Source organism: Lytechinus variegatus, chromosome 8 (genome assembly GCF_018143015.1).
Source record: "Lytechinus variegatus isolate NC3 chromosome 8, Lvar_3.0, whole genome shotgun sequence".
NCBI classification, from domain to species: domain Eukaryota; kingdom Metazoa; phylum Echinodermata; class Echinoidea; order Temnopleuroida; family Toxopneustidae; genus Lytechinus; species Lytechinus variegatus.
Window position 1 is genome coordinate 28594033 of NC_054747.1, and position 123449 is coordinate 28717481.

Consider the following 123449-nt stretch of genomic DNA (forward strand, 5'->3'; position numbering starts at 1 on the left):
TTTACTCAACAGTATAGCAAAAGGTTATAGGAGAATATGATTAATCTATTTTTAAACCAATTTTCTTTTTGTGACAGTAAATTAGATTTTCATTTGGCGGTATTTAGAGTTCAAATATAATTTCTGGGTTTTACAATATTATGATTAAATATTGAGCCAGGAATTTCATGTCCCTATTGCTACTCAGAGCAAACTGCAAGAAATTACTGTCACTTCTATCTTTTGACGTTACCGCTTCATCGCAAATTGGATATCGAATAATGTCAATTTAAAGGTAATACATGGTTACATGTATGTGATGAAACAAGCTTAAATCAGATTTGTAATTCATGCGGGGTCTAAACAAATGATTAACCATCATACTTAATCTAAATCTCATTACAGCGAGTAGAGTATTCTGTATGTTTTTGTTTGGTTATATTTTGTGTTGCTGTTTAAGTCAGATATAGTTCATGTACATATAGGTCAGGATCCAATTCATTATTTTCAATACATTATTTGCTGTTCCTGATTATCAAGAAATTTCTTATTTCTATAGGATATTCAACAGACAGCAAATATATTATTACATTTATCCTTTATCATTATCATATTCAAATCTATTTACTTCCATTGCTCAGTATTTTAATTTATCATTTAATAATAAATTCAGTCATTTCATTTCCCATGACATTAAGATCTGAAACTTCTCTTCATAGATTTAAGAAACAGTTGAAAACGTACTTGTATCCAGGATAGATGTAGCTTTTTAAGTATTTGTAAATTGATCTACAGTGTAAACGCTATGATATAGTGTACTATGTATAGCGTTCCTAAATGCCTTATTACTATTATTATTATTATTATTCATTAATCTACATTCTTAATTATCTATTCATTTATTTCTTATTTCATCATTTTTTGGGGGGAGGGGGTATCAAAACTCTTATCCACTCTACTAATTCCACCACCCATTCTTTCTGACTGTCAAAACCCTTCTCAATCCTTCGTCCATAAAAGTACATGACATAATAAAAAAAATACACCTGACAAAAAAAAGGTTCTTACTACAATGCGTAAAAAATAAATATCTGCTTGTAAATTCCAATTATTCAATTAGTACACAAACATAAACTGGATGCACATTATTCTACTTGACACAAAAGGTTGCGGCTTGTAAAACCAAACTTCTGTTTCAAATGTTGAGTTCAACATCTCACTGACTTGACCACATTTCAGTTTAATTCAATTCAATCAATTCAATTCAGTTCACTTCACTTTGTGCCACTTCATCTAAATTCAATTCAATGCAACTCAGTTTCATTAAACTCAGGTCAATCATAGACTGCGCTGGTGGCACAAGAGCCCACCCCAAATATAAAGTGTCACACGTTGTACAGCGGAAGCAGTAAAAAGCTTCAAATCAAATAAATAAGTTGATTTCATACAAAGGTAACACTCACCATTTCTGAAAATAAAGCTGGAAAATCAACAAAATCCTTTAAAAATGCAAAGGGGATGACCAAATTGATAGATCGTAGGTAAAATATCCCAAATGAGACAAGAGGAAAGTAAATTTGAAGCGGGGGAGTGCAGAGAGAGAGTTTGTCGGCAGCAAAGAGATCCTAACGGTATGACGATAGATAATGAAATGAAGAGAGCCGGCCAGTGTCTCCTAAAACTTCATTAAGCCTGTGTGCGTATTTAGGAACCCGGTTTTGGGGGGAGGCTAGTCTGGGTTTACAGACCCTGCTTAGAGACTTTCACTGCTCAATATTAAAAGCCATATATACCACAAAGTGAAATCTGTAACCTCTTTATGATCAATAAATGTTTTATTCAGGATAGGAAATATGCATTTCTTAATATGTCCTAAAGATATAGAGTATAGTGACTACAGTGTAATTTTCATTATTCCAAGTCCCGAATATAATGACATTTTCTCTCAAACAATACCATTCAAATTTTATTGTTATCAAACCCAGGAGCGGATGTTGAGCCAAAAGCTGTGAAGTAGTGATAATATACATCAGAAATTCAAATACTTAATGGTTGCAATGAAATGAAAGCTGAGGAAAAAAGCATACTGTAGAATGAAATCAATGCTTACAAGCTGGCAATCCATTTCAATACTAGCACTCTTTATTTTATTCATGCAGAACATATGTCAACCAGGTGGGTGTTTCATAAAGCTGTTCAGATGATAAGACTTTAAGAAAGACTGGTGGTCTTTTCTTGTGGTAAATGGTATTTCATTGGCAATTCTTTAGCGCATACATGTAAGGATCACCAGTCGTTCTTAAAGTCGCTCTTAAAGGGGAATGAAACCTTTGGAACAAATAGGCTTGTGTAGAAACAGAAAAATCAAAGAATAAGAATAAAGAAAGTTTGAGAAAAATCGGACAAATAGTGAGAAAGTTATGAGCATTTGAATATTGCAATCACTAATGCTATGGAGATCCTCACATTGGCAATGCGACAAAGATGTGTGATGTCACTGATGAACAACTTTCCCTTTGGTGGACTATAAAATACCTTCAAAATGTTTCTTTTTGCTTTTTGTTATGATGATACAAACTCTTTATCCATGATGTATTCTTAAAAATATGTATTACATGCCCTCATGTAGACAGAACACATGATTTATGGATAGATGTGATAAAAGAGGCAATTCTAGTGAAATATATACTATAGTAATGGGGAGAGTTGTTCACAAGTGACATCACACATCTTTGTCGCATTGCCAATTCGCTATCTCCATAGCATTAGTGATCGCAATATTCAAATGCTCATAACTTTCTCATTATTTGTCTGATTTTTCTCAAACTTTCGTTGATCTGTTTCTTTGATTTTTCTGCTTTCACACAAGCGATCTTGTTCCAAAGGTTTCATTCTCCTTTAACTTACGAATAGTTTTATGAAACACCCACCCGATCAGTATAGCAGGAAAATGGTTTCATTTCTAATGCTACGTTTAAAAACAATGCAAAGGTAATGATCCTTTTGCTTTTAATCAGACTGAGTACTTTGTGTAAATAAGAGATATTTCCATTCATCCACAGATCCATTAGTAGATCAAATATCACAGAAATACCTCCATCAATAATTGCAAACAATGGCTATCTGGAAGAAAGAATGGATGTGGTCATTCGAGCAAACTCAGCCATTTGCAGAAAGAAAATTGAGGTTTTCATTTTAAAACAGAGAGCACACTTTCACTTGAAAATATAAATGTACAGTACATGTATGCTTGTTTTTCTTTTCAGGAAATACATTTTCCATTCCTGCAATACGATTGTATCAATATTTGCAACATTTACAACAAATAGTCTTCATATTAAGAATGGGCTTTCAAATCTTATTAACAATTTACAGAGTGACAGAATGGCAAGGTCTATCAGCAAATCATCAATAAACAAAATTTTTTATTGTAGTAAATTAGCAAAAAAAATAACTGCTATTTAAGGAAAGAGCGGAGTGCTCGTTTACTTTTTCTGTTTACTCATTGTTTAATGGTAGCATGTAAACATTGCTAATGGATCCACAAATTATTTTTAAAGTAAATCTTGTGTTAGATCAAATAATTTAAGCATCTAACAAAAGCAATGAAGGCCAGTATAAAGCTGTGTTAAAAACATTTGTCTCTAATTAATTTCAAAGGGAAATCCCCCGAGATCTGAGAAAAAAAGGGGGGGGGCTACAACCTAAAGGTACAAGCTGATCCTCTTATTTGGCCCTGCTTCCTTTTAAATTTCCCTTTTCTTTTTAATCAAATTACATTTATATTTTTGTGAAAAATTTATTTACAGATAATTTGAACATGACTTGTAAATACATGAAAGTCTCTAAATATTGTATAAGAATCATAAAGAAAATGGATAATAAATTTATTAAATCATAATTGAATGGAATAAGTCTTATTTTGTGGAAGTCTGTAGAACAAGACTAAAGTATTTTAGCATGGTAGGTTCTATTCTGAAGTAGGTAATTGCATAAATTAACAGTGAGTGAGTGATGGACCTACCAAAGTTTAAGGATGATGGCAGGGTGAAGGATTGGGGTAGATTAAGGATGGATGGAATGACAGAAGGATGGAAAATAGTACACTGTATAGTGACTTTTGGGCTCTGTAACACAAAGGTTTGCGATGAATTGCAAGAATGAAAGAACCGCACTTATTGGTTTCTAGTCAGTATTTTAAACAGAGTGCGCGTGCAACGATGATCTTGATTGGTCATTGGTATTTAACGATTGATTGCAAACCTTTGTGTCATGGAGCCCAGATCGAAATTGGAAGGGTTGAAGGTTGAAGATAGATGAAAAATGAAACATAAGAGATGGATGGAAGATTATAAAAAGTAGAGAGGTGGGGATGGAAAATTGAAGATGAAAAATAAGCAGAAGAGATGGATGGAGTGAAGCATTGATAAACAGGATAACAATGTAAGACTATAGAAAGTAGAAAGATAGAAGGTTGAAAATAGATGAGATAGAAACAGAAGAGATGGATGGAGTGAAAGATTGATAGACTGAATAGGAATAACTTACACATGACATTAGAAAGGAAGGGTTGAATGGTGAAGACAGAAGAAGAGTATGGAATAGATCACTTGAGTGAAAGAATGAGAGACAGAAGGATAGAAAATGGTATGTATGACTGCAGAGAGAAAATTGAGAGGATGGATGATTAAGACAGATTAAAATTATAAGGAAAGAGATGGATGGAGCAAGAGATTGATAGACAGATAGACAAAGACTTGTGATATATGAGCACTATTCTATTTCATACTGAATCAGAAAAATGTTTTTTTTTTCATTTTATTTAAAATAACATAATTTATAGTGCAGTTACACCACAAAAGAAAAGGAAATTTAATAAGCAAAACACACAATTTAGATTAAATTCCAAGGGAAGAAATTATTTATATCAGAGACAGTAAATGTAGGTCGATTTTTTTTTCGAGATGAAAATATAGCCTACCTGTTTAGATTAGACAGGGGGGAAATGTACGACAGAGGAGTGCAGATGGTAATGAACATTAATTACTTGAATGCATCAAGCACATGTATCATTCTCCCGACTCAACGTTACGACAGCCGGCTATTATCCGAGAAAATATACTAACCCTGTTAAACCCATGAGAGAGATGATAAAAAAGGCATAAAAAATGAGCTGCTACGTCAAAGATTGCCAGTTCAGGCATAGTGCACTGCCCTAAATTATTTCAGAGTGCCCTATTTCTCAAACAGAGGTACACACATGTAGATAGCTACCTTCAAGCGTGGAGTCAATTGCTAGGAATGATGGATGGATGGACGAAATGAAATGAAGAGGGAAGAAGAAAAGGCTGAGCTGTTAAGTTGGTCATTTATCGGTGTCATCATCACATTATGAGCGTGGTTGGAACTTGGAAGAATTTGGTGTCAGACAGACATCACTCAAAGAAACAAACACAAGGATAGTTTTTCAAAAGTGTATATCTTATCTGTAAATCTAATCAAATTTATTCATGATTATATATTATTCTACATTATGTCTTTGTCATTCCTTGTTCATTATATAACTTACATGTATACTATTTTCATAGGATTTCCTAGTCATTGATAATTCTATTGATTCATTAACTAATTCATCATTTTATACCTACACTGTCTCTGTCAATATTGTTTATAAAGTATTCATTCCTTCTTCATTTTCATTTTTCATAGTCTATTTTTATCATTCATTTCATGAGATTGCTTAGTAATTGATAACAGAAAACAAGGAGTGGAGACAGAAGGTAGATGTGTGGTGCTTTCCCTACTCCCCCCCCCCCTTTCAAAACAGGGAAACATTCATATTACTATCAATCCTCATAATTATTATCCTCATATTTATTCCCATTACTTTTTTTTAGAATAAAAGCCACTCTTACCTTCGCAATGTTCTTCATGAGGTACAAAATGCTAATACAAGAAAACATTACAGACAATCGGGCCTATTCATATTCTAATGAGTCCCTTTAAGCTCCTACCTTCATTTAAGTAAGCTCTAACACGTCTTGACATTACCCTCCGACACGTAAAGAGAGAGAAAGACTTGTTTGCGATGGCATTATACTCTTTGAGTCTCTTCAAATTTGACAAATACAAGTTACATCGGTCTGACAGCCCTCGCTTGGCTAAATACCATCAAGTTTAAGTGCCGTTTCTTGAATGCGATAAAGCGCACACTAATAAGTGTAATCCCCTAATGTCATATTTCATTCTGACCACTCTGTACTTGCCAGTTTGAAAGCTAAATGCATTATGATTTGTGTAATAAAAATGAACTAAAATGCTATTTTGAAATTTTGAATTTCTGCAAAACATAAAGATGTACTGCCATGCACTGGGGAAAGCTGCATGGAAACATATTTGAGAACTTCCAAGCAATGTACCAACACAGAATACTATATTTAGATATAACATCCCAAGAACATACATCTAGTCACATCATGTAAAAAAATAAAATAAGGGGGAAAAAAGAGTTCCAGAACTGTCAATGATCACATGCTGGTCACATGCTTGTTTATTAGTACAGTGGATATTGTAAATTATGTCAAAATTTTTAAAGGAAGTGAATTAATATCAGAGGCTTGTTGCAGAAAGAGTTGCATTATTCGCAATTCCCAAATGCACACTGTTTATTGGTTGAAAATCAAGTCACGCATAATTTCTAGAGTTGCGATCGATTGCAACTCTTTCTGCAACGAGCCCCTGGAGGCAAATAATTATGTTGTTAATTCTTAATTTATCATACATGTATAATTGTGTCTCTAAGATATTCTTAACTCTGGGGAAAAATACAGATTCTCTTTGACAGATTTAAAAAAGAAAATCTGAATTAAATAATGTCCCCCAAAAGTTTGTTTTCTGCATTCATAACTGGCCCCTCTTGCAAAAAAAAAAAATGTGCTGACATTTACTTTACATTTTTTCACATTTTTGTATAAAAAGCTCAGGTGACAATAGATAAGAAAATCACTAGACACATTATAGATATTGTGCTAATAAAAGCAAAAGCTCTCAGAAAATGCTTAAATAAGATAAACACTACAGAAAATATCATGCATCTCATCCATTTGAAAGAAGTCCAATATTTTCCCATAAAACTGTCAATAGCAAATGTCATAGCCCATTTTACAGAAGAGGAAAATTGATGGGATCGATGGCATTCGATGCACACATCTTTGGGAGAGTATCCAATACATAAATTGACTTCTGTCATAATTAGATTTCATTCACGAACTGCTTATTGTTTATTATCCTCCCTAAGCCATGTCTGTCTTTCACCCTCTATCTGCCAAGCTTCTCCGCATCGCTCTCTTTGTAATTTCAACTTCCCAAGCTCTCTGGTAATACTTCCATATAGACAACCAAAACAGAGCGAGGGAGGGGGAGGGTAAATGTTGATTAATCAGGTCAATTGATCTTCTTAGTATGAGAAGTTTTCATATTTTAAAGTGTTGAGACCATTGTCACTAGTCTACATATTTCTGCAATTCATAAAATCTCTTTCAAAGCTTTCATAAAATCTATTTCAAAGCTTTCTACCGTTATTATCCCTCCTCCTCATTCCCTTTCTGCTTCTCTTATTAATATTTTTTTTTCTTCCATAATTACCATTTTTCTTCTTCCTCCTCGCTTCTATTGCTACAATGTTTGTTTTGTGTTAGATATATCTAAACATGTTTAGATGACATTTAAATCTATGTTTTTTTATTAATGTTTGTAAACTATCGACTGGTGACGGGAGAAGCTTTAATAGGAATTAGTGTCCGTTTGGCAACCCTTGGCCATCAGTTGATGGGTCTTTTGATGTTCTTATATTTGCAATTTCTTGTATTCCTTTTGCCAGAAATAACATAAATAAATACATGAATGAATGAATGAATGAATGAATGAATAAATAAATAAATTTATTGTAAATAAATGATAAAATAAATATATTGTAAAAAAAATTGATAAAATAAATAAATTAATTAACAAATAAATCAATAAACAAACAAATACATTTCTTCTATCCTGATTGTATCATCTTTTCTTTCATCTAATTATCTTCCTTCTCCTTAGCTACACTCCCCTCATCCTTCATCTTTTCATCCTGTTTCTTCTTCTCTTCCATCTCTCTATCCATATCTCCGCTTACTCCCCCCCCCCTTCCTCCTCCCCTCACTTGCTAGAAGCTTAAAGTTGAGGTGATATCAATGTCAATATGTCATCTGAGTTGAATATTAATTTGGAAGGTTAGATGCTGTTGGCTAGACACACTAGACACATGTCAGGAGAGTGAGAGATTGATCTGAACCAAGTATCATAAAAGCATAGCGATTGATCATAAGGCTGATTTTTACGATTGATTGTGCATTAAAGTCAATGCAATCAATCGTAGAATTCAGCACTGTGATCAATTGCTAAGCTTTATATTGCAAGGCCCCGGACATGATGTAACAGGAGGTAGCTGGAGAGTAATGGACAGAGAGACAGGGAAGAGTATATTAGGGATGAAGTGATTGCACTGGGTATCCCAGAAAAGGCAGAATGGAAGATCTTTGCATGCCTTCAAACTGTTTTTGAGAGTGATACCAATCTGGGCTCCGTAACACATAGATTAGCGATTAATCGCTAAATGGACTGACCAATCGGGGTCAATGTTACACGCGCATTTGGTTCAAAATACTGACCAGGAACCAATAAGAAGTATTCCTTCATATTTGCTATTGATCACTAAAGCTTTGTGTTACAGGGCCCAGATCATTGAATTTGATGAATTAAGTTTGATTCCATGTCTATTTTATTGAAATAATACCATTTTCAAATTATGTTTACTCAATAAACAAATGAGAAACAAATTATCCAAATTGAAAATTATAGATGTAGTACATGATAGCTAAAAAACTCTGTGAATTTTTAATAAATCATCATTCATCATTATTATCAGTAAGAGAGGGAGGAAAAGAGCAAAAAAGAGAATGGAAATGGACAAAAAATAGGGAAGAGAGACACACACACACACACACAAAGAGTAAGATGTGTAGAAATTGGACCATTAAAAACTAGTGTTTACATTGATTATGTTGTCACATTGACTGATGAACTAGCAATTGAAGGCGTTAAATTAACAGCATGTCACACCATTGCGCATCGCTTGAAAATCATTAAAACGCATATCTAATAAACATCAATTCCAAATTATTAGAAAGTCGCCACCATGGCATCCAATCCAATAAGTGAAATAATAGGACATTGATGACTCTTGTGCTGTACATGTAGAGTGGAATTTCCATTCAACATGGAGATGAAATTTTAATTTTTCTTGGGTCGAAATATTTATGCAAGAGGATGTTTCATAAAGCCATTTGCGAAGCTATGGATGACTATATGAATGATTATAATGAGTGCCAAAATGTGGGGCCTAAGGCTTGCATGACATATGAATGAATTTTAAGTGACTCTATTGGAATAAAAGTAAAGATATAATTTCACCTGAAAATATTTTACTCCCCAACCTCTCCTACTAATCCAAACCTTCCACCTATTTCTCCCATTCTATTTTAAAGGTGCAATGAAATTCTAATTTTTATGGGGGTTAAGTATGTACATGTATGTAAGAGTATGTTTCATAGAGCTGTTTGCAAGGTTACAGATGACTTTATGAATGACTGTAATAAGTGCCAAAATGTGGGGTCGAAGGCTTTCCCTCTTTACCCTTTACCCGTCCCCTTGCTATCATTCCACTACCCCACCCCTTTTGTCTGACCCTTCCGCATTACTCCCTTTCTACATCTTCCCCCCCCCCTCCAGTCTTTCCCTTTGCCCCTCACCTTACCTTCCTTCCCCTACCCAACCCCCTCTCTTTTTTTCTATGTTTTTGCACTACACCCCCCCCCCCCTTGCTTATAAAACAGTATTACTCATAATTGGTTATTAAAGTGTTGTCACATGGATCACAAATGATTCCATTTACTTCAGCCCAAGCATAGGAATGTATTATGTATGGTGTGGTCATGGCTATATCCATACTGTGGCTAACCACAGGCATGATAATGACAAGAGCACTTGCTAATACACTCCTCTAGGAGTGTTCCCAATGAGTTCTTAATCTGCTATACATGTGGTTGAGGAGTAATATCTTAATATTACGGAAAGAAGGCAATAAATTTCAGTATAGGAATATGGAAACTCATTATTTTTAGATATGAAAAGGGCAAACCTTTTCATAACCTGCCATCGCAAGTGTTTTACGAGGACCATATATCTTCGATCTCGTTATTCATTCGTCAAATTAAAACGTCAATTTTCCTTGTCAATTGTCATCTATGGTTAATTTCAATACCAATTTGAAAAGTCTCAAGAGTATGAATATGAATGATTCTGACAATGCTAATCTATAGAAACGATATTGAGGACAGAGCCATTCAGCATGTGGCAGCTATTATGTTAAATTACTTTTTTTAGAAAACAGGATATTCTGAATTGGACTCCAGACAAATAATTACTTAAATTTTTAATCATAAAATATTATAAAAATTCATTTTGTAGAATATAAAGTCACTATTCTTCTGGAATGTTTTTGTTCTGTCTGGATACCTTCTAAATGCAATTCTAATATTTCGAAACAGAAATACTAATTTCTATCAGCAAAAGTAATATTAACTGAAAGTGTCATATGAATACAATGTTATTAAAAGTTTCATTATTTGGGGATTAAAAGCACTCTCTTCCTCTCTCTGTCTAAACAATAATAATACTAAATGCTTTATGCTGAATAGCTTTATACATGTTATTTCCCCATTCCAAAAGCCAATTTCTTTAGGCCTGTCACAATGTTTGTGTCCCGACATAATACTGTGCTAGACACAAATTGATCACTCTTTAATAAAGTCTACATGTAACATGTCAAGGATGGAGACTATAGACTCCAAACCCACTTACAAGAGTGAATCTACATGTAGTCTCCTTCTTCAGACTCTGTATTATGCACCATGCAAAACAAAACAGGGTATGTGCCTGCAGACTAGGGGGGTACCCGTTGTAAGGAGCAAAGAACATGTGTTAGAAAACAGCCCTTTCTCTCACATTTTCTGGCCATTGCAAGCTGTTTCGTATTTCTGTCCAGCAGTTTTATTCCTCGGTCCGCTGACCATGAAAGAACACTGACCTGAGCATCACTCAGGTGATTCACATTATGAACGTTTCCAAATTAATTCTTAGAATCGCTTTTGTAATGTAGACATACACAAAAACAAGGCAATCAAGTACAACACCATGCATGACATCATATAGAGTACCAAAGTGATGACATCGCAAAATCTCTTTTTGCATTTCAACATTTTTGGTACCATATTTTGGTAGAGCATGATGAAATACTTCCACTTCCAAAATTTGGTGCAAATCGGTCTATGGGAGCCTGAGATATGACCTCATGAATACATAATTAGCCCCATTGAAGTCAATGTATTATTGGCGTGGTTCCTAACTTTTTAAACAACGCCAATGCATAAAATTCCATAAAATTCATTGATAAAATTACCTTCTCATTTAAAAAACAAAACACAATAATACATTCAAATCATCAAAACACATTCAGGCGCATGTGCAGACCAAACATTGATTAACATGAATTAGTGGTTACAATTAATGTTTTTCACTTCATTTAGGAATTTCAAAAATGTAATAATAATGAGAAATAACATGAAAGCTGTAACTCTTAGAACATTAAAGAGTAAGGGTGTTAAAGGGTGTAAATGTTAGTTAGAGAGCAATCATGAAATGAATTCCAATAAGATATTAATGAGACTATTAATAATTGAACGAAGATGAGGAAAATATAATAAAACATACAAAAATGACATCCTCCATTCTATAAATGTGATTTTGAATGAGAAAAGGAAGACCAAAATTGTCTTCAAAGTGGAATGACCAGGAGAAAATGTGAAAAACATGCTTTGATTCTGGGCAAAATGAAGGCCCAACTAACAAAATGCCCCACCTGAGAAAGTAGTTTATCTGTTTTTTTCTTGACGGCTATGCCGAATCCTGCCCACCTTCCACTCCTCCCCCTTCCTCATCCCCTCCGCCACCTCCTTCCACTTCCATTGCACCTTCTTCCTCTTTGCTCTGGCTTCCTTCTTCTGCTTCCGTTGCACCATCTTCCTCTTTGCTCTGGCTACCTTCTTCTGCTTCCAATGCACCATCTTCCTCTTTGCTCTGGCTACCTTCTTTGGCTTCCGTTGCACCATCTTCCTCTTTGCTCTGGCTACCTTCTTCCGCTGCTGTTGCACCATCTTCCTCTTTGCTCTGGTCTCCATCCTGTGCCACATCACCATCCTTTGAGTATTCCTTTACAGGGTCTTCTGTGATCTGACCTGATGTCTCTTCTACAGCAGGGTCAGCTGCCTCAGATGCTTCTGGCGTCTCCTGGACTTGTCCTGCAGCATCAGTTGGATTTTGACCTTCTATTCTCTCATCTTGACTTTGTCCCATTGGCAGGAAAGTTTCCTGTTTCCCTTCTGCATTTGAGCCAAGGTTGGCTTGTGAGGATGTGACTGGCTCCTTGATGTCTGACATTTCCAGATCCTGTTCATGCCCGACTGAGGGATCTTCATTTGCTTGCACATTTGGATCTGGTGTATTTACTTCAAACCCTAATCCACTGTCCCTACCCTCACTTTCATCACCAATGTCCTTTGCAACCTTGTCTCTGGGTTCTTCTTGAGGTTGGGCACCAGCCATTGCCTCTTCATCATTTGCTCCCTTGTCAATCTCACTTGGTTCTTGGACCTCCTCAGCTACATCCTGGCTTTGCTCTGGATTTGTGGCTTCAGGTTGTCCTAGTACTTCTTCAGCTCCTACTGTTCCTTCTTTTCTGTCTTCAACAAGAGCCTCTTGTGAATGACCTTTCTCCTTGTTAGCAATGCTATTTTCCAAAGGTTCAGCATTTTCAGTATCCACTGAACTTTCAATCTGTAAGTTATGTTCTTCATCCTCTTTTGGGCTCTCCTTGGACTCCTCGAGATTTGCTTCTGCAGGAACTTCTTGCACCTGATCTTCAACAGGCCCACTTTCCTCTTCTTTTTTGTCATCTGAAAGAACCTGAGGGACCTGACTTTCATCGGATCCTTGGTTACTATCAGTAACTTCATTTTCTTGATCCAGAACATCACTGTCCTCCTTCTCTTGAGCAGCATCTTTAGTGTTACTTTGTTCCTCTTTTTCTGTCATCTGTTCATTTTCATTCACTTCCTGTGCATCATCTACCCCTTCTGTTGTATCAACTTCAGCAACATAGTCTACAACCTTCTCAACATCCTCTTCTACTTCCTTACTTTCAGTCTCACCAACTGTGGCAGTACTTTCTTCTGTTTTGCCAATCTCAGCTGCTCCTGCAGCAAAAGATTCGACTGCTTCACTCTGTTTTGAAGCCTGATCTTCAACAGCCGTCCCATCTGTCACCGTGTTTTCTTCTGTTGCAGCATTTTCTCCATCTTCAGTAGGTTCTTTAGCATCAGTTTCGGCTGCTATACTCTGCTTTGAAGATCTGGCACTTTTTGTCTTTGCAGCCTTATCTTCAGTATCTATCACAGTATTTTCTTCTGTTGCAGCATTTTCTCCATCTTCAGTAGGTTCTTTAGCATCAGTTTCGGCTGCTATACTCTGCTTTGAAGATCTGGCACTTTTTGTCTTCACAATATCTTCTTCCTCTTGAGCAGCGTCGCTGACATCTGCTTGTTCCTTGGTCTCAGGTTCTACTGCTATGCTCTGATTGGAGGACCTGGCACTTTGATCCTTTGAAACCTGATCTTCAAGGCCAACATCTTGACTTCCACCTGCTTCTGGCTGTTCTTCAGTGACAGCTTCCCTTGTTCCTTGGTCAGAACTATGCTCAACCTGGACAGAATCACTAGGTGATTTGTCTTGGTCTGATACCTGCATCTCACCAGCTTTACTATCTTCGGTGCTATCTACGACAGTATCCGCTTCACCCTCCCCTTTACCTACCCCTTCTTTAGTAGTATCACCCTGAGATGTGACCGTGGAAGGTGGTGGGGTAAGATCTTTATCTTGTACAATGGTAGTACTTGTCTTTGGCTAGTAGAGGGGCAAAAAGTACAGTTAAAGAAAAAGGGAAAAGGAATGAAAATAAAGAAGCAGAACATAGATTGAGAAATTGTGCAGGCATACATGTACATACATTGATAGAAATGAAAGAATTTCAAGACAGAAGAGGGTGATGAAAGATGAAAATGTGGAAAGTTTGTTGCCTTGCTTAACCCTATCTAGGCTTGGGGGGTCTCGGAGCCCCCCCCCCCCCAACAATTCACGTAATATTTTTGCCACTCAAAACTTTTGACTTTCAAGACTTGCGCATCTTTGAGACCAAATTTGTGACACCCGGGTAAGTGGTTCTGAAATTATGCAACATTTTGTATGTGTATGTCAGAGCAAAAATTGCTAAAAAACATGATTTTGTGTACAAAGTCAATGTAAATTGTGTTTTTAACCAAAAGTTATAAAAGTATGATTATGTTTAGTTTTGCTGGTCTAAATGGATTTATTTCATGCTTTTTATGATCTCAAAGGGTCTCCCACAATGTTCATCGAAAAAACAATGAAAAACAGAAGGTCCATAAAATTAGGAAATACATAAGAAATTGCAAAAAACAATATATAAGAAATTGATCTGATTTTTTCCATGTTCAAAAGAACACCACAAAGAGTTTCTACACCAACAATTAGAACATTTGGAGCTTTATTTAGGGAATTCGAGGAAAATGTATGATTTTGTATACTTATGCATAAATTAGCATAATCAATTAATAGCGATTTGCATGAAATAAATTAATACCAAATTTTGTCCCAGGCAACCTGCATGTTCATTTTCGGCGCGATCGCACAATCGACGGCCGAGATATCAAGGGGGGCATGGGAGGACACCCCCCCCCCCCCCCGCCTAGATAGGGTAATGATTAATTGTGAGTTTGATGGAATGGAGCAAGATAAAATATCTTTACTGGTTATTAATGCGAATTTGTTGTACAATACCATTTGACTACTGAGTTTATATAAAGTTTCACACACTTACATATGCACAATATGAACCAATCAAAATCTGTTATTGATTTACATTAAGATATGTTCAATGTCAAAAATGATATCACAATGTTGACCATTATTAAAGGCAAGATGCACTGATAGTGAATGAATGACATGATCAAAATTACAAAGCTGGTATTTATAATTACAAAGTCAAGCAATCATATAATTATTTATTTATGTGAGCATTTTTGTAGCATCATGTAAATGTGAATATAGTTTTTAATAGATCTATATGTTTTCATACCCCTAAATGTGTATCCAAAAGTTCATTTAAGAATCTGGTATATTATTTCAAAAGAAATTGACCAGAAAAGGTTGTAATTGTTTCTTTGTTTTTCAATATACATGTATATCGAGAGAGGCTTCATCTGTCTCGGTTATTAGTATCACATCAATTACTGTATGCCAGGTGTTATCTTGTGCGTCCATGTCCACAGTTTACAATACATTTATATAATGGTGGAGTTAGTATTCACACAATTGTAGCAAATTTAAAATTTGTATTATGTTGTTATATAATCACTTTGCACCAAAAGCAATAGCAGGCCTCAAAGACACCATAGAAATTATCATGGACATTATCATCCTTCAAGTAATAAGGTCCACCTTAGAAGTTGTCACACCTGAAAGTTTTTAGCCAGAATATAGGTACATACGTATGGCAAGCTGTTTTCTTATTTAATCCTACGTGTGTATCTGTGGTAGCGTCGTGGTGTAGCGATGCCGACTCTTGCCTTGTAATCAGAGGGTCATGCGTTCAAATCCCACTATGGTCTAGCATCCTTTGGCAAAGCATCAATCCACACTTCACAACTCTCACCCACCTGCTCATTGGGTACTGGTAGGAGACAACCATCATTGTGGTTGGTTTAGCATGTGAGTGCCTAACAGGCTGCTAAAAAAGGCTATGAAACCAGTGACTGGGTAATAACAATTGTGTAGCAGTTTGAGCAGCCGTAGATTGATATCGCGCTGTATAAAAGCCAATTATATCTTGATATCACGCATTCCATTCTTGATATATCACAAATCACCTTTTTGTCAATATTGAAAAATCAAGAAATCAAATTCTTTATATCATGAGATCCTTTTGTACTGTAAATAAAAGGACTTTTTTAATACCAAAGAATAGGATCAAATGAGAGTACAGCTTGTCATAGTCTAGCTACATTTATCATGGGCAGTTGTGGCAGCGGCTGCCCCTTGAGGGACCAATTGTTTGCTTCAAAATAATCTGCCTAAAAAATGTATGAGGGGCCAATCGTTCACTTCAAGATAATCAGCCATAAAAATATATGAGGGGCCAGTTGTTCACTTCAAAATAATCTTCCTCAAAAATACATGTTTTGAAGCCTGCAATGCTAATAAATGCATGAAAAAGAGTGAATAGTAGAGAGTAAAAATGGTGAATGATGTTAAAGAGAGTTGCAGATGTACTTTAGTGTGTGCAATGAAGAGAAATTGAGTCACATCACACCAATCCTACCTGTTTTAATATGAGTCTGTGTTTATGCTGTATCCTGGAAAAACAAGAGATGTGGATTTAAATATTTACACGCAGAGTAGATTCATATTTTGTTTGTCCCAAATTAAGGGCTCAAATTCAAAGAGGTAGTACTGAATCATTGCGTCGTAACCATTGTTTATGCAGACTTCATTCACTAATTTTAAGTGTGAATATTCAAAAAGGGTCTTAACATTGTTCATACTTGTTACTAAGGTTATACCATTAAGGAGCAGACTTTTGATATAAACATAAACAGTGGGCCCATTTATACCAAAGATTGAGATTATAAATGCGGTAATCTTAGCATCAAAAGTGAATAGTGCATGCTGTTATCACATCATCACATTATCAAAATCTTCCTCAATATACATGTAAATGCTAAAATATGTGTATTAAATGAAATCTGCATAAAACATGATTTTCACACCACTGATTCAAAACACCTTTTCAGGTAAAAGTGAGTTTTATTGGTAAGTGTAATATTTTGTTAGTTGAACCTAAATACAATTGAGAATGAATGGTCAAAAGACTTCCTGCAAATATATTTCAAGAAAACATTCAAGATGATTAGCTGACCCTGTTTCAGAAAACCTATTGATCATTTGCAAGTGTGCCATCTGTGATGTCTATTAAACTTTTATGTTTAATTGCCATTCATGTATGGACAAGTTGACATTAACGGTAAGATTTCATGTAAAAGGGCACTTGCATAGATACATGTAAAAGCTCAACTTTGTTGTCTCAATAATGTAGTCTTTCCACCAGACATCTTTACACTGAAGAAAGGCATGTTACATAAATTTTCATCATTTTCAAAATATTCAACGGTCCTTACCTCTGCTGGTGCCTCTGCCTGCTCTGCCGGTGCTGCCTCTCCTTCGGCAGGCGCTGCTTCTCCTTCAGCTGGTGCAGCTTCCTCCTCCTTTGGAGCCTCCTGTTCTGCTGGAGGTGTCTCTTCTGCCGGTGCAGCCTCTCCCTGTGTAGCTGCCTCTTCCTGCTGCGTTGCCTCGGCTTCAGGGGCGTCCCCTTCCGCCGTGGTAGCCTCCTCGGCCTGACCAGCTTCAGCCTCTGCTGGTGCTTCTCCATCTGCAGCCGGTGCCTGCTCTCCCTCCTGTGGTGCATCCTCTGTGGGTGCTGGTTCTGCAGCACCTTCTTGTGGTGCATCACCTTCCGTTGGGGGTTCTTCATCCCCTGCCTCGCTCTTACCCTCCTTCATTTGCTTTCTCACCTTCATACCCTGGACGTGGAAAGTCAATGCAGAGAAAAAAAAATAAAGAATCATTGAACTTCAGTCAAATCAACTTTAAGCATTATCAAGAAAATTTGGCCCCAAAATTGTCTCCAAACTAGATGGATTCTCAACAGCGTGCAGATTAAATTTATGCCTTTGCATTGCCAGACCAAGAATATTCTTTATACCTAGTTCAGGCCCCAAAATATCTCAAATAATGGCTTTGGTGATCTTTGCCATAGTGATCCTAAAAGCTACTCAGATCATTTCACTCACATACCATGCAAGAACCAAGTTTGAAATTGGTCCTTTAAACGGTTCTACAATAATCCCCAAAATGTGATATTGTCAGGTATGGACGTGACCACCAGCCACATCAAACCAAAAATAAGCAGCCAGGGAAGATTCTCTGAAAGTAGCAATAAATGTTTTTTTTTTTGGGGGGGGCTTAAGAAAGTAAAAATGAGAAGATTAGCTGTCTGAAAGAACAATTCCTCTCCCCTGTCAAAATATGAAGTTGTAAAATTAAAAAGAAGATACAGGTGTTCACTTTATCAATTTTTACAAGTTATCATTTTAAATGCTATTTCAATTCCAACAAAGTCTTACAATTCATTTTGGGCGTCTTATTGGTAATTTTGGGATGGCAGGAAATGTATTTAGCAACCATCGTGACCTTCGACCTCATGATCCGAGATCTGATCAGATCATTGTCTCTCCAATATGCTTTCATGAACCTAGATTTAAGATGGTCTATCAAATGGTTGTTCAATTATTGTGAGAATAAATAATCTAATAAATACAATAACCTCTGTGACCCTTGCCTAATGATCATGAAATCTACTCAGATGATTGTTATCCCATACAACTGATCTGAGCACTTTTGTAGTTTAGTTCAGATTTATATTCAGATCAGCGTTCCGGTGTGTTGGCTCAGTTGGTATAGCCTCCGTCTCACAACCGGGAGGTCGGAGATCAAACCCCGACCGTGTCAAACCAAAAGACGTTAAAAGACGGGAGTTGCTGCTACCCTGTTTGGCATTCAACGATTTAAGGGATAGAGCCTCGTCAATCTGGCGCTGCACAGCGGCTGACAGGCCCACGATCAATTGGGCAAAGGAAATTTTCAGAGTATTTCATTTCGTGTCTATTCAAGCTTTTTCGCTAAAAATAGCTGGCCACTGCTTCAATTTAATATGTGCTTGCGTATATGAATTATGTTATATCTGTTATTAAAAATGATTTCAGTACCTTGAAGCCAGCTTGGATCTTGACTGCTGCATCTTGAACCTGGGGGTCGTTGAGATCGATGTCGACCTCCTCTTCTTCCTCTTTCTTTGATTCCTCGGTTGCAGGAGCTTCTTCTTGTGTTGTTTCTGCAGCCTAAAAGAAAAGGACAAAGAAAATATGACAATTAAAAGAAAAACACCTGCTAGAGATGTATGCCAAAAAATAGGGTTAATAGATTGAAAATTATTGCTAAAACCACATCCTATCTGAAATTTTTATATTTATTTTTTTTAAAGTAAAAAGTCATGTGATTAACTTTTGGCTAATCAAACACCAAGATGTTTATGTTTCTTCGTATTCTATTTTTTATTAAACAGAGCGCCAGAGAGAGTGGGATCATGTCTTTTAATAAGGCAGCCCTGAAAATATAACACAAATGACATGGATATGTGGAAGAAAGCTGTTTTCAAAAATTTATTTTTAGAATAATACATACCGGTTCTTCTGCTTGGGCTTCTCCTTCTGCAGCTGCAGCCGGTGTCTCACTCGCTGGCGTCTCCTCCCCCTCCTTCGCTCCTTCTTTCTTTCCTTTCCTCACCATCATACCCTTGAAGCCAGCCTGGATCTTGATAGCTGCCTTCTCCACCTCTGGATCCTCCAGGTCAATATCCACCTCCTCCTCCTCCTGAGCTGGGGCCGCTGGGGCATCCCCCGATGGAGCCTCTGTCGTTGAAGCTTCTGCAGGTGCTTGCTCCGCTTGTGACGTTTCTTCTGCTGGTGTTCCTGCTTCCTGTTGGCTCGGTTCTGCCTGTTCTGTTGTCTCTCCCGCCTGTGGTGAGAATTAGATGTACAATATTCTATAAACCAACCTTGCAGTGTGGATCACTAAAGATATATTCCATTCCTTCCAAACCAATTTCTTTTTCTATATAAATGTTTTTATTATATAGATCAACAAGAATCATAATATATTCAGATTGGCTCTTCCCTTTCTCATGATAAGACCATAAGCCATGAACTGTAAAATTCAGTGGTGTGATCAGCCAAAAAATTTGGAGGGTGCCAGATATTGCGGATGGGGGAAAATTCTAAGATGCAAGCAAATCGAGCGAGTAATACTTATCAATTAAAAAATCTAATTTTTCATAAATTTAGGATATTTAGGAAATAGTATAATCTTTCACTCAAGATATTCTTTTCACTGTCTTTCTTTTTCTCCTTTCTTTGTCTTGGTAGTGAAACTTTTTCAGGGGGCTATGCCCACATCTGTACGCCTGTTCTAATATCACCATGGCTTAACCACTTGGTCTACAATAAATTTGGTCTTTTTACCGTTTTCTCTGACCATCACTTAATCTTCAGTGCCTGTAAAATTCACTTGGTGTAACTGTCACATAGTCTTATGTCCAGATGGACTACTTTCTTTTATTTTCCTAACTTTACTCAAATGAAAATTCTTATTTTTTGGACAACTTATTTTTCAATTTTATTTAAATGAAAATTAGGTTCATAATCATAAAAGTTTGATACATCACAAGCAAATTATTCTCAAAATTATTTTCAAAACAATAGCAATAAGAGCTGATCAGTAATAATAAAAGAACAGGCTATACAGTGTTGTGGACATATGCCCCCTGTGTATAGGGTGATTCATATTCAGCCCCAAAACATTTTTATTTGGCTGGAAAAATCTTTAAATAGATGAAGGTGCAAGAAATAATCTTTATTCAATTGATGAAAAGGGATCTCGAGCTGCACACATCCTGGAATGATTCACCATACAAACGGGGAGTTTTTAAGAAGCATATCATCAGAGATTTACAGGTACGTTGTTCTGAGCCAATCAGATGAACGGATTTCAGTAGCTTATAACAGTCATCGGTGAAAAATCACTGACTGACTGTTCCATGAAATCTTCCCCTCTTCTGCCTGGTTAATACACAAACAGTATTAAACAATGAATAATAACATTGAAATGCAAAGCACAAAACTGCTATTCCCAAAACAAAGAAAAACATGTATAAAACTATTTTTACCTACAAAATCTATGTGCAATTAAGTGTAGGAATCTCATTTTCAATGACTTTCTCCCTAGAATATGTGTGTCCTCTTCAAAAACCTGATAATCAAGCCATTGACGGATGATGGAAATGGTTTGTAGATACTCATGTATTACTTCTCCACAGAAGTGCTTTACCCATTTGAGGCATCAATCTGTAAGAATTTGTGAAAACCTTTTTTCTCAATATCTTTTTTTTAACGAAGGCAAGTCAGAAAAAGCTGTATTATAGAAATATGAAAATTGTGGTAATCACACATAATCTGAAAACAGTTTCCTAATTAGATAGAGAACTCTTTCTATGCAAAAGAAGGTTGGTTCCCATGTCAAAACTCTAAAATCAAGATTTTTTTAGTCGAGCTTAAAAACTTTACATTATGAGGAGGTAATGATGCCCCCAGCAGTGATATTTGATTAGCTTTTTACGTTTCAACAAAAATAGCTTGCACATGTTTCACTGCTAAACGACTGTGACATTTTCTATCAGCAAAAAACATTCCTCAACACCAAGGTAAATTAATATGAGCCAGGCATAATGAAATTGATTTATCTTGTGACATCTTCGGGCTGCCATGGTTACAAGCTAAATACCTGGAAGTCACATCCAGTCTCACCCCATTTTTTTTCCATTCTAATGAAAAGTATAGTGTGTTGCTCAGTTGTAAGCCTCAACACCTTGAAAATTTCCTTCAAGAAAATTAAATTGTGCTATTTTAGTTTGTGGTAAAGCGATCCCATTCGGGTCTTATTAGAAATTGCATCATTCCAAATGGCTGTGCAGTGTGTTGATCCAAGATTAAGAATAACTTCCTAATTGTTTTTTTTTTAGTGGGAATATATACTTATATTCGGGGCACTAATGAGATTCTTCATTGGGTTCTATTTTATAAAAATATACTAGTATTTGTAAATTACATTTATCTTTTCATTATTTATTTATGTTTTCATATTATGTTTCACCTACTTCTTATCAATTAATTGACTTGGAAATCTATTCATTAATTTCAATATTTGCTTGAATTGTAAATTCATTCATTTGTAACTTTAAATATTTTACATATTACTGAAGTCTTTAGATTTTGTATTTTTTGTTATTTTTACAATCCATTTGTTCTTACTTATTATTGATCACAATACCTTTCCGTACATTTTTCAAAGGAATTTAGATTAATTTAGTCCTCCATACTCTAATTCATTGTTCGAAGTCATTTATTTCTAATTTGCATCATAGTAGGAAAACAAGCATGGGGGGAGGAGTGCACACTGAATCATTATACCGTGCCCAAAAAGCAAAGCACAAGTATTCATATTAAATCTACTTTTAGACCATATTTAATTCAGCATAATTGCCTTTAAGCCTCCTAGACAGCCATTTCCTTTATAGTAAGTACACCAGTTTAGAACTAGCACTATCCTTAATGCTTCTATTTCTATGCCAAATAGAGTTTCAAACCATCTTTTCCCAACAAAACGTTTTTCTTTTCTCTTTCCACTTTCCATCCCCAAACCAAAATAAAATGATTTACAGCCCTAATACCCCCTCCCCCCTGTGGTATTAGCAGACTATAGCTATAAATGTAGGTCTGTTTTCCCCCCTTTCCCTACTCTTTATGGTCCCTCTGGGCCCTTGCACCGGCTTAATATAATTCAGGTAGAATTTTGATTTTTTTTTTTTTGTTGAAATCAAAACCACAAATCTAATTTCCTGTTAGGGAGTGAGCACGTTTTCTTTTGAACGCATGCTTGCCAAGAATTCTGGATCATTTTTTCAAAGAAATCAAAACTCTTGCCTCTGATTTTTTCATGTTAAAGATTCCATGATGGAGTTAACAGTAAGAGATCCATTTAAATATCGATTGGTGCTTTTTTCAAAATCAATGTATACATGTACATGTATCTTCATCTTATTGTATATTTGTAGTAGGCTTGAGACATTAATATTGAGAAACATTTTTAATCATTTTAATGAGCAGTTAGGGTTAACTAGCAAACAAACAAAAAAACTTCCTCAAAAGTTGCAGAAAATTCACATTTTATATCTTTACATTGATGGCATGCCCGTATATATATATATTTCCTTTAAAGACCCAGACCAGACCAGAGCTAAAAATGAAATCGACAAATGGGAACTACATAAACTAAGAGTAAACATTGTATAAAGATTAAAGTTTTGGTGGTGGTGGTAGTGATTTTTTTACCTGATTGCTAAGAAAGCATGAATGCTTGTAAGCAAGCAGCCAGAGGACCAACGGCTTAAGGTCCTCTCCAAAGGACCTGGTACTGAGGATTAATGCCTCACCAGGGCACTAGCATACCAAGCGGGAATCAAACCCGGGTCACCAGAATACGATTCCCGCACTCTACCAACTGAGCTATTGCGCCTCCTTTAATGCATTTTATGCATATTCTCCGTTAAGCGGCCATGTATTTTTCTTATTCCCAAATTAACAGGTTATTGAGCTTCTTAACGGCCTGAAGTACATGACATCACAATGTGTCGGGGGGGGGGGTAATTCCATAGTTTTGCATACATGAAGAAAAGATTTTTTTCTGTTTTCCAGGTAATGAAATCATTTTTTTTTCTATTTGCAGATTAGACAGCGGTCCTTACCACAGATGTTTCTGACTTTTTGGCCGACATGTCTCTTCTCGTCTTGAAACCTTTAAACGAGGATTGAATTTTGATGGCAGCTTTTTCGACCTCTGGGTCATTGAGGTCAATGTCAACTTCCTCTTCCTGTGGTTGCTCTGGAGCCGCCGCTGCAGGCTCTTGTGTGTCACCCTCTGTTGTTGCAGCTGCCTCACCCTCCCTGGAGAAAAAAGGAATTTGAAATGAAAGCTTACCCATTAAAAACAAAAACATGTAAGACCGAATTATAGCAATGACGTTAAAGTATATTAACTGTCCACAGAACTTCTTCCTCACTCATATACAGAGTTTGAAGAAAAAAAAGTTCTGATCAATTGATCAGGCATATCACAATACAACTGCATGCAACATCTCAAAAAGAGCTCGGCCCATTTGCCATAACTGTATTGACCCTGGAAACCTTACTTGTGATTGGCAACTGAGCCCAGATAATATCATAGTTACCATTTTAGTTGTCTTTGTATTTGGGAAATGGAGCCTACATTTCTTGCACAATTAATTCATCAATTGCAAATATACAATATATTGGGCTTCCATTGTTGTGATCAAACTTCTTAATCAAAAGCCACTGAAAAATAAATTGTGACCAGAATTTTAACCAATCAAATTCACATATTTCAACCTTTCCCATCTTCAGTGGTCAAATGAGACCTAGAAAAAAAATAACAGACGAAAATCTGTCTGCTAGAGAGTGTAGGAAAAATACTTATACATGTACATCATGTTCATATAATACCTGCTTTAAATTCATTTCCTTCCCATCCCCCGCCCAAATCAGTGAAAATGACACTTAGTATGTACATGAATGCTTGCAAAAGCAATTTGTTATTACTGTTTATGAACTGTGAATATATTTCCCTTCTATTAAAGACAAATAGTTTGAATTGAAAATTATCATTTACATTCCTCAATTGATTAACTTTCACTTATTAAGATATACATGTATTTGATATGATTAAAAAATATTAGAAATCAAACTTGAAACTAAAAGAAAAACTCACAAGTGAAAATCAAAACAATGCAATAAAACAAGGTGAAAAAAATAGGGGAAATAAACATGCCAAAATGTGATGCATGCAAATAAATCATGCATGATCTAAACTATAATAGTGCCAAAAAAAAACCACAGTGCTAAACTCAAATCAACTTGCAGGGGTAACAGGCAAAAAATGAAGTGAAAACAAGTCATATTGACTTTATAATGCAACCTTGCAATCATGCTGTAATATAAATATATTCAAAGCTCAGTCTAAAAGCATGCAAGGATGCGAATAAAGGGAGAAATCAGCAGCAATCACATGAAATATAGTACCAATTCGATGACATCAGTTGCCATGGTGTCATGGCAGCCTGGTTCTGAACAAATGAACCCGCCGAATGAAAGCGTGTGTTTCTCATAGCTTGCAACCTATTTTTCATACGAGCCAAAGTCATTTGCAAATACAGACGATCGTCAGTTGCGACTCCGTTTAGAACCACCCTGCCATGACACCATGCCAACTGACGTCAAACTTCGGTACTCTAATGGGGATAAACCATGCAAACCAAACTGGTATTCAAAGAAAAAAAATATTACAACTTCCATAAATTATATCCTAGACCAGGAATCTAATCTCCTTTAAAAAAAATGATTCTCGTTTCGATCTGTGGTCAGATAGTTACATTTTTCCTCAATCTTTAGTTCCAGCCTTATATATAAACCAACTCCAAACCAGCTGATAATATGTCATTGGAGATTAAGTAATAGCATGGACCTGGTGATAGCTATGGATTATCTGCGGTCGCTGATATCAGTATGACTTGGGGAATACATATTGATCAACATGAATTCCTTAAATATATAGGTTAAAACAGTTGAGAGGAGCAAAGTTCTGAAGGTCAAATCATAGAAAATAGTTGCAAGTCTCTATGAAAGGTGGCCCTGGACATTGGGACATGTAGAATGTTTCAGTTTACAATAAAATCAAAAATTTGCATTTGACAAATAAATCATAATTCTTAAATATCACTTCAGGAATTTTCAATTTCAGACTTAAAATTAACAGCAAATATTTTCACTGATTGTAAGGACTTGGGATTGATCACTACATATAGTTTTATTACCTCACTTCAGATCTTTGCTTGATTCCTCTCTGGGGGTGTTTCATAAAGCTGTTTGTAAGTTACAAATGACTTTACAAGCAACTTGTGATCTTTTTTGTGGCAAAACAGACTCTGAATGATTTATTTTCTCACCAGCTTTAAAATTTGGATTTCCTTCTTTATAGGTTGCTAAAAGGCATTTTAATGCAAAGTTCATTATCTGACACAAACAACAATTTTAAAAAAAATCATAAAAAGCTTACTGCCATTGCTTTATCAAAACAGGGACATCATCAAGCATCTTATTTAAAACAAGAAAAGAAAAGATCACCAGCCGTTGCAAAGTTGAAAGTCATTTGTAGCTTACGAAAAGCTTTATGAAGCGGCCCCCCGGATAAAAAAAAAGATTAGATAGAGAAAATCAAACCAAACAGTGTTAGACGCACTTCAAAGCGTGAACGCGCTTTCGAGCCTCATACCCCCGATACGCCGCCTGGATCGTGACCGCCGCATCTTCTTGTGACGGTTTCGCTTCGGGCTCGGGACGCGATGATTCTCGCGACTGATGACCTCTGACGGCTGATTGTATTTTGACAGCGGCTTCTTGCTGCTGAGGATCACTGACGTCACCAACATTACCATTCTGTAGAATGTCATATGACAATAAAAGGAAAAATGAAAATTAGATTCTCCATAATGAAAACAAGATATCCTTTGTACATTTATTCTACACCTTTCACATATTCAAATATTTGAATATATTTCTGGGGACATACTGTACTGTACATTACAGTGCATTTCAGAAAATTTCAAATCTTTTTATGTATAGACACTTCAATCTGGGGCCCGTTTCATATTAGAGTCAGGGGCCGCGGAACAGTTTTCAAACTGTGGGGGGGGGCTGGGCCAAAAGTGGGGGGCTGACCATGCAAAAAAAATACAATTCCACATGTATGGACATTTTTATGTTTTTGTACACGATTTTTGAAAAAAGTGGGGGCTGTAGCCCCCCCCCCCCTGCTTCCGTGGCACGACAGTTACAGCTGTTGTATAAACTTTTCCATTATTGCAACTACCATGGCAACAGGGCGCAGCAGCCAATCAAAATCAAGGTTACCATGGTACTTGTCATAATGGCAATATTACAACAGTTGGAACTCTTTATGAAACGGGCCCCTGATGAAAGCTTCCACATTTCCTACTGTACACTCCCTTTGTACACTCCTCAATAACAGTCCGACAATTTGCCAGACGGTGGCCTGTACTTGCAAAGAAGAAGATAATCGCCACCCCTTCCAAGCCAAAAAGTATTTACTGACCTGAAAGGCTTTGTTGTTGTAGTAACGGTCTTCATGTCTTGCTCCAATATCTGCTGGATCAATTCCTTGCTCTAAGATGCAGAAAAAAAATTTAAAAAATATATAAATACTGTTTTTAATTTAATATGAAAATCATGTTGTCTCTTGTCTTCTTTTGTCCCATTCTGGACATACTTGATACTAAGTGACCATTTTTTGTGCTTTGACCAAATAGCATTTCATGCAGTTGCCTGTAATATTTAATAGGTGTATGAAAGAAAATTACCAAAAAAAAAACAAATACTGGATCCATTTTCAATGCATCAGAATTGTTCATTCAATGATTTTATTAAAAATCAAATGAAAAAAAAGGCACTAAAATACTTCAAAAAGCAACATACATGCAGTTGAACTTTGTTCAAAATCATTGTTTTAACGCAAATTCACAAATTTCTCATAATTTCTGATGATTAGGAACATGATGCATATTATGATCAGATTACTGACTTCACTTCTTTTAAAGTGATGCACTAGTTAATACTGATTTACTTTCATATTCACTCAACTACATGTACATGTACATGTATAACTTTTGTCCTGGGTTGAAGTTTTTACATACAATTTTTCATAGCTTTGTTTTACTTTCCTTGATATTAAATTCATAGTACAGTACCTAATTCCTTTTTTTAAACTAGTGACTGATGACAATTTTAAACATGTTGATTTAATAATTAATTATTGAGAATACATTCTTATTCTCTGATATCTATCACTTTGCTTTTAATCCTGTGATCTCATCAACAATTTGAATCTGGAAAAACAAGTACTTCAGAATCATTCACCACACCATACTTCAATACACGATTTCACTCACTACATGTAATTCTAAAATTTCATTGACAAAAGATGTATACTTAAGCATCAATTTCTAATCTTCCCTGACAGTTTTTACTTGACTTTTGAACTTGATATACATGTACAGTACATTTAATGTCCATACTAACTGTTGCAACAAATTCTGGCAAGCATATTGAAACCTTAACCACTGACTGACATGAACTCTTTTCTTGGCAATTTGACCAGTTTCATGTTTCGATGACAACCCAAATTTAATCTCCATGCAGACATACTTAATCCCAAAGATATATGATACGTTCAGTTAGGCTGACTTGAGATAACGTTTGGCAGGAAATGAAAGGGGAAATACAATCTTGGTTAAATTTATCTGGGGGCTCTGCAACAAAATGTATCCTTTTCCCTTCTCTCAAGTGTCCTATTCTGCAATTTTCTTTCGAGTTTCATTTTTACTTGCCAAAATTTAACATGACCTCTCTCTCCAAGAGACCTTTTCCCCCTTCAAGTTTTTGCCTCTCCTTTCATTTTCTCCTTTATTTGTCCTTCTGCGTCTCCATTTTGCCCTATATTCTTCTTTTCCACCTCTGCCTTTTTGATATTTTCTTTTTGTTCCCCTTCGTCCATTTATTAATTTATTCCTTCCCTTCTTTCCCCCTACTCCATCATTTTCTAACCTTCTTTTTCTTCTTCCTCCTCCTTCTCTTCTTTCTTCTACTTCTTCAGCCATTTTTTTTATTTCCTTCTCCTTTCTTTTTACTCTTCTTTTTATTTTCCCCTCCTCCTTCTACTTCATCTTCTCCCCCTTCTTCTTCTTCTACTTCCTCGGAGCCTCCTTCTTCTACTTGTTCTCCTTCTCCCCCTCCTCCTTCTACTACCATCCTCTTCTTGTTTTCTTCCTCCTTCTTCTCCTTCCCCTTTCTCTCCTTCTTCTACTCTTCTCCTTCAGTACTTTCATTCCCCACTGCTCCATACTTTTCTTTTATTTCTTCATTTTATTTTTTATCTCTATTCCTCCTCCTTCATCTTCCCCACTGCTCCTCTTCTCCTTCAGTTATTCTTTCATTTCCTTCTTCTTTCTTTTTACATTTATCTCTCCTTCTCCTCTACCATGCCCTTCACAAACATTATTTTTTTCACAAACAACAATTCTCCAGCTTCTCCTACCTGTACTTAGTTTTTTTCTCCTCACTCTCATACTCCTCTTCTGCCCTTCTTCCTATTCCATCTCGTCCTATAAAACTCTTCTCTATCATCTTGTCTTTTATTTCTGCTTAGTCTTCTTCCTTATTTCTCCTCTTCCTCCTCTCATCTGTATTTTTTGTCTCTTTCCCTTGTCTTATTTCCTCCTCCTTCATTTCCTACTTGTCCCCCTTCTCCATCATATCAATTTCCTTTTTTTCTTCTTCTCTTTTTATCTTCTCTTATTCTATTTCTTCCTCCTTCCTATTTTCCCTTCCCTTCTCCATGATTATCCTTCTGTTTCTCTTCTATCACACACTTCTTCTCCTGACTACTTCTCTCAATTTTCATTTTTTTATTCTGCGCTCTCCTCCACATTTACCTTAAATTCTCCTTAATCTTCTCCTTTCATCATATCTTTGAAATCTGATATCATCAACATAGAACTAAATTAAAAATCAACCTAAAATTATGATGGTGGTCCCCAAGTCCGCGGACCTAAAGATTTGAGTATTAGATTCAACATGAATTTCTTTTTATTTCACAAAATCTTTCAGTTGATAATGTTCCATATTACTATGAGAAAGTGTGCCAAATATCTCATAAAAAGTTAGAAAGAAATTATGATTTACTTGGAAAAAACCTCAGGCAGTCATTTTCAGATTGAACAAAAAAAATGGTGCCCCATGTCTGCCCTCCCATTCACTTTGCACATGATTCTGGGATTTTTATGAGAAAGGCTGCATTTTGAGACCGTCACATGAAATGCCCAAAATTCATTATTTTTCCCCATTTTGAGTAAGATTTTTTAATGAATATGATATCTGTCTATGTATTGCATGTGTAATGTTTGTGTTCATTGCATATCTTCTTCTAATAGAATTGCGTAGATGCGCGTATGCGCAGACAAGGGGGCCTGCGCCAACTTGGGGAACTTGCCATACCGTATGGTGATGTGATCTTATTTCACGCGTTACCTAATTTTGTACACGGTCGAATATTGACTTATTGACAAGCTTCAAGAAACTGCCAGTTTGCAAGCAGAGATCTCAAAAAAAGTAAAATGTGATAGGCTTACCAACCAAATTCATGGCATTGGAACATCCATCTTCAATTCAAAAACTTTCTCTGATTTTTTTTCTTTCCTCATCGATCATGCGCAAATTTAAGGTTAGCCTACACTTTTTTTGTGATACTTTTTCAGCCGAGCGTGTTATCGTCGCCATCTTGATTTCATTGTCTTTCACTTGGCTACAGCATGAAAATCGCGCAGTATGCGTGCTGTCGCCAAGATAAAGACAATGAACTTAAGATGGCAACTTAAACACAGTGGCAAGTTTTTCCTGTCTTTTCATAACATTTTTCTTGTTTTTTTAATGAATTCTTGTATGTCAAAAATGAAGTTGTATCCTATGTACATGATTTAGTGTTATGTGATGATAAAATATCTCACATATTCAATATTATATCAATACATAGTCAATATTTAATCAATACTTTTACAGGAAGTATACCAACTCCAACTTTCATTAGAAAGTATTACTCATTCTTATTCCAGCTATAAAACTTCTGACGCACACACATTTTATGGGTTACTTATTCACTACATTTCATATATTCTCCCTAAAAGGTCAACTCCTCCAATTCAGAGTAAAGTTACGGGGCAAGTCCAAGAAAAGGTCACCCTAGAAGGCAAAATGTCATCTTTAATTTAAGAAGTTATCTTTGGTGGGGTAAGAAAGCCCAAATATTTTATTTATAAAGAGACAGAATTTGGAGCTGAATATGGAGTCATAGACTGCGTTCAGAAGCATACATAAAGGCCACCGCACACCTTACAACTGTTCGCGATCCGATTTTGGAACAAATCGTATTTTGCTTGTTTTCTAAAGATGAATGGAACATATCATTTTATTTGTGGTTAAGATTGATTGAAAGACGATATTATAACCATTTTGAAAGATTGCAAGCCCAATATTCTGGAGTAAAGGCCAAATTAGTTTCAAATCGTACTATTGTATCCAATCTTACAACGGCTAAGCATCATTACGACTAGATATTAAATTCGCTTTAATTCTAAGGATGATAGCATACATGTAGTCACAAATTTGATCATAAATATTTGTTCCATGATTTAAAACATTACGCAGTAAGATATACCAAGTCTCAATATTAGCATCAATTTCAGATATGCCAAGTTCAAAGACCAGCTACATGTATGCGTGAGATTTTCTGTGAATCTGAGTGAGATCACAGACATTGTGTACAATGCATATAGGCTGTGATAGTTGCATGAGACAGAGATTGGAGGGGATGAACAGGAGTCCAAAATGCTTGAGTCTCACACATAATGCGTGAGACTTGGTAGCTCTGCAATTTTATTCTGAAATCGGGTCACAGACCAGTAGTAAGGTGTGTGGTTGCCTCAAGTATCCATAAGTAGGTCTAAGTATAAATATTTTCGCAGACAGGATTCTTAGAAAATAAGATCTAACGTTAGGTGGTTGATAAGGGGTCTAGTTCGAACGATATATTATTAAATTTGTCATGGATCAAATGTGAATCTAGTCATGCTTGTAGGTCTTCTTTATCATTAATCAACAATTTTAGGCTTACATTAGTTAGCTGATGAATATTTGTTAATAATGTCCATGACCATTGTGTCCAATACAATGTCCATCATATTGCATTATCCACGTTGACAAGACATATATTTCCCTGGATCGTCCCGTATTTTGCTCCTTTGTCCCAGCGTCCCGACAAACCCTTCCTGGGACGCCTAATTGTCCTGTATTATATTGACCAAAATATAGTTAATAATAGAAGTGATGAATTTTCATCAAATAACGAACAGATGACGAAGTGGAGACGATAAAAGTGATAAATGTAAAATTTTTGCAAGATCTGCGGTGATTTTCTTGCTAACCCAATACATTGCAAATGAACTGGCCTCCTGCCATGTAGGATAGGAGCAGATTTCAATGGTGCAAACAATCTCACATGATAAACAGTTTTTCCACCAAAATAATAAAATCGGCGGGAAATTTTTATTAATTATCGATTCTCAGAAGTGATTTGGAGATGTAATCAGAGGAACAAGTTATTGAGTTTTCATCACTAGATATAGTTGTTTCAGCTGTGAACTTGTACTGGAATGTGAGAGATGCCTATGATGCCATGACGTTTCATCTAATTTTTAAGTTTGATGATGTTTCACTTTGACACTTCATTCATTTCTAAAAGTTCTTTAAGATGTTAAGAATAATATTTAAAAAAATATATCATTATGATTTTTGTTAAAGACCATTGGATTGTTTTTGTTTGCTTGAAGTTGAAGTTTGAACTTTTTTCCTATTTCTTTCTTTTCTATCCTTCTTTCATCTTTCCTGCTTGGCTTTTTGGTTCCATCTATCTTTATTTCATATCTTTCTTTCCTGATCCTTTCTCTCTCTGTGTTCATTTTTCATATTCTTCTTTCTCTTAGTTTCCTTTTTTTTTAATTTCCATTTTTTATTTCCTTCATTCTTTCTTTCCTTTAAGATTTCTTTGCTTCCTCCTCCCTTCCTCTTTTTTTCTTTTAGTTCTTTCTCTCCTTTCATTTTCTTTTTTTCATTCTCTCCTTCGTTCATTCTTTCCTCCCTGTACTTTCATGCTTTCTTTCATTCTTCATTTTTCCCCTTCTATTAAGTTCTTTTCCCTTATTTTTTCCCGTAATTCCTTCCTTCCTGTTTTTGTTCTTCATTTGCTTGTTTCTCTCTTTCAAAGAATGAATGAAACATTTTGTTTCCTTCATTCTTTCTTTCCCCTCTATTTTCTTACTTTCTTTTTTCCTTTCTCTCCTTTATTTTTTCTTTCACACATTTAAAAATGATTTATGAATCTTTCTTCATTTCAAAGAATGAAGGAAACCTTTTTCTCTCTTCTATTCTTTCTTACATCCTTCTTTTAATCTTTCTTTTATTTTTTCTTCTTTTTACCTCACTTTCACCTTCATTCTTTCTTCTAATTCATCTCTTTTCTTTTGCGTTCACCCTCCCTAAGTTCCAATTCTTTATATTTTTTTCGCCAGTCTAACAGTAACACTGAGTCTAGCCTTCTTTCATTTTTGTTGATCTTAATATTATAACAAGCATGACAAGACCTGGCTCGGTCGATCCGCTCGTGCATCATGCTTTTTGTCCATTGTCCTGTATTTCATTTCGTGAAATCTGGTCACCCTGCCCTGGTATTTTAAATCAATCAAGACAACGACAACGTTCAAAAATGACAACATGCATGATGAATCAATAAATGAATAATGAAGACTTTTAGTTTGGACACTCCATCAATTTTTTATCTTTTAACATGCTAAAAAAAAGGTTAAACTTACGTTCTCTCATTTTCAGCAAGTTGTCAAAATATATCGCTGCAAAGGCATAAATATTGTCAGGTTGATTCCTCAAGACTTCACGAGCCAATCCTTCCAGAAGATTTTGAAAACCTCTCGGAACTCGAAGTTTTGTGTTCGAAAAAGGCACAGCCATTTTCAATGGATATTCAACTTTGTCTTTGAAAAAAAAATATTCACCAAGACTGAACTGAAGAGAGTTCTCATTCACGCCTGTCGAATTAATGAATTGAATCGGACCTAGGCCTAGATCTAATTTGATGATTAACAAAGTTCAATTGCTTCTCTCACGTCTTTCGCTGTCTGCTGCAATGGCACGTTTGAGTTATCGCCGCAGTTCCCCGGTCGGTCGGCTTAGCGTATGCTTCGTCGTCCGATCCGCTGAACTTTCCCGTAGAATTCTTATCAAAACATCACAGCTCAGTGGTTCGCGAATGAAGCGCTGATCCGTCGTTAGGGAACTCGTGTCAGAGGTCAAAAATCAAGCGCCATCTACGTTATGAATTCGTAGATTGTCTTTTTTGTCAGATGTTTTTCCTTCTTTTAATATCATGGACTTTATAGACTATGGGATGGGCAAGGAAAATGTCTTTTTATTTCCGTGGGGTGCCTTTTTTTAATTGTAGCTGATTTCTCAACAAGTAAATTGGCGGTGGCGGCACCAGAATTTTTTTTTTTTTTTTTTTTTTTGTAAAATGAGGGAGAAGGGAAAAGAAAAATTGGGCACATTTAAAATACCTTTTTTTTCCAATTTTGGGGCAACTCTAATTACGGAAGGGGGGGGAATGCCCGGGCAAAAGTAAAACCACCGACTCGTATCCCTCACCCTTGATGCTGCCTTTGTTAATTGGGAGTTTGATGTAGCATCACGTTACGACCGAAAAAAATAGTAGAAAATGGGAAACAGACAGAGGAACTTTGCAAAAATGAAAAAAAAATCCATAAGAGCATACAACATGAAAAAGGAGAAAACGAATTATCAGCAGTATATCATGAAAATAGAGGCGCAATATCGTGAATTCTTCGTATTTCGTCAGACATTATAAAGTACACATGGGTGTAAAGAGTATGACAAGTGTTTATTCAAATATTGCATTGACACAAAAGTTTGGCCCTTCTGTTCGGAGCGGGTAAACATTACCGTCACTCCCTGACTCCCCATTATGCTATTTCTTTTCCGCAAGTAATTTTTGGCGAAGTATCTGCTCAAAAGGGGGGGGGGGGCATTAAATTCGTGCCGTTATGATCAACCGATCAACATACAGATATTCAGAAAGAACAATAAATTGACAATATTTTCTTTTTGGTGATCTATTAACGTTAACAAGTGTGACATTCTGCACCCTTTCCACAGGAAGTTTGCTTTATCGACAAATAAAAACGGAAACTCCGCGAAACGTGATGTATGAACGAAAATCCACTAATTAAAAACCGAGTCGGATTTTCTTTTTTTACTTTTGTGACACTCGCAAATTGAAGCTGTTTTCACTTAATAAAAAAAAAACGATTTGGCGTTTCGTCAACTCTGAATTCTAATTTTGCATCGAAAGGTCATTCCAAACTTAGATAGAAACTCCGAAAATCAAATTTTGTATAAGCCCCTATGACCACGACCTTGTAGACAATTTCCAATAATAAATAGCAGCTCATTATGCCTATTCTTAAAATCACTAAATTTTAGAGGGGATCGCAATAGAATCATGGGGCAAACAGGGAAAAGAGGAAGAACGAAAGTAGGAATACACTAACGAGGAAGTCTGGGTGGTGCAAATCTATGTTTTTTCTTTCATTTTTTCCTTTCCCCTTCTTTTTCTTCAATATCTCCCTTTTTCTTCTCTATCTCTCTTTCTTCGTCCCTTCTCATTTTTTGAAATCTGTTTTCCTTTAATCTCTCTTTCTCTTTCCATTCTTCCTCCTTTTCCACTTTTTTCTGTCCACTCTCCCTTTCGGGGGGGGGGGGGTACTCGGTTCCATAAAAATGGATCAACGCATATATTGTCTAAAAACAACCTTTCAGAGTTATTCCAGTCACACGAACACAGCCGATACCAAACCGGTATTTGCTTTTGTCGCTCTAATATTATAGAGTCATATTTGCCGGTGTAATTGTTCATAACGCACGCAGTGCTGCCAACCGTAATTTCATCTTATTTTCAAGCCTAAAATCCCATTTTATTAAAAAAAAATATCCCCACCTTCATTCTAACAAGTTTAAAAATCAAATTTCTAGGGGAAAAAAAATCCTATTTGGTGTCATTTTCCCCTTTAAAATAGGATACAATTCTACTAATTGGCAGCTCTTTTAAAGCCCAATTCCGACACTACTGAGAACAAACAAAACAAGGAACATAATAAATGATTCTGATCACAGTTGAATGTTCTATTTAATTCAGCTTTATTTTCTAACATAAATTTGCACTCCAAGGTCCAACCTCACAAAGGTGGTTTAGCAGACTTGTAGATAATTACATTTATTTCATTGAATATGCTAAGAAAAGTCTAAGTATAAATGCATGCTTTTGGCAAATGGTCTGTGAGTGCTCATTCAAGATCCTTCAAGGTTGAATGAAGTGCATGATAATACAAGAAATGTGCAGTAGACCATGGCTCTATACAACGGTACAATTATTATAGAACAATGTTTGTGAACTTGGGTTCATATGATAATTACATTCCTTTTCTAAGTACAAGTATTGGTAAACACAATGTTACACTGATTGCCAATATATGTCTACTTTTTGTAGTGTAAAGTATCTTTAATAGAGTAAATTTGAAAAAAAAACACATAAGCCTCTTTGTGTTGTATTATACAAATGTATAGTGCATCAATCTATGGTATTCTATAATTTTCAACATATCAACATAACAACCTCAACTAAACCAACAGGTGTACAATTACCAAAAATGTTATCCATTTAATTTAAACACACCCCTATCTGATAAATCCATAGACTTTGTAACTTTTTACTTCATTCCATCCAACAATTGCATTCCTTGTAATCCTGTGTAACTACATTCTTGAAATTTTTACTTGACATCTCAACTGTATAAATACCAATGACTCTGTTAATAATTTTCAGGCTGAGGATGAGGTGCGACACCTCGAAACATGTTCCGTTTATTAAAATGTTATGTTCTATTTTTTATTTTTGATATCAATTATAATATTCCAAATTAAAAAAAAACTATTACATGCAAGGTTTGTTCTATTTTTTTTTTTTTACTTCAACTTGCTTATCAGTTTGATGTAGGAAAGAAAGAATAGAGAGAGATATATATACATGAAAATGAAGATGGATAGGGGCATACATACAGAGAAATAAAGAGAGAAAGACAGGGAAGGAGAAAGGACTAGTGAGATGAGAGAGAGAGAGAGGAGAAAGAAAGGGAGAGGATTGAGAGAGAAAAAAAGGAGAGTGGAATCTGAAGGCATTGCAAAAATATCGGTGTTGATTTACCACTAGCCCGTAATCTATATACTGTACATAATAATAAACACAGCATTTATTATGCGCCATCTATCTAGTGAACTATTCTGAGGCGCAGAGGGATTGGGAATTACAGATAAAATAATTTGCATATGTATGGGTGCATGAATAAATGAAATTAGCTAACAATATTTAACAAAAATAAGAAGAAAACAGATAAGATTTTAGGTATTTTTTAAATGCTTCAAGTGATTCTGCTGATCGGATCCTCAGTGGAAGAGCATTCCAGAGAGATGGAGCTGATGAGGCGAATGCCTTTTCTCCCAGAGTTAAATTCGTTCTTAGTACATTTAGCTGTTTATTAGTAGAGGATCGGAGATTTCTTACGGGAATGTATTCAGAGATTAGATTTTGAAGGTATAAAGGAGACTGACCATGCAATGTTTTCCATGTGTGGAGTAGGATTTTGAATTCTATTCTTTTAGATACCAGTAACCAGTGAAGATTTTTGAGAATTGGAGTGATATGGGTGAACATGTATGTTCACACCAGAGAAGTATTGAAATAAACACCAATTTGGTTTGGTCAAACACCAGATAGGTGTTTATACAACACCAATTTGGTTTTGGTCAAACACCAGATAGGTGTTTATACAACACCAATTTGGTTTTGGTCAAACACCAGATAGGTGTTTATACAACACCAATTTGGTTTTGGTCAAACACCAGATAGGTGTTTATACAACACCAATTTGGTTTTGGTCAAACACCAGATAGGTGTTTATACAACACCAATTTGGTTTTGGTCAAACACCAGATAGGTGTTTATACAACACCAATTTCGTTTTGGTCAAACACCAGATAGGTGTTTATACAACACCAATTTGGTTTTGGTCAAACACCAGATAGGAGTTTATACAACACCAATTTGGTTTTGTTCAAACACCAGATAGGTGTTTATACAACACCAATTTGGTTTTGGTCAAACACCAGATAGGTGTTTATACAACACCAATTTGGTTTTGGTCAAACACCAGATAGGAGTTTATACAACACCAATTTGGTTTTGGTCAAACACCAGATAGGTGTTTATACAACACCAATTTGGTTTTGGTCAAACACCAGATAGGTGTTTATACAACACCAATTTGGTTTTGGTCAAACACCAGATAGGTGTTTATACAACACCAATTTGGTTTTGGTCAAACACCAGATAGGTGTTTATACAACACCAATTTGGTTTTGGTCAAACACCAGATAGGTGTTTATACAACACCAATTTGGTTTTGGTCAAACACCAGATAGGTGTTTATACAACACCAATTTGGTTTTGGTCAAACACCAGATAGGTGTTTATACAACACCAATTTGGTTTTGGTCAAACACCAGATAGGAGTTTATACAACACCAATTTGGTTTTGTTCAAACACCAGATAGGTGTTTATACAACACCAATTTGGTTTTGGTCAAACACCAGATAGGTGTTTATACAACACCAATTTGGTTTTGGTCAAACACCAGATAGGAGTTTATACAACACCAATTTGGTTTTGGTCAAACACCAGATAGGTGTTTATACAACACCAATTTGGTTTTGGTGAAACACCAGATAGGTGTTTATACAACACCAATTTGGTTTTGGTCAAACACCAGATAGGTGTTTATACAACACCAATTTGGTTTTGGTCAAACACCAGATAGGTGTTTATACAACACCAATTTGGTTTTGGTCAAACACCAGATAGGTGTTTATACAACACCAATTTGGTTTTGGTCAAACACCAGATAGGTGTTTATACAACACCAATTTGGTTTTGGTCAAACACCAGATAGGTGTTTATACAACACCAATTTGGTTTTAGTGAAACACCAGATAGGTGTTTATACAACACCAATTTGGTTTTGTTCAAACACCAGATAGGTGTTTATACAACACCAATTTGGTTTTGGTCAAACACCAGATAGGTGTTTATACAACACCAATTTGGTTTTGGTCAAACACCAGATAGGTGTTTATACAACACCAATTTGGTTTTGGTCAAACACCAGATAGGTGTTTATACAACACCAATTAGTATTAGAACAGCATCGGTTTGATTTATTTCAATACTTCACTGGTTTGCACATAAGTCAGATAGACTCCAGGCTGGTGGTAAATCAACACCAGAGTTTTTGCAGTGTAAATACATGGATATTATCTACATGCAAGCGTTAAAATACATCAACTATAACATGTTTTAAAACTTTCTAAACCCTGAAATTTTTTGAAGCAGAACTCGCCAAAGAGCAACTATCGCCAAATTCTATAGAATATATCGATAAATATGTATATGAATATCTTCTAACCTACTATTATATGTGCTTAACACCTGCAGTTGGAAACCTATATACTATATGAACAGTGGTGTTATATATAAACTACACCAGTCAGTGTTGTAAGAGGAGCACACTAATCAGCTTACACCTGTGTTACTTCATAGTGTTAATTCAACTCCCATTGGTGTTATTCTGCTAGTGATATCTACACTATAATGTCTAATTATGTGCTAAAATTATGGGAAGCCAAACGTCAAAATTTGTTCATATGGTATGTTTCTTATGTTTATCGTGCTCTTTCCTAATCCCATAATGGTGAAGACAATTATCTTATTTATCCTCCCCGGACAGTTATGAGTGATCTGAGAGTCAAATGAGCTGATACTATGAACTTTTACTGTTAGAGATTTACAGTGTATGTCACAATTGGCTATCCATAGTTAAATCTCAACTTCGGACCAGAGTTTAAATTAAACCAGCATTTAGAATACAGGCCTAAGAGTGTAGGCCTCTTACAACACTGACTGGTGTTGCTTTCAACACCCTAGATTTTACAGTACAATTTAAATTGAGATTCAACTTAAAAGCATGCTATTAAAAACACACACACTACCAGTAATGAAAGAAATCCATAAATGGATAAGCAAAAATATGAGTTTTTTACAATGAAACATGTGCACTAACCTAATTAAGGTATGCTCTATACAAGATGATACAATAGTCACTTTTTCACCCTTCGGTGTTTAGCATGTTATGCTAAAAATACATAAGAAATGGGACTTAAACTATTACTGAATATACACAAAACGTAGTATAAAAAATTTTTTGTTGCAATTCAACAAAGCACATTCTTAATAGTACTAAATCAAGTTCACTTAACATATAATTCTACAATACATGTGATGTGAAGGAATATTATTATGTGGTCAGTTTTAAAAGTAGATTGTTGTTATTTTCTTGTACTTTTAGTACATTAAGCATACTAGAAAATTACAGCATGTTTCCAATAAAATATTTTTCATGTTCTATGACAATGAACATTTCAAAATAAAGACTTTTACTTCAATGTGCACAATCAAAGGAAGATATAGTTTCATAAAAGTATAATGCAAAAGCTAAATCCCAAACCCTATTTCATATTGAGAATTGTGTCAATTCTCCCTGTTCCTCACTGAACCTAATAGATCTTAATTCAATTCTTTAGTATGACAAGTAGTCAAGGTGAATACAATACCTTTTGAAAATAGAACTCGGTAACATATTATGGCACTGACTATCAAAAGGGCATAACTACTTTATGTACAAAATCTATGAGAATAGCAACCTTCTGCATCTCAACTATATACAGTATTTGTTCATAAGGCACGTCTGGTGACCAAGGAAGCAACCAAGATTAGGAAGACTTGTTCACATTCAAAAGATGTCATCTAAAATATCTATAGACAATAAAGGTATAATAAACATTTATGTCATGTAGGCAATATCAAGTCCATGTAGCTTCTACATGGAAGATGAATATATTTCCAAGATAAAAGAAATAGATACATACATGTAATGGCATGGTCACACCGCCCGAGCGTTGTTGGAGCGGAGAGAAAAAATCATCACCGCTCGTTACCGTTCACCATTTTCGATTTTGATTGTTTTTTTGCCCCCAATTTTGTGAGCGAAATTCGACCCTCTCTCCCTACCGCTCCAACAACGCTCAGGCCGTGTGACCAGGCCTTAAGGAAATATAAGAGACAGGCATAGAGTGAGAGAGAGAGATAGGGAGCTGGAGAATGATAGTGAGAACGAAAGAAAGACAGACAGGCAAAAAGAAAGACAAAATGAAAAGAAAGAGAAAGAGAGAGAGAGAGGGAGGTAATAAAGATATGATTCATAAATGTAGAGTATGTAATAATGTAGAGTATATACCCATCTTATCTAATAAGAGAAGGAATATAGGGAGAAAATAAAAGAGACAGGAAAATGAACAAATCGTGACAACGGAAAAAAGAAAGCAAGGGAGGAAGAAAAAGAGATAGATAGTATTCCAAGTCATCAGATATTCAAATTTTCTACCAAAATGTATTGAAGCAAAAAAAGGAGAAAACTGACCATTAATGATATTTCACTTAAACTTGACAAACATCAGAAAAAGACACCACAAATAAGTACAGTGTAACTGGGGAAAGAGGGAGAGATAACATAAAAGAAAGAGAAAAGATAAAGGGGGAAGTGAATCCTATGTACAAAAGGAAGATACACATACAATGGAAATGTCATAAGAGAAAAATTTGAAACAAACTAGAAAAATAAAAACAAAGTGTCAATCTGACAAATATTTTCGATTCATTCAATCTAAGAACGAATTCAGATCAATCTCAACTCTATGGCCCGTATTCTGAAGTAAGGTTTAACTGAGACCATGGTCTAACTCTGTCATAAAATTATGGGAAGCCAAACGGTTCAAAATTTTGTTTACAGTGAATGCTTCTCATGTTTACTGTGCTCTTTACTAATTCTTTAATGGTGAAGACAACTGTCATACTTATCCTTCCCAGGCAGTTAATGTTTTGGGAGTCAAATGAGCTGATACATTGAACCTCTACTGTTAGAGATTTATGTAACAACTGGCTTTCCATAGTTAAGCCACAACTTAAAACCAGAGTTTAAATTAAATCCGACTTCAGAATACCGGCCTATGTCTTAAGTACACAAGTGTAACCAATCGCAATTCAATTTGAATCAATCGCAACTCCTTGTCTAACTGGCCTTGATAAGCCAAACAAAAGTTCTCTATAAAAGTCACTGCAATAATACTGATATTACTACTTTACAAACTAGAAAAAAAAGTCAAGAATATAATAACTTCATACATGTATGTACAGTATCACAAGGCACCAAGGCCTGTGGAAGATCACAATTTTGGAAGACATTTGTGATTTTGTTGCTTGTGCAATACAAGGCACTTTTAAACTTAACTACAACAATGGAATGTATTGCACAAGAGTAATATATAATGCTTACATCATAAATAAGTACTTTTTATATATTTACAACACATTTTTAAAGTATACGAAAGTTGAACAATAGAAAGACAAAACTGAGAAACACTGAGTCTAGTACTAATATGATTTACAAGCGACAACAAATAACCTCAACTTTGATATAAATAGGTACATGTGATACATTCTATCCTAAGTCTAAGAAGTTAGATGCTTTGATTGTCTGGTGAAAGGGTCCCCAAATCCTAAATTTTTCTTTAAATCTGGTAAAAATCATGAAAAAATGGCTCATTGAAATAATATCATTTCTTTGAATATAAAACACAATAAAGAGTTCCATCTGTGGGAGGATATCACAAATCTGAACATAATCCTGATGTGGTTTACGGTACACCATGTGGAGTATTATAGAAACAGTGGATAGAAGAAAAAGAAATGGATAGGCGTGAAAGTGGAAATTTGAAAGTAGAGGAATCTTTCTTGAATGTAGTCCTGAAAAAGACTGTCAACCAGAAGAGATTGATGAGTTGAAACAGCTTGAGAAGTAGGATGGATGAGGAGACGCTGGCTTGAGTCGGCGAGTAGAGATGATGATCAGAAGCCGTAGAGAGACTCAACGATTTGGGCAGGTTGACTGTCCGTCTTCTGGTTTACAGTCCTTTACAGGACTACACTGTACACTCAAGATAACTCTATTCTCAAATTTCCACTTTCTCCCCTATCCATTTCTTTTTCTTCTTCTATCCACCGTTTCTATAATACTCCACATGGTGTACCGTAAACCTCATCAGCGATTGTACATGCAACCATGCAAACCTTCAAACAACATAATTCAGTAAATAGATATGGACATAATTCAAGACATAACGCTTAAGAAAAATACGAACATAACTCTTAACACAACTCTAAGCATTTCTTTGAACATAAATCTGAACAAAACCCTAAATACAATCAGAACCCAGTAACAACAACTAACTTTCTTATATAAGTAAACTCTCTACAATAGTAAGAATTTCCTTGGACAGATCTTCAATAAACAATTGGACATGAAAGACATTACAACACTCTTAAACAAGATTATTTCTGTGGATACCTGTATATATCAAAGACAATTACAGTGCACAAATATAGTCATATAAGTCATTCAAAGAGATTAAGAAGAGAGAAAGGATGAAAGAATCACACTATTTCAAATATTATACACGGAATTAATCATTTTGGCACATACACATGGTTTGATAACACCCAGGACAGATGCATTATTTGATTTTTTCTTTTAAAAGTGCACTTTCACAAAAAGGATGAATATAGGTGTAAACACATGTCAAACGAATTGTATGATAAGTCAAACACCTTTAATCAAAAGCAACCACAGATGTGTCTTTCTCACAGGAGCCCTGCAGGGTTTTATTTATCATGGCTTCAGCTACATTCACACCAACGAAACCGAATCCAGACCGACCAAAGCTACTACACTATTACCAATGTCACATCATTGGTCGGTTTGGAGTAAATTTCATAAGTGAGACTGGGGCATAGGCAGACCTGCCAACCTCTGGGAATGAAAAAGTGTATTCTGGGATAAAAAGAGTGCATTTTCCCCCTAAAAGTGTATTTCATAATAAAATGTGTGGCGCACTCTCTTATCACGGCGCTCAAGCTGCATGAAAGCTAGAATGCGCAGTTGCGCACTGCTCTTGCAGATGAAAAAAAATTCAAACATGTATATCTCACCCTGGTTTTAACAAAATGATTGAAAAAGAAACAAGCTACATGTACCTGAAATTACATTGATCTTATAACCATACTTGTGTAAGTTTTATGAAATAAAGACATATATAGAGATGATTTTTCTCAATATTACGATTTAAATTTTTTTTTTTTACAAAAACATATTTTTGAAGAAAAAACGAACTGCCATATTTTGGTTGCAAAAAGATACTGGTTGGCAGGTCTGCTACATGTAGCAATGAATAGGAAATATGAAAGAACACTTCTGATTGGTTCCTGCTCAGTATTTTGAACCAAATGCACGTGTAACATTGATCTTGATTGGTCAGTCCATTTAGCAATTGATTGCTTATCTTTGTGTAACATAGCCTAGATGTCTGAAATTTCAAGAATTCAGGGTCAGTGAGTCACTTAAAAAGTCAGTCAATATGTAATACCAATGTGAAAATATGGAGCAGTCAAGATTTGCAGAAATTTCAATATCAATTACATGTAAATTTTTTTATATATATATACTGCAGCGTGTCATTGGCTTAGATACAGGGAGGACAGTTGAAATTGATTAGAGGGTCTGAAAATCACTAAAAATATAATATATACACATAATTGCGTAAGCCTTAAACTATGGCCTGATAATAAATTGCAAGGGTCCTAATTCAAGATTTGGCCTGAAAACTTGCATCCCTCTTAAAAGTAAATGTAAAGCAATGAAGAATAGGGACCATTTAGTGATATCAAACAATTAATAAATCAATCAAACAAACAATCATATTGCACAGTTTACGGAAAGATCAAAATCACACAATGCATACTAAATACCCATGATCATATAAAGTGGCAGACATGTTGTAAGTACTATTTCAGTCATATCCTTATTGCTGCAACATCGCTGTGACAACTCAAGATGAGGACCCACTTGTGCTTGGAGACTCCAATGTTGCAGGCTCCCGCTCAACACCTTGCGCTGACGATGGTGTTGATGTTGTGGTAGTGGTTGTACTAGTTGCAGCAACACCTAGGAGAGTTGTAGGAGACTGATTTGATTCTATATCTTCTTGATGCTCAGTTGAGGCATCAGCATTGTTATTGCTATTGTTGTTGTTAATGTTTTTAGGTGTGTTGCTACCTCCAAGGTATCCAAGGAATGTCGCAGCTGTGTATAGTGTCAGGAGACATACCATGCATCCACTGGCAACCTGTACAGAGAGGGTGCAAAAATAAATGTAAAAAAAAGTACTTTGATGATTTGTTGAAGAGATTGAAATACTGCAAATCTTTTCATTATTGGCATTACCACATCAACCATAGAATGCAACGCTAATAATGCTACTTCTCATTGTAAATATCATTATCTTTAGCATTAACACATTGCCATGATCACTAGCATCCAGGAAAAAAATATACATGGGGGCTGGGGCCAATATTGCCCCTGAAATGCTCACAAGAGCCCTGGAAAATTCCCATTCATTGCAAAATATCAAAGCTTGTCCAATGTGGCAAAATTAGGCAATAAGTTGTGAAAAGTAGCCCCCCCCCCCCATCTTCATCATCATCATGATCATCATCATCACCATCACCACCATCATCACAATAATCCTCTTCATCATCATTACATTCTTCATCATCATTTTCCCAGTATCATTTATTTTTTTCCATAATTACTGAACCACATCATCCATCACCATGACAACGATAGCCTGTCTAGCCGGTTCCATGTCAGTTGCTCCGGCGACAATTGCTCCGCTGTAAGTTCCACACACTATATACATAACCCAAATTCATCCCTTGATTTAACACTAGATCCTATCCTAAACCTAACATAAAACCCTACTGCAACCCCAACCCTATATCTTAGACGAAACAAAGCCTGGAGCAACTATGGCTGGAGCAAATGTTCTGTCACTGTCTAACCACCAATACTAACCTGTATAGACAAGTTGTGTTCCTTCCACACCTGCCTGAGTTGGAGATTAAGAAGGGCCAATCCACAGGGAAAATATGCATCCTCTGAGCTATCTCGACATCTGAAAAGAAGAACAAAAGAGGAAAGTTTCATCAACATTATTTTGTTGTCTGACAAGTGTTTCCTGGTGTTTGACTGGCTGAGCAACAATATAGTCAGTTATGAGCACTTTCTAAATGTTTATCATAAATTATTACTATACATGGAGGCTTCAGTGTGTAGTGAGATTCACATCTCTTTAATAATCAGCAGCTTGCGGTTGGTTCAAATGCTAATCCACACATTAATATCCTTCAGCAAGAAATTCATGCTTACTTTGCTGCACTAAACCCAGGTGAGGTGAATAGGGACCTGACAGGACTTTATTCCTTGGAAAAAAAAGCAAATATGGTACTTTTATTGTCCAATACTTAGAGACTTCTGATAAAAGTGTGAAGTGCTAAATGTATACAAGCAAATATAATAATTATCATCGATATTTTGGGGAAGTCGTGGTCTAGAGGTTACAGCTCTCGTCTTTCAATCAGGACATGGGTTCGAATCCCAGTCATGGTGTGTTTTCCTTCAACAAGATATTTACCCATATTGTGCTGCACTCAACCCAGGTGAGGTAATTGGGTAACCAGTAGGATTTATTCGACGCTTTGGCACTGACATGGAAGCTCAGCTACGGCAGGGGTAATAATATGACATCGCGTATCAAAACGCAGTTGAGTATATGCATAGTAACAGGGCGAAATTATTGTATCTCGTTTTCCCAATTTTCTCTACACTCTGGCCATCCTTTCCTTAATCTGCCAAGTTACCCAAAGTGTTTGTCTCTTTATTTGTAAATAATATATTCATAATGTTTGATTGCTATATCACGTTATCATTTTATTGTTATATTTCGTAAATCCAATGCAATTCAGCCTAAATGGCTGCGATATGTGGATATTCTAATAAAACCTTAAACATATGACATGATTATCATCACTTACATGCGGTACAGTTCCATGACCTTTGAGATGTTGTTCTTGCTGCTGAAGATGTTTGATGGAACACCTAACCTTATCAGGACATCATCCTTCACGTGCACTCCATTCTCAATAAGGTTGGCTAAATTAAACACGGCCTGAATGATCAAAAGAAGGTGAAAATGAATGAAAACATAGGCCTGTATTCTGAAGTCAGGTTTAAAGAGAAATTCCAGTAGTTACAGTAAACACTGATTTCATGAGAAAGTCTGTAAAACAAGGCTTAATTGTCAGTATATCATCGAGGATCTAGATCTTGTACAGTTACATTAACTGAACTTTGTTAAAACTTGAAATCTATGCTGAAAAATGTTCACCCGAAGATCCCCAACACAGATAAGCGCATGTGGGACAATGTATAATTATTGCTTAGAGCGTCGGGCCCGACGCCCTACCCGAATCCTGTGCTTATTTGCTGATTTCTCTGCAATTACACAATTTCTTCCAGAATCCTTTGGCACATCGTTTTATTTATACAGACACTTTGGTGGTCATTTCATTGCATTTTGCACGAACTCATTTTGATGTCGTTACCAAAACTAGCATTTACCTTTAAGTTAAACTCAGGTTTAAGGTTGTGGTTTAAGTATGGATAGCCAATTGTTTCATAAATCACTAACAGTGGAGATTTAATATTTCACCTCATTTGGCTCTTAAATCCATCATAATTGTGTCGGAATTATTAATAGGTGATTTTCTTCACCATCGATGAATCAGAAAAGAGCACAGTAAACATAAGAAACATACAACTTAATAAAATTTTCGACACTTTTGGCTTTCCATAAATTTAGCACAGAGTTAGACCATGGTCTAAATTAAACCTGACTTCTGAATACGGGCCATAATGTTGATGTGACTTATTTGCTGATTATATTCACTTATTTTGACAAGTTCAAATTACCTTTTAAAACTATGTGTATCTTGTGAGCTTTGAAGTTTGCACTCCTGACGAAGAGCAAAGCATATCTGCTCGAAACGTTAAGAACAATTCTTTTAAGAGCTACTATAAGAAAGATAAACAAACAGTCCTTCTCATCATCTACATATATCTTAGGAACTATAAATTTGACTGACTTAAAATGAAAGAAATGAAATTTGGGAGTCGAGTCTTGTTGTTCCTAGTATTTAATTTGCACAATTTTTGCACAATGTATCTTAATTTCTTTTACATTACTGGTTTTAGTTTACATACTTACTTCCTGAAGATGACCTAAATGAAAGGCAAATAATTTGGCTGGGCTCCAAGAACATGACTCTGCTTAATTGATTTCTTTTCAAGAAAAGAAATGGATAGGTGTGAAAGTGGAAATTTGAGAGTAGAGTAATCTTTCTTGAATGTAGTCCTGAAAAGGACTGTAAACCAGAAGAGATTGATGAGTTGAAAACAGCTTGAGTAGTAGGATGGATGAGATGCTGGCTTGAAGAGTAGAGAATTAGAGATGATGAGTAGAAGCAGTAGAGAGACTTGACCTTTCAGGCAGGTTGACTGTCTGTCTTCAGGAGACTTTTCATTTTATTTCATGTGGAAATAATGGATAATTTGCCAACTTATGGTAGGGTTTGAGATGGTCCTTTTCAATACATACAAACATATGACAACAGATTATTCCATTTGGTTATTTCAGGTATGTTAAATACTTACATGAGACTGCCTCGTCTCTGCAGCTTGGATGTAATACTCCACAGCCTTGTCTTGATTTGAGACATTCTTATAGCCATACCAGTGATAGTCTGCAACTTTCAAGATTGCTGAAAAAGAACGAGAAATTTGGAAATACAAAATATTTTGCAAATGAATGAAATGCCGCACCACGCACTAACCGGTTGATCTGCACAAATGGTTACACAAGACGGCATAATAGCGAAGGGCATGTTGTGAACATCACAGTCATATCTTTACTGCAGGAAACCTGCATGCGGGTTTTCATTGCCAACTCATACATTTCATTATGGACCACGTAAAAGGGAAAATAGGAGACTCACTATCGAAATCTACATAGCATGATCAAACCAGGAGGTAGTTTCATAAAGCTGTCTTGAAGTTCAGAGTGACTTTAAGAATGACTGGTGATCCTTTCTTGTGGTATTAAAATGATATTCACCAAAAAATGTTCATTGGTGATTACTTAGCATGCCAGACAGGTTCACCAGTCGTTCTTAAAGTCGCTCTTAACTTACGAACAGCTTTATGAAACAGACCCCAGGAATCCAGATACTACGCATAATTTTGATAAGGTGCCTAATCACAGGCAATATCAAAATCAGATGTAAAATAAGTTATGAAATTTAGGTCTAGCATAATTCCACTAAAAGTTGTATACACAGCAAAAGTGATAAAGAAAAGTACTTAGAGTTTATAATTAAAGGTCAATTCCACCCTAGAAAATTGTTGAATGGAAATGATAGAGAAAATTCAAACAAGCATAACGCTGAAAACTTCATCAAAATTGGATGTAAAATACGAAAGTTATCATACTTTTTAAGTTTTGCATATTTTTCACAAAACAGTTACATGCAAAACTCAGTGATACGCAAATGAGAGAGTCGATGATGTCCCTCACTCACTATTTATTTTATTGTTTGAATTATACAATATTTCAATTGTTACAGATTTTACAACAAGGACCATCTTGATTTAATCATAAACTGTTAAAATAATGGTCATCCCACAAGTTCAGGGAGGTGTAAAATTTGTTTCACTTGACAATGAGGAGAAACTTAGAATTTTTCATATTTCATACAATAAAGTACAAAATAAATAGTGAGTGGGTGACCTCATCAGTGTCCTCATGTGCATGCCTACTACGGTTGTGCATATAACCGTTTGTGGAACTTCATAACTTTCTTATTTTACGTCCGATTTTGATGACATGTTCAGTGTTTTGCTTGTTGGAATTTTTTCTCCTTTTATTCAAATCAAGTTTTTACTGGGGTGGACTTGTCCTTTAAACTCACATTGACACATGTAGCTCAATACCCAGAAAGAAAAGCGACTTACGAACGGGAAAAAAATAATAAGTAATGAAAAATGAAATCTTACAAGTTAGATGAGGATGAACTGAAGCAGCAGCAAGTTGCCAGTATTTCCAGGCGCAGTCTTTATCTATGTATCTCTCAGCAATACCATCCTGAAAACACACATATGAGTATTCGAGGATGGAAAATTAATAATCTAATGCTAATATCAATATGGCTATAGGACATACATGTACATGTAGCTCATTTTCAGGCATGATATTCACCTCTGAAAAAAAATCTGAAACATAGCCAAGGGTCGCAAGTCACAGACGAAGTCCGAGGCAACCACTTATCCTGGGCTCTGTAACACAAAGCATAATGATTAATCCTACACTTGATTGTACATTGTATTCAATGCAATCAATCATGAAATAAGGTTCTACGATCCTTGCTAAGCATTGTTTTACGGGATCCAGATGGCCTTCGTTTTGCTAAGAGCCAACAGATCTGTTTGGGTTTTCTCTCAGACTGGTTAGTTGAGCTATTTGAATTGTGGATATTTCATTGAATGAATTTTGTCTCAAAGGGTTACTTTGTGGAGTGTGGAGCATTGTGGCCCAGTGGATAAGTGGAATTTGAAACAGAGGGTTGTGGGATCGAATCTCAGCCATGGCGTAATTTCCTTCAGCAAGAAATTTATCCACATTGTGCTGCACTCGACCCAGGTGAGGTGAAAGGGTACCCGGCAGGATTAATTCCTTGAATGCATGAGCGCTGAAAGGCAGCTTGAGCTAAAGCTGGGGTAATAATAACAACGCGCCTGGGAATAGAATATGTCAAGATAGAGGGCGCTACATAAATGCCTATTACAATTATTATTTTGGAAACTCACATGATTTTCATCACAGAGGTAGGCCAGATTGAACTGGCCCACTTCTAGACCAGCCTCGGCTGCTATGGCGTAGTAGACCAGGCTCTGGGACCAGGAGCTCTCTAGATAGGCATCCAGAGCCCAGCGTAGGACCCAGGCCACATCACGGTTCTTCTCTGCCACATACCGGGCCCATCTAGAAAGGAAGGAAAAGGATTAAATCCCATCTATTTTGCGAAGAGGACGATGAATTGTATGGACTTAGCTGATCATTTTTAAGTGTTGAGTTAGTGTTTTATTGGCCCAAACATGTTATGACACTGTAATCATTCTACCTAATTCGGTCAGTAAAAATTACTGATGAAATGCTCCATGGAAACCTTCCCCAGACAGGCATATACAAAGAGTTGCACCAATATTGCACGAATTGTAGATGAGTGCAATGTTCGTCCTGACGAGTGGAATATTTCTGGTATACCATGAAATAAAGTCATCCAATATAATAATTATTGTTATTATTATCTATTCCCCCTCCAAAAATCAACAACAGTGATTGAGCCTGTACAAGTGCACTAGGCTGTTCTATACAGTTCCATATCGAACAGCAAGTTTTTTACAGAAGCCTATGGAATATTTGTCAGATTTTGGTACTTTTTCAATATGCTCTCGTGTTGAACAGGCAAATGATGCAGACCATGATATGCGTTCTTGATGCATTGCTAAAACACTCTGCACATATGATAATCAAAACTTACGCAGCAGCCATGACGTCGTTCCTTGCCATCTGTTCGTTGCCTTGGTTGTAAAGTTCAGCGACCTTTACACCTGAATCCCAATGATCAGCCTTGGCTGCCTTCAAATAGTACTCAAATGCTTTCATCTGAAATAGAGGAATTGAGGAGATAAGTAAGAGTGCTTGTCACCATCAACATCATCATGTTACGATACTGCAACAAATAACAAACAAGATTTTAAAATATAAAGTTAAAATTTTCCTTTTTTTTATTACAGGAAATAATTATACATAAATAAAACAAATAATGATCTTACATAAATCTCTTGAAGTGTCCGATGTAAAATCCCGAAGTGATGATACTATATCCAAGTAATAATCCAAATGATAAAATCCCAGTTGACTGGCGAAAATTCACAATGATGGTGATGATGAAACTGATGTTGAAGTCCGATGAATAATAACAGTCACTGTAACGAGTTGAAATGTCCGTGAAGACGATGTTGATGATGATTAACAGTCAATTTCAGCAATCCATGGGTTGAAACGTGTTCATTGAACAGGTTGATGATGTTGATGAGAACTGATAATTTCTCTCTCAAAATAACTGCAAACAGTTCATTGATGCATAAACTGCTCTGATCTGATCTGGTGAAGTGATCTCATATGATGTGATGTGATCTCCTGCTCTCATATGATGTGATGATCATCTTGAAAAATCTGCAGCTTTATACTAATTACAAGTGTTCTAGATCATTCTCAAATTTCAACTAATCTACAAGCTTCTAGAATTCACTCTTCTGGAAGCTTCTTTATTTCTAAAACATTCTTGAATGACCTCATTGAAATCAACATGTGTAAACAAAATGCCTAAGCCTATTCATTTCCACTACCAATACAATTCTATTGTTTGGCTTTTCCCTATTCAACAATAAAACTCCTTGGCCTTTAAATAGGCAAGGCCTGCATAATAAAAAGACATTCTGGAAAGTTCTTTACAAACATGCTGTGGAATGTACTTGATCATTCTAGGCTATTCTTAAAGAGGAAATAACTAATAGATTAATGTAACTGCTTTCACAATTCTTCTACAATTATTCTTATATATAACACCTCCCCCACCGGGGAAAAGAAAGCTTTACCGTAGTAAAGGTTTCTTTAAGATTACTTTTTTTTCTTTTAACTGCTCAAAGTCATCTTGATAAATCATTTACTGTTATCGTGTACAAAGATATAGTACTTAACGAACATGTTAAAATAAATGAACATCAAAGATGTTTTCTTCAAATGACACACTTGGTCAAAATCATGAATAATTTCACTTTTTATACTCTTGATAGAGCATCAGCAATTACATTATTCTTTCCCTTTATGTGTACAATTTTCAAAGGGAATGGTTGGAGCATTAGGCTCCATCTATACAGTCTTTGATTCTTTGTTTTAAATTTCTCCAAAAACACAAGAGGATTGTGATCTGTATAGACTGTAATCTCTCCATTGGTTAGATACACCTCAAACTGCTGAAGGGCTAGTACGAGACTCAGGGCCTCTTTTTCAATAGTTGAGTATTTCTTTTGAAACCGATTGAGTTTCTTAGAGAAGTAGCACACTGGTTTTTCGATGCCTTCTTCATCTTCTTGGAGCAATACTGCTCCTACTCCAACATCACATGCATCAATAGCTACTTTGAATGGCTTTGTGAAGTTTGGAGCTGCCAAAACAGGCTCATTCACCAAAATGGCCTTTAATTTCTCAAATGATCTTTGACATTCGTCAGACCAAACATACTTCACTTTTGCCTTCAGCAGGTTTGTCAGAGGACTAACCACTGTACTGAAATTTGGAACAAATTTCCTGTAGAAGCCACTCATACCTAAGAATCTGAGCAATTCTTTCTTAGTTGTGGGAATTGGGAAGTCTAAGATAGCTTGTATCTTGGCTTCTCTTGGTAGCACGTGCCCTTGACCAACCACATGACCAAGATATGTGACTTTTGCCTTGGCAAATTCACTCTTCATCAGATTCACTACTAGATTGGCTTTGTCCAGCCTGTCAAACAGTGCTCGCAAATGATTCAGATGATCATTCCAAGTATCACTGTATACTAGGATGTCGTCTATGTATACGACACAATTGTCAAGTCCGGCAATCACTTGATTTGTCAACCTTTGGAAGGTTGCTGGTGCATTTTTCATTCCAAAAGGCATGACTTTGCATTGAAACAAGCCTTCAGGTGTAACAAAGGCTGATATCTCTTTGGCTCGGTCAGTCAGTGGCACTTGCCAATATCCTTTAAGCAAGTCTATCTTTGTGATATAGGCAGAATTTCCAACTCTATCAATACAATCTTCTAACCTAGGAATTGGATACGAGTCAGTCTTAGTTACTGCATTTACCTTTCGGTAATCAATGCAAAATCTCTGAGAGCCGTCTGGCTTTGGAACCATTACAATGGGAGAACTCCAACTACTCTGACTCGGTTCGATTATGTCATTATCTAACATAAACTGTATTTCCTTATTCACCATTTCCAACTTGCTTGGATTGAGCCTATAAGGATTCTGTTTGATAGGTCTTACATCACCTATGTCTACGTCATGTACAGTTAAAGGTGTACGACCTGGTTTGTCTTTACATACATTCTCATATTCTCTTAACAGGCCAGATATATCATTTCTTTGATCTTCAGGCAGGTGTTTTAATGCCTCATCCATGTTTCCTAACATCTCTGAGTTAGATAACTTTATACCACATGGTTCGTTCTTGGATACATCTGTATAAGACAATTCATTATCTGTCTTTCCATAACATTCTTCTTCATGTACATTTACATGTTTTTCTTCTTCTTTGACCTGTGTTGTACCTATTGGCTGACTAGCCTCTCGCTCAAAGTATTCTTTCAACATGTTTACATGACAAACTCTTTGAGACTTTCTTCGATCAGGGGTACTGATCACATAGTTGACATCATTCAATTTCTTTTTGACTATGTAGGGACCACTAAACCTAGCTTTCAAGGGCTCACCTTGCAAAGGCAACAACACTAACACTTTGTCTCCAGGCTTGAAACTTCGCTCTTTTGCATTTTTGTCAGCTTGAGCTTTCATTTTTCCCTGCGACTCTTTCAAGTGTTCCTTAGCCACATCACAAGCTTTTGAGAGCCTTTCTCTAAACTTTGACACATAGTCTAGAAGGTTTACATCATCATTCTGAACCATAAACCTCTCTTTGATAAGCTTTAGAGGACCCCTAACCTCATGACCATAGACCAATTCAAATGGACTGAAACCTGTGGACTCATTCGGGGAATCCCTAGTTGCAAACAGTAGGAATGAGATCCCTTTATCCCAGTCATCGGGATAGTCTTCACAATAAGCCCTAATCATGGTCTTCAAAGTCTGATGATAGCGTTCTAATGCTCCTTGGGACTGTGGGTGATAAGCAGAGGACTTGATCTGCTTTATTCCCAACTCCTTCATAACTTGCTGAAATATTCCTGACATGAAATTTGACCCTTGATCAGATTGAATTTCCTTCGGCAGACCGTACCTAGTGAAAAACTGCACTAACGCCTGCACCACTGTCTTTGCAGTGATACTTCTCAAAGGTATCGCCTCTGGAAACCGTGTAGACAAGTCCATAATCGTCAGGAGAAATCTGTGACCCGACCTCGTTCTGGGTAAGGGTCCGACACAATCAACAAGAACCCTAGTAAAAGGTTCATCAAATGCAGGAATGGGTATCAATGGAGCAGGCTTGATAGAAGGCTGTGCCTTACCAATAATCTGACATGTGTGACATGTCTTACAGAAATGCACAACATCTTTGTGCATCTTAGGCCAATAGAAATGCCTCATAATTCTATCTTCTGTCTTCCGAATACCGACATGACCTGCCATAGGTAACTCATGAGCCATTTTCAGAATATCTGTGCGGTAACAAGGAGGAACTACAACCTGGTGAATTATACACCAATCTTCATCAGCTGGTCTCCGGGGAGGTCTCCATTTCCTCATCAAAATGTCATCTTTGACATAAAAGCACTCAGGAACCTTATCAGCCTCAGCCTCAGAACATGCTTTCTGTGACAAGCTTTTTAATTCTGGGTCTGCCTGTTGTGCCTGTACTAGGGAGGATTTACTAAACAAACTATCATTGTTAGCAACAGAGCCTTCAACACTATCCCCATTCAAATCCTTGAAAAAGGTTTCAGCTAACCAGACATCAGTACTCTCCTCTACATCAGCAGATTCCGCATCATCCTTTTCAGCTCTACGAGTCTGAGACCTAGTAACAACACAATCCGGGAAAATCCCTGGAAAATCTTCCTGCAACAATTCAGTTTCAGCTACCTCAACGGGCTTTTCCGAAACCACTGGAGATGCAACAACTTTATCTCCAGCCAAGTCGTTACCTAACAAGAAATCAACACCTTTCATGGGTAATTCTGGAACGACACCAACAGTCACAGGACCACTAACTAGGTCACACTTTAAGTCGACCTTATGCAAAGGAACCGACATGAAATTTGGGCCAATACCTTGAACTAAGATGTTGGCATTCTCTGAACTCTCCGGAGGAAGAGCCGAATCCCCTGGCACCATCAGGGACTGTGCAGCCCCTGTATCCCTAAGGATCACCACTGACCTACCAGCAGCACCAGTCGAACAAGGGGATACTTCACCATCATGCAAAAAACTTCTAAAAGTTTCATCAACCTGTTTGACTTTATCAGCAAATACCAGAGAAACACTCTCAACATCTTGATTGGGCTCTGATGGAACAAACTCCATCGAGGGAACACTTGTTTGCTTGACAAAACCCATGTCTTTCTTAGTTTTGGTTGGCATTCCAACCAATTTCCAACATGATTCTTTCAAATGTCCCGATTTATGACAATGAGTACAAATTTTGGAACTACGACTCTCAGACCTTTTGGTTGATTCTGTGCCCCCACTAGCCTGATTCTTGTTAGCGTCTTTGTCCTTGCTTGCATATTTTCCCTCACTAGGTTTATTGTGGGATTCAAATGACCCTTTACCTTTCTTTTTCCAATAATTCTTGAAAGGAGGCCTATCTCCACTACCTTTATGTGTGACCTCAAATTCATCAGCTACTATGGCTGCTTTACTGACTTCAGTAACTCTATGGTCATCTAAGTGAGATTTAATGCCAAAAGGAAGACTCTTTTTGAATTCTTCTAGGAGGACAACTTCCCTAAGGTGAACAAAATCTTTGTCAACTTTCAGTGATCTGTACCACTTATCGATCATCATTTCTTGTTCCCTAGCAAATTCAACATACGTCTGGCCTGTTTGTCTTTGCATGTTCCTAAATTTATGTCTGTACGCTTCTGGTACCAGCTCATATGCATTGAGAATTGTTTCTTTCACTGTAGCATAGTCACATGATTGCGTTTCAGAGAGCGAAGAATAGACTTTTGCAGCCTTTCCAACAAAAACACTTTGGAGGAGAAGAGTCCAGTATTCCTCGGGCCAATTCAGTCTCTTGGCCACTTTTTCAAATGACACAAAATATGTATCAACTCCCTCTTCATCAAATTTTGGCACAAGGCGAATATTTTTCGCCACATCAAAGCCTTGGGGAGATTTATCTTTAACAGAGTTAGTATTAGTATTTGCATGAGCTAACTCCATTTCTTTCAACTTTAACTGGTACTCCAATCTCATTTTCTCCATTTCAATGTTTTCTCTGATTCTTTCCTTTTCAATGTTTATTTTCTCCTTTTCAAGGTTGATTTTCTCCTTTTCCAATTCAATATTTGCTAGTTGGATCTGAGCATCATCTGAAATATTGATAGAAGTTTCAGATTCCTCTGTAAGCTTCATGTGACTAGCTAACAAGTCAATTATCTCTGCCTTCTTTAAACCTGGGGCTAGAGATACACCCAAATGATCACAAACTGTTATCAAATCATCTTTCTTCAGTGACTTCAAATGATCATATGACAATTCTGTCATTGCAAGAAATTCTTCAACATCAAATGTAGCCATAGTGAATATACACAAATACAAGCAAGTAATAACACAGTACAGTATATTCTAGAACTTTCCAAAAATTTCCAAAATGTTTCCAATTCAAATTGGCTTTTGTTTCAAATTGGCTTATACAAATTTGGTTTTCGTTTCCCGGACAAGCCCCCAAAATTATTTGTTACGATACTGCAACAAATAACAAACAAGATTTTAAAATATAAAGTTAAAATTTTCCTTTTTTTTATTACAGGAAATAATTATACATAAATAAAACAAATAATGATCTTACATAAATCTCTTGAAGTGTCCGATGTAAAATCCCGAAGTAATGATACTATATATCCAAGTAATAATCCAAATGATAAAATCCCAGTTGACTGGCGAAAATTCACAATGATGGTGATGATGAAACTGATGTTGAAGTCCGATGAATAATAACAGTCACTGTAACGAGTTGAAATGTCCGTGAAGACGATGTTGATGATGATTAACAGTCAATTTCAGCAATCCATGGGTTGAAACGTGTTCATTGAACAGGTTGATGATGTTGATGAGAACTGATAATTTCTCTCTCAAAATAACTGCAAACAGTTCATTGATGCATAAACTGCTCTGATCTGATCTGGTGAAGTGATCTCATATGATGTGATGTGTGATCTCCTGCTCTCATATGATGTGATGATCATCTTGAAAAATCTGCAGCTTTATACTAATTACAAGTGTTCTAGATCATTCTCAAATTTCAACTAATCTACAAGCTTCTAGAATTCACTCTTCTGGAAGCTTCTTTATTTCTAAAACATTCTTGAATGACCTCATTGAAATCAACATGGGTAAACAAAATACCTAAGCCTATTCATTTCCACTACCAATACAATTCTATTGTTTGGCTTTTCCCTATTCAACAATAAAACTCCTTGGCCTTTAAATAGGCAAGGCCTGCATAATAAAAAGACATTCTGGAAAGTTCTTTACAAACATGCTGTGGAATGTACTTGATCATTCTAGGCTATTCTTAAAGAGGAAATAACTAATAGATTAATGTAACTGCTTTCACAATTCTTCTACAATTATTCTTATATATAACAATCATCATCATCATCACCATCACAATCATCATCACCACCACTAGCATTATCACCATCACAATAATTATCATCATCATCATCATCACCATCACAATCATCATCACCATCATCATCACCATCATCATTATTAACATCACTATCATCATCATCATCATCAGCATCATCATTATTATCAACATCACCGTCATCACTATCATGATGATGATGATGATCATCATCATCATCATCATCACCACCACCACCAGCATCAACAAGTATCATTATCATCACCATCATCATCATCATCGTCATCGCCGTTGGTCGTCATCACCAACATCATCATCATCATCACCATCACCCCACTATTATTACCTCTACAAATATTATTTTCATCATCATCATGCCCATCACCATCACCACCACCATCATCATCACTCTTACCCTATCAATAGATTTTCCAGGGTATCTCCCATATAGATGCATGTATCCCAGGTTATGAGCAGCATCTCTATGCCCCAAAGCATCACCCTTCTCAAAGTAATATGCCGCAGCCTTATCATCATGATCAAAATTCAGCTTGTACCAACCGAGGGCGGTATACGCTGGACCGTGACCCTAAGAGTTCAAAGTTCAACGAACAAGTTTATAAGACAAGTGGAATGCCTCTGGCCGTCTCACCTGCACCACGCGGTTCAATATAGCAGCAGTGCTGACTTTGAATACTACTCTAACTCGCACAAGATGTTCAGTGATACATGGTTACTCTTATGTCCACTTTTTATGAACTAGACCAATAAACTTACAGAGATATGATGGTTATTCAACAAAAAACCCCAACATGGCCAAAGTTCATTGACCTTACATGACCTGTGACCTTGATCATGTGACCTGAAACTCGCACAGGATGTTCAGTGATACTTGATTACTCTTATGTACAAGTTTCATGAATCAGATCCATAAACTTTCAAAGTTATGATGGTAATTCAACAGATACACCCAGTTCAGCCAAAGTTCATTGACCTTTGACCTTGGTCATGTGACCTGAAACGCGCACAGGATGTTCAAAGATACTTGATTACTATAATATCCAACTTTAATGAACTAGACCAATAAACTTTCAAAGTTATGATGGTAATTCAACAGATACCCCAATTCGGCCAAAGTTCATTGACCCTAAATGACATTTGACCTTAATCATGAGACCTGAAACTTGCACAAAATGTTCAGTGATGCTTGATTACTATCATGTCCAAGTTTCATGAATCAGATCCATAAACTTTCAAAGTTATGATGGGAATTCAACAGATATCCGCAATTCGGCCAAAGTTCATTGACCCTAAATGACCTTTGACCTTGGTCATGTGACGTAAAACTCGTGCAGGATGTTCAGTGATACTTGATTAACCTTATGTCCAAGTTTCATGAACTAGGTCCATATATTTTCTAAGTTATGATGACATTTCAAAAACTTAACCTCAGGTTAAGATTTCGATGTTGATCCCTCCAACATGGTCTAAGTTCATTGACCCTAAATGACCTTTGACCTTGGTCATGTGACATGAAACTCTAATAGGATGTTAAGTAATACTTGATTAACCTTATGGCCAAGTTTTATTAACTAGGTCCATATACTTTCTAAGTTATGACGTCATTTCAAAAACTTAACCTCAGGTTAAGATTTGATGTTGACGCCGCCGTCGCCGTCGGAAAAGCGGCGCCTATAGTCTCACTCTGCTTCGCAGGTGAGACAAAAACAGGGCAGGGGAACACTTAAGCTTTTTCAGGTTTTAAAACAATTAGTAAATGAAACATATTGCATTAAACTTATCTATCGTTATTATTGCTATAATCATTTTTTATCACCGACATTATAAGTTTTCATTATCACTGTATCTACTCCCATTCATCATTGTCATTATCATACCCATTTCATTTCTATACTTGCATTATTATTCAGTAATTTTTTCACACTTTGACATCCCAATTGAATTTTATAGTGTGGTGCCTTTCAACATCAAATATTCTTGGAAAGAGAGTATTTATCTCTAAAGTGGACATGAACTCAATTGAAAAGAAAAATCAATCAATACATGATTATTATTTAGATGTAGGGTTTTAGAGGCGCAGATATTTTTGACGTCTCGCGAGATTATTTCAAAGAGACAAAATATTAAAAATGGATTTTAACGTTTATTCCTATGAAAACCATCCAATATTTTCCATATTAGATGAAATGAATATGTTGCCCCACCTACAAGATTATCATTGGTTATTAAATGATTGTGTGCATGAAAATATTGTCACATCACTATGACATTGCATTGCGTATTAATTGCCAGGTTGCCAGGGAGTGTGGCAAAGGAGCGAGATTGCATCAATTTATTGAATTCAAAATGCGCTTACACTATATGCTAGATAATCTTTAAAAAGATTTCTTTTTTGTTTTTAAATGACAATACTCAGTTGCCATACTCATGATCTACTGGATTAACATAAGATTCTGACTAAAAACCTTTTTTTTTTTGCTTTATTAATTCATGTTTAGCTTTGTGGGATGTATCTAAATACTAATAATAATATTGGATGACCAATTTTCATGGGATGCATAGAAAGGTTGTTACTTGCTGAAGAACAATATTCTACGCATCCCAGTCAAGGCCATTCAATATTTCCTAAATATTTGAGCATTAATGAATATTCACTGATTCAGATAACATTTTATGGACATTCATATCAAGCTCACCAATGCAGCAGACTTGTTGAGGTAATCCATTCCTTTTTCCTCATCCTTCTCCACACCTTGACCCTATCAGGAAAAAAAAATTAAGATGTATACAATGACTTCTGTGACCTTTTTTACCTTGGGAGACTAAAGGCAACCACACACCTTACGATCGGTCTGCGACCCGATTTCAGAATAAAATGCAGTAGAATTTGATGCTAATATTGAGACTTGGAATATCATTGTATGAATACCTGTGTTCAAATCTGTGACTGTGCTATCATCCTTCTTAGAATATTAGCGAATTTAAAATCTTGTCGTAATGACGACATAGCAGTTGTACGATTGCCTGCGATTTAAAAACTAATTTGGCCTTTACTCTAAAGTAAAGGCTTGTAATCTTCAAAATGGTTATAGTATTCTTTCAATTGATTTTAACCTCAAATAAAATGATATGCTCCATTCACTTTTTGAGAAAATGAGCAAATTGCGATTTGTTCCAAAATTGGATCGCCAACAGTCGTGAGGTGTTGCGGAGGCCTTAAGTCCCCCTTTCATGATACAATCACAATTACAAAATATGTCACGGCAGACAGCAGGGCCAATTTCACATAGCTGTTGGTATTTTTTTAATACATGTATGCATGACTTCATGCATAACTGGGGACCCTTTCTTGTGCTACTTGACATAGCCAAATTTGCTTTGTTTTATGATAAATGTGAGTGAACTTCTACTCTCATATCTTGACAAGTAACAAATTTTGCATTCAAATGCTAGTCAGTTGTGAGACTAATGCTCTCAATAGATTGTTTTACAACTGAAACTGATAGGGGTATTCATCATTGGGAACCTGACTGAGCACAAGAAAGCGTCACCATTGAAGCTCGTACATGTAACTTATGAACAGTTCTATGCAACACCAAAAAGATGTGCATTCATGTCATTGATTCTTTATAAATGATGTAGTCAGCTTCATCAGAATTTGATACTATTATGTCCCTTTCATATTGCTTCATACATGTATTTTAAATTTGTTACCTTTCATACTCCCTTTCAGTATATAGAGTTATACTTCATGAAAGAATTACATTTCCAATTACTTTATAATTTGTTGCTGGTCAGACATGCTAATCCATAACTAATGTCCTGTTTAGATTAAAACAATTCAAGAGAGCATTTTATGAAGTATCCTTTCAGTGATTTTCACTGACTAATTTCATTTGAACCAATCAGACGCATGGATTTCAATAGTTTATAACAAATAGTCAGTAAAAAATCACTGAATAGTTCTTTAATGAAATGCTCCCTTTTTACATCACAATATTATCAAGACAATGGTCACACTTCAAGGCAATTCTCTCTTCTGGATATTATTTTGAATTACATGTATGTCACGACTGTATTTTCTTCATTCTCATGCAAATTCTACATACATGTATATTAGTTTGATTGTTATAATGGGGCTAATTTACACCTGTATTAAGCAAAGAGGTTTCCTTAAACCCTCCACAAGAAAAATATTTTTTTAAGCCAATGATTTTTATTATTAATTGTGGAAATGAATTAGATTTGAATTGATTTCAAAGAGAAATCTTATTGGCCACCTTGTCCCCTCACCCGTAGAAGCACAATACCGTAGTCATATAGTGCGATCTTATTCATTGGATGCGTCTGTGCCGTCTCGGCATAATACGCTGAAGCGTGTTCCATGTTTCTCTTCACTCCACGTGTTCCCCAAAATAGGGTCTGGGCAATACTGCTCTGTAGTGGTCCAGTTTGATCATTATACTCAAATATATTCATATTTATTTTGATATATATTCAAACATATTGAATTAAACATGTATCAGGGTTTTTGGATATGTCAAAAAATATTTAATTATTTGGATGTACAAGTATTCAAATATAGTGACAAACTTGAATGCATCAAGAATTGTGGATATGTCAAAAAATATTCAAATTTATTGATTAGTTCAAATATATAAATATTCATAGATTCATGTATATTCAAATTTAGCCAAATTTATTGACATATCCAAAAATACCAAAATTCATCAAATATTCGAATTTGAATGCGTAAATTCAAATGTGTATGTACTATTTAGTTTGCTCTATTCAGCTTGTAAAAGTTTGTTTATGTGACAGTGTGGATACTACAGCCATTTTGAAATAGAAAAATGAAACATGCACATCTCAAGCACCAATTTCTTGACTACAATGCATGGCACTATATTTAGCAAGAGGCAAAAGATTGACACAGTTTGGGGTTTAGACATTCTAAGCATTGCCATTGGTACAATCTTTGTTGAAAATGGGTTACATGTACTTTAAGATTTCCTTTGAAGTATATTGATGTATTTTCAAATACATGAATATGACAAAAAAATTATTTCATACAGGGTAATTTCATACAGGGCTTTTTCAATACTGTGGGTGACTACTGTTATCAATAAACTTATCCTACACTGTGAATCTCAGCACATTCAGCTTTTGTAATCCATGGTGCTACATGAGCACTTGCCCGATTTCCCAGAAAGGAAAAGTTAAGAGTCGGGCAAGTGTTTTGATGACCAAAAATACTTGCCCAAATTGGGCAAGCAAAATTCACACAGTAGAAAGCCAAATTTTCACAGTAGAAAGACCAAAATTAGTGTTGATAAGATATGATTTACCCTAATATTGGTCATGGCTGGCAAGATTAAAATCACTGGAAAACAAAATGCAATAACAAGGTAGATCAGTTCATGTCAAAAGAGAGAAAAAGTTCAATGGTTTATAAAACCGCAAACCTTTCTTTAGAAGAGGTAAAACTTTTTTTCAAGAATTTTTTCGGGCAAGTATATTCCAACTATTTAAAAATTTACTTGCCCAACCAGGCAAGTGCTTCTAAAAAGTTATGTAGCACCCTGTTTAAATCATTTCTTACATTCATTTTTCAGAGAAAATTATGATACTTTATTACTAGGCGCACTAATTTTTTTATCAAAACATGATCAAAAGCAGTCTTGGGATTTCATAATACACAGGACGAATCATCAGGAACGTGTACCTGTTTGGCAGTGAGTTTTCTAACTGGGCCTGTAAAGCCAGAACATGTAAAAACCCATAAAATGTAAGGTCTGAAAAGCCTGAAGAATAGCAAAATAATATAACCCCAAACTGTGCCATGACCTTTGACCTCTGACCTCCACCAGAGAATACCCACCCGTAGATGAAGGACAGCATAGTCGTACTGAGCGACGGGATCGGCAGGGTTCTGCTCCGCATTGAGGCGATAGAACTCTGCGGCCGCTGCCATGTCTCTCTGCACCCCTGCCGCACCATGGTAATACATGCGAGCTAGATTGAGCTATGATGATGGGATGAATGAATGAGGGAGGGAAGGGCAAGGGGGAGGAGAGAGGTACAAAGAGAATGATCATGAAATGTAGAAATGGGTCCAGGTATGAGTAGAGACAGAGAAGGGAGAGAGAAAGAGAAAGAAATAGGAGAGGGAGAGAGAAGAGCGAGAGATGGTGTAGAAAAAGCCATCACAAAGTGAGGATTGGGAAAGGAGTAAGACAGAGAAGTGGTATTTGGATGTGAGAGATCGCGGGATGTGTTTAGAGGAGAGGGGAGGAGAGATTGGGAAGATAGGGAAAATGAAGAAAGACATGGATGAATTACATGCATTCAAAATGGGAAGAAAAAAGGAAACTTGTTTTCCTAATGAAATTTCTAATACTATCATTTCTTTGAAAAATCTTATTATTATCACGAAAAGTCAACACCATTCCATATATCACATGCAAAATTATTACATATTCAGTCATGAACTTCTCTGTCATATTGTATGCAAATAGCGAATAAGCATAAGTGCGATGGTGCGAGACTTCGCATGAGGTGAAAGATGCTCTATTCAACGAGGTGTTAGCCGACTTAAATAAAACATCTCTTTCTTCCACCATTGCACGAATAAGAATATTCGCTATTTGTGTTTTTACAACACCTCAGAATCTAGGAAAAATATGAACAAAACAACCCCTGCAGTAATCTATGAAAAAGGAGCAAAAATAATGAAAACAAGAAGCAAAATCCCACATGCATAAGTGCACATGACCTTGGGCAGCATTGCGTATTTAGCCAGTAGGATATCATACACGTTTTTGGTCTTCATTTTTTACTGAGCGCAATGAAATAAATCGTATTGTGACGTCACCTCCTCAACTCCTGCAACGGTACATTTTGGATAGTACGTCGTGTGTGCAACGGTACGAATATTTGACATTCAGCCTCCCATTTGCTTGCGTACAAAAAGCTAAGTAGGCATTGTACAATACAGAATATCAGTGTTTCTCAGCTGGTGGTCAGCGTTCCAATATCAATGTGATCAAGTCATATGAAATTGGGGACAACCTGTACATGTAGGCAATATCAGAGTGTTGTGGTTCAAAAAGTTATATTTTCTATAGATTACCAAATTTGTTTGATGTCCCCATTCTTGTCGCGTATTTAAATGATCAAACTTTGGTAGAGCATGATAAAAAACCTCAAATTTTGACTTGAATGGGGCCATGGTTGCCAAAGGTATGGCCAAATGATTGGTGACACAACATTTACTCCAGCGACATTTGCCCTGGTCTTAATATCTAGGAGGGCATATGGTTATAGTTAGGATTGTAAATTTGGTTTAGAATAATGAGAAGATAAGAGGGTTTATTCAGTGTTGGAGGTTAGATTTCATACTTGGCTTAACAGGCAAATTTTCCATCAGAGCAATTGTTGCATGAGCAAACGTCATGGAACCAAATGAATACCTAATAAGACCCCATCAAAATCAGTGTACATTGCAATTGTTCCAAACAAGGCAAAAAAATTTTAATAAAACCCTTTCTTGGTCTACATTTTGAGATCATCAGGCAAAAATTGTCTACATTGTATTTTCAGTTTACATGGGATCATATACATATTTCATGGGTTCTTTTTTAGTTTTTCAATATCTCTTGGGGCATTTTGAGGGTGAATTAGGACCATTCCAAACAATTAATGAACCAGGCCAATTTACAAAGATTTCAACAGGGCTATGTAGGTATCCACAGGGCAACATCTTGGGCCCCCTTGAACTCTTCGCATCAAACTGGGGGGCGTTTCATGAAAGGACTTGTCGGACATTTTATCCGACAAGTACCAGTTTATCCGACAGTTACCATAGGAACAGTGCCTCTCAGCCAATCAGAATCAAGGAAAGATGTCAGATCTGACAACTTGTCAGATGAAAATATTTATGAAACGCTCCCCTGGCTTCATCCTCTGCTTGGGAAATTATATCAAAAGTTAAACAGCCAACAAAAAAAGTTAACAAGACATCACTGATTCTGCACTTGTTTGTTGTGATACTTGAATGTTTTTTTTTCTAATTCAGATATGTGATTTGGGCCTCAAAGTGAAATTAAGAATGGAGGTGAGCCGCCGAAAATAATTAATGAAGCGGCCAAAGTGGGCCTTTGGGGTAAAAAGGTTGAGAAACACTAATGAGCATGCATATATACATGGAGCAATTCTGTAAGCTTCTATTTTCTTTTTATGATTAATGACAAAATGAATGTCAAACTTTCCACCAGCCATGCAATCTACATACTATTCTCCAAGTTGATTTTTATTTGATCTTAAATGCAATGAAATTAAAAATTATTTTAAAGACAATACTAAAACTGTGACAACTATAGATTATATCACATTAGATTGAGGCATACATGTTTATAATTAGAACAAGAATATCAATCATTTTGGCATGCATCTATTTTGTATATTATAAAAAAAAAACATTCAGGCTGTAAAGCAAATTATGCTGAGGATAGTAAAATAGAAAAGGGTAGTTAACACAATTAAATATCAAATAAAGAATTTAAAATTTATAAATCACTGTCAAATCACAGAATAGGATCACCTTAATAAAGTATTTGATAATTAAACAATAAGCCATTTTGATCTTGATGAGAATTATGACAATATTATCTACCTGAGACTGAAAGGGTAAAGCATTAATAACAGACAAGTTTTTGTCCCCCCCCCCCTCGAACTCCCCTTGTTTGTTTTGATGTTCAACCTAACTTTACTTAACAATTCAAAGAAAATTCATGCAATTTTATCATCTGATATGAACGGCAATGCTTAACTTTAGAAAATCAAGCCTGAATTCATTACCCCTCATTAATAAAGAATGGTAACATATCTCAAGACAATGGTGACCCTACCTGTGCATCTGCCACGCCTTGTTTAGCTTGATGTTTGAGCCACTTAAAATAGTCACCACTCTCACCAGTCTGGGTCTGTAGCTGCTGCTCGTCCGTCAGACGTATCGCTTCAAAATGAATCTGGATGGACAAATAATGGTCACAAGAGGGCGCTCTTCATTCATTCAGTTTCTTGTGGTCTATGCTTTACTTTTTTAATAGAGTGACAAGCGTTATTAACTGATTGTAATGTTATTATCTTTCTGTAAAATATATTGACATTGTTCAGTAGCACGATACTATTTTTCTATCCTTCCATCTATCTATTTATCTATCTATCTTGCCATCCATCCACCCATCAATAAATCAACCAGTAAGGTACGCAGGATTTTTGCAAGGGGGGTTTCAATTTGACTGAAAATTTTGAAAAAATCTGAGGGGGGTTGAACACCTGTTACTCTCTCCTCCCCCCCCCCCTGCTTACGCACCTGATATCAATCTTTGTTTCAACTAAATATTTCTTTATCTCTAGATATATTTCATCAAAAGTTTGAATGATCTTTCAGACCATCCATCCATCCAACCAACCAACAATCCATACATCCACCCATCAATATATCGATCTTCATTTCAACTAAATATTTCTTTATCTCTCCTTCCTTCCATCCACCCATCCATCCATCGAACCATCCATCCATCAACCCACCCACCCACCCACCTACCTACATGTATTTGGAACTTTTATATCATATACACATCTCTCTCTGTTTTTCCACACATCCTGATGATAGAGAATATGCACCATAGTCACTTTCTATACTTACATCATTTTCTGTGTGCTTTGTCCTATCCAACGCTGTTTCCTGAGCAATCTTGAAATAATAGTCTGCAGGTGTGAATAGAGAGATGAGATGATATCAAAGATTAGCTTCTTGACTGATGATTGGTTCTTGTAAAGCGCTGGTATCCGCCCCAGCTGGGCGCTCATGGCGCTTGCTCAACAATAGGAAATATCTCACAAATTTCTATGTCTTCAAACAGTGCTTAGGATCATCATTCAGTTCAAGTACTGTCCTAGAAATGCTACAATTGAGTTATTCTTGTGATAATGTTGGAGTGGGGCACAGAAAGGTCTTCAGGTAAGACTCAAAAGTTGATTGGGTTGACTGCCGCTACCATTGCACAAACAATAATATGTAAACACACATGACTTCTAAAAATCCTATACAAATCATCACTGTGATTTAAACTTGTATAGTGAGCATAAAGATGGGTATAACATCGAGGAGGGGGGGGGGGGGGGGGTGGGGGATGAGCAAAAAAGGCTCATATTTGTAACATGTGAATCTATGACTGACATACATTGTTTAATATATACCATAACTATTTTTCAAATAAGACTTAATAGGGGAAGTTGGAAGAAAATATATGCAATCAATTGCAAATTACGATTACAATTTTACAATTGATAGACTGATTGTGATTATAGCAAGTCAATTTGAACTTTCTGTTGCAAGAAACAGATCAGTTACAGAAACAGTTATGATGACATTTCAAAAACTTAACCTCAGGTTAAGATTTTGATGTTGATTCCTCCAACATGGTCTAAGTTCATTGACCCTAAATGACCTTTGACCTTGGTCATGTGACATGAAACTCTAATAGGATGTTCAGTAATACTTGATTAACCTTATGGCCAAGTTTCATGAACTAGGTCCAAATACTTTCTAAGTTATGATGTCATTTCAAAAACTTAACCTCAGGTTAAGATTTGATGTTGACGCCGCCGCCGCCGTCAGAAAAGCGGCGCCTATAGTCTCACTCTGCTATGCAGGTGAGACAAAAATCATGCGCAACTTGATTTTCAACCAATCAACTGCACATTTGGGACTTGCAATTGATTTTTTTACTTGCATTTAAACGCAACTCTTTTTTATTCATTTGTTATTCATTTCCATATTAAAGATTGGTATTGGGTCCCATAATAGAGTTGCAATCAATCACAACTTCCTTGCAATACCCCATTGGATAATAACACAAAAGAATCTGCTTCAAAATGAGAATGGATTGTTCCTTACTGAAAGCATAGTCCATGTCAATGGGGACGCCATCAATGCCTTGGTGATGTTTGCTTGCTAAGGCTAGCATAGCAAGATGATTGCCACCTTGCGCTGCTACCAGCCAGTAGATCAAAGCCTGTGTGAATGAACAGAAGAAATAAATTCAAGGCAGATCAGCGAAATAGGACTCAGCACATTTTAAAATAAAATAGCTAAAGCTAACAATGTATTCAAGGTGATCACTACCCTTGCGCTGCTACCAGTCAATAGATGAAAGACTGTGTTGATAAACCGAAGAATCAAGGACAAGTCCACCCCAACAAAAACTTGATTTGAATAAGAGAAAAAATCACAAACATAACACTGAAAATTTCATCAAAATCGGATGTAAAATAAGAAAGTTATGGCATTTTAAAGTTTCGCTTATTTTCAACAAAATAGTTATATGAACGAGCCAGTTCCATCCAAATGAGAGAGTTGATGACATCACTCACTCACTATTTCTTTTGTATTTTATTATATGAAATATTTTGATTTTCTCGTCATTGTCATGTGAAATGAAGTTTCATTCCTCCCTGAACACGTGGGATTCCATTATTTTAACATTTTGTGCTTCAGGCAAGGAGGTCCTAATCATCAAATTCGTAAAAATTGAAATATTGTATAATTCAAACAATAAAAAACAAAAGAAATAGTGAGTGAGTGACGTCATCGACTCTCTCATTTGGATGTAACTGGCTCGTTCAGATAACTATTTTGTTGAAAATAAGCGAAAGTTTGAAATGTCATAACTTTCTTATTTTACATCCGATTTTGATGAAATTTTCAGCATTGTGCTTGTCTGATTTTTCTCTATTGATTCAAATCAACATTTTTCTGAGGTGGACTTGACCTTTAAAGTGAATCTGAGAAATATCACTTATTTTTGTTTCATTATCTTTGAATGAAAACACATGTATAAAGGCAAAGCTTGCAATAAAAAAAGCAAATTCAGAATGTCTTACCTTTGACACGTTTGTCTGTACTCCAAGTCCAGCATTGTACACCGTTGCTAGGAGACTAGCAGCATCCATGTTACCATAGCAACTAGCTTGCCTAAGCCATGGTATATTTGTCTTCATACCTTGAAGGCCTTCCTTCGGCTGTGAATAGAGATCAAAGATTAAAGGTGCTAACTGGTAGATGTTAAAATATAATATGTGAATAGAGATTAAAGACGAAGGTGCTAACTGGTAGATGTTAAAATGTAATAAAACGCATTTGCAAACAAACATATAAAACATTGCAACAGGAAAAAATGGGTCTATTTGTGACTTTGAAAGGTGAGCTAGAAAATTATCATCACGAAAAATAAACAAATTTCAGCTGAACAAGTCTACTGACAGCTATTTCAGGAAAGAGGCAGCAAAATTAAGCAAATAATCTCAATACGCACTCATAATAAGCATCCAGAAGAATGTTGCAGATGTGAGAAGCTTTTTTTGCTGAAAAAAATGCATACAAATGTTGGACAATCACATTTTCAAGGAAATTTGCATGCAAACTCGTTCCAGATTTGCATTGAAAAATTCACAACCACATGGCATTACTCATGATGTAATAAGGAAATTCATAACCACGATGCTCCCATTTAAAAAAGTTCCTTCAATTTCTCCATCACATCTGGGTCTTGTAACACAAATGTCAGTAATTGTACACTTGATTTTGCAATTAATTGTATATTGTAGTCTATGCAATCAATCGTAAAAATTGCTAAGGCAGCTTTGTATGACGGGCCCTGGGTTGTGTTTCACAAAAAATGTCATTGATTTTCCCAGATTTTTTTTTGCTCTCAGCCAATCAGATGAAAGGATGTTCAGTAGCTTATAACAATACTAAATACTTTTTCATTCATGTAATGCTCCCCTCAATGGGGCCTCACCAGTCTTTGAAGAACATGCTGGTAGAGTTGGTGCCCAATCCACTCATGCGTTGCTGCATAGCTGTTGTTTATTACAGCACTGCGTTGCAGCAACCTCCAGAGCCTGAGTTGTCTTCTTGGAGCAGGTTGCTCCCATAATCTGCAAGATTCTTGATCGTCTTCTTCCGCACCAAGGTTATCGGCAAGATAAGGATGATGGCTTGGGCAAGTTACTAAAAAAAAAAAAATAAATATAATGAACAGATAAGAACGCAGTTCTTGTATAGCGCATATCACATTATGTCATAACGTCCCTATGCGCTTCCAAAGGACAGTCTTTTACAGATACTAGCATATGCAGTCTGTTGCATAAAAGAAAACAAGTTTTGCAATGTTGTAAGCGTCAATGGCAGGGTTTCATGCAACAGGTGCTGTATCAATAAGGAAACCCAAATTTTGTGATATTTAGTCAAAGATTATCGAATGACTTGAGTATCCATATGACTTTAATATTAACATTTCAAATATACCTAAACTAGATTTCTTTGACCAAGCGCGACTGAACACCAATGATATTAATAACAAGTGGAGCGCCTCTGACAGTCTCACCTGCATTACATGATTCAATGTAATTGTAGCAGCAGTGCTGACTTTGAAAACTACTATAAAATAATAATTCACAAAAAACACCAATACTTTGACCCTAAATGGCATTTGACCTTGAACATGTGACCTAAGACTTGTCAGTGATACTTGATTGCCCGTAATCCACAATTCATAAACTATATCCATAAACTTTGAAAGTTATGACAGCAATTCAGTAATTACCTCCAACTTGGCCAAAGTTCATTGACCCTAAATGACCTTTGACCTTGGACATGTTACTTGAAACCCACACAGAATGTTCAGTGATACATTATTCTTATGTCCAAGATGGATGAATCAGATCCATAAACTTTAAAAGTTATGACGGTAATTCAACAAATACCCACAACTTGGCCAAAGTTCATTGACCCTAAATCACCTTTGACCTTGGTCATGTGACTTGAAACTCAGACAGGATTACCCTTATGGCCAAGTTTCATGAACTAGGTCCATATACTTTCTGAGTTTTTATGACATTTCAAAAACTTAACCTTAGGTTAAGATTTCAATATCGACTCCCAAAATCATGAGAATTAAAAACTGTCAATAATTTAATTACATTATATGCATTAATTAGATGTAAGTTTTCCTGATTCGCAACAAAGTGCACAGTATATCAAGCACTTTATCCACTTGAGCCAGAAATACCTATCAGATTTAATGGATTTTATTTAGCGAGATGAAAAAAGGCCTGACCCACTAACACTAGGTTGGCCAGAGTGTTACTCGCATGAAAAGAAAACTTCATTGGAAAAATCATAACCACATAATGCTACATCTAAAATAAGACATTTAGTAGCTTTATATTTCACAGCATAACTTGCTGAAAATTTACATTTCAAATTCCATCTATCCATGAAATACCTATACGGATGAATCTTGACTTTCACTTACCCTTCTTGAGTTTGTCATCATTTTTGAGTTTGAAGATGTCAAAGATCCTCTCCATTGACAGGTGAAAATGATCACATTGTTGGTAATGCCTTGAGATGTCAGATGTATAATTCAGATCCCCAAATGGAGTTGTTGCTACCTAAAGTACGGTAGGAAATAATTTATATCTTTGGAGGCTATTGAGTACCGAAGTGACAATGTCACAAATTTTTTTTTTTATAGCATTTCAGTGTTTTTGATACCATATTTTGGTAGCGCATGATGAAAAACACCCACAACCCATGTTTGGTGGGAATCGGTCAATGAGGCCCCAAGATATGACCTCATGAATACATAATTAATCCCATTATTGACCAAGAAGACATACAAGAGGCAATTTACTCATGCATATTACCTGCTGAGGGTCTATTGCTTGGTGTCTCCAGAGTTTAGCCTCCACCATGAAACCGCTGAAAGACCTCACCGCACTGCTTCCCCCAAGGTGATAGAAAGCATCAGTCTCGTTGTAGTGGACATCGTTGGTATACGTACTCCTCCCCACAAGATGGGTGGACGTGGGCGAGGACTGGGTGAAGAACTGAATTGACCACTGTAATGGGGAGGGGAGGATTAAGGGGGGTGGGAGGATTAAGGGGGGTGGGAGTTGGAAATGAAAGGAGGCGGGTGGAGTGTTAAACATCAGGTAATGATGGCAACTATTAAAGTAGTGAAAAGGTTTTATCTGAATTATGCAAAGACATAATAAAACAGATTTCCACAATCATAAAATTTTACTTGTTTCAGTATTAATTTGCGAGGCTGTTTAAAAGCTTCATAAGACCTTCATCATGCCCGGTCACTCTGCATCAGCATTGCGCCATCTGTCACAGTAGGTCTGATGAGCTAGCAGCCTCACAAGCGAAAGCTTTACCCAAATCTGGGGCTCATTTCATAAAGGACTTACGACTGTTGTAACTTTGCCATAATGGCAACTACCATGGTAACAAAGCTCAGCAGGCAATCATAATCAAGGTCTCCAAGGAAGTTGCCATAATGGCAAAGTTACAACAGTGGCAACTCTTTATGAAACGGTCCCCAGGTGACATTTCATGATTGTGAACAAAGAATGTTTTTCTTTTTATTATATATATCAGTAGATTATTTGGGACTTAGTCGTCTGCAGAGAAGAAACAGCCCTTTTCTACCCTCCATTTTTATCATATCTATTTACTTATTTATTTATTTATTCATTCATTCATTCATTTATTTTACTTCCAGGCAAAAGACAACATGAATATATACAAGAGGAAGAAATTACCACTAACAGGTGGCTGAGGATGACTAAAAAAAAAATAGTTTCTGTTATGAAGCTCTCCTCACTAGTCGGTATTTTTTTTTAAGTACAAAATCAAAAACAGAACACAGCAATTCAACTCTCTCACAATCACTAGCTACATGTAATCATTGCGCTAGCATGGTCAACAGTACACAAATAGCGAATAGGCATGAGTGCGTAGTGTGAGATTTCGCATGAGGTGAAAGATGCTCTATTCAACGAGGCATTAGCCGAGTTGAATAAAGTGTTTCTTTCTTTTACCGAATACGAAATCTTGCACCAAGCACTCATGCCTATTCGTTATTTGTGTACTGTTGACCATTCACTATTTGTGTAGTACAACACCTCGGGAGTTCAGCGAAAATACGATAAAAAAATCAGAGTTTATCCCTGCAGTAATCTGTGAAAAGGGAGCAAAAATATTGAAAGCAACAAGAAAAATCCCACAAGCGCGCACATGACCTCCAGCAGCATTGCACATAAAGCCAGCAAGCTAAGCACATATTTTTACTAAGCGCAATAAATTGAATCGTAATGTGACGTCACCTCCCAAAGCCGTGCAACGGTACATTTTTGTTGGTACATCGTGTGTGCAACGTTACGAATGTTTGTCATTCAGTCTCCCACTTTCTCGCGTACAACAAGCTAAGTAACCCTTGTACAACGGAGACCATGGGGGTTGGTAAGGGATCCATTAAACACAGACCATTCAGTTCCAGTTGAAAACAGATTACTTGGGCAAAACCCAAACTTTGGCTATAACTGGCAACAATGCAATCTATCACAGGGTCATAGATACCTTTCGACCGTCCTGTACATAGACCATATGGATCCATTCCTTCAGGGGTAGTGTGATCTTATTCAGCATACTCATGTAAGACTTCTTATCATTCTCTATCTGGACAAACACTTGACCTGGACAACAAATAAAATAAGAATGAGACTTTCTTAAATTTGATTCATTTGTAGGGACAGTGGTTTTCTGTTTTCCTCTATACAAGAATAGAATTACGAAGTACATATAGTTCATATAAATGTGCCCTATAGAAATGTTTTGCCCTAATTCTCCGGGGGGGGGGCATAATGGCCCCCCCCCCCTCGACAATTTTCGTGATATATCTGCCGCTCAAAATTTTTTTGACCTCGCCGCTCACTGACTTTTTACTTTAAAGTCTCGCGCAAATTTTCAGACCAAATTTGTGACGCCCGGATACGCGGTTACATTACACAACATTACATAAGTGCATGTTAGGTCTACCCAAAATTGCTCATAAACGTGATTTCATGTACAAATCCAAAGCAAATTGTGTATTTAGCCAAAATTTATAAATGTATCATTATTTCTACTTTTACAGAAACAAACTTTATTAATTTTGCCTTGTTTATGATCAAAATTAAGTCTAGAAAGATTTCCATTAAAATAACAGAGTAAAAAAAACAAAGAAATAAATAAGAAATTTAAAAAACAATAAAATACATAAGAAATCGGTCTTGGTACCAGAATTTTTTTCATTCACAATTGTTAGGAATGCTATAAAGACTATTTTCACCAAAATAGCATTCTAGGAGCTTTATTTAGTGAATAAGAGCAAAAAGTATGATTTCATGAATAAGCATAATTAATTCATATAAAATAAAAATATATGAATTCAGTGAAATTCACCATTACAACTGCGTAGATTACGTCATTTTCTACAATCATGCAAATTTTTGATGTGATCGCGCAATCCGCGGCTGAGATATTAAGGAAGGCCCATAATCCCCCCCCCCGGAATGATAAGAATCAAAATACCCCAGGAGATTTAGGGTCAATATCACAAAATTCAAGGCTTCTGATCAAACAATGCAGGAAGTATAGCTATCATATATTCCATGTATGTCCTTGTTATAATCATCAACATCATTCTTAGCCTTCAATATCCATACGCATTCATTCAACTGGCAAACGATGCAAAGAAACCCAAATAAAGCAAAAGATTCAATTTACTTTAATATGGGAAGAACAATTCCAAGGCCATTCTTTGATAAGGTATGCAGCTCACCAAAAGCCTTTTATACTGTATCCTTATACTTTTCTTGATTACCTCATAGTGTTTCCACTAAATTTTCTCAAACACTAGGGCCCGTATTTTGAAGTTGGGTTAAATTTAACACTGGTCTAAAGTTAGTCTACAAATGTAGACCCACATCTGCAGTGTGTGTACCTCAGCTGATTCAACGAGTCTGCATAGCAGACTAGGTCTACTGAGGCTGCAGAAATGATTCACTTTGCTCGCCCTTTCAGGCTGGTTTGCTTCGCTAACCAGCAGATCCCACCTCACGAGCCATTCAGAGTCTGCATAGCAGACTAGTCTAAAGTTGTGGTATAACTATGGATACCCAGTTGTGACATAAATCTCTAACAGTAGAGGTTCATATTATCAGCTCACTTGACTCTCAAATCATTCTTAACTGTCTTTTAAGTATAAATTAGATAATTGTCTTCATCATTAAAGAATAAGGAAAGAGAAAAGTAAACCTAAGAAATATACCATGCGAACAAATTTTGGCATGTTTGGCTTTCCATAATCTTAGCACAGATTTAGACCATAGACGAGACCCGAGAGAATAGGGGCCTAGGTTTCTGACTCACCATCCTGTTTTAGAAAGAGTAGTGGAGTAACATATCTATTGGTGTACTGTGTCTTACGATGGATCAGGCTACACAGGGAATGCTTGCAGTAATCAAGAAGGAAGATATATGCAGATATTGTAAACCTAAAAAAGATATTGAAAAAGAAATAATAATTAGCGACTGCAATATGGTATACGTATACAATTTTGTTTGAAAAAAACAATTATTGGAAAAAAATTCCAGTGGCTCCAGGCTTTATTTTGTCTAAGACATTGGGTTAGGGGTGCACAGGGTTTTGATGTTATAGGTTTAGGCTTCGGCTTAGGATAGGGTAGTGTTAAATAAGTTTGGTTTTGTAGATTACTTGCTTTTACTGTCTTTATTATTGTATATAGCTTTGTTAAATAGTATTGAAACTAAGTTTAGGAACTTGCCTTTTATACAAGCATTACTTTTCTTGGCAAGTCCCTCTGTTCAGTTAATTTATGTTCTATATTTGTTATAAAATGTCATTGAACTGTCTATATTGTTTTGAATATGTACTATTCCTTCGATTATATTTCTTTATTTTGTTGAACCGAAATAAATAATCTAAATCTAAAGCTAAATCCAAGGTTGAAGTTGGTCATTCCACAAGTGTTTGGAATTTACAGCAGACCAACTGCTGCCAAAGCAAATGTCAGGGAACCCTTCACCTTATAGTTAGGCCTGAAGCAAACTGTTTTATGGAATGAAGAGAAGTTATTTAATACAGGGAACTCATCGAAAAATCAAAACCAGTCCTATAGTTTACAGATGTTGCGCTACTCTCATGTTGCTCTACTCTCATGTTGCGCTACTCTCTTCACTATAAAGTTAGCATGGATGCGTCTCTCAACGACATTTTGCCGACTCAACTATTCAGATTCAGATACTGATTGCCAGTTATACTGCTTATTGACCAGTAATAACCCATGTGTTTTATGACAAACAAAGGCCGAAGGTTTTTTGTTCTAATATACAATTTTTAAATCACTCATTTGATCTGGATCCATGTTATCTACTGGGGAGCATTTTCATAAAAAGTTTTGTTATTGATTTTCACTGACAATTTGTTCTCAGCCAATCAGATGAAAGGATTTCAGTAGCTTATAACAAAGAATCAGTGAAAAAAATCAAACTATTTGATTAATGTAATGCTCCCATGGTTAAAATCAGTGGAGCATTTCATGAAGAGTAGTCTCAGTGATTTTCACTCACAATGGGTGATTTCAAGTTCAGTGTTGACCTTTTGGTGTTGGTGTTGGGTCAATTTTTACATGATTATAACACCAAACATCAAATGAGGATGGTCCCGAAAAGTCACTCACTAGTTGTTGAGATGTCAATAATGTGATCTGGATCAGTTTTACAAGCTCTGAATAAGTTTTGGAGCTAGGGGAAGCAACAAAAATTTCAACACTAACACCAACACCAAGGCCAACACCGAACTTGAAATCACCCAATGTATTTCCTCTCATCCAATCAGATTCAGTAGTTTATAACAAAGACACACTGACTATTGTTTCATGAAATGCTCCCCTATACTCACTTTGGGTTATTGATGTTGGCATCCATTAGCAATCTTAGACCTGGTTCTTTGTAAGGAGCAATGTTTCTTGAGATACCGTGGAAACCACTGTGTAATGCGATGGGAAAGGTCATTAGGTCAACGACCTCTGTAGGATGAAAAAGCGAAGTAAAATCATAAAATCGTACTGTGAATCTAGACACGAAAAGTTTCAGTACCAACTAATGCTTGAATGCTTTGGAATTCTCCACCAATAAACATGGTGATTGTAACAACATTGAGACCCTCAAATTAAAACTAAAGGCCTTTTACCAATCTTTTCCAGCAGCTTTGTGAATAATGTGTGACATATTGGGGAGCCGGTGCATACATGTATGAACAATTTAAAAACAAAACATAAATGGTGCTACACAAATGCTGTTCATCATGCCGTTTTCATTGATTGTATCATTTTATTCTTATCAGAGCATTATTGTAAGCTATTCCATTTTTTCAACATGGATTAGCTTTTTGATTTAGCTATCAAGCAAACCCTTTCACAAATTGAACAAGCATACAAATATGACTCAATTTGAATGATTCAAAGTAAAATGAGATATATTTTATGAAAGACTAATAAAAGATGAACTAAATATGGTTTTTGTTTCAAGTCAATTCTCATCTTATTTTTTACCATTTTGTCCATAATCTGTCTCCTTACATGTTTACTGGGACTTTTTCCCAGTATTATGATTTTGAATACAACAGTACACATGTACATGAATTACCATTTTCTTTATTGCACTGTAATATTCCATTCCAACGCTGACTGTATTTCAGCATCATCTCCGCTTCCCACGACAAGCATCCGATGCTATGGTGTTTCTTCCTAGGCCTGGCATACGTGGGCAAAACCTGGACGCTATATCTGGCCTTGGCACTGGACAAATCAAAATAGCCCCTCTTCTTGGATGTGAAAGCATCTATACTTAATATCCATACAGACAATTCTACCCTCTCGATGATGTGCACATCCCGGTTCAGGAAATCCGGTTGGTAAACGATGCCGTCGGGTAACTGCAACGACTGAAAGACTCTCCGCGTGTGTTTGGAATGCTGACTGCACAACCACGTGTGCCGGACCGGGCGAGAGCGTTGGTTGTAGACCGTCCACACCTCGACATCGACGGCAGCCATCTCGCCCTCCAAGCATTCGTACTCGATCAGGATGACGTTGTTCGGTGGGTAGATGGAAGGGGGTGATTGCACTTGGATGAAGCGGTTATGACGTTTCTTGCTGGTTTCCATGACGACGGAGAGTGTCTGGTATTGGGATGCGTGGGCTGGTGGGGGAGAGAGTTTCTCCTGGGTGAAGGTAGGAGCCATCTGGCTGCGGAGCCGTTGGTAGGTCTCGTGGGTGGTCTCATGGGCGGTGTGCTTTGAACTTTCGACAGTTATGAGCTGAAAGAAAAATAGTGGAAGATGAGAACATTGGGGGATTGCGTAAGGCTTGAAATCGAAAACACTCATGGGCAGTGTTTCAAAAAGAATTAAACTGTAACTACATATCACTTTTAGATTTCCAGTTGCTTGCATAATAGGCAGTACAACACATGCTCAAGAGGGCACACATCATCCCTCAATTATCAGTGAGGTTAATACCTATTTACATGTAGATACCTTGTGAACATTGACCTGCGAACATGACTGTAATTGGGTATTGCAAAATCAGTCCATTTAATATTGAAAATTTCCAATTTATCGCTGATCTGCTTCAAGGAGTGCAAATGATTTATTTCCAATTGGTATAATGCCAATTCCTCCAATTATCAACTCGTCTACTATCATTTGGTCTACTATCAGTTCGTCCACTATCCACATGGTCAAACTGCATTTTCGTCCACTCACCATTTCATCTAATAACCCGTTGGTCTAACAGCTAATTAGTCCACATACCATTTGGTCTAATTGGGCTTAGGCCTAATGTTAATTGGGTTTAAATGAATGAAAAGAAAATGGATATTAACTGGTTATGAGACGAAATGGTCATACATGTACATGTAGACAAACTGGTGATTAGACAAAGTGATTGTTGGACCAAACGGTTGTTAGATGAAATGTTGATGGAAGGAATGGCATTAGACTAAATGAAGGTAGACCATACACGATGAGTGGACGAGTTGGCAATAGACGAATCGGCAGTTCACCCTGCAAATCAGATTTCATACTGATCAAATTGATGTACATGTATCAACTGTAAAATTGAAAAAAAAATCCAATTGATTTGCAATTAAAAAAAAAAAAAAATTTAGGAAAAACACCTTTTTTGTATGGTCTATTCAAGGGAGGGGTAGAGGCTCGTGTGAATACAGATCACTTGACTTTTTTCACATTATTAAAAGCTAATTACCAATTTAGGCTAACTTATGCTTTTTGCTACAAAAGTTACATGTGTTTATATGAGTTGGATGGGCAGAATAAGCTAGTATTGTATGTAACTGCCAAAAAATAATGAAACAGAATCATTTGAAATATTTGAAAACAATATTGGCCTCTTTATAGGACTAAATCTGTCTAATAAACTCAAATTGCCCGGTCTCATAGTTCTCTGGATATGTGATGTACAGTACATAAACTGCAACAGCTCAGAGTGCTAAATTCTTAAAAGAATTGGGTCAAAGCAAAATGTAAAAAAAATACAAAAAACAGACATAAAAACTTGCAGCACTAAAAGTTACAGGAATAATTGTGGGCTGTAAATACTACACTTGAATATAAATGCATGCACCATGGAGGTATTTATTACCTCCATGATGCAACTATGCATGTATGTGTGCAATATTTACAAAGCTCAGAAAACACTTGTCAATGAACACTTTTAGAGACAAGTGCTAATCACAGAATAAATAATCATGTTTTAATAGTGTGCAGGCTGAATGTAAGTTAAAGGGAAAGTTTAATATGATATAAAGTTGGTTTTAATTAAAAAAGGAAAACATAAAGAGGTTTGAAATCAATCGAAAGTCAAATTTTAGGTGCAAAAGTTAAAAGTCAGGGAGCATCAATTTGATTCATAAAATCAGGCATAATTACAGGATTTTGCCCCCCCCCCAAAAAAATAAATAAATAAAGGTTGATTTTCAAATTGAATGAAAATTAACTGCAATTACATGTAATATGCCTGTTATTAAATTTATGTATTTTTGATTTTGGGACTTTAATGTGTGCTTGATTTGGAATTGAACATAATTTACACATTTCTTGCAATGCCATATCAGACTGAAAGCAGGGCTCCCTCACACAAAGATTAGCGATCAATCGCTATATCAACTGACCAATCAAGATCAATGTTTCATGCCAACCACATGTAGGAACCAATCAGAAACTTCAGTGTGTTCTGTCAAGTTCCTAATCTTTGTGTTAAGGGCCAAGAAGACTACATGTAGAATGTACATTTTTACTAACAATGTAGAATAACATTTACAGCAGTAAGGAAAGTAGGGTCTGTTCACCAAGACTACACCTGTACTGGAAGCACAGATGGGGCACTTCACACCAGCTGTGATCGTGATTTTTATATTGACTGGTAAACAAGCATGATTGCATTCTAATCATCCATGTGGAAGCCACTTGTTTGCTATGCAAATGAAACCCAACTTCATCAAATAGAGAGAATTAAGAGAGAGAGATTGATGACAAACTATAATGGAGGGTACAACACTACTATACGAAGCTGCGTAAAATGAGCAAAATTCACTGATTTGTATTAATATGTTCATGTACATGCAGCTGTTTCAATTACATGTAAATGGTATGGCATAGGGCATGGTGATGACTTTTTACTTGATTGCTAAGAAAAAAAGCAAGCAATTAAAGGACCAAAGACTTAAGGTCCTCTCCGAGGGAAGGATACATGCCTTTATACTACAAAGGGGCTCAATAAATAATAAATTGTACTCATTGCGCCACAGGTGTAAATCACCAAGGGGGAATGGGGGATATATCCCCCCTCACTTTATAGAGAGGAGGAATGGCATGTACAATATCTCCTCCCTCCACTTTTCAACACAGAAACAATATTTTTTAGATCATCAAATGATTAATTCTGTTATTGCGTGGATTCAATCTAATCTTTAATTTTGGCCATGACAAATCCTTACATTTAGCTTATTACATCATGGGAGCAGGGAAGTGTAACACTTCCCTGATGGGAGTATGGTCATAATAGGTCCATTTTTATATGATTTGTATTACCAATGACTTTTATTTATTGTTATAACTTTGATCTTTATAAACCAATCAAAATTGATTGAAATTTGAATACAATGACGTGAAAGTGGGGGGGGGGGGGGGGGCATTATCCTAGCAACTTTGTGGAAGCTGAAGGTACTTAGTACAAACAAGTTAGACATCCCATATACCTCAAGTTAAGTGGACAATGAGTAGCTGATAACATTGACCAAATCAATGGGACATTAAATGTCAATTCATCAAAGAATCTGCCATCATCTCTCAGATTTTTGTAAAACTTTGGGAACCAATTGGGACTCCTATTTTCCCTAACAGACTCTTAATTGGTGAGATACAGGCTAATGAACTTTTGACTACTTAGCGCGACGTCGCGAATTCAAATGGCCATAGCTCTAAAAGTATAACACCTAGAGAGCTGGTTTTGGTGTCATTTAATTTAAAAGTATTTTCATGCTCTATAAATTTGTCTGAGCAACATTTCCCTACCTCCAACTACAAAAAAGGTCATCCAAAATATAAACTTCAATTGTGAATTTAAAAAAGTGTATCCTTCAAATTTCTTGAAATTCATCCCAGAGGTACCTAATGATGTCAAGAAGCTTCTGATATGAGCAATAATGTTTATGTACATATAACATGGCATATGACATATTATGTATGAAAATCATCATTTGTCATGTAGAAGTGGGCTATACATGGGTCAAAAATACTTTTTTTGTAATTTCAATATGAGAACAGTTTTTTTTTATTCCTTGTAATGTATCTCAACATGAAATGACAATATTTTTTGTCTTGGGTCCGAGAAAAAAGTGTGCCGGGCCAAAATCCAAAATGGCCGCTAAAAACCACCCAAAATCAGAGTTTTGGCCACAACTTCTTTATTTGGTGGTCTTTTTCTTTGGTTTTGGTGTCTTTTCATGTATATTTGGGGGCAGGCAATTTGTTTTTCCTATAATTTGTACTTTTAAACCATTATTTGTAGAGTTAAAAGGTAATTATACCTAAATTTTTCAATTTTTATAGCCTTTTTTCAGCCAAAAAGTAGATTTTATCGTCCTGGGGTTCTTGGATGTTAGATGGTACGAGGTCAACAATAGCAAGCAGCTTCATAGAGCTATATCGCTTTTATTCCTCTACTATGGGTTTTACGGATATTTGTGAAATATATCTTAAAGAAAAATGTTAATTATCTATAGGGGCTATACAGTATACAATGTACTGTACATACTGCACTGCATAAATGCATTGGCCACCATGACAAGGTATGTATAAACTATAGTGTTATACATGTAGAAATGAGCTCCTAGGTTTAGAATTAGATGCCTCAGAAATTGAAGATATGTTTTGTCTCAGAAACTGAGGACATGTTTTGTCAAATATGCTAATTCAGGGGGGGCGGAGAAAGGTAATTAACCCCATATCATGGCATTTACACTGTAGATATTCTGGGCCCCGTTGCATAAAAATTTACCATTATGTTAACTTAATGGTAACTTACATGGTATCCTTGGTTCTGATTGGCTGTTGATCAATGTTACCATGATTATATAGTTACCTGACCCCATAAACATAGGCCAGTTAGACACCACAACCAGGTAAAAAAAGCCTCCAAATGAAGAAGATATGGCTACATGTAGATATGTGATGTACGTATATGATATGTGATATTTTATGTGCAATTTACGTTGTTGGTTTCATCATGTACATCAGCTGACAAGCAATCAAATTCACAATTCACAATCTAATTTTAAACCTTAGGAGCTTATTTCTATGACACTATAGTTTATATACAGGCCTTGTCATATGTCATGCTGGTCAATGCATGGAAATATGCAGTGTAGTATGTACAGTAACAGTACATTGTATACTGTATTGCCCCTATCGATAATTAACATTTTTTTATTTAATAAGATATATTTCACAAATATCCGTAAAACCCATAGTAGAGGAATAAAAGAATGAAGCTGCTGGTCAATTCCATCGTGACTTATGGGACATTTGATACTTTTTTCCACATAACTGAGGTGCATATCTGAAATAGTAGCTGCACAAACATGGATTTACTTTATTAAACTGTAAGAAGAATACTGAAACTTACTATATACAAAAATGTATGCTTTCAGCTTGGTTGCATAGGGTGCTAGATCTTCAGAAATGTCATTGTGACTTATGGGACATCGATGGACCACAAAAATTGAGCTCTTTTGTTCAAAGTGCCATATCTATCTCAGTTTTATGACAATGTTTTTAGATTTGGGCTTGGAGATTAACCAGTGATAGGGCTGCTCACTAACAGTACTTGAATTGGACTAGATTAATTTCATTTGTTTCAGTAATTGTGTGCAATCGTGTGTGACTTACGGGACAAGTGAATGTGACTGATGGGACCCTATCTCATTTCATGGAATTTACATTTCCTCTCAATGACTTTTTAAGTCAAACTTCATTTCAGCATGAATAAATATTCCCTAATAAGATGACACCTTTAATAATTCATGCCATTGTGTCAGAAATAAATTCAACAAAGGGCAGAAACATCTTTTCATGCACTTCATTTATATAAAGGGAACATTAACCAAAAAAAGCTTCCTAACTTGTCATCAAGTTTTAAGAACTGTAATCAAATAAGTAAAAAATAATCAATAAACAATTACAATCATAAATATTTAGCCAACAGATGAAAAATGAACAATTAGAAAGAATGTACACACTTTCCATTGTGACTGATGGGACATAATGATAGGACATATTTGTTACAGATGGTACAAATAAATGTTGCTTTTCTCTATCTGTCTCGTACAGTATGGTAAGAAAATGACCTTTACAGTGTATACATGTAAGAAAATTAAGACATTGATGCTGCCATGAAGTATATCAATATCATATATTCTCTTTTGTGTCAAATGCTCATATTTTTCATTAGTTGTTGATGTTTATGATAAAACAGATATATCAGTGCACAGGCAAATTTTTTGACAAAAAATATTAAAATTTTGCCATAAATTCTTTTAAATTTTTTTATTAACTGCCTAACTGGACTGTCTAGAAAACGGTTGCAATCGATTTCTACTATCTAAACTGCATGTACACGTATACTTGTATAGTAAAAAGTGTATTCATTCACACGGGAGATTTAGCATTGTCTGTGCAAAAAAAATATGAAAATAATTGATTTTCATGAAAAATTCAAGATGGCCGCCAAAAATTGCCAATTTGGAACCCCATGGGACACGATTTGACAAAGGGAACATCAAGATTCATTAACTATAGTCTATACACTTCAGGCAATACAAAAAATGTTGGTTAAAAAATATATCATGGGGGTGCACCCTATCACAACTTTTTTTGCCAGCTGCTTGGGTTGATATGTCATCTCTTTCATAGAAATTCTGAATGCCTGTAAGGACATCATCATTTATAGAGTACCAAAGTGATGATGTCAGTTGTCATGGTGTAACGGCGACCTGGTTCTAAACAAAATAACCTGGGGCCGTTTCATAAAGCTGTTGTAAGTTAGGAGCAACTTTAAGAGTGACTAGTGATCCTTTCTTATATGCTAAAAGATTACCAATTTATGATGACATTTACCACAAGGATCATCGGTCGTTCTTAAAGTCGCTCTTAAGTTACGAAAAGCTTTATGAACCAGTGCCCTTTTACAACTATCAGAATGATGGTAACAACCAGGGACAACACATCACCATTTTTGCAAATACAAATGTGTAAGACGATCATGCAGCTGCGATTAGGTTTAGAACCGGCGATTCGATGTTCATGACATTGTGACATCACACTTTGGTCCTCTTTATTAAATGCGCAAGTTCCTTTCTATTGGCAGGCAGCAGGAATAATTCTGAGAAAACTTGATTGCAAGCTTCTGAACAATTATATTGGTGTACAGGGGCTTTAATAGCTCTGCTCATGGTAGCCTTAAATGCATCTGAGGACTGGTGCTCTTATTTTGACAGGATCCAGAGGGTCGCTCAACTACAAAATTTGTGACTGATGGGACATTGACATAGGTTTTAATAGTTTCCATGGAACTACATGTATATACCAAGTTCACATCATATGTAAAACAGTGGATGCATACTCCAAGGGGACAAGAAAACCAAGAGAATGATCTGGACCTAAAAAATGAATAAAAGCTAGGGTGAAACAAACCCAATTTACCTGCACTCAGCTTTGCATTTTAGCAATCATATTCAGTTTTCTCCTTTCTGGACTGGGCACACAATGCAAACTTTTTTTTTGTTGTTCAATGCACTGCCTATGATATTCAGTAGGGCTGGGACTAAAACCCGGGTACCCGGGTCCCGCCCGGAAGCCTCGGGTACCCGGGTAGAAAAATCAATACCCGATACCCGAAAATTGCTCACCATTATAACGTACATTTGATTTGTATTGCGTAGTGTAAGACATGATTGTAAACTCATCACAAAAGTACACAAGTCTCATTTTGAATCTCACCAATTACCCTCATAATATCCATAAATATACTAGTTTTTCAAGTGATGATGATGTGACTGAGATCGTTCAATCGTCGCCATGTTTCTTTTGCAGCGCAGTGACGTCATCCAGCCACTGCGACGCAAGCCAATTTATGAATGAAAATATAGTAAGCATGCGCATTGCAAGCCCAGCCCCACGCAGTATTCCGTCAAAACAAGTCTGCAATACTCTGTCACCTCGTACCAAAATCGAGCTAGAATTCCACTTTCCTTTATTTCATATGAATTATGAAAGGTATTCTTAGAGGATCTGTTTTCTCACCGATACCAGTCAGGTAAGCAAATTTTATTACTTCTTGTTTTTCCGTCAAAATCTTACGAAGTAGCGTCGATGTTGCATCGTGTTTGTGAGTTTGTAGAATCCATCGCTACGTTAACAAAGTCAATTGATTTCCGGGTTTCGGAGCGTATGAGGCGCCAGCCAATCACGTTCTTGATACCATTTTCAGTTCATCATAAACCAAAAATGGTAACACGATCGTGATTGGCTGGCGCATTTGACGCTCCGAAACCCGGAAATCAATTGACTTTGTTCACGTAGCGATAGATTCTACAAACTCACGAACACGATGTAATATCGACGCTACTTCGTACGATTTTGACGGAAAATTAAGAAGTAATAAATATTTGCTTACCTGTGCGGTATCGGTGAGAAAACAGATCCTCTGAGAATACCTTTTATAATTCATATAAAATATAGAAAAGTGGAATTCTAGGTCGATTTTGGTACGAGGTAACAGAGTATTGCAGACTTGTTTTGACGGAATACTGCGTGGGGCTGGGCTTGCAATGCGCATGCTTACTATATTTTCATTTATAAATTGGCCTGCATCGCATTGGCTCGATGACGTCACCAATGTCCACCAGTCATATTTCGAGCGACATGATTTTCGGGTACCCGGGTACCCGCCCGAAAATTACCACGGGTACCCGAAGAGAAAAAAACCCGAAAGTCCCAGGCCTAATATTCAGACTGTTTTTTCTGACAGTCAGCATACTGTTCTCCAGCTTTTAAGCATTCTTGTCTCTCTCTTTGCTGTCATGGACAGCTTTAAGGTGGCATGGTTTACGAACTGTATATGTGACTTATGGGACACGTGACTTATGGGACTTAAATGTATGTCCCCCCAGTATAGCTATTTCAAGTCCAATACAGATGCAGGTTGATTTGTTGAAGCAAGCATGTACTATGGTAGATAAAAAAGTCCAATACTTGTCTCCAGGAGTCTATGGCAGCATATGAGGGAAACTTAATGCTCAAAACTGTGACTTATGGGACATCAAACATACACACCTTGAAATGTATTTTGTGCCTCACAGTTTCACTGCAGCGTGTAAAACAATACAGCTAATGCTAAATTATTGCTTGGAGGTCACATGGACAGTGGAATTTTTCATCAGCACCCTTTGCTTGCCAGGAGCCAGGGATGGGTGAAAGTTGTACACTTTCTATGAAATCTTAGTACCACAATGCAACAGAGTGTACATTGTGTATTTTATGAATGAATGAGGGTATAGTAAATATAAGTGTGTTTTTGTAAACCTTAAACTGTATACTTATAAACAGTATAAACAAAATTGCTCAGAAAAGAAATTTTTGAAAATGGAAAAATGCAACATTTGGCTGGAATTGACCTGCTTGCTATTGTTGACCTTGTACCATCTAATATCCAAGAACTCGAGGACGATAAAACCTACATTTGGCTGAAAAAAGGCTATAAAAATTGGAAAATTTAGGTATAATTACCTTTTAACTCTACAAATAATGGTTTAAAAGTGCTAATTATAGGAAAAACAAATTGCCTGCCCCCCAAAACATATGAATAGACACCAAAACCAGAGAAAAAGACCACCAAATAAAGTTATGGCCAAAACTGTGATTTTGGGGGGTTTTGGCGGCCATTTTGGATTTTGGCCCGGCACACTTTTTTCTCGGACCCGAGACAAAAAATATTGTCATTTCATGTTGAGATAAGGTAAAAGGAACACAAAAAAACTGTTCCCACAGTAAAACCAAAAATCACCCATTTATAGCCCACTCCTAATGAAAATCATCATTTGTCATGTAGTGGTGGGCAATAGAATGCTGATGTTTCAGATCACAGAGGCCCAGCTCAAAAGATGCAGCTTGTGCTCCTAAGCATTTTGACACCGTTTTCTGAAAAGTCGGTAGAACGTTGGCGGGGTGCCACCCAAAATCAGATTTTGGGCTAAAAAGTTGTTGACCCCAACCCAAATCGCGCGATTTGCGTGCTGTCGCCAAGCGGAAGACAAAGAAATCAAGATGGCGACGTAAACACGGCCGTAAGCTCTTCCCATCTTTTCAAAACAAATCTGTTTTTTTTAATGAATTCTTCTTTAAAAATGAAATCAATATCGCAGAAATGTTGGAAATGAAGTTGGACCCCATGTACAAGTTTAAGGGCTAGATCTTTTAGAGGGAAAGTAGAATTCTCGGGGGCGAAAGTTTCTGGTTTTGTACCCGTACGTGGGGGAATATAGGTAGGGGTCCCGGCGTCAGTGGGGAGTGACCATACATACAGTATATGACTTTCACTCTCCAGACGCCTCCAGGCTAGTCCTGGTAGGAACACAACCTCACATTAAAAAATAAAAACCTTTGCCAAAACTTTTTGGAGAATTTTAAAGAAACTTGCGTTTAATCTTCATCTCAATTTCAAGTGTGCAGACTCTCCCCAACCCCCTCTCCTATTTAGCTTTCCACCGTCACAGATCAGGCACCGTCACTCATCCTAGCCATCATTTACTAACGTAAGCTTACTCTCATACGAAGCCAGGTCTTCCCGGTCATTGACCCACACGACGGAAGCCAAAACCTGAATTCCGGGGGCTGAAACTTTCACCCCCGAGATTTCTACTTTCCTTCTAAAAGATCTAGCCCTAAATCATGAACATGGGATAAAACTTCATGTCCGACATTTCTACACTCTCGTTGTTATTTTTGAACAAGAATTCATCAAAAAATGAGAAAAATATTGTGAAAAGACGGAAGAGACTTGCCCGATGTTTACGCCGCCATCGGCCATCTTGCTTCTTATATGAGTATTGTTCTTCGCCAATGTTACCCGACGCACGAGTCTGTAACTGTAGGCCTAGTAAAAATGATTTTTACTCTCTAGAAGCCTCCTGGCTAACTCATCACAATCTTGGCAAACTAAATTTAGGTGGACCGTCCACGATCCCCAACGACAGGTCCCATTGAGCTCTGCGCTGCCGGCTGCCTGAGGCTGTATTATTAGTTACATGTAGCTGATCGCTGAACGAGCAAGATTCTCATCATGTTAACGTTAGATTTAAAATATATGTGAAATAATCATACAAAACGCTATTTTTACAATTTCCAGATAGATTTCTTCACAAAATTATTACCTTGGAATCACCGATCTCTGGCAACCAACTGATGACGAGGAAAGTCAGCAAATATGAGCCCAAAGTCCAGCCTCGATCCCTCATCTCCGCCATCTTTCGTCGTGTTTTAGTACTGTGTGATACTAGCGCTCGATCCCGATCGAGAGATCGAGAGGGAGCGCGAGCTGGAGCGTGGCGCGCCGGGGGAGCGGAGCTCGCGCGAGTCGAGAAAAGAGACCCCGGGGTTTTTTTATTCAGACAGCGAAAAACATAGAAACTGCTTGGAACTATTAATGTATTCAGATCGATTCTTCCATAGTTTGGGGAGAACTTAGGGACAATTACAGACCTAGCTGTGGCCTGGCCAAAACTAAAGCTTTTGAGCCGCCCCTCCACCTTCCCTTCGTGATCTTAGATCCTAGCTAGCTCTGCAGAGCGTAGCAGCGCAGCTGAAGGATCCATGTGACCACGCCCCGACCACGCCCATATCAAGCAGCACTAGAGCTCAAGCAAGCTCAGAGATGAAGCGATCAACATACTGTTGTAGTAAGTCACCCCCACCCCCATACAGGTTCACTACCGACGGGGCTATCAAGAGAGGGCGCTGGACCACTTGGGATACTGGAGCCAGACGAACGTTGTATTTGAAGCTGGAACTGAACGAAGAACACACACCTGAGGAATCTCTACAGATAAACACAGGTATTTATCTGTTTTACGTTCACTTGGTTTCATATACCACACCTAGTGGTCAAGCTAGGGGCGCGACCGCTACAGTGGCGCTGCGAGCCTGACTGTGCTTGCTTTTGCGGGCATTTTAGAAGAAAAATAAAAATAAAATTAATTTGGGAATAATTGTCTCGCGGCGAGCTAACGGCCCCCTATTGCGCATCGGTTGAGCTGATCCCTATGCCCCGCTGCGTTGGGGGGAAATGGTCGCCGCTCGAGTGAGATTAATCAGTTTTTGCTTGGGCTAATCACGGGTGATAGGACTAAATTTAAAGTCTTGTCATAATAAGTATATTCTATGAATATTGTCCCTTGTTATATGTTTGCGTTTGTCCTGAGTTGAGACGTTGAGTCTTGATTTGGGGCATTTTTATGCAAGCATCCCCTCTCTTTTTTGGTCAGGTTTCCGTCGCGGGGACTGATGGTAGTTCCGGTCCCGTGACGGAAAATTCCATTAAAGCAAGGAGAATACACGTGTTGTTGTCTTGTGAGTTTGTTTTTAGTTTGGTGCTTTCTTATATGTTTTCAGTTGTGGACGAGTGCTTTACGTTGGTGTGATTGTGTGTTTTGACTGTGATTTTGGTGGTTTCGGTGAATTTTGTGTCGTTTTGCGAGTGATTTGTGAGTGCACTTTTTGTTGTTGGGGTGCTTGACGCGGACGGGCACGGGTGATACGGCTGGGCTGGAAAACGGCTCGGAACGGGGATCCACGGAGCGGGGCAGCCGCGTAGGGATATTTTCCGAGTTTACGGCCAGTGCCGCCGCCATCTTGTTTTAGAATCGTCGACTCAACGTTGAGCATTTCATTTTTCGAGTGAAAATTTCTGATTTGAGATTGAGAACGATTTTGGCCTTGCGGAAGGTGCTAGAGGCAAGAAATAGGTAGGAAATTGATCATATTATTTTCCGATTATAATATTATTAGTGCAGTGGTTGTGTTAGCGTGTTGTTTTGCTCCTCGAAGCTGGGTTCATTGTTCGATATATCTAGATTAGATCTAGAACACGGGTAGTCCCGTTCGTTCATTTTCGGGTGGGCTAGGACGTGTGTGTGGATATACTGTGTAGGGTGTTTGCGGCGTAGGTGGCGTAGTGTGAGAACCCACCCACTCACTGTAGTGGGGAGTTCAGAAAAAAAAAAAAATTTTGGTGAGAGTGTGGGGTGATTCGGCGTGAATAAAATATTTTGTGTGCTGAACTTGAACTGCAGTGTGATAGAACCAGCTTCGAGGATTAATAAAATAAAGAGGTAAATTAATAACAGACAAGTTGGGCTTAAAGGTTAATATAAATATTTTTAGAGCTAAAATCATTTTGTTGGCAGTGCTAGTGTAAACTATTAGTAACCACCGGACTAAATTTAATTAATAATAAAAGCAAGAATTCTATACGATAAATTGGGCTCACATTTGGACCTAATTTTTGGAGATAGCTTTTTGGATAACTTTAGCAGGTTTTCGGTGGGGCCATTACTGTGCCTAACCAGTATCTGTTAAAGGTATATTCCTGGACTTTTACCGGTTTTTATAATTTTAGTTGCTAAAAAATAAAAGAATTTTATACAATAAATTGGGCTTGCCTTTGGACCTAATTTTGTGGGATAGATTTTTTGGATAACTTTAGCAGGTTTTTGGTGGGGCCATTACTGTGCCTAACCAGTAACTGTTAAAGGTATATTTTTTGGACTTTTACTGTTTTTATAATTTTTGGTGGCTGAAATTAACTGGCTTTTATTAAATAAATTGGGTTTACATTTGGACCGAATTTGTTTAGATAATTTTAGTAGGTTTTAGGTCGGGCTTATTACTGGGCCTAACCATACAAATTAATTAGGGTATACTTTTAGACTTTTTTGTAAATTAATTGCCAACCGGGAATACAAGAAAGAATTTAAGAAGGTAAATTGGGTTGGATTCAGACCTAGTTTTTTGAATAACTTTGGGATAATTTCAACAGGGTTTTTGTTGGGTTTAGTATTGAGCCTAACTGGACCTGGATAGGGTAACACCAATCGGGGTAAAGACAACATGGACGGGGAAGATAAAATCCCCATCAATGTATGCTCCTTTGAGGAGTTTAGGTCGCTAGGGCTAAGCTCAGCTCTAGCTGGGATAATTCAAGGGATTAGAATGGATCATGGGGAGATAACCCCTGAGCTTTTCGGGTGCAGTCCAGTACTGTGCAATAACCGAGAGCTAGCGGCAAGAGTAGATTTCTCGGGGGGCACCCAGGGGGGAGAAACTAGTATTTTCACTACCCCCAGGGGGCGTCCCACTATGAGCACCCCTTGCAGGGAACCTGACCCGAATGGGGCGGGGCCAGGGGATGCGTATCCATATGATCATTACCCACCTGCGGCAAGCCAGACTAGTGGGTCCTGGGGCACCAGCCCCTCGCACCCACTACGGGGTGAGCGGGGGCCCGAGCCCCCAAGCAACCGAGGGGCAGGCATGGGGGGTGGTGTAGATCCGAGGGGCAGACCCAGGCACCTCGTAGGCGAAGGGGCTAATGAGCCCTACGCAAGTAGATGCATGCAGGTAAGTGGTGATTCTAGCGAATGGTCAGGAGGTGATGACCTCCCCGCTAAGCACCCCTCCCAAGGGGGGAGGCAAGGGGCAGGTATAAGGACCAGGGTAGGAGATGGAAGGGGCTCCTCAGCCCCACCCCCTACCCCAGACTACAGTGCAAGAAAGGTGCGGGCGGGTATTACACGCCCAGCCCAGTATAGTTCGTCCTCGCCGCCTAGTAGTCCGGCGGTGTCACCTGCGAACTCAAATGCTTCCTCAGGGAGGGGGACTGGTAGTGGGTTACCATATTACACGCTGCCAAAGTCCCTCACTTTCGATGGCAAGGGTAACTGGAGGGCTTTCTTCAGGAAATTCACCGCCTTTGCTGATCACCACAACTGGACGGCCACTGAGCGTGTAAGCCAGTTATATTGGGGTCTGAAAGGGAAGGCGGAGGATTATCTGCTGATGGTCTTAGACCAAGAGCCAAATTTGCTTTATGCAGACTTGATATCCAGGCTACAGCACCGGTTCGGGGAGGAAGGACTATCTGAATCCGCGCAGTTAGAATTTGTGGCGGCCAAGCAGGCACCCACCGAATCCCTGTCTGAATGGGCGGACCGGGTACTCCAGTTAGCAATGCGCGCTTTTCCAGGGGTCGATGGCCCCTACCCACATAGACAGGTGGTCCTTCGCCTGTGCCAGGGCGCCCTCAACCGAGAGGCGGGGTGCCATGCACTCACGCGAAATCCATCTACTGTGGATGAGGCGCTTAAACTCATTGAGTGGCATCAGCACGTGTACCGTGCTATGTACGGGCGCCCTAAAGCAGTGTCTCAGGTTAATGGAAGGGAGGTCCGTGAAGTGGAACTGCCCCACATCTCTAGTAGGCCTGAATGGGAAGCGAATAACGCGGCCCTCGAGCGAAGGATAGCAAACTTGGAGCGCAAGACAGAAGAACGCTTAGGCCACATTGAACAAGACCTGCAGCGTCTGGATGGGTTGGAACAGGACCTCAAGAAGGTCCTGGAGGCTGTTCAGACTAAGCCAAAGCTAGCGTACGAAGGTGGAAGGTCACCTGGTGGTGACCGTTGCTATGAGTGCGGCCAAACTGGTCACTACAAAAATAAGTGTCCCTTGGTCCAAGAGAATAGGGCCAAGGTGCAAGTTTCTTTTGTAGAGGACCAGGAGGGAAACTCCAGCGGGTCGGAGGAGGTGGCCAGCCCCCGGCCCCCAGCGTCAGAGGCCAAATAGAGGGTTCCAAGCTAGCCAGCAGCTCAGAGGAGCCATCTGTAGGCTCATCTGAAGGAATAGCAGAGGGCATGCCGGAGCGCCTGATAGTCCCCGGGAACAACGCAACAGGAATAGCTACTTGTGTAGAGGGAATAACTGCGGCTGCAGCGGGGGATCCAGTTGGTCCCTCGAACACCCAGATATCAGACCTGGGCGAAGCCAGTCTGGAATCAGTTCCAGATGCTCTCCCTGGACTTGGGTGTGCAAGCGAGGTTGAGGAGGTAGTGGTGTGCAGGTTGGAGTCACGTTCTACTCTCAAGGTCTCAGTTGTTATAGGGGGGCAGCCAGTAAGCGCAGTTGTCGATACCGCAGCCGAGGTATCCATCATCTCGGATAGGCTCCTGCAGTCACTGGACCCCCAGCCCCCTAAACTGAGAGAAGTGATCCTGCATGCAGCGGGACGGGATATGAAGATGCGGGGGACAATTGTCGGTCCCCTTTCCATAGAGCTTGGGAACCAGGTGTTCTCAGAGGAAGTTTATGTAGCCCCTATAGCTGATCATATGCTCCTGGGGCTAGATTTCCTCAGCAAACGCAAGGCTGCAATTCACCTTCAAGATCCTCACATGCAGCTGGGAGGCCAGAGAATCCCACTGTGGTACAGTGATGATCCTGGGCGGCAAATCGCCCGGGTTCATGTGCTTAAACGAGTAATTGTCCCTCCCAATGCAGTCAAGCGGATCACCGGGGTCTTAGATCAACGGTTAGGGGGTTTCATGTTCAATCCACAGGGAGGTTTACAGGTCCTGGTCCCTAGCTCGGTTCACAGGGCTGGGGATACATTGGAGTGTTATGTTATAAACTCCACTGATAGGCACCTTAGGATGACTTGTTCTGAGGTGCTGGGGGAAGCAGAAGAAATAAAGGAGGGGGAGATGGGACCTCCCACTGTGGATAAAGGGGTCCTTCAGCTAAGCTTAGATGAGGGAGGCGAGTTGCCTCCTCACTTGGAAATCTTGATCCTACGGGGGATCACTTGGCAGATTGTCCTGGCGTTCCTGGATGACGTAATTGTCCTAGGAAGGATTTTTGATGATCACTTGGACAACCTGGAAGAAGTTCTAGGTAGGTTTGCTAAGTTTGGGCTCAAATTAAAGCCCAAGAAAAGCGTCGCTGGGATTGCGGTTCCCTTGTACCGGATCACGGGCAAGCAGCCGTACTATTGGGGAGCGAAACAGAGGTCCTCTGCGAAGAATATAAGGCTTTCCAAAGCTGGGCCGCATTTGGCGAGATGGTGGACGATGTCATGCCTCTTGCGGGGCAGGCCGCAAAGGTGGGAATTCCCACTGGGCCAGGCCTGGAAGATTGCCCAGTATTTGTGCTAGTCCAGAAGGGTTCAGCGCATAGGTGGAGCCAGTCCTGTACAAGGCGGTCAGGGTGAGGCCAGTGGGCGTTACCGATGGGCCGCTGCCCATCGACCGGGTATGGGTGGAATGGGAGAAGGGTCCTACCTTTGGGTCAATCAGACTACGTGTCGAGTATTTCTGGGTGCAAGTGAGGGAAAGATTTATAATTCCCTCTAATATACGTAAAGGGATTACACGAGCATGGTCAAGAGGGAAGGTTTCTCGCTGGTAACTTTAGTGCCGGCAAGGGTAGTCTCTTCAGTAGCTTCACCTATGGGGAGATCAGCTGAGTCGCCTCTTCTTTGTACCTTTTGTGTCCTTTTGTCTATGTTTTCTGTTGTTGTTTTTGTCTATTTAGGCCATGTAGGGAATGCTTCATGGTCCACTTTGGAGGGGAGTGTTTTAAATGGCCCTTTCCATATCATGGCAGCACTGACGCCCTCTTCCTGCACCTGGGGGACCTAGGATGGGCACTGGTGGGCCAGTTTCCCATCCGAACGGGAATGCTACGTTTTGCACAGCCCTGGTATGAGGGTGCGTCACCAAGGGAGGGACAGCGGCAGCTCACTGCTATGGGAAAGCGGAGCTTTCTGGGGAGGGGGGACCCTCCTGGGATATGGGTATTGGTACGGGTTTTGTATTTTTATATATATATATACGTGTATATATGCAGCTGTTTTTATACGTTTTGTACGGATTTTTTGAAAGAACCTCAGGGAGGTGTGAATATTAAGTTAAAAGTTATTACGGGTTTTAATGTTTTCAGGTTACTGTTTTTTGAAAAAGTTTAAGGTGTTGAGCAAGTTTTTTGCACAGTTGTGCCAAGCGTTTTGGACAGTTTTTGTATATAAAAGAACGATTTGTTTGATGGCTAATTATGCAAAAATCATACTTAATCATGGGGGAGTACAATTTTGCACAAGTGGTTTTTACCAAACTTTAAGGGGGCTTGTGCAGTATAGCAAAGGAGGTGCATGTATATGACAAAGCGTACATGCTGTTGCTAGTAATATACATTTGGATACATTCTGCGGGGTGTTTTTTAAAATGTTTTGGAATTCCTACATGAGCTCGTTTTTGCTTGTGCCCAGCTGGGAAATAAGGTTTCCTGGTTGGAGTATTTGGGAGCGGAAAATTTTTTCCTCCCTCTACCTGATGTCTGGTTAAGAAACTCGAGGGACCGAGTTTTATGGAACGGGGGGACTGTTGTAGTAAGTCACCCCCACCCCCATACAGGTTCACTACCGACGGGGCTATCAAGAGAGGGCGCTGGACCACTTGGGATACTGGAGCCAGACGAACGTTGTATTTGAAGCTGGAACTGAACGAAGAACACACACCTGAGGAATCTCTACAGATAAACACAGGTATTTATCTGTTTTACGTTCACTTGGTTTCATATACCACACCTAGTGGTCAAGCTAGGGGCGCGACCGCTACAACATCATATCTCGGGCATCATATCCATAAGTTTTTTTTTTAATGCTGATCATGATTTGTTTCTATATAATTAAAAGGAGCGGAGATAAATAGTTTGAGAAAATAACATTTTGATTTTTATATAGGGGGCCTATAGCACGAAATATGGAGGCGATCGCACCCCGCACTCGCTTGACATCACGAATGAAAACAAAAACAAAATATGCTAAATTCTTCACCTTCACCAATGTTATTTTTCTGCTATTTTTAGCTAGAAAATCGTACTGCTGTTGCATATGGCATAAATGCTCTTTTTGATATCGCACTAATCTTTCAGAAGGGAGGGGGGGGGGGTGGGGTTGGAAATAACATATGCCCTTTTACTAGCAGTGGGCTATACATGGGTCAAAAATACTTCTTTGTAATTTCAATATGGGAACAGTTTTTTTTTATTCCTTGTGATGCATCTCAACATGAAATGACAATATTTTTTCTCTTGGGTCCGAGAAAAAAGTGTGCCAAGCCAAAATCCAAAATTGTAAGAAGATATATTTCACAAATATCCATAAAACCCATAGTAGAGGAATAAAAACAACATAGCTCTATAAAGCTGCTTGCTATTGTTGACCTCGTACCGTCTAATATCCCAGAACCCCAGGACGATAAAACCTACATTTGGCTGAAAAAAGGCTATAAAAATTGGAAAATTTAGGTATAACTACCTTTTAACTCTACAAATAATGGTTTAAAAGTACTAATTATATGAAAAACAAATTGCCTACCCCCAAACACATATGAATAGACACCAAAACCAAAGAAAATTACCAAGTTGTGGCCAAAACTGTGATTTTGGGGGGTTTAATTTGGCGGCCATTTTGGATTTTGGCCCGGCACACTTTTTTCTCGGACCCGAGAAAAAAATATTGTCATTTCATGTTGAGATAAGGTAAAAGGAACACAAAAAAAGCTGTTCCCACAGTAAAACCAAAAATCACTCATTTATAGCCCACTCCTACTTTTACAGAGAGGCAGAATAGATGAAGTGTTAAAGAAATTGCATTCATTTTGAGATGCCTCACAATTTTTTATGAGATATGAGATAATGTACATGTAAATACTGGTAGTAATGTATTAAATATAACAAATAAAAAAGAGGAAAACTTCTAGAGAAGTATAAATCAACAAGGGATGTTCAAGTAATAGTTAATTTTGATCAAAAAGTAAACGATTGAATGATTTGCATAATGGTTGTGATGGTCGGGTGTTGGGAGATCTTGAAACTTTTTGACATATTTCACTCTCTTCCTTTCTCATATTTTCTTGGGATGTGAAACATTTTGGGGGCCCATGCCTCGATTCAGCAAGCCCCTCCGCCACAACAGTGGTTAAAATCTGTCCTACAATATAGCACTGTTAACTTTGCTGTTAGTATGCATGGTACAGATTCATCATTTAGTTGTCTGAAAACAGACCTGACAACTTAATTGGCTGAGCTAAAAGCTCTTACAGATCAGACTTTGTTAAATCATCTAACGAATCCCCCGAGTGTACGTGTTTACGGAAATGACAGTTACAAAATAATTTTGTAAAAACGTAGAGTCATTTCATGAAGAACTTGTCAGATGTTTTGTAAAAAGTCTGTTTATATCAAAGTTTCCTTATTGACAGTTTCATACATGATGTAAGACTGTGCTTCTCAAACAGTCAAATTCAAGGAGACTTTTTAGAATGGGAAGTGGGGGCTAATTTATAAAGTAAATTGCCAAATCGTCTACTGTCAACTCATCCTCTCACCAAATGGTCTTTCATTTTATATTCTAATGCCGCTGCGTCCATTAACATTTCATCTATTCAAACATTTGGTCCAATAACCATTTATTGGTCCAATTATCACTTCTTCTAACCACCATTTCGTCTCATAACCAGTTGGTCTAATATCAATTTCAGTCCAACTAGTATATGGACTACTAGTATTAGACCAACTGGTTATTTGACGAAATGGTGAGTGGACCATGTGGACATTGGATGAACTGATGGTAGATCAAATGAAAGGGAAAGGGGGGGGGGCAAAATCAGAAAGTGCATCAAGACATGTCACTCCCCTCCCTGGTTTTTGAACATTTTGTTCAAAATGAAGAATTCAAATGTTCAGAGATTAACAAAAAAAACATGCTATTTGATTCTATGGCATCTGGTTTGAGTTTATTATAACATTACATTTTCAGCCCTAGTAGTCTACTACGAATACATACACGTAATACATGGTTCTACTTTTAGTGAAAAAGTACATCAGCCGTTAACATTATTTACAGAATACAAAAAAAATTTACATGACTTATAGTCATACCTGAAATATGGACATCATCAATAAAGCTGATCATAATTGAATATACACTACGTACATGGATTAAAACATTAAGGTTAGGACACAAAGACTACACTACTAACACATAAAGCAACAAATATCACAAATATTCATTATTGCTATGAACCTACATATGCGCTATGAGCTAAATTATGATGAATAGTTCATGAATACATTCTGCTCATTTTTTTATCATGATGAACATGTACAACTTCTTGTCATTTACAAATAAGCAGTTATTCACAAAAATATACAAACACCGATTATGGAATCAATTTCATTGTTTAAAAACATTTGGCCACGATTTCAAATGATGATGTATAAAAAAATACAAGTCTGGATGCATGCACCTACATTTAGGTAGATCTATACAGATTTAAAAGTTGGTTAACATGGGCAAGCAACATTCTGAAAAAAATAATAAATTGAATAAGAACTTGAACACTCTAGTACTGAAATATTAAAGGAATTTAAGCATGGAAATTTATCAATAATAATAAAAAATAGGGAAATGTTATATACAGTATATAAAACTCCCCCCCCCCCCAACACTTGAAGGAGAGATATTGAAATGCATGCATTAGTTTTATGTGTACAGTAAAGTTTACTTCATAGTTTTACTCAATTTAGAAGTTGGTGTGGAATTAAATCAAATTTTTCATTTTTGGGGGGTAAATCTGTGGTCGAAATATACCAGGAGCCAGGGCCCCATCTTACAAAGAGCTACAATTGATCTGATCAGCCTCAAGTCAACTATGGAAATACATCAATGTCATTAATTTCTTCCAAAGAAAAATTGCGCAATGTCCTGTTGTAAACAAAGAGTAGCACAAAGTTCTGTTAAATTGCAGAAAAATTCCTGTTTTATGAATTGACGGAATGATTCTGTTATTGCTTTCTGCAAAATCTGTTTTTTGGGGGGTAAAATCACAGGTTTCTTAACAGTGTATGGAAATACATCAGTGTCACAATTTTTTCCCAAAGGAAAATTGCGCAATGTCCTGTTGTAAATAAATAGGAGCACTCTGAATTTTCAAAAAAATGATGAATGTATGAATATACATCATATGAAAAAAATATTTAGAACAGACATGCATTATAGATGTCGACGTTGCTGGCTTTCCATAGTTGTGATTGACCGGATCGACCACACAACTCTTTGTAAGATAGGGCTTGAATGTCAAACACTATTTTATAACAGCAGTCAACACATCATTTGAATAATTATCTGGGAATGGTAATTAAAATAACATGCCTTACATAACTGAATTACAAGATATGAGCAAAGTAAAAACAAAATGCAACATAACCACTCTAGGAGTCTCGGAAACTGGTCGTAAACTTAAAATGAATTCAACCATGGTTTGAATAAAACTAGGGCCCGTCTTACAAAGAGTTGCGATTGATCTGATCAATCACAACTATGGACAGCAAGCAACGTTAAAATCTATTATGCACGTGTGTTCAAAATATTTTCTTACTATGATGTATATTCATACATTCATTGTTTTCTTGAAAATTCACTGTGCTTCTCGTTGTTTACAAAGGACATTTTGCAAATTTCCTGCAGAAAAAATTTCCAAAGATTTACGATTGATTGGATCAATCGTCACTCTTTGTAAGACGGGGGCCAGAGTTTTACCTCTCATGCTGCCTACACAGACACTCTGGCAAGGCATAGCTCTTTGTTTGCCATTCCATACACTGGGAAATAGAACCTGGGAATACTTCATGAAGCTGTAGTATGAAGAGTCTTTCGTTAAATCACCAGCAACTTGAATGTAATGTTAATATGTGACACCTAAGTTGCTTCTGACACGAAAATTGCTCTGTAAACAAACTTCGTATTAGTCTGAGTGCTCCTGACAATATTAACTTTTTAACTATTAGTATGTAACTCAGCTTTAAGGTAGGTTCATGGTTGAAATAGTGTCTAATGAGTAAAGGCGCACATGCATGGATGACTTGATAGTGATGATGATTGTGGTGGTGATGATGATGATTGTGGTGGTGATGGTGGTTGTGACGATGGTGATGATGGATGATGATGATAATTATAAAGCTGACCGATAATGATGATGTTGGTGGTGGCATTGATGAGGTTGGTGATGGTATTGTTGATGATTTGATGATAATGGTGGTGATAACACTCATTATGGTAATGATGATGATGAAGACTCAGATGATGATGTGGGGCTGATTGCTCAATTAAAATTGATTTCACTCAAGCATAGTTCTTCCAATAAGGGCAGAATAGCATGCCAAAAAATGAATTCCTTTTGGATTTGCTTTTGGTCAAGGATGGCAAACGTTAATCTATATCTTTCCAAATTGCCTTATTGTAAGTCTACAGACTTCAACACAACATCCATATTTATGAAGTATTATTTACAGATTAAAAAAACACATGTCAACCATAGCAGTGTTGCCTATTATATCATTGATAACAATACCATCATTTCAAGAATCCAACTAATTAAATTGGCAAAAAATCATGACTCTAAATTACATCTGTAAACTTGGCGATACTAAATGAAAATCACTGAGTATTAATCTAGATTGGCAATCTGGAATGGAGAATATATTTCTGTACATATTAGCATATTCATGTTGCATTTACATAAAAAATTGTTCCATCGATAATATCCCCCCTCCATAAAAGAAAAAAAAATTGAGGAACGATACAACACCATTTGTTATGACAATTATTTCTGAATTTAGAAGAGTGAAACAAAATAGTAAAATGATACCAAACTGATATTTGATTGAGGAAAATAATGCCTCTTAATATCGAGGCACAATAAATACAAGGTTATCAATAATTTTTTTTTTAAACTGATATAAGACAAGCTTCAGCCTTTCTAAATTTTAAATTTGAATTAAATTAAAAATGGATTAGTTGCTCTGCTTGCATTAATATTCAAACTGTGAAATAATGAATCTGCTATTAAGCTAGCAGTACAAGCACTGTATGTCTGCATTCAATTTATTCCCTTAACTCACAATCGTAATCGTCGTTCAATATATTAGGTGTATAGTCAATATAGTAAAATGCATGTCATAATTGAAGTCAAAAGCAGGAATGACTGCTATTTTTTTCCAACACAGATTCATGCAACGTTCTCACACATGTAATTTCAACCTCGTGATTTTGGCAGGCTTCTAACTGACCTATTAAAACAAGAGAAAGTTCAAATCATTCAAGTTTGCATTTCTAGTCCACAGATTATCATAAAATTTTTGCTTGAAGGAAAAGTCCACTCCAGCAAAAAATTGATTTTAATAAAAAGAGACAGGTCTAACAAGCTTAACATTGAAAATTTGATCATAATTGGATGTAAAATAAGAAAGTTATGGCATTTTAAAATTTTGCTTAATTTCAGTTATATGCACATCCTGGTTGGTATGCAAATGAGGAGACCAATGACGTCATCCACTATTTATTTTGTATTTTATTATATGAAATATGAAATATTCTATTTTTTTCCTCATTGTCAGTGAAACAACAATTAATTCCTCCCTGAATATGTGGAATTAGCATTGTTTAATACTACATGTATATGGTTCAGTCAAGTTGGTTCTTTTTGTCAAATATGTAAAAAATGAAACATTGTATAATTCAAACAATAAAAATCAAAGAAAAAGTGAGTGAAGGACACAATTGACTGTCTCATTAGCATGTCACTGAATTGCGCATATCACTGTTTTGTGATAAATAAATGAAACTTCAAGATGTCATAACTTTCTAATTTCACAGATTTTGATGAAATTTTCAACGTAATGCTAGTCTGATTTTTCTCTATAAATTCAAATCAACCCTTTTCTGGGGTGGAATTTACCTTCAAGATGACATGATAATACTCCATGTAATCTCCTGTATGAATTTAGTACAGAATAAATTCAAATAACATTTATAATATTCACATTCGGATCACTTCCATTTATGGTTCAATTCAGCTGTTACAATATATATCATTGAATTTTCCACGCCCTCCCTTCTCATATGTTGTTAACAAAACATTTCGCTCTGCTGCAAAATAAAATAGAGTTAAGAATCAATTATACATACATTTACATCTAATTGTGATGCCCTGAATATTTCAGTAAAATTGGGGTAACACGGGGAGTGTTCTGCAAAGAGTACGAAGTCATGGTTAGTGCTGACCCGCACATGATTATGAAACACGCAATCTTATTGATTAAAGAGAAATGCCAGTAGTTGCAGTAAACACTGGTTTCATGAGAAAGTCTGTAAAAAGAGGCTTAATTGTCAGTATATCATCGAGGATCTAGATCTGGTACAGTCACATAAACTGAACTTTGTAAAATCTTGAAATCTACGCTGAAAAATGTTCACACTGAAGATCACCGACACAGATAGTTACATGTGGGACAGTGTATTATTATTGCTGGAATAAAGACCCAACGGAAGTGACCGAATCTGCGCTTATTTTGCTTATTTTTCAGCAATTACAAAATTTCTTCCAGAATCCTTTGGCACATATTTTTTATTCATACAAATAGACACTTGGGTGGTCATTATATTAGATTCAGTAAAAAGTCATTTTGAGATCGTTACCAATACTGGAATTTATCTTTAATAGGCAGAAGTGTGCGTCCTCTTTACATGATCTGACCAATGCAGTAATGATTTTTATATGGTAACTACATGTAGACATTGAAGTGTGACTCTATTAAATTCCTACTTAACTCCTTGTGAAACTCTTTACATCTGTTACTTTCTTGTGCAAGTCTGATATTTTGATGAGATTTTTCAGCATTATGCTTGGTTGAGTTACCTCTTTTTAACTATATCAACCTTTGTTAGGGAGAACTTACCAATTACCCGGTATGGTCTTCTTGATAAGACAAGTTAGAAGTGTCAATACCCGTAAAAACAAGGCTTATGTCTCTAAACAAAAATATTAGAAATTCTTTAACGAGAGCAAGAGAGAAAACCTGCTTTATATAAAAAAGTATCTGTAAAATGAGTTTTTAAAAAGTAAATAAATTAAATTTTTTTAAAAGTAAATAAGAATACCATTAAAATTGAATACAAAGTTGGCAGTTTGTACAGAAGTAAAATGAAAAAAATCTGCCTAATTCACCTTTTAAGTACATAATATGGATGATGCACAGGCACAAGTTTTTCTTAGCTAAAATTGGTAGCCTTTTGTTTCTGGATTTTTCATTAATGCCAAAATAAAATACTGTAAATGCACTATTATCAATATCCCCCAAGGGAATAATAAAAACCCAAAGACTCAGCCTTTGGAATAAAGTGTAAAACCATTTACAAATAAGAATATGCATACAAATTCTTTGTTCGAGACATAATTAATTAATATTATGATTAAAAAAATAGCTCCTTGAAGAAACTTGTGACCCTAAGTCAATCAAGAATACAATTTTTAATTCTGCAAAATTCATAAAGTGCTTGCAAATTGAGTACTTATTCAACATTTTGTTTTAATTATTAATCACAAAATTAGAATGATTAAGAATAAAATTACTTCCCAGGTTAGGTAAAATTTATCATCATCAAGTCAACACTAAAAAGTCTAAACCTTTTAAACTTTTTCATAAATCATACCTTTTACAAAGGTAAGTAGCAAAAATGAAAATGCAGAAACTCTTGAAAAAAATAAATCAAAAGTCTCCAGACTTAAATGCAATATCACACGTGTGATGTTAATGTTATTTTGATTGAAATATTCAAAATGTGTACCTGTAAACGCAAGTAATACAAAGAGTGTTGAAAGTATTAATAAAACAACTTAATAGATAAATAACTGAATAACAAATGATAAGCAAAAAATAAATAAAAGTAAAACACATTTTTGCCTGGCACATGCATCAGTTTGATAACAAAAACCATACAGTAATGTACAAAATATAAATCATTTTTTCATGAGTTGTTGATTTTAGTTACAAATACCTAGTTTTGACTTGAATGATAGTGTTCAAACCAAACACAAATTCACTATCACTTAATATTAATGGAACTGACCTCTATTTAATACTGAGCCTGAAGCAATTTAGAAGCTTGCTATAAAGAATCTTTGAGACCAAATGGTAATCATTGCATTCAGAGAAAAAAAATTGATTCAAGATAATCACGATAAGTACATAATTCACATTCTCCACCAATTACCGCTACCTCTACATGTACTTAATTTTCAACTTTCAAAATATATATATATACTTACTGTTCGAAAATAGATATTCACTGTGGAGCAACTTCTCTCTCACTATAAACATGTGTTACAGTGAAGACATATGAGTGAGCATAGCTGCAATGGCCTGGTTTGTCGAGTCTTGGACATGATACTGCTGCTCTCCATACATGTTCCGTTCTTGCATCATTGGATTCGGGAGATAGTGATGATGGGGTTGGCCAAGACCTGGACCATGACCTGGACCCGACATTGGGGCTTGGACCTGTCCTGGAAGAGATGCTTGGCCTTGATGTGGAAGAGACATTGGCGCTTGATGATTCGGGACCTGGGTCCGATGCGGAACCTGTGGCAGGCCTTGGCCTTGGTGGGACGGAGGCATTTGATTGGTGAGCGGTGACTGCATCTGATTGGGATGGGACATTGCATGCGACATCCTGTGCATCTGGGGCCGGGTTGGAGAGGGACATCGGTCCACCTTGGTTAGGCCGAGGCATTGGATTATGATTCGGTAGGGACATTGGTATTTGGTTGGAATGAGATAACGAGACTTGATTCGAATGAGAAGCAGTGGCTTGGTTTGGAAGTGACATCGAGGCTTGATTTGGTAGTGACATTGGAGCACGATTGGAGTAAGACATCCTTACATGTCCTTGATTTTGAGCTTGACCAGAACTGTGAACCTGATTTGTAAGAGGAGATGACATCTGACTCGGCATTTGACCTTGTGGCATCTGACTTTGCATTTGAGCTGGTATCTGACCCTGCGGCTGCACATGAGCGTGATGCGGGATGGATCCTTGGACCTGGGTAGGCATCGACACTGGGACTTGTGGAGAATGAGATTGGCCTTGTTGGAGGGTGGGCTGTTGAATTTGACTTGGAACCGTGTGCTGACTAGGACCAGGAGCAGGCATTGGACTCGATAGGGGACTGTTCGGGTCCACAGGCATATCCAACATCATCTTGTTGGTTTTCCAGCTATGGTCCGAGATCAGTTCCTGGACTTGTGTTGGGACTATGCTCTGCGTCTGGTTGGTTGGAGAACCTGATCCGTGCATCTTGGCTGTATGGTTCTTCAGGTCTGCCTTGTTCTTGAATCCTTCATAGCACTGTTCACACTTAAATGGCTTTGTGTGAACATGCATATGCCTCTTCAGGAAAAGAGCTTGAGAGAATGACTTGTCGCATTCCTGGCACTTGTAAGGAGCCTCACCAATATGACTGCAGGCATGAGCCTTCAGACCCGACGCCCAGGTAAATGATTTCCCGCACTTGTCACACATGTAGGACTGTGCATTTGCAGAGTGCAGCTGCGTCTCGTGAATCTTGCGATGCTTTTCCGTCTTGAATGTCTTGCTGCAGTGGCTGCATGGAAACAGCCTCACACTGGTGTGCTTTGCCTGATGAACCCTCAGCTCTGTCCTCCGAATGAACTTCTTGTTGCAGATATCGCACTCGTGAGGGCGTTCTCCTGAATGAATACACATGTGTTGAACGTATGTAGAGCGCTGTGCAAAGGACTGGTTGCAAATGTCACAGTTGTAAGGCTTTTCCCCAGTATGTGTGCGCATGTGAGTCTTCAGGGTTTCAGCATGCTTCAGCTTCTTGTCGCAAATGGGACAGGTAAACTTTGGCTCCTGGTGCACCAGGATGTGGCGATCTAGACTCTTCTGGCTCATCAGTAGCTTACCACACAGATCACAGCAGTATTTCTTTTTTCCTTTGACAGCATCATCACACTCCTCTGGGTGCGCCTCTTCCATATGCGCCTCAAGGTTGGTAGCCCTTGAAAAGGCTCTGTTACATATTGTGCACAGAATGTTTCCAGGTCTTGGCTTGATGATAGGCTTTGAAGGCGGCCTCCGTCGAGGATAGTCACCTCTCTTGTGGATCAACTCATGACGCTCTAAGGTGTCTTTCCGGCGGAAGGCAAAGCCGCATTTCTTGCAGACAAATCTGCGTTTGATGAGATCCTGGTTGTAGGAAGGCAGAGACTCCATTGGGTGTTCTCTCCTCATGTGGTGGAAGATAGAATAAAATGAATTGAAAGGCTTGGAGCAGATATGACATGTGTGCTTCTCTTTCTCCTTCTGAGAACTGCCTTCGCTCATCTCATCACTTTCCTCATCCTCCCCTTCCTCAGGCAATTCTTCAAGCTCTCCCGAATTCATCTCGTGAATCTCCAAGTGCTTGTTGTAGCTGGTTCGTGAAAGACACTGCACCTTGCATATCTTGCAGAACAGGTGGCCCTTGTGCTCACGCATGTGGAATGCAAGATGGGAATATTCTCTGAAGCCACGTGAGCAGAACGGACAACGAACCAACAGCAGATCATGCTTCTGCTTGCAGTGCCAACCAAGGTCTCTCATGGACGGAAACTCGCCATCGCAGAAGGTGCACGGGAATGAGGTATATGCATGGATGTGCGTGATGATGTGTTGAAGGATGCCGAAGGTCTCTCCACAAAGGACGCAATCGATGCCCTGTCCATCCTCCAGCTCAACATCCACCTTGGCACCATCCCCTTCATCATGATTGTGTGTGAAGTTAGAACCTTCAGAGTTCATCAGGTACTGCTGATTCACCGCTTCTTCAGGTCGATCCTCGCTTGTGCTTGGTCCTATCACGTTGGGTACATAGCTAATTTTACAAGCAGAACACTTGTGCATCTCTTTCCCACAATGCTTGATGACATGGGCTTCTAGGTTCTTTTGGCCAACAAAGCTTTTGGAGCAGTGTGTGCACTCCGGAAGGTCACCAGTACAACCTTCCCTGTCTGTTTCTACTTCTCCATCACTCAACACTGCACTCTCTCTCTTCGCCTTCTTCATCTCCACCTCGGGAAATGACGGTAGTGAATCACTGCTGGTCAATGCACTCTTCAATAGTTCACTGCTTTCAGAGTTTAAGTTGGCGTCTGAGTAATTTGTTTCACTTGATAATCGTCTCTGTCCAACAGTAGAAGCAGGGCCAGGACTACTTATGTCTAGGTCTCTCTCTAGTCCCAGGCTCCCACCTATGGAAAGAAAAGAACACATAAGAAAATAAAAATCCAGGTAAATTCTTTTCAAAACTGCTTTATTGACATATTTCTAACTGATTTGTTTTTCTTCTCATATGAGCTACTTCACTATAACTATAAATCAGTGCAATCAATGTGTTTGCATGATTACCGTACTACATGTACTTTGCTTTACTTTTCACCATTTACTTTGCTGTACTTTTTACCATTAATGGGATGGTCGGGGCTGGAAGTAGTTTTAGCTTAATAAATAGAGTAGAATTCACTGAGCAAAATTCCAAAAATTTCATCAAAATCGGATAACAAATAACAAAGTTATTGAATTTTAAAGTTTTTAGTAATATTTTGTAAAAACAGTTGTCATGAATATTCATTAGGTGGGCTGATGATGTCACATCTCCACTTGTTCTTTTGTATTTTATTATATGAAATAAAGTTTATCCAAATTTTTTCCTCCAAGAACTAGAAAAATTGGATTGACAACTGATAATTGTGCATTAGATATTTATTGCTGCAACTTATTTCATTATAAGGGAGACATATTATTCACACGAGTATGAAATAATGAAAAAATTATGATTTTATGTAACATAACAAAAAGGAATATGGAGATGTGACATCATCAGCCTACCTGATGAATATTCATGACAACTATTTTCACAAAATATTGCTAAAATTCAAACTTCAATAACTTTATTATTTGTCCAATTTTGATGAAATTTTTGGCGTTTTGCTCAGTGAATTTTACTCTATGTATTGAGATATAAATATTTTCAGCCTGGACCATCCCTTTCAATTCTATACATGTACTACACTATCACTTTAACTGAAAAAAGTAAACCTTTAAAGGGCAAGTCAACCCAGAGTGCATTTGAATGAAAACAGAAAAATCAAACAAGCATAACTCTAATACAAGACATGGTAATAATTTGTAATGTAAGAAAATTATGACATATTATTTTGTACATTTTTCACCAAAAAAATTGAAAGCACAACAGAGTGATGCAAATGAGGGTCAATGATGCCACTCATTAATTTTGCTCTATTGTATAAAATGTGCTCATATGTGAAATTCAGTAAACCTTTGAAATATCTTTCAACATTCTTATTTTACACCAGATCTAAAAAAAAATCAGTGTACTGTTAAGCTTAGTTGATTTTTCTTTCTTGATTAAAATCAACTTTTTGTTGGGGTGGACTTGACCTTTTACTAACATTTAGCTAATTTTACCACTTTTTCTATTCCGTCTATAGTATACCCATTCTGTCAAATATCCACTCCAAGTAATACACCACTTTTACAATTGTCTATATGATTTAATCAGATCTGTTCATGAACAAAAACTCTTGATATAACATGGTACAATGTAACAATAAAAAAGAGAAAGTGAAAATTATATTTCTCGCACATAAGACTAAATGACAAAATATATACCGAGTATTACACTTAGTGATGGTTGGATCAAATGGTAATTAAATCAAATCGAGTTTATTCACTGAGTTTGGCAATCTGAAGATTATATCATCTGCTTGCAGAGCAAGGGGATACAAGCCCATTGACAGTGCATTTAATTTTATCTACATCTCCCACTATCCACCCAGGTTAGTAAATGTGTACATGGTAGAAAGAAATGCCTTGAATATTTGAGCACCTGGGTAGGCCAGCTACAATGTAGGGCTTGGGGAATATCATGTTTAAGCAGGGCCTGCTAGGAGAATATTTTTCACAACTGAAGTAGCTACACTGGGCAATTATGATGTTATTATCATTATTATAATGAAAGGACAACTCAATAATTACCTCCAGAGGACATATTCTCCATGTAGTTGTGCTTTGCCTGAGCATGACATCTGAGTTGTGTTGTGTGTGTAAAGCAAGCCCCGCAGAGCGTACACAGGTAGGGCTTGTCGTGGATGACCTTGAGGGTCTGTTGACCTTCAGCTGCACCAAAGACCGCCACCAGACGACCATTGTGAGAGAGTTGGAGTTTACGGGCAAGAGCAGTGAAAGAAAGACCCGCTGCTTCGTTGACTAGCAGTTGAGCCTGGAGTTGGAAGGATGGAAAGGATGGAAAATCCATATCTTATTGTTCCAAATGAAATCTAAAATGGAAAAACTAGTACTACGAAAATTATTTTTGCCCAATCGATTGTGGGGCCCCGGCAGTCATTGTGCAGTGCCAGATCGACATAGCTCTATCCCTTGTATTGTTGACTACCAAACATGGTAGCAGCAACTCCAATCTTTTAACATCTTTTGGTATGACGCGGCCGGGGCTTGAACCCCCAACCTACCAGTTGTGAGACGGATGCTCTACCAACTGAGCCAACACACCAGAGATGGTGGGGACAGAACATTGTACATGTATCTCAGCCAAGGTACTATGAAAATTTGTGAGAGAGTTGACATTTATATGTTAGCGCAAAAGATAAGAATAACAGTGTTTCACAAATATTTAAACATGAATTTATAGAGTCGCATACAAAATATGCACCATGTAATCTTATTGATCAATACACAACGGTGCACATCCTACATGTATTTGCATAATCTGACCAACGCAGTCATGCCTTTTTTCTTTTATACATGTACCACACGCAACTAGAGATTTAAGTGCGACTCTACGTCATACTAAAATCTTTGTGAAACACCCCCTGGACATGCAATGGCTTGGAATACAAATTTATATGTGCATGTTTCAGAATCAAATAAAAAGTCTCATGTCAAAATCAAAGTTACTTTCACATAGCAAATAACATGTACGACTTGTAGTGAGGGCTTAAAAATATGAATTTGAGCTCGACTAGTGGCGACCACCATTGTGAAAACAAAAACACTGACAGCAACCAAAATGGCCCTGTGACACTAAAGTACGGAAATTGAATGGCACATTTGAAACAAGTATGACTCTCTAAGTTTTGCAAATAACGATTTCCATTCAATAACAGATTTTCATCAATAAAAAAACACCAACCGGGGAAAAAAGGATTCAACGGCCACCACAAGTTTGTAAGACTAGAATGTTTGATAATCTTGAGTGTAATTATTATTGACCTTTACAAAAGCATTGGACAGGCTTTAAAGTCTGTCCAGAAAACTTTGGGAGAGGGCCATTAATAAAAATTTCAATATGACTGTGATTTGTTTTTCAGCTGTTCAAATTCAAATTTGACATTTTTTAAAGGCTCTGTTACACTTTCAATTCACTCTTGCCTTCTCTAAATACCGGTAATGCTTTTTTTTTCAAATTAAAAAACCCCTATAAAAACCTTGTACTTTAGAAAGATAATATTCTCAAAATTTCAACCGTTAACATTAAACATGACAAAAACATGCAATTATTCTATCTAGGTGTAAGCTGTACATGTAATACAAGTCTAAATTTATCAAATTTAACACATTTCTATAAAGTTAACGTCAAAATAATTTTAGGGCATATTCATAATCCTAATAAATAGGACAGAGATATGCGCTTGGAGCATTTAGAATTTAGTATAAGAAAGCTATTGACAAAATTACTGAATTTTCAACTGTTTTATAACAAGACAAATACATGCAAATATGCTATTTAGGTGATTTACAAGCTGTGCATGTATGCAAGTGTAAAGTTAACAAATTTAACACTTCTATTTTATATCCTTAACATCAAAACCGTTTTAGGGCATAAGCATATAAATAATCCCAATAAATAGGACAGATACGTCCATGTACACTTTTGAAGAATTTATCCAAATGGTGGATTTTACTACTTACCAGTAGATTTGATGGGGCGTCCTGCTCCATCTCACCGAGAAGTATTCACTTCATGGAGCGCTCCTCAACCATCATCTAACAATCTGAAAAACTAGGCAGGAAAGAGAATGAAAATTATTATTTTATATTTGTTTTAATACTTCAATCCAATTTGCATGTTGTCTAAACAACAACAATCTGAAAACTAGGGCGGAGAGAAAATATCAGAGAGGAAAGTGTGTTTCATCAGTAGGCCTATTTTTTACTTCAATTTTTCTTTATAAATAAATTTCTCTTTTCTTACCATCATGTAACAATCAGGAAACTAGGTGGAAAGAGAATGAGAGGAAAATGGGTCATATACCAACACTTAATTCTAATTTTCTAATATACTAACACTTAATTCTAATTTTCTCTAACCATCCTTTAACAATCTAAAAAAAACTAGGTCAGAAAGAGAATAAGAGGAAAGTGTAATACATTTGTATTTCTACACATGTACTTCAAACTAATTTTCTTTATTTGTTTGGTATTAATCCTTCAATAAAAATATACATTTTATTTATGTCACTTTCTCAATGTATAATTAAGGATTCCTGAATTTTTCAAAGAAAGTGTACGTAGTTGATTTCCAATAAAAGTTAGAACTGCATGTTTGATGCATTTTCATAGGTAGTGATCCTGATAATTAGAATATGAGCAATTCTTTTGGATTTTTGGAAATCATCTCAAACTTTGGCTTTTGCTAATTAAATTATTGCTTTAATAATAAATACTCATAATCATCATAAAACTGAAGAAATCTGGAAATAACATATAACACCAAAAAATATATTTTACAACTAAAATCATTGCCAACGTTGCGTCCGTACATTGGCGAATAACAATGAGAAAGAAGATGGCGGCGTGAACATCAGGCAAGTCTCCCCTGTCTTTTCATATTTTTCTCATTTTTTAATGAATTCTTGTTTAAAATTGAAATTGATAGCGGAGAAATGTCGGAAATGAAGTTGTATCCATTTACATACACGATTTACGGCTAGATCTTTTGTTTTAGAAGTAGAAAGTTTCAGGTATTATTGGCGGTACACGCAGATGAATGGGATGGAAAACCTGGCTCCATGCACTTGTTCACTGATACCACCCTGCCTGTGGGGAATCTACAGGTAGGACTATGGTACAGAGCACACACTTTTAAAAATCATTAAAATATCACTTTTGTGACCAAAATTACTAATTTCCATACAGTTGCAATTTATTTTTCATTAGTTAACTTGGGAATAATTTTTGTATATTACCAGAGCGCTCAAAAACTTGGAATTTTGGGCATATTTTTTGTATGCCCTCTATTGGTGGAAATTTTTCATTTTTTGATTTCTATTTTTAATTAAGAAAAAAAATTAAGATTCAAATTTAAATAAGAGTCAAATTGTATGAATAATAGGTGTAATGGAAACTGTCAGTGTAAAACAATCAAGCATTTGCCCAAAAGAAAGAGAAAATAAGCCAAACATTACCACCCTTATTTTGCCACACAGTCATGGAGATATAAGTGAGAACACGGCACTCATTCAATGAACAAGGTTATTGAATGAGTGGCTCCATGGAGAGTAAGCGTACATGATTATTAAATGATTTTTACTCTCTTGGAGCCTCCTGGCTAATCATGCTAGACTGCTCGACAGCTGGCAGCAGTCTGTTTAATTTTGAGGACTTTTATTTCAATCATTTTTAATTTTTTTTATTTCTCCTTGTACACATAAATAAGTGCCTTTACTGATTGAATTAGAACTTCGGTCTCTGTAATTGGAAAGTAGAGCCAACAGAGTTCAGCCGAACAACCAATATAACAAAGAGAGTGACCGAAGCTTTTGGTCTACCACCATCATCATGCATGAAAGAAATTGAAACACAAACAGTCAATATAGGAATAACGCATTCCGCGGAGTTGTTTAGCGAGTAAGCAGTGCACGAGAGGTTTCTTCTGAGCATGCGCACTCCACACGAGCCGGAGGCGAGTGTGGAGTGTGCATGCGAAGAAGAAACCTCGAGTGCACTGCATATCGCTGAAAAACGACGGGTAAATGCGTTATTCCTTTTATAAGATGGCTAAGTAATTTCGAACGCAATTTTAAGCACCATATGAGAAAGAAATAATGAAATAGATCTAAATGAAATATCAAAAATTTTGAAATTGCACTTACCATGGGTTAGACAATTTGGGTGTGCGAAATTTGCACGGGCATGCAGGGATAGACACTTTTCGCGAATGATCACGTGGTACGCTTTGACCAATCAGCAAGCTGCAAATTATTTAGCCATCTTATATGTCTTATAACACTGTTTTTTTTTTGTAATTCATGAATTTTGAAGAAAAAAATCTGTGTTCATTAAATTCATATAGATCTAAAGTAGAGCTTCTTCAGATGAACCAATGGTTTCCTAAATCACGACACGGCCACTATGTGTTTAGACATTCAACTAAATTCACAAATCGCACTTACAAAGCAAAGAAAGGAACGCGAACACACTTTGTCTTTAAAGGCGAATTTTACAGCACGAATCCCTACATGTGGGGCCACATAATGCTAATAACACACGCACCACCGCGGGATTCACCGATTAATGAAAAGAAATAAAATTATTACCACTAGGCCCTACAATACAATAGTACAATCTATTAAATCTGTTCACTCATTTATACTTAGAAAAAATCGAAATGAATAAATGGCTTACTCATTATTGAACAGAAACGGAATATAAATATGCTTATTTTCTTACCAATAAAGCACAATTTCGTCATTTTGTGCATGCCGTGGATTCGCGATCGATAACCTCTCTCGCACTCGAATTCGATATTCCGCGCAAGATTTTGCTATTCCCATTTCGACTACGTCATTAATCATTTCCAAGGATTTCTTTTCCGGGCGTCTCCTCCACTGCCCTTTTAGAAGAACACACAGAAAAGAGACACTCAATCAGTGACCAACACTACCATCATCATCACCGTCAATCACATCATCATCAATCATATCATCCGATCATCATCACCATATTGATCAACATCATCATCATCGTCATCATCATTAACACCATATTTCATCATCATCATATCATCAACATCATCATCATGATGACGTACCATAGCATCATCATCATATCATCATTATCATCATCATCATATACATCATCGTCATCATCATCATCATATCAACATCATCGTCATCATATCATCGTCATCATCATCATATCATCAGTGGCGTAGCTAGGATTTTTTTCCGGGGGGCACTGGGGGGCCGGGGTCCTTGTTTTTTCAGGGGGGGGGGGGGGCACCGGCCATTTTTCCGGTGTGTGACAAGGGCGGATCCGACTTTCGCCAATAGAGGACGGGGTCAGAAAATATCTTCACCTGCAGTCATTAGTTTTATTCTTATAAAACAACATAAACATGAAATAATCTCAAAAGCCTTATGAAAAGTGCGAGGGCGAATTAAGCGCGAGCGATTTTTTTTTTTTACTTTCATGTACTTTTTCCTGAAAATTTAATTTTCTGGGCAATGTTGTGTGATCCTGAACAAGATTTGTATGCAACTAGATGATTACTGCGAACGTCAATATATTTCAATAATTCCGACCTAAAAATTAGTCATTCTAATTATTGTATTAATAAATGGGATAGGTATGTAACTAAACAATTGATGCGAGCGCGAAGCGCGAGAGGAAGAAAATTGAGATTTTATACCTAAAAACGGGACACTCTATTCATATTTTGTAAATCATGAATAGGATATAGTCAATTGGGTATCATTAATAATGCGATCGTGAAGCGTGAGCAGACAATTATTGATATTCTGACCATAAAACCGACATTTAATTTACAGACCACTTAAATATGTGAATGAAAAAAAATATTGAAAGCTCGGTGTCCGAGCTAAAATATGTTTTATTGACTTCAATCTTGCTCCATATCAGCCTATTAATTGAGCAAGATATGAATCTCATCGCAAGCAAAAATTTTATGTAGTAACATGAAAGATTTGTTTTTTAATTGCAAGTCTTCCCATCATTTCATTCACTCGTCTTCCTCCTCTTATTTTCCTCTTCTTTTTTTTCTTCTGTCTTTCTTCTTTTCCTTTTTTTCTTTTCTTCTTTCTCCCTTTTTCTTTCTTTTTTTTGCTATGCCATTTTTTTCTGGGGGGGGGGGCACGTGCCCCCCAGGCCCCCCCCCCGGAGCTACGCCACTGGGCAAAATCGTCCGCCCAAAAATTTGACAAGAAAAAAAAGGTCTCAACCTTGACCACAAATAAAGGATCTCGTACCCCCTGCCCCCCCCCCCCGTAGGTACAATAGTGATGCAGCCCCATGCAAGCTAGCGCGGATCCAGGATTTCAGTGGGCCGGGGCTCATATTTGACCTGATTTGGCACCCCTGTGTATATATTTTGAAAAATGGCGCCCCGGCCCTAGATCCCTCCCCGCCAGGCAAACATTTGAAAAAATGTGCCTGCATGTTGAATCATCTTATTACAATAATCACATGTAAAAAGGGCAATTGAAGAACCTTTAATGTTTTCATGAAGAGAGGGGAAAAAATCCATATATAATATCACTTATGAACATAGGTGGCGGAAGCGGGGGGGACGTGTCCCCCCCTAATTTGAGGAGGGGGGGACGGTCCCCCCCTAAATTTGTTGTTGATGACCTTTTTTTTTTTTTTTTTTTTTTTTTTTTTGCTTGTCAATTTATTTTCCTACGTCCCCCCTAAAATTTTTGGGTTGAGAACCTTTTTTTTTTTGGCTTGTCAAAATTTTTTTGGTTGTCCCTCCTTAAAATTTTTTGCTTCCGCCGCCAATGCTTATGAATAAATGCGAACGCGATCAGCGCGAGTGATTTTCTGTTTCTGAGCATTTGGGGTTCCAATTTGGTTTAACTTCTCACCAGAGTAGGCTACTAGAATATTGTGTGAGCGGGACCTGGGGGGGGGGGGTTGAGTCAAATTATTGCTGTACACAGGCTGGGTCGTTCTTTAAGTTTTGGATATATGTGGGCGCCGTGCTTGCACTCGTTACGAGTATTAAACATGTCAAAAACACTGATTTTTTTTAAGGTGCATGGTGATGAAAGCCTGGTTAATGGTAACTCGCGGATGAATTTTATATACATTTTTGCAGATTTAATTAGGAAATTCCTTATCAAACTATGCAACAATGACAATTCCACATGTTTCGGGAAGAATTAAATCTTGTTTCACATTATAAGAAAAAAGGGAAAAGCTACGTTTCATATCTCTATCACAAAATACAGAGAAATCAAGTCAATGGATGACGCTATCGATACCCGCATCGGTACCTCATTTGCATAATCAACGGGATTACATTTATAAATATCAATCAATTCGTATAAAATCACTTTCATTTAGGCGAACTCTTGTCAAATTTCTCGTGATCGGAATAAGTTTCTCTTTGCAGAAAACCCTTTTTTTGACTTTCAAATTTATACCAGCCCCTTCTGAAAAAAAAAATCGTTTCCTTACTGGGCCCTGCCCCATAGCTAGGCAGTGGAAGCGGGGGATGTGTCCCCCCCCCCCCAAAGTTGAAGTGTTTTTTTTTTGCTTGTCAATATTTTTTGCCTGTGGCCCCCCTCGATCCTCAAATTTTTTGGTAGATAACCTTTTTTTTTGCTTGTCAAAAATTTTTAGTGGTCCCCCAAAAAAATTTCGCTTCAGCCGCCAATGCCCTGCCCTGTCCCCGTCGGTAGCTGTACTTTCCCTGCTTTTGAAATAATTATGCTCATTAACTATATTTTTAGCTTATAACCTAATTACCTTTGATATAGTGGCTAGAAGTGGCATTAAATACTATCTTCGTTATTGTCCAGTTTAATCGGTATTATACATTATTTTTGGTTGGGGGTTGAAAATTATCAAAACGATAGCTGATATAAGGTTCATTTCATAATACTTGATTTGCAAGTCATAATTTTGAAAACATCGACCCATTGTTATTAGTAGGAATTGTCAAGAAAATGATTTTACTTGTGTCCAATTATATAGAGGCACAAAAATCTTAGGGCGGGCAGGCACTGGCCGGCGTACAGATGAGGGGGGGGGGGCTCCTCCAACTTTTTCACAACTCAAAATAACTACAGAGAGATGGGTGAAATATATTATGATACCATTTTCTGGCTCACAATCTATCACGAAATTGGATTTTTGTAATAAAGTTACTTCACAAAGTTACGCGTTACGCCATCTAGCCCCCTCATTTTTTTTTGCTCATTAAGCCACTGCGGACAGGGGGCGGTATTTTTTTTTTTTTTTTTATTTACCAATATAAAAGCAATCACCTATAAAACTACGACATAATATAATACTGTACATGATGAAATAACATATTGGATGGATTGCTCTATCATGCCTATCGTACGCCGTGATAAACACATGGTTAAAATGTGGTAAACATTTCCAGTTTAAAACTCGAAAAATCAAAATGTTTTAGTTCCTACTTTAATTGCGTCTTCTGTGTGTCTCGAGCATGCATTATTACCCAGATCGAGATCCAGGAGGGGCCGAGTCGGCCCCGCCCCCTTTTTTTTGACAACCTGCTGAAAAATTGTACCCGTAACGGCCGGCCCGACCCAGAAAGGAAACAAAAAAAATGTCAAGGGAAGAATTAGAAAATAGACTTTATATAAAAAATTTCGCTTGCGCTTTGCGCTCGCATTTCCTGTGTAATGAATCCCATTCATGAGGATTAAATAGCAATTATATATCCAGTTCTGAAATCAATCTGCACACAATATTTTAGCTCGCATATCAAAATTGCTATTCCCTCAAGTTTGTTTCCCACACCTATTTTTTTCTACTCCGTTTTCCCCTTCCCGGCCGGGGGAATCGTATATTCTTGCCAGAAATTATACATGGGCGGGTGTAAAGAGTTTGCAAAATATATATATATTTTTTTTGCACTGACACAAAATTTCGGCTCTTCTGTAATTGGAGCGGGGTGACTTTTCCGTCACTACGGTCCCAAAATGCTATTTTTACGCTTTTCAGCAAGTAATTTTTAGCAAAGTATCTGCTCGGGGAGGCATAAAATTTATGCCGTGGTATATGCAAAAAGATGTAGGATATTAAACTTGACTGTGTATCGCTGTACATCATGTCTTGTTTTGCGCAATCGATTTGAAATTTTGAATATCACTGAAGTTTCTTGATCAAACAAAAGGAAGCGCTTAATATGAGCGAAAGTACACAATGTTTTTTTTCTTGCAAAATAAATGAACATGGGAAAGGAAAAGTCCCTCTACTATAGCTTGCATCATTCCTTTCAAATTTTGAGCACGTTTTCCTTCTTAATCGACTTGTATATAAGCTAATTAGAAATATCAAAATGAGAACAGGTTTAAGTTTCAGAGAAATTTCCAACGCTATTCGCGGAAGGAATAGGGCCTATTTCTTTCCTGCATATAACCGTTTTCTGTTTTGCGACTTGAGTTAACGAAATTTAATGTGGATAAAGTTTTTACAATCAAATCTGATGTGACCAAGGTAGGCATAATTGTACATTTCTGTTCTCTATTTTTATCAAACGTTTCAAGCTTCCGCGCTTCGCGCTATATAAGAGGAATTATTTTGAATTCTTCAATATTTTTCAATTTTTGGGCCCTCATAATTTCTCTTTCGAAAACATTTTTTTTACTCAGAGGTCAATTGAATTCGAGTTGATAAGGGTATTAGAGACGCTTCTTTTGATTTGAATTTGATGAGATTAAAAAAAAGTTTAACATTGAAAGGTTATAATTTTCTTATTTTACACATCCGACTATAATTATTAATTTCTACATTATGCTCGACTTTTCTCTATTACTTTGTTCAACTCATTTCTTTGTTGAAGTGGCCGGGACTCCGATATGATTAGAACAGATTAAGTTTTTAAAAAAGGGAGAAAAAAAACTGATTTCAAACCATGCAAACAACATTTTAAAACATTATTTGGGTAAAACAGGTGCTCGCTTGGTTATATTTTAATTACTGCCTCAGGGGAATAGGTACTCATGAGAAAATCACAAATCCCAGATAATTAAAGGGATGCTCCGGGCTGAAAATAATATGATTTAAACAGATAGAGAAAAATCAGACAAAACACTGAAAACTTGATCAAAATCGGACAAGGCCCGAATAACAAATTTGTAGTATTTTAAAGATTTGAATTATTCCGGTGAAACAGTTCCGAGGCATGTCTCATGAAGATTCAATGAGCAAATTGATGTCATATCTCCACTTGTTCTTTGTATTTTATTATATGAAATTAGGTTTAATCACATTTTTTTCTAACAAGAACTTAAATAATTGAAATTACACATGATTTAGTGCATTAGATATTCATTGCAACTTATTTCATTAAAAAGGAGACACAATATTAACACACATGACAAAATTAACCAATAAGCCGGTTCGTAGTTCCTGTCTGCGCATGATCAAACGATTCTACGCATGATCAGAAGAAGGTCATTTGTACTAAAGTGGCATGGTGCTTTAAGATCTAATGAGATAAGCACCAACTTTGATGTCTTGATTATTCATATATTCTTTTGAATTGTCGTTTTCATTTACATCTACAAAAAACAACAATGCTTCCACGAACGACTGGTATTTCACAGTTTGTCAAGTACATTGTGCAACATGCTAAGATATGCATTCAAAGTAGGAATGCAACAAATACCTTCATTAAGTGTTCATTGGTGTGCTATTCTAGTCACCTGGTCTTATTCAATTTTTTCATCCTGCTATGTAAGGCAAGCTTACGTAATATCTTGCTTTGAAATCTGCCTATCATGATGAAAGAAATGAAAGGTCATTTGACCAAAATTGCCCATGAAGTAACTACGAACTGGTCTATTATGATTTCATGTAATAACATAAGAAAAAGGAAAGCGGTGATGTTTCATCATCCGCCCATCTAATGAATATTCATGACGTGCATGCATATAACCATTTTCACAAAATATTGCTTAATTTAAAAATTCAATAACTGTGCTATTTGTTATCCGATTTTGATGAAATTTTCAACATTTTGCTCTGTGAATGTTACTCTATTCATTTAGATATAAACATTTTCAGCCCGGAGTACCCCTTTAAATACATGGCCTGTGGGAAAGTTGCCCCTATGCCTACCACTAGTCATGATTTACTTACTGTTAACCATTTGCCAATGTGAAATTTAGTCTTCGGATCTCAATTTTTAATCAACCATAACTTCTTTTCTACTTGTCCACTATGGCATACAGATCGGGGGGGGGGGGGGGGCGGCATGGGGGCCATGGCCCCTCATTTTTTTTAAAGCATGACCAAGCAAAAATAAGGAGTAAAGAAAATACGGTAAAAAAGTGCTGAACTTTTATATTGCTTTCAGAACTTTGTCAAAATCTACCCAAATTTGGATTTTGATATTAAAACGTCATAACTTTTGCTCGCTCACTCACAGCTTTTTAGAAATTTGGCCCATATACCGTTCTGCCCCCTCAATAGTTTGTTTCATTAAACGTCTGCTTTTTTCACATTTTCACCATTCTCTTTTACTTATTTTTCTCCTTTCTCACACATTTCATGACCACGGTGGGGTTCCCCTGTAATAGGTCAACACACAGTAAAATTAAGTCTTATGAAACACTATTAAAGGCCACCACTCACCTTAAAACTAGTCCACGATCTGATATTGGAACAATTAACATTTTCTGAAAATATGAATTAAAAGTATCTTTCTATTTGAGGTTCAAATTAACTGAAAGAATACTTGTATAACAGTTTTGGAAGATTGTTAGCCTTTACTTTGGAACAACAAATTAGTTCAAATCGTAGTAAATTCTACCATTATTATGACGTCAATATGACTAGGTATTAAGTTCACTGTTATTCTAATAAGGATATAGTCACAGATTTGAACATAGGTATTCATAACAAGATTTAGATCATTTGGAAGATATTCCTTGTCGCGATATTAGCATCATATTCTATTCAGATTTAGTCGTCGCAGAACAACCTCGAGGTGTGCGGTGGCCACAGGACAGACTTTTTTGTACCGTCTATTTTTATATGATATTTTTTCTGCAATAATTTCACAGTGATACAGTCATTCAACCCATACTGACTCCAGACTCGCTATACTAAAAAATGTACTGTTTCTATGACAG

At 37.0% G+C, this 123449-nt stretch overlaps 3 protein-coding genes and 1 pseudogene across 3 annotated transcripts; all 4 read right to left on the bottom strand.

Moving 5' to 3' along the window:
- Positions 1 to 11846: 11846 nt before the first annotated feature.
- LOC121419628 (spore wall protein 2-like) lies at positions 11847 to 15955 on the bottom strand. The gene is made up of 2 exons (XM_041614085.1): positions 15920 to 15955; positions 11847 to 14091 (listed from the first exon to the last, which is right to left on the bottom strand). Exons 1-2 carry the CDS (start codon positions 15953 to 15955, stop codon positions 12028 to 12030), a joined length of 2100 nt encoding a protein of 699 aa, XP_041470019.1. The 3' UTR covers positions 11847 to 12027.
- Positions 15956 to 16524: 569 nt separating this feature from the next.
- Positions 16525 to 34040, bottom strand: LOC121420293 (fibrous sheath CABYR-binding protein-like). The gene is made up of 8 exons (XM_041614869.1): positions 33560 to 34040; positions 27178 to 27248; positions 26305 to 26501; positions 23738 to 23936; positions 19564 to 19896; positions 19089 to 19220; positions 17442 to 17843; positions 16525 to 16619 (listed from the first exon to the last, which is right to left on the bottom strand). The coding sequence occupies exons 1-8, from the start codon at positions 33711 to 33713 to the stop codon at positions 16608 to 16610; spliced, it is 1500 nt and encodes a 499-aa protein (XP_041470803.1). The 5' UTR covers positions 33714 to 34040; the 3' UTR covers positions 16525 to 16607.
- A 10509-nt stretch (positions 34041 to 44549) lies between these two features.
- LOC121420294 (protein sel-1 homolog 3-like) lies at positions 44550 to 90812 on the bottom strand. Its single transcript, XM_041614870.1, has 22 exons — positions 90689 to 90812; positions 79325 to 79997; positions 78579 to 78705; positions 77027 to 77151; positions 75194 to 75309; positions 73474 to 73668; positions 73080 to 73218; positions 71562 to 71773; positions 70645 to 70782; positions 69659 to 69776; positions 68405 to 68466; positions 67602 to 67721; positions 64574 to 64717; positions 61389 to 61451; positions 59087 to 59260; positions 51605 to 51729; positions 50871 to 51045; positions 50061 to 50148; positions 48663 to 48769; positions 46985 to 47118; positions 45966 to 46065; positions 44550 to 45237 (listed from the first exon to the last, which is right to left on the bottom strand). Exons 1-22 carry the CDS (start codon positions 90779 to 90781, stop codon positions 44941 to 44943), a joined length of 3525 nt encoding a protein of 1174 aa, XP_041470804.1. The 5' UTR covers positions 90782 to 90812; the 3' UTR covers positions 44550 to 44940.
- A 14041-nt stretch (positions 90813 to 104853) lies between these two features.
- On the bottom strand, positions 104854 to 116141 carry LOC121420295 (annotated as a pseudogene).
- Between the last annotated feature and the right edge of the window lie 7308 nt (positions 116142 to 123449).

Excerpts from the sequence above, each read along its gene's own strand:
- LOC121420293 (XM_041614869.1), bottom strand. The coding sequence starts at position 33,713 with ATGGCTGTGCCTTTTTCGAACACAAAACTTCGAGTTCCGAGAGGTTTT. Across the intron at positions 27,249-33,559 it reads CTTGCTGAAAATGAGAGAAC|AGCAAGGAATTGATCCAGCA; the intron begins GTAAGTTTAACC and ends TCTGCATCTTAG. Across the intron at positions 19,221-19,563 it reads AAGCCCAAGCAGAAGAACCG|GCTGCAGAAACAACACAAGA; the intron begins GTATGTATTATT and ends CTTTTCTTTTAG.
- LOC121420294 (XM_041614870.1), bottom strand. The coding sequence starts at position 90,781 with ATGGCGGAGATGAGGGATCGAGGCTGGACTTTGGGCTCATATTTGCTG. Across the intron at positions 48,770-50,060 it reads AGTTCATCCTCATCTAACTT|CAATCTTGAAAGTTGCAGAC; the intron begins GTAAGATTTCAT and ends GTTCTTTTTCAG. Across the intron at positions 45,238-45,965 it reads AACACAACTTGTCTATACAG|GTTGCCAGTGGATGCATGGT; the intron begins GTTAGTATTGGT and ends CTCTCTGTACAG.
- LOC121419628 (XM_041614085.1), bottom strand. The coding sequence starts at position 15,955 with ATGGTTGTCTCCTACCAGTACCCAATGAGCAGGTGG. Across the intron at positions 14,092-15,919 it reads AGTACCCAATGAGCAGGTGG|CCAAAGACAAGTACTACCAT; the intron begins GTGAGAGTTGTG and ends CCCCTCTACTAG.